This window comes from Budorcas taxicolor, chromosome 9 (assembly GCF_023091745.1).
Source record: "Budorcas taxicolor isolate Tak-1 chromosome 9, Takin1.1, whole genome shotgun sequence".
NCBI lineage: Eukaryota > Metazoa > Chordata > Mammalia > Artiodactyla > Bovidae > Budorcas > Budorcas taxicolor.
Genome location: NC_068918.1, coordinates 68,236,060 through 68,380,238, shown reverse-complemented (window position 1 = coordinate 68,380,238; position 144,179 = coordinate 68,236,060). Strand labels below are relative to the sequence as shown.

The 144,179-nt window shown below is 39.5% G+C and overlaps 2 protein-coding genes and 2 pseudogenes across 2 annotated transcripts; 3 read left to right on the top strand and 1 right to left on the bottom strand.

The window, feature by feature from the left end:
• Positions 1 to 6,189: 6,189 nt before the first annotated feature.
• Positions 6,190 to 6,280, bottom strand: LOC128053606 (uncharacterized; annotated as a pseudogene).
• A 4,266-nt stretch (positions 6,281 to 10,546) lies between these two features.
• Positions 10,547 to 13,374, top strand: CITED2 (Cbp/p300 interacting transactivator with Glu/Asp rich carboxy-terminal domain 2). Its single transcript, XM_052645570.1, has 2 exons — positions 10,547 to 10,771; positions 11,236 to 13,374. The coding sequence occupies exon 2, from the start codon at positions 11,244 to 11,246 to the stop codon at positions 12,063 to 12,065; it is 822 nt and encodes a 273-aa protein (XP_052501530.1). The 5' UTR covers positions 10,547 to 10,771; positions 11,236 to 11,243; the 3' UTR covers positions 12,066 to 13,374.
• A 69,652-nt stretch (positions 13,375 to 83,026) lies between these two features.
• Positions 83,027 to 139,628, top strand: TXLNB (taxilin beta). Its single transcript, XM_052646094.1, has 10 exons — positions 83,027 to 83,162; positions 85,773 to 86,225; positions 96,547 to 96,638; positions 101,998 to 102,168; positions 110,725 to 110,919; positions 112,735 to 112,854; positions 118,093 to 118,167; positions 132,609 to 132,701; positions 137,205 to 137,300; positions 138,546 to 139,628. Exons 2-10 carry the CDS (start codon positions 85,787 to 85,789, stop codon positions 139,479 to 139,481), a joined length of 2,217 nt encoding a protein of 738 aa, XP_052502054.1. The 5' UTR covers positions 83,027 to 83,162; positions 85,773 to 85,786; the 3' UTR covers positions 139,482 to 139,628.
• LOC128053577 (RNA-binding motif protein, X chromosome-like) lies at positions 123,790 to 125,359 on the top strand (annotated as a pseudogene).
• Positions 139,629 to 144,179: the final 4,551 nt, after the last annotated feature.

The window sequence follows — 144,179 nt, the reverse complement described above, 5'->3', positions numbered from 1 at the left end:
GGGATCAAACCCAGCTCTCCTGCATTGTAGGCAGACACTTTTACCATCTGAGCCACCAAGGGAGATCTATTTTGAGCCTGTTTTTATTTCCTGAGAATAACTTTCCTTATCAAAATCTCTTCCCCCTGATTTAATAACTCTCTATCGGCAAAGTAAAATGAAAAGGGACTGGGTTACAGTTCTACACAAACCAAGTTATGAATTCACACTGTACTAGGTATTAGGGAACACAAAAATATAACTTACAGTCTCCAGCTTGGAAGAGTTTTTTGTAGTGGCAATGAGAGAAAGAAGGGTGACATATAGGAAAACCATGCTGTGTTAGAGCTAACTGAATGAGTTTCACTTTGCAGGTTCCAGTCTTGCACCTTTTATCTAATCACTTAAGATCTCAGACAGCAGAGTCCTCTTGCCTCATGAACTCTGGACTTTTTGCTTTATCTGCACTAACTTTTCCTATCTCTTTTTCTCTTGTTGCTACCTGTTAAGCAACAAAGGGCTTCCTTGGTAGCTCAGCTGGTAAAGAATCTGCTTGCAATGCAGGGGATCCCAGTTGGATTCCTGGGTCAGGAAGATCCCCTGGAGAAAGGATAGACTACCCACTCCAGTATTCTTGGGCTTCCCTGGTGGCTCAGGTGGTAAAGAATCCGCCTGCAATGCGAGAGACCTGGGTTTGATCCCTGGGTTGGGAACAAAGCAACAAAGACCATTGAAAGGACTCCATGTGGGTGTTATAATGCTCTGGAACTTACATCTAAATTAATATTCCATAAAATCATTCTTATGCTCCACTATTGCACCAGAAAATATGGAAACACATAAATGCATTGCATACAGGCTCATCTTCTGCTCAATCCACTTCAATAATATCCTCTTAAATGTAGAAAGAAACAGAGATGAGAAGTCCCTACCTCCAGGCAGAGGACTGATTCTCAAAATCTCTTCTCCCTCATAATACATTATGAAGGATACACAAAGTTGATTTTAGAAAATACACTGACCTAGAGAAGAGCTAAATTGCCAGGGAGCATTTCGAATCTTGAGAAGGTGGGAAATGCAAGAACTAAAGAAGTTTTGAAAACATGAACAAAAATTAATTTTATATTAATAAATGCTTTTTCTAAATTATCTAGCATAGATTAGCACTTATGGAAAAAACATTTATACAGTCTCAGTTCAGTTCAGTCGCTCAGTCGTGTCCGACTCTTTGCGACCCCATGAATCACGGCACGCCAGGCCTCCCTGTCCATCACCAACTCCCGGAGTTCACTCAGACTCACGCAAACTAGAATACTGGAAAACATTTTAATTTTTTTAAAAGAAGATTTTAAATTAGACCTCAATTGCTAAACAGTAAGGGTCAGAGGAATGAAAATTTTTATTATAGCTTCATGATCACTGCCTCTGAGCTGGATCCTGTTTCTGCACTGGGGATATAATGCTGTGACACTGGGATGAGATTGAAGTGTGGTCCCTGCCATCGTGGGGACAGTAATTAAAGAGTCACAAAATAAATGTGTAACTACACGTCTCAAGAAGGACTATGAAGGAAAATCACAAGGCATATATAATAGGGACAAGAATGGAGATTCTAACCAGCTGAGCAAAATCACAGTAAAACTTCATAGGAGGGCAAGGCATTATAAGACAGCAGTAAGTAGCATTCTGATTTTTCAATACTACAAATTATTTCAACAGACCATTGTATTTGTAGCTCAGAGATAACACAAAGGGAGGGATGTCAAAGGATCAGTCATTGTACCTATGTCTCTCCTTTATTGAAGACACCACAGACCAAGACCTGTTAAGCATCTTCAGCTTAGCGGATCACCCATCCAAAGATGAACTGGCTCACTCATCAAACCAAAAGAGATTGATGAATTTTTGTTAACTTACAACAGGAGGTATGCCCTTCCGGTGCCTGGAATTCTGGTGGCTACTAACTCTCAAGGGACCCAGGAGGACTAAGAAGCTTCGCTTTCCTGCTAAGAATGCCGATCTTATCTTGAACACATTTATGCTCCTTTCTTTCACTCCTAGAAGATAATCTTATCTCAAAGTTATTCTGAGGGTCCTTCTCAGATACCCCTACATACCCATACCAGAAGCTAGGCTGCACATTAAATTAGTTTGGAAATCCCTTGCTTACTACAAATTGATGGTGTAAATAAGATTGTTTAAATTACTTAAAAGAACTAAAGCACTACAAGCACTTCAGAAAATGCCAATTAAAATACAAATAATTCACACACTCATAGAAATGATTCTTATCTAGCTATTGCACAGGCATATGAATAAAAGGAAGACAGAACTAGTGAATCAATGAGGGAAAGACGACTGAACTCACAATTTTGGAGTCACATATTTATTTAATATTAGAAAGAAGCCTATATTTTTAAAATAAATTGGTTAACATTCAGTCTTTCCAGTAGCTTAACACAGCTAAGTTAGTTAAATATATTATTTTTAGATAAATGTATTACTGGAATTTATTTTAACCCGATTTTTAATAACACTTATTAAACAAAAAATATAAAAACAAATTTTTTCTTCTTTGTAGTAGTCTTCTATTGTATGATTTCTTTTGAATCAATTATTAAGGAAAAACATAATTTGTTGACAAATTTAAAACAGGCAACGTATTCTCTTTGGATTTTGTACTAAATGTGTAATTTAAACTATATTGAAATATAACTACATACAATGATATTAATATCAGAAATTGACACAAAATACTTTCATTTCTCCATGCTTTTAGTTTTTGTATTTTGTACTTAAAAACCAACTAGGTTTTAAAAAATAATTAAGTGTTATTTATAACTAATTAGATAAAAGGATGTTGTTATGTTTTTGTATCTTTATAAAAGCCTGAAACTATATTTATAAACATAACTCCACTATTATTTCATGAGGCAGTTGATTGAATCTTTATTTCTAACAAGTTGAAGGTCAAGTTGGATGTAGTCATCACTATATTTTCTCTTTCTAGCACTGAGTTTTGAGTTCCAGAGTTAGGTATTGTGCTATATAAGAATTTTCATTATATGAAGGTAACCCTTCCTTGGGGTAAGCATCGTCATAAGTCATTTGCAAAATAATTATTAAAATGACTATACAGTGACATTTTTCATTGATTTATTTCATTCAGGACCATTTGTTTTCTGCCTTAAAAAGATTATATGTGAATGAGAATCAAAACAAATTCAAGTAGCAAAATGGTTAAAACCTCCCCTCTGACAGGCATATTTAGCAAAAGAGAAACTGAGTTAAGTGCCTGCTGGCTGGATGTTCAATGTCTATTAGTGGCTTAGTAGGCTCACTCAGCACACTCTCAGAGACTCTCAAACTTCCATTTTGAACAGCAAAAATAGTTTTAAATGATTGTACTTCTTACTTTCTAAGAAGTAGAAATTGACACAGATTCTGTTACTGCCTTTTACAACCCTCCCACCTATAACACAGAAGGCCAGTTGGGAAAAGCTGATCTAAACCATTCAACACCTCTCTATCCTATTTCACTGAAATCTTCGTAAAGACTTAGTTCCCTCTGATAATCTGATCTGGTGTTTTAAAATCCTGATGTTTAGGAAGTCCTTTATTAACAAGTCACTTAACCTCTCAGGACCTCAGATTTCTCATCTAGAAAATCAGGGAGTTTGGATAAGATTTTTTTTTAAGTCTCACCCCGAATTAGAATTCTGTGATTTTTGTATTGTCCAAAGCATTAGTTTTCATAACAGTTTAATATCAGAACAACGTTTTAAAACAAATTTGAACAAGAACTCCTTAGTATGTAATGCACATAAAAGTGAAGCTAAGAACACTCAAGGCCTATAGAACTTAATTTGAAAACCACTGATCTAAAGTTCTCTTTTAAGAAATGCTTTCCTTTTTTCTTTGTCTCAGTGGAAAAGGAAAACATCTGGAAAGGATCCACCATATTCATTTCCCTGTGCGTACACCAGAACATATGGATTAAGTCACCTGTCAGCTTTTTCTTCTCCAGCTAAACAGCCATTATAAGTCCCATTTCCCATCCTTTAAAATATATTTCCTTTTTTTAAAATGAACAGTCTTTAGTTTCTGTAACTCTTTATTAAAATGTAAAGGTAAAAACCAACCACAGTCTCTGAGAAGGGCCAAGTGCAGCGAAGAATTACTTCCAGGTCTATCATTTGATATTCTCACTTCTAACACATTCCGACTGTTTTCTAATAACAGAATTCCATTGCTGCCTCCCAACCAATAGCTCAGTTTGACTCACAGTGTGTGTGTGTGTGTGTGTGTGTGTGTGTGTGGCTGAATATGTTATACCTAGTCAATAATTTCCTGTCCAATACCCATTTAATTTGTTACTGTCAATTTGTTACTGGGGCCTTCGAAGTTTTTCCTATTGAATGTAATCCTGTTTTCAATAGCATATTTATCTAGTTAAGGTCACTCCGTTTTCTTTTGCTTTCTAACATATCTCATCCAACTTTATAACCCATGTTGAGTATTGTCTAGTTTATTGTTAAGAGAGTGTGTGCCTGCTCAGTTGTGTCTGATTCTTTGTGACTCGTGGACTGCAGCCCACCATGCTCCTCTGTCCATGATTCTCCAGGCAAGAATATTGGAGTGGGCTGCCATTTCCTCCTCCAGGGGATCTTCACAACCCAGGGATCAAAGCCACATCTACTGTGTCTCCTGTATTGGCAGGTGAATTCTTTACCACCAAGTCACCTAGGAAGTCTGAATTTATTGTTAAAGTTGTAGAGTAATAAAATGTCAATTATCCAAACATACTTGAGGCATGTTATGGACTAAATTGTATCCTCTAAAAGTCATACACTGAAGCTTTAACTCCCAGCATCTCAGAATCTAACAGTATTTGGTTATAAGGTCTTCAAAGAGGTGATTAAATTAAAATGAGGCCATAATGGGTGAGTCCTAATCCAATGTCACTGGTGACAGACAAAGAGATACCCAGGACTTCAGCACAGAGGCAACAAAGAAAGGACCAGATGGGGATGCAGCTAGAAATCAGCCATCCGCAAGGCAAGGAGAGAGGCCTCAGAAGAACCAACCTTGCTGACACCTTGATATTGGACCTCTAGATTTCTAAACTGTAAGAAAATAAAGTCTATTGTTTAAGCCACCCAGTCTGTGGTATTTTGTTAAGACATGCCAGGCAGACTAAAGCAAGCTACTCTATGCATGACACTGTGCAGTCCTTGGGGGCTCACCAAGGAACTTTTGCCATTACACAGAAGGCTACAGCAGGGGGCACAAATACACAAAACTCAAGCCTAAATAAGTCATAGAGGAAGAGCTGAGCAAAATGCCCTGGGAGGCACCAAGGACGCCAGAAATTTTTCCATCTGGGGATCAGGGAAGGTTTGAAAGAGATGTTATCTGAGCTAGACCTTCAAAGATGGGCAAAATTCCAATCAAAGCGGGTGGGGGGAGAAGGCAGCAATTCAGGGGAACAGGACTTCAGGAGCATAAACCAGGCTTGCTCTATACCCATGATCACTTTTGGAATAACCCCAGTCATCACCCACCTGTGGACAAGATTGGTAGTTCTCAAACTGGACTAAACATCAGAACTAATTTAAAAGCTTTTTTAAAACATGTAGATCCTCAGGCCCCACTCCCAATCTACTGAATCAGAGATGATGTTCAACCATCTTCTCAGGTGAGATAGCATCAACTCCGTCAAGTTTTAAGACCCCTGTTTAAGAAAAACATTTCACTGTCCCCTGCTTCCATGGCAAAATAACGTTCTATCAAATGTGAAAATACATGAAGGCTGAAAAAATTCTTCCAAGTTTAGTCATGTAATTTGTATTTTATTTCCAGTAACTTGTACTTTATTAATTAGAACAAAATTCATAGGTTTAAAAATTTTTTGAAGATCTTATTTTGACATAGACACATATGTGTAAGGCAGATAATGCAAGGCTGCATACAGGGATTCTTCCTGCCCCCAGTTATTCCACAGACCAGCAAAATAGAATTTTCCATCCTATGAATGAGGGAGAATAGGAGAAAGAAAGAGAAAGGCAGAAACAGGGATTGTTGTCACACTTCATGCTCAGACAGAGGCTCCTGCCTCATGGTGGCCAAGTGGACAGCGGGACAAAGCAGCAGCAGTGTTTTTCTATTCAGTTAAGACCTGGAGTAAAGGTCTTGGGAGGAGGGGAAGAGGAGAATGGGCCCAACCACTGTCTGTCTCTGTCCACAGAAATCTTTAGTAAACGGCAAAAGATTTATATGATCTGAAGGGAAACCAGAGTATCAGTGTCTGTCTCTGATTGAGTCCTTCTCTCCCCTTTTCCCTAATCCCTCTGAAAAGATAGGTGTTAGGTAGGTTGGGTGGTGGGGGGTGGTGTGGGGGGGGTGGTGTTTGTTTTTTTAACTCTCAAAATCCTCCTTCCTGAAGTGATGAAAGCAATCTGTACTTGTTCAGGTGAGGATTAGGCGAGATCCTTTAGAAAGTGTAATAAAACCCAATATTAGAACCCATGCTGCCCCCCGAGCCTCACCCTGGCTCCACCATACAAGTATAAACTGTTGTGTATATCTTCTGAAGCTCTGCCCTTCTGTCAGCCTTTCCTCAATTCAGTTTAGCTGAAGCCCAAGGCTTACCTCTAAAAGCTCTGTTTCAATCAAAAGTTCACACCAACAGGGACCTCCCTCCCTATTCAGCAATCAACGATCCTCGCAAACAGATGAGTTTTCCTCAAGTCCATGCAGGCCACAACACAGACAGTGGTAAACTGCTGTTCTCCTTTCTGCTAGATTTCTCTGCTGCCAACCTGGAAAGTAACCTTCTCCAGAAAAATCTTCCCTGACCACCCCCTCCTTAAGCCCTTTATTTGGGTTCCCTTGGTATTCTGCTATATTCATTCCATCCATCCATTCCCTCATTAACCAGCAAAGGACTTGTTTTAGACAGAATAAACAGGCAAAGTCCCTGCTCTCTCCTGGAGCTTTCATTCCGGGGGGGGGGGGGGGGGGGGGGGAAGACAGTGAAAATTGAATATGCAACAAGTCAGGTAGGGATAAATACCAAGAGGAAAAACAAAACAGTGTAGGCAAACAAAGAGGGATATTGCTAGTTGTGGAAGACAGTCAGGAAGACCTCAGGCTGAGCATTCACATGAAGGAATATAAGTGCCGACCAGCAGGAGTGCTGAGAAGAGAGTTCCAGCCTACATCTTTCTTCCATGATGGTGGAGATCCCATGTTCCTCAGTTTCTCTACCACTGTTATGGGTTGAATTATGGCTCTCCAAAAATGTTGGACTCTTAACCCCGAGGACCTTAGGAAGAACTTTATTTAGAGACAGGGTCTTTATGGAGATAATCAAGTTAAAAGGAGGTCATTAGGATAGGTCCCAGTCCAATATGACTGGAGTCCTTATAAAATGGGGAAATTTGGACATACACACAGGGAAGAAATGCCATGTGAGGATTAAGACAGAGATTGGGGTGATACACACATAAGCCAAGAAACATCAAAGATGGCCAGCAAATGACCACATCTAGAAGAGGGGCATGGAACAGATTTTCCCTCACGGGTGCTCCAAACCAACTCAGCCTACATCTTGATCTTGGACTTCTAGACTCCAAAACTGTGAGACAATAATTTTCTGTTGTTTAAGCCTGAGCGCCTTAGGAAAGAAATACAACCAAAAGAAATACAACCATATAGCACCTTCAGGGCCACCAACAGCTTCACTGCCTCACTCCAGTTCACAGGATAAGCCCCAGCTTACACTGGGTTTTGCATACCCCTGGATGACTATAACAGCCCACTAACTGGATTCCCCACTCCCAGTCTTACTTTCTCAATCCGTTCTCCATAGTATTGTCCTGATCTCTTTAAAATGAAAATTTGATCATCTCACTGGTTCACAAGCCTTCACTCACTTCTCTTTACCTTCAAGACACAACCCTCATTTCTCAGCTTGGGGACCAGAGCCTATAGGATCCAGCCTGTTCACCTCTCCAACCTTGTTTCTGTCACCTTTGTCCCCCTCCTGGGATGGCCTAACTTCTACTCATTGTCAAGCCTCCACTTATCACCACTCCCACTGGGAAGCCTTCCCAAGGCTAGAAGTCCAGGTTGTCCCTCCTATGTGCTCCAGAACCCTGTGCTTAGTGCTGCTGTGACATTTATCAAAGTGTGTCCAAGGCTTGTTTGTCCATCTCCACTTTTGACCATGAGTTGTTGTCCTGGTTGGCTCTCCAGGAGCTAGGAAAAGTGCCCGGCACTTGGTAAATGTTCACTGGACGGATGAATAAATGAACAAAGCACACCATGTTCTCACCAGCTGGTCCCAGAAGGAATTTCTTTTCCCTCTAAGGGGTGGGGGATGGGGAGGTGACCTTTCAAGGGATTTCTCAATAGTATGTGGAACCACTGGAGCAGGATGGAGCTGCACCTTTCCTTAATGGTTTCAAGGGGAATTTAGATTAGACATTCAAGAGCCAGTCCTTGTGTCGCAAGACACTGCAGTACAAGGAAGGGAAGTAAACAATCTATCTGGCAATTTTTGAATGTGGCAAGGGCAGGGGTGGGGAGAGTTGACCAGTATTTTTGAGTCTATTTTTTTCATAGAAAGTATCACGTTTGTTGTTGTTGTTTTCTCAAGCCTCTGATTCTGTAACTGCAAGCCCATGACCTACAGGTATAAGTCGTGGGTAGACAAGAGATCAGGGGATTCTTGCAACCCAAAATGCAATGTGCTCCTGTGCACAAGTCTCCAAAAAGCAAACATATTTTGAGGTTTAAAAATTATTGCACGCACGGTTATAAATGACGGAGGGTGTGGAAAAGGAAAGAGAGGAAGACAGTAACAATGTTTAAATCCATATATTAACTATTCTACACACATATAACTAAAGGAAGACAGAGGGGTAATAGATTCAAATAATCAGGATTTGCTCTCTTCTGCAAATTCCTGAAAGGGGAAATGTATCAGAATTTCCAGTCTTCAAAAAGGGCCTTTAAAAGTCCTGTGAGCAAGATGGGAGAAAAAAAAAAAGGGGGGGGGGGGGACTTGCTCTTCACAGCAGGAAGTCGTCAATGGATATCTAGTTATGAAGAAACAACTCTGAACAGAAGTCCTTATTCGGAGCGCTAAACTCACTTTTACCACATAAAGAGCAATTTAAAAGCTCCGAGCAACCTCATCACGGTGTTGGGGAAACAATTCGGCTTCCCCATTTGAGAAAGCAAGAGAGCTCCGACTGGGTAGTGGCCAGGCCCGCGTTAGGGCTTTTATTTGCAAGTCAATGAGCCAAATGGACGACCAGGCTAGTTGTGCCGCGTTCTGGGAAGCAAGGTTATTATTATCGCCTATTGGCCCACTGAGCAATTTCACTGAAAAGGAAGAGTCCCAGCAGTGTGTGTGCGCGCGCGGTGCCATACGGGACGTGCAGCTACGTGCCCACCTCCAGAACGACTTTATTTACAAAGCGATTACCATGTTATCTATTTGTTTTCCTTTTCCAGCTTCAGCAGCCTTACTCAGCCCTCGAATTTCTTAATTACAAACCCGTTCCCTTCTAAATCAACCCCAAACCGTCAGGCAGAGCCCGGAGGGAGGCTGTGCAAGTTTGCACACACCCCCACCTCCCGGATCAAGGGCAACAGCAGAAGCAAGAAACTGTGTATGTGCAAAAAGGTGGATCTGGGGACGAGGATCGCTGAGTTTGTTTACAGAGCAGAGACGCCTCAGCTCGGATGCCAAAGCTACCAAGAGCTGCAAACGCAAACTTAGCAGAAGCACACGTACCCCGGGAGCGGCGAGTTGCCGCGAAACCGCGGACCGGATTCCCAGGCGCTGGAGCGGAGGCGGCCGAGCCCGCGAACGCGCTCGGTCCACCTGCAGCGGCTGCCGCTGCCGCTCCCCGCCCCCAGCTCCTGTCCTTGAAAGGAGTGGAGGAAATGCATCTACACGCAAAATGTCTAGATCAGGTTTACCTACTGCTCCTATAAAAACACAAAGGCACAGTCCAGGAAAGCGCGCACAGGGGAGGGGGCATTATTTGCCCGTGGCTTAAAAACCCACTCGGGTAAACACAGCCATTCTTTGCAACCTGGGTAGCCTTTGCAAAGCCGCGGAGGCAGAAAGGCACTAAACAGGGGGCGCTGTGTGAACCCTATTTTCCCACAGAAAGCAGCCCAGGTCGCTAGGTGAGCTCGAGGTGGGGATTCGGCCAGAGGGGGGCGATGAGTTTTCCTAGTTTCTCTCGCGGCGGGCGCTACCTTCGGGCTGAGAGTCCAGGGAGGACTTTCTGTGCCGGGGGAGGTCTGGCCTGGTATTTGTGGGCCGGGAAGAAACCAGAATCGGGGGGCAGCGGGGCGGCGCCTGGGCCCTCAGGCTCTGCGCACGTGCCTCCCGCCGCGGGGACGCGGCTGCCCAGCCCGGCCCCGCGTGCCTGATGTTCCGGAATCCGCGTTTGCCAGCCGCCCGCCGGGGAGGCTCTCGCTCCGCCCTTCCTGAAATCCCTTATATTAACTGTGGCCAAAGCCCTAAGAAACACAGCTCATTGTTGGCAGCTGCCGGGCGGTCTTGCCGAGCTGTGAGTGCAGCAGAGGGGAAATAAAAGGGAACGGCTCCGATCCTGCCCCAGCGGCTGCTGCAAGACTTCGGCGCCGACTTCGCGACTGTGAGCGCCTTGCACGCCAGGAAGGTCCCCTCTATGTGCTGCTGAGCCGGTCCTGGACCCGACGATCCCGCCCTCGGTCTTCGGAGCAGAAATTGCAAGGACGGAAGGTAAGTGCGGCGGGCGAAGCTGGCTGGGGCTCCTGCCAGGCCAGTCCTCCGAGGGCTGGGTTTGCCCGGAGGAAGAGCGCGAGGCGGAGCTGGGGAATAACAACAGGATGTGCAACAACAGGATGAGGAGGGCTGATTTAATGCCTGAAGTTCGCGGCTGGGCTATGGGGCACTTCCTTTATTAGGCGACTTCGGGGAGCCAGAGGGGGGTGTGGGCTTGGGTGCCCCGCCGGATCGCAGGGGAAAGAGCTGTTTGTGCAGCGCGCAGATCTTCTGTTGTGGATGGCAGGTCTTCCTTGGTGGGTAGCCCGGGTGCACAGGCTCCTAGTGGGATTTTCGGGATGAGGATTCGCAGCTGAAGTGCGTCGGGTGAACCTGGGAGCCAGGGGCGAGGAAAAGTGGGGTGCGCTGTGGTGGGCGACACGTGTGGCGCGGGTCTTACCGTCTGCCCTTTTCACTCGCAGGACTGGAAATGGCAGACCATATGATGGCCATGAACCACGGGCGCTTCCCCGACGGCACCAACGGGCTGCACCACCACCCTGCCCACCGCATGGGTATGGGGCAGTTCCCTAGCCCCCATCATCACCAGCAGCAGCAGCCGCAACACGCCTTCAACGCCCTGATGGGCGAGCACATACACTACGGCGCGAGCAACATGAATGCCTCGAGCGGCATCAGGCACGCGATGGGGCCGGGGACTGTAAACGGAGGGCACCCCCCAAGCGCTCTGGCCCCCGCGGCCAGGTTTAACAACTCCCAGTTTATGGGCCCCCCGGTGGCCAGCCAGGGAGGCTCCCTGCCAGCCAGCATGCAGCTGCAGAAGCTCAACAACCAGTATTTCAACCATCACCCCTACCCCCACAACCACTACATGCCGGATTTGCACCCTGCTGCGGGCCACCAGATGAACGGGACAAACCAGCACTTCCGAGATTGCAACCCCAAGCACAGCGGCGGCAGCAGCACCCCCGGCGGCTCGGGCGGCAGCAGCACCCCCGGCGGCTCCGCGGGCACTTCGGGCGGCGGCGCGGGCAGCAGCAATAGCGGCGGCGGCAGCGGCGGCGGCAGCAGCAGCAACATGCCCGCCTCCGTGGCCCACGTCCCTGCTGCAGTGCTGCCGCCCAATGTCATAGACACTGATTTCATCGACGAGGAAGTGCTCATGTCCTTAGTGATAGAAATGGGTTTGGACCGCATCAAGGAGCTGCCCGAACTCTGGCTGGGGCAAAACGAGTTTGATTTTATGACGGACTTCGTGTGCAAACAACAGCCCAGCAGAGTAAGCTGTTGACTCGATCGAAACCCCGGCGAAAAAAAAATCAAATCCCCCAACTTCTTCGGTGTGAATTGAAAAAAACATTCCCTTTAGACACAGTATCTCACTTTTCAGAGCGTGAAAGGTTTGAGAACTTGGAAACAAAGTAAACTATAAACTTGTACAAATTGGTTTAAAAAATTGCTGCCACTTTTTTTTTTTTTTCTGTTTTTGTTTCGTTTTTGTAGCCTGGACATTCACCTCCCTTATGTAGTTGAAATACCTAGCTAACTTGGTCTTTTTTGTTTTGTTTTTACTCCTTATTTCCTCACTTTCTCCAGTGCTCAACTGTTAGATATTAATCTTGGCAAACTGCTTAATCTTGTGGATTTTGTAGATGGTTTCAAATGACTGAACTGCATTCAGATTTATGAGGAAAAGGAAAAATTGCATTAGTTGGTTGCATGAACTTTGAAGGGCAGATATTACTGCACAAACTCTGCCATCTCGCTTCATATTTTTAACTATGCATTTGAGTACAGACTAATTTTTAAAATATGCTTAACTGGAAGATTATACAGATGTGGGCCAAACCATTCTGGATCAGGAAAAGTCATACTGTTCACTTTCAAGGTGGCTGTCCCCCTCCCCCATATGTACAGACAATAATAGGGTGTGGAATGTCGTCAGTGGCAAACATTTCACAGATTTTTATTTTGTTTCTGTCTTCAACATTTTTGACACTGTGCTAATAGTTATATTCAGTACATGAAAAGATACTACTGTGTTGAAAGCTTTTTAGGAAATTTTGACAGTATTTTTGTACAAAACATTTTTTTGAAAAAATACTTGTTAATTTATTCTATTTTAATTTGCCAATGTCAATAAAAAGTTAAGAAATACTTGTTTTCTAGAAGTCATTTGGGGGTGGTTATTCCCTTTGGTGGCTTTGTTTTTTCCTTTTGAACACTACTGAGGAGAGTCAGCATTCCAAAGGATAAATTACAGGACACTGAAACAGGTCATGATGAGCTTAAAGTGGAGAGCAGGATTTAACATAATTGGCATAATGCTTCATTGTTATCACTGTAACATGCCTCTTGGTGTGGTTTAATCAAAAGCTGCAAAGTTGTCAAAGAGCAATTTTTTTTTCTTAATTGCCATCATTTTCAAGTGTACTCCAGAGTTAGAACGGTTTGTAATACTAAACGTTACAAATACTATTTCACAGGGTGGGAGGGGGAAATCAAGTGTTTCTGGTTATACCTGATTCAACTACTTAAATGGAGGTAGACTGGAATAAAATACTGCGAGATTGATGATGATGGCATTAAAATATAAATCTACCTTTATCTCTAGTGACGAATTTTATTTCTCAGCAAAAGTACTAAAGACAGGCACACATTTTCTGGCTTGAGGGGGGTGGCATTCCACCTTGAGGTTTTCTATTTTTTTCTCTTAAAATATTTAAAATTTACACAGCAAGGTTGATGCAAAGGTCAAATTAAGAGTCTTCACAAGATGTTCCCTCTCAAGCATGCCATTTTCCAGAATTCTGAGCTTTTACTATTACACGCTTTGGGTGCAAAGGACATAACGATAACATCATTTAGAATTTTACCTGCATGTGTTATCAAGAAGACATAACTACAGTGAAGTAGGTGTCAAGTTTTGCCTTGTATAATCAAGCAAAGGAAAAAGTAATATTGTTAAAATTTCAAACAATCCCAATTGGCAGGAGAATGAATTTTGTTTTCCCTTTCATGTTTACCTTCATAAATCAACCTATCTATATTCATGAAAAAAAAAAGTTATACATAACCTACTGGAGGAGTACAGAAATGTAGGTTGTGGAAAATCTCACAATGCTTTAAAAGAGCATTTCATTTAGACTCAGATTCTAATCTTAAATCCCATATTTCATAATAAAAAATCAGGAGACGAGGGTATAGAGAAATGTTAAATTACAGTGAGTCTGACGTAAAGGCTGATTTCAGTAAAATCCAGATCACCTATTATATAATTCTGTTTCCAAGGCAGGCCATTAAGATGCACACTCCACTGGGTTTTTTATACCTCTATAATTAACCATTCCTTATTAAAAATTATTTTGTAAGTAAATAATTTCACTGAAAATATACCATCATTCAAAACTCTTCACTCTGTTCAAAGGCTAATCCAGATTTCCCACATTAATAGTTAAAGCTGAAGTTTACTTCAGTGCAGACATGTCAATACTAAATCTGTGATCAGCAGTAAATCTTCCTGGCTAAGCATTTTCACAGTAAGTTTTTCTTTTTCCTTTTTTATTTTCCAGAGGCTCAAGTGAAAAAAAAAATGTTTGCCTACATTAATACAGCAATTGTAGTTGTTTTTCACTTGTGCCAGGAAAAAAGACGAAAGGCTATTGGAGGCGTTGTTGTTTCTTTTTTTTACATAAAGAAGCAAGAGAATTGTCTTGCTACCACCCTTCACCATTTATTCTGCCAGGGAATAAGCCACAACACCTGCTCTGTCACTAAATTCCTCCTGCTGCTCTAAGGCCGGAACACATATGTGAAGATGCAGAGCCCAAGGAACTATTATTAGATCCGTAGCCTATCTCTGCCAGAACAGAGGCCTCAACCTAGAAGCACTGGGTGAAAAGCTCAATTTCTCTTCAGTACAAACACAAACTTCCTCCCCCCCGCAACCCCTTCATTTGAATGATCTCTATTTCATTAAAACTCTTTCATGATCAACAACTGAGTAGATTCTATGGGATTTCTGCAGGTCTCTTAAGCAAAGCAAAATAACTCCTTGTTTTTAACAACCTGTTTCATGAAACCTGTACAGTGACCTAGATCACCGGGCTACTGGCAGACATTTGCAAAACCTTTTATGGTCTTGCTTCCTATCTACTAAGTTGCTTATAGCATATGGGGAAATTTGACCTCTGTACCTTGGCTGTTTTTCAAAAAGTTCTAATATGGTACAAAAGTTTCTGTTCTTTAAGTTTTGCCCACAAATATACCTTCGATTTTCAAGAAGAGATCATTGATAAGCCACAGCAAAATATCACAGAAACACACCAGAAAAATAAGAACACGTTAATAAAAAGCTTGTATCTCTGTTGTGGCTGCTAAAAATCCTGGTAGCAGTATCTTTGCTGGAGCTGATAAAGACATTACAACTATGGATGGGTCTTTGAAGAACAGTTACCTAATCACCACTGTTTATGGGGTGCTAGTCTAAAGCACTAGTACCAGAAGGCTGACATCTATTGTGAAGTTTATGGTCTCCGTGACTTTTACTACTGTAAACTGGGATAACTATAAATTGATGTCAACGTTAAAGGCCAGATCCTTTAGAGCAAAATATTAATCCACTAATCTATTATGGGTGGCCGGGTTTGAAATATAAACTTTGCAGTCCTGGACCATTAGGTGTTTTCGCCCCCTTGTGGAATTTATTTAGAAGGTCAAAGAGAAGCTAAGAGCTCAAAAGGGTTTTATTTGTTTTATTGTTGTTGTTTTACTATTTCTGAAGACTTCATTTCCTTTCTTGAAGCAAACAGCATATATTTCAGAAAACCAATTTTCCATCGAAGAAGATTCCAAACTAAACACCCTTTATGAAAAGTATTTTACTTACCAAAGAACTTATGATTAAATGTACATACTTGAAATGTGCCTCATGTTTCAAAATGCCATTGGCTAAGGGATTTTCTTACTAAAAGGTAATGAGCAATGCTTTAGCCTGTCAGTTAAAGCTGACACAGTCTTTACCCTCAAAACAGAACTGCTGATTTGGAATCAGTGCAAATAATAATGCACTTGATGTCCAGAGTTGGAAAGGTAGAGGAGAATCTCCAGGAATGCACAATGCAATTATCTACATTGGAATGTGATCAAGTCATGGGCTCTAATCTTGTGAAAAGGGACACAGGATATTTAATGAGACTGAGAGTTGCTGCTTAATTGATTCAGTAAAATTTACTTTAAAATAAACTTGGCAGATAACATTGTCTCCCCAAAATGAATAAATGTAGAATTCAAGGAATTTAGGACTCAAGACATTGGCAATTTTCTCCTCTCCTCTATTGTTTTACTAGCACAAGAGAGATGGCACACACAGCCTCAGAGATGGTGTTCGTCATTTTGGTACTTATACCACTATCATCTGAATGAGAACTCCCAGGCAGGTTGAAGCAAGAGACCCATAGGTAGCACATCAAGTAACTTAGCCAGTGAACCCCTATTTTTCATGTGTCCTGTTTGTCTTTTCCCCTTAGAGTAGAAGGAACCATAGCAATGTCAGAATTTTAATAGCAATGGACTGGCTTAAATTACCTGATCTATTTTTATCCAGCAAGGAGAAAAATGATTTTTTTTTTCCTGGTAGTCATTCTTATCATTTAAATTAGAAAAAGAAATATAAGGACATTTTCTATTAAATAGTATATTGTTCATAAGCAGCTTTAGTTTGCCGGTAAGACCCACCTATATTTTTGAAAAAATTTGGCACCTGAAGTAAAGAAATTTTTCCCTTCACTGCTGCTGCTGCTGCTAAGTTGCTTCAGTCATGTCCGACTCTGTGCGACCCCATAGACGGCTGCCCACAAGGCTCCAACGTCCCTGAGATTCTCCAGGCACTTAAATTCATAAGTAATGCTAAATAATGAATTGAAAATGTTCTAGGAGTTGAGGGTGTGAATTTCTATGTGTTTTGCTATTTGTGAACATAATAAAGAGAAGTTAGAAGTAGGGTTCTACAGTGTTGAAGAACTGAATCCATGATCCCCAGAAAAAAAAGAATTTTCAACCAACCATTCTCATATTTTCAATGAAAAGATATTGACTTTTTGGAGGCTGAATCCTTATCAATTACTTCTTTTCCTGATGAGCATGAAAGTTGTCAGTCCCAAGGGGTTGGTTTGGGAGGGCTTCTGGAGAGCTCTGCTTGGGTAAACCAAGGCATGCAGAATGAAACAAAGCAGGTGAAAGAGAAACTGTGAGTACCATTACTGGCTTTATATGTTGTTGATTTTTCATTAAAGTGAAAAGTGAAGTCACTCAGTTGTGTCTGACTCTTTGTGATCCCACAGACTGTAGCCTACCAGGCTTCTCCATCCATGGGATTTTCCAGGCAAGAATACTGGAGTGGGTTGCCATTTCCTTCTCCAGGGGATCTTCCTGACCCAGGGATCGAACCCAGGTCTCCCACATTGTAGACAGATACTTTTACCGTCTGAGCCACCATTACGTTGAACTAATCTGAAAGATTAGTGAGACAGGGCAGGACTTGGGGTGAGGACGGTGCCGCACAGGATTCTTGGAATTTTCCCATGGCTTCACCATTGTACTCCACCCTGAAATCCTTCCTTTCCTTCCCTCACAAGTAAAGGGGTTCCTTGATTATATTTTGAGTTGCTGAACAAAGCAGACAAGGAATTCTGGCTCCAAAGTTGCCTGTGGCAAGACCAGGTTGGTAAGCTGCGCCTTGCAGGAGATATGCAAATCGGTGAGTGGCTTTTAAAACTTAATAGTGCTAAAAGAATCCTGTCAATCCATTCTGAAGGCTGGTTGGGAAGCCAGCTTTCAGCCCGAGTTAAAAACTAAACTAGCATAAAATCAGAAAAAGTTGTCAAAGGACAGCCAACTCCAGGTTGTGATATTAGTTTGTGAATACTTTTAGGAGACAGTACGCAGATCAAAGGAAATGTAATCAGGGCTGTTGAAGCCTTTTCCCTTTCCATCTCCTGGTCGCTGAGGGTTGGACACGACTGAGCAACTTCACTTTCACTTTTCACTTTCATGCATTGGAGAAGGAAATGGCAACCCACTCCAGTGTTCTTGCCTGGAGAATCTCAGGGATGGGGGAGCCTGGTGGGCTGCCGTCTATGGGGTCGCACAGAGTCGGACATGACTGAAGTGACTTACAGCAGCAGCAGCATGAATGTTGCATGCTCAGTTGCTTCAGTTGTGTCTGACTCTTTGGGACCCCATGAACTGTACCCCCTTCCAGGTTCCTCTGTCCATGGGATTCTCCAGGCAAGAATACAGCCCTCCTCCAGGGGATCTTCCTGACCCAGGGATTGAACACGAATCTCCTGGATCTCCTGCATTGCAGGTAGATTCTTAACCCCTGAGTCACCTGGGAAGCCCATATCTCCTTAGGGGGACTAGCATAAAATATGGTCCTGTGTTCCTTTATGAAGCTTGCCCCATGGAGATCTTTTAAATTTCTAGTAAGCAACCTCTTAAAATAATTTTTTCCCTTGGCTTTCTGACACTTCATATCTCCATGTTGACAAAACATATAGTGCTAAAAATGTGCATGAAAATCCATAGGTCACCTTGTAAATATTGTCCCATTACATTTATTTGGAATGACTCTTTGAAGGAAGGTAAGCAGGATGATGGCTAGTTCCATATTTCTTCTCTTTACACAATGTGTTTAGCAAATATATGGATGATGAGGCCAGGAGGTAAAAAGTGACTGAATTGCTGTACTCCTAATATTTTAGGTAAAATAAATATACAAATCTTTCTTAGGTTCCTCTATCTGATAACCTATTTTAGAGTAATGACTCTCAGCTGGATAGGGCCCCCCCTCTAGGAGGCAGATCAGAATGGAAGAGGGTAAAAGAAGGCAGTAATTTAGAAAAAAGAGCATATTCCATACTATTATATATTGGGGAAAATGCTTAAATACATTATACTTCCAGTAAAACATAATGTAGAAGACTTTGAAAACTCTTCTTAACTAATGGGGCCTGGATTTTAACAATGGTGAGAAACACTCTTTAGACTATATGGGACCAAATCAGAGAAATGCACCCTTCAGCCAGCATTACTTAAATCCTTTTATTGAGTCAAGTTTCCTGTGGTTGGGCTGACTTTGCTGAGTACCTGCGATGTAGTGGGTATTGTGGTAGTCTCTTTACATACATAATCTTATTAATCTTTATAATATGCTTGCAAGGTACAAGTCATTATTTCAATTTTAGATAAGGAAACTGATATTTAGAGAGGAAGTAAATTGCTCAAGGGCGAAACAGCCAATAGGAGGCTGAGTGGTTTTACAGATCTAGCTTCCAAGACAGTGTTCTGTAACACGGCTGTTCTAAACAAAATTACTCCTATTCTTAGATGTCACTGATTGCAAGCTGATCAGACAACTTAATAAGAGTGCTTCAGGGAAAAACCCACTTCATTATATGTACACAAATTGTAAGCTATACTAACACAGCTATGACATGTATCTATTTATACAATTACATATGACTTCCTTCTAGGATTCGCAAGATTTCAGTCTATACTTTTTCAAACCCATTCTAAAGATTCTTCCAACTGAAGTGCGGCCCTCTACAGTGCAAGGATAGCATTTGTGATGAGCCTGCCGAATCCTTCCTAACACTTTCACCACGTTAGCCCTGAAGTTGAAAGAATACCAGTGATTTATACTGTAATTTTGCTTTTTTTCTCCTTAATTGAATTATATATACTAATAAATAGTATATAGTTAGACAGTAAATAGTTTCTTTCAGAAATTAAGCCAGCACCTTAGCTTTGTCAATTCTGTAATCTATTAAATGAAAATCTCATTGGCTAAATTCTTCCATGTAAAGACACCGCATCACAACTTGACACACTGTCTGGAAGCAACTATGATTTAACACTGATTATAGGATTCACACTGATTTCAGAATATTAATATGTTTAAAAAACTGAACATCTTAGAATAAAGAAAATACAGTATTTAGTTACTTTACAGTTAATCTCCCTCAATCTATCTAAACTTTTTTGATATAGGTATAAGCCCAATTCCTTCTGCTTTGGTCTTCTACTGAAATGGAGAACTCTTCCATTAATAGTTAGAATTTTTTAAAAATAACAGGTCAGGAGTAAAAACCATTGAGTTGTAGCCTTAGCTCTGCAACCAAAGAGCTGGGTAATTCAATCACTATTCTCTCAAGTTTCTCCATCAGTGAAATGAAGGTGTATGTTTAATTAATATATCCTGTATTCAAATCCTCATGAAGGAAACATAAACCCATTCCTATCATTTTCTCCCTTTGGAAAGTAAAATATTGGAGTAAAATATTATATAAAACTCCTTCAAAATATCATTTCTTACTGTTCTTTCTCTAATCTAACTGTGAGTCTGGGGGTGTGCTATAGACCTGAGCCAGTTGAGTCAATCCTCCAAGGGCTGCCATCAGTCAATGTTCCACTTCGATGTCAAAATGCACGTAAGTGTTGGCTGCTGAGATTTCCCTATCTGTAAGCAAATATCAAAAAATGACCACCCACAACATATTTCTAGTACATGCAGTTGCAAAGACATAGGTGACTATGTAACATTCTTAAAAATAATTTGATCAGGTTCTGTTCTATTTTCTTACAGATTAAGTTCATTCTTCCAATCTCATAAATAACACTCAAATATTTACACTCTCTTTCCTTCAAATGTCTGTTCCTGAACCACAATCATCACTGTTATTGTTATTAACATCATCACTGTTATTGCTTATTTTCTCAGAGACAATCCTTTACATAATGCTAAAGTAGAGGAAGCTGGACAGTGTCAAACATTTTAAGTAGGTTGTCAGGGTTGTCAAGGAGCAGGAGGCACATGGCTGGCATTTTATTTCCCTGCCCTCAACTTCCCAACACGCATAGTCTCTTTGTTTCACACCACAACATTCCTCCAATTTGGAGAATCAGTTGTTTAGCTAGACGACAAGCTAACAGACTAGTCAAAAATAACGTATAAAAGGAATCACAGAGCATAATTTGTAAATAATTCGTTTAACTGACTGTAAAAGTAATGTAGCTAAAGAACTACAACAAAATATTATTACAATAACATATTTGCTCCTTTCACTACTTGGCCACTAGGTGTAGCTGAAGGCCTGTAAGCCCATAATCGCATTTTTCTCCTGAGCAACCAAGACTAGAGTGTCACATACCTAAAGAAATTGCCCTCCACCACTGCTGATTTTACTGAAACATACACTATACCACATGACCTATTATAACCTTCAACATTAAGGACAAGCCAAAGACACTTCTTTAACTCTCTGCCCAGGTACCATTACTCATTACACTCTGATAAAAATTGCAAATTGACAAAAGGTGTCTTTGAGCAAGCCTCCACTTTTTTGCTCTAATTCTCCCCTACCCTTTCTGAAGTGCTCTCATCCTGCCTTCCACTTACTCAGGTACCAAGGGCTCTGTTTTCTGCCCCACTAAGAACACTTATATCTTAAGAGAGAAACTCTAGAGAGAGTACAGCATTTAAACTACAGGAATGTTTTGAATGATAAGACTGAGTGCCTCAGTCAGAAAGATATTTTTAGGCTGTTAATCCTTTCTCTGACCCATTGCTCTCTCCTGTTTCTCCTCCTGCCTGTCAAGCCCATCCAGTTCAATGCCTTTCATTGGCCCTTTACTCTTACTTTAAATGTTGGTGGACTGGACTGTGGCTCAAACAGCTGCCTGAAAGCTATCTAGCACATTAGCTGACCAGGAAAACTCCAACCAAAAAAACAGAAACTATAGTCAGATTACAGTGGTGCTTAAACTGAAATTCTCTGGATTTGAGCCTGAGCTGTCCTTTGGGGGCCATATACTTATACTGCAGATGAGTGAAACTAGCTTGCAGAAGTCAACAGGAGAATTGCTGTTCACTAGGCCTCTCACCTCACCGCACTAGCGAATTCCATGAATCCAGAGGAGTGGAACACCTTGTCGGCACAAAGCAATACTGAGAGACCACATGACCCCCAGCACAGATGGAGAGAGAAGGTGCATCTGTCCCTGACAGCTTTTTAACTCCCTGATTCAGCACCCAGAACCCAGCCATCAGCTGGGCATAGTTCCTATGAAATATCCCCAGACAAGTCTTCATCTGCTCTAGCCTGAGTGATTCAAACACCTATTTAACGACTCTATGCTTTGGCATACGTTGTTCCCTCCGCCTGGAAGGCCCTTTTCATTTTCCCCTTGATGAAGTGGCCTTCAAAATCCATCTCAAGTATCTTCCTCTCTGAGAGACCTCCCTACATTGTGGCAGGTTGGTTAATTCACTAATTTAATAATGTCAACAAGGACTTGTTTTTCTTTCTTTTTACCTCAGACTGGTGACAAGTGACATTAGAAGAGCTTACATGATGTATGGACCAACAAGGTCCAAAAGAATGGCTATCTCTTTCTGTGGCTTTTTTTTTTCCTTCAAGAGAAAAGAAAACTTCCCAGAAGAATCCCTTCCCTCCATGTACTGTGTCACATTCCCTTTTCTGTACTAACCATTGGGATAGGTTTTACCACAGAATGGAATTAACACAATTAGGGTAGATAGGGTAGGTAGATGGAGGCCAACAACTCCATCACTAGAAGATTCAAAAGTTAAGTGAACTCTTTCCAAAATTCTTGTTTTAAGGCATGGATTTTTTGCTGGAACTTAAAAGAATTATTTTTAAAGCCTTTATATTTTCAAATGAGTCTTCTTTATATAATAAAGATGTATTGCTAACAAAATTATATTATGAATCACTCAGAGCAGGTTTATTTGATAAAGGTTGAAATGTCTTCTATAAAGTGACATTTGCTAATATAAATAAATATCCTCTTAAAAAGAAATATATACTCATTATGTCTTCATTTCTGGCCCTTCGAAAATTCTCTTGTTAATATGATTAATCAACAATTTCGTTGAACCAAGAAAATCATGTACATGTTGGCAGGTGATTAATCTTAGTACAAAATGAAGAGAACCTAATATTTAGGAACAAATTATTGACAGCTATGTCGTATTTCCATGATAAAATTCATTGGTTCCTATGCCAAAGCCAAAAAAGAATACAGAATTAGTCTGCTAAGATGGAAAAGGGGTGGGGGGGCATAAGAGAAATCTACCACAGGATATCTTTTATTCTATCTACTCATTGCTTGCTCTAGCCTTCCACAAAATACCTTTCTCCATCCCAGTAATGTATCCACATAAGAATACACATGATTTTACTTGACGACCATGCTTGGTTAGGTTTGCCCAGACAGACTGAATTGGTCTAATCATCATAACTTATCCACCTGGCTGCAGCTGACTGGTCCATGGATAAAACCTGACCCAATAAAAACCTTTCCCAGTGAGTTTAACAATAGAGAGGTCAAGTTTTTTCTCTAGTGATGAAATTATAAGTTTGGAAACTGCTGTTAGCCATACTGCCAGCTGTACTGAATGAGCTAGTCTGAGAGAGTCAAAACAACATGAAGAGAGAAGCAGAGACAAAAATCTGAGTCCCTGAAGTCTAGTTGCAACTTTGTCTTTCCTGAAGTTTAGCTACATGAAACAATATATTTTCCTGTCCCTGAACTAATCTGAGTTAGATTCAGTCACATGACACAAAACCATCCTAACACATACTAACACAAATTTTTTTAAATGTTTCATTGAAATACATATTGGGGGGTTATTTTATACCTGCACTAGTGAGTGAAGTAAAAAATGATCTTTTCCACAAAAAAATGAGGTATGTAAAGTGTCTGTTTTAAAGTATCAGAGGAAATTTAAAATTTCCTCCTCAGTTAAACTTCTAACATACTCTTGCACCGATATTACAGTGAGCAATGGACACTGATGTGCTGTGCAAATTTCACTTCAGGACTGAAGGACTTTTTCCCTCAGTTGCTGGGAATGCAGCCCACAGACAGCCCACAGCTCTTCAGAATTCCTGGTCACACTGCCCAAGACCATTCCTTTTCCTCAGGTTCAGTTCAGTTCAGTCACTCAGTTGTGTCTGATTCTTTGCAACCCCATGGACTGCAGCACACCAGGCTTCCCTGTCTGTCACCAACCCCCAGCACTTACTCAAACTCATGTCCCTTGAGTCGGTAATTCCTCAGGTAGCCTGCCTCCAATGACTGGGATAAAGGTCTGGTTCCCTCACCCCAACTCAGAACAACTCTGAAAGGCCATCCTAGCTTCAGAGATTCGAGGGGGTGAGTTGAGGACTTTATCCAGGCTGCAACATACCCCATCATCTGCCCAATCTGCTTCCTGCCCCTTCCTTCCATAGGCAATGCTTCCAACAGTAACCCCCACCCCGGCCCACCCACTTCCCAGTAGGAGATGCTAAAATCCATCTCAGAGGCCATCAACCAAGAAACCCAACTGCAAGACAGTACTTCTCAAAAATTATCAAATATTACGTGGTTTTAAGAAAATTCTCCAAGCTAGGCTTCAAAAGTATGTGAACTGAGAACTTCCAGACGTTCAAGCTCAATTTACAAAAGACAGAGGAACCAGAGATTAAATTGCCAACATCCTCTGGATCATAGAAAAAGCAAGGGAATTCCAGAAAAACACTATTACTGCTTCATTGACTATGTGAAAGCCTCTGACTATGTGGATCACAACAAACTGTGGAAAATTCTTCAAAGAGGGGAATACCAGACCACCTGACCTGCTTCCTGAGAAATCTGTATGCAGGTCAGGAAGCAACAGTTAGAACCAGATGTGGAACAACAGACTGGTTCCAAATCGGGAAAGGAGTACATCAAGGCTGTATATTGTCACCCTGCTTATTTAACTTCTATGCAGAGTACATCATGAGAAACGCGGGGCTGGATGGAGCACTAGCTGGAATCAAGACTGCCAGGAGAAACATCAATAGCCTCAGATATACAGATGACACCACCCTTATGGCAGAAAACAAAGAGGAACTAAAGAGCCTCTTGATGAAAGTGAAAGAGTAGAGTGAAAAAGTTGGCTTAAAACCCAACATTCAAAAAATGTAGATCATGTCATCCGGTCCCATCACTTCGTGGAAAATAGATGAGGAAACAATGCAAACAGTAACAGACTTTATTTTCTTGGGCTCCAAAATCACTGCAGATGGTGACTGCAGCCATGAAAATAAAAGATGCTTGTTCCTTGGAAGAAAAGCTATGACAAACCTAAACAGCATATTACAAAGCAGAGACACTATTTTACCAACAAAGGTCTGTCCAATCAAAGCTATGGTTTTTCCAGTAGTCATGTATGGATGTGAGAGTTGGACCATAAAGAAGACTGAGCACTTTTGAACTGTAGTGTTGGAGAAGACTCTTGAGAGTCCCTTGGACTGCAAGGAGATCCAACCAGTCAATCCTAAAGGAAATCAATCCTGAATATTCATTGGTAGGACTGATGCTGAAGCTCTAATACTTTGGCCACCTGATACAAAGAGCTGACTCATTAGAAAAGACCCTGATGATGGGAAAAACTGAGGCAGGAAGAGAAGGGGAAGACAGAGGATGAGATGGTTGGATGGCATCACCAACTCAATGGACATGAGCTTGAGCAGGCTCCAGGAGATGGTGAAGGACAGAGAAGCCTGGCGTGCTTCAGTCCGTGGGTTCACAAAAAGTCAGACAAGACTGAGTGACTGAACAAGAAAAACTAAATAATATTTGAGCTTCCCTGGTGACTTGGTGGTAAAGAATACCTGCCAATGAGAAGAAAGGCCCCTGGATTGGGAAGATCCCCTGGAGAAGGAAATGGCAACCCACTTCAGTATTCCTGACTGGGAAATCCCATGGACAGAGGAGCCTAGCTGGCTACAGTCCATGGGATCACTAAAGAGTCAGACACGTTTTAGCAACTAAACAACGGCAAGAAAAACACAGTAACTACTTCATGGTTTCTTAAAATTTCCTAGCACTCTTCTAAGCATTATAACTGAGAGCAGGATAAAAGTATAAGGCATATCTCCTACCTTTAAGAAACTCACAGTCTCATTGGAGACATGCAGTTTAAGCAGTCATCTTCATTTGGCACAGCAATATGCTCAAATGAACACAAAATTGGCATATAGCGTATGATTTATAAATACTAACTGAATGAGTAAATGAGTGAATGAATGACTAGAAAGAGATATATATGAACTGTGATAAGCCATGAAATTTATTTGAGGCCAAGCCACACTTATCACTTTTATTTTTCTTTTATTTTTCTTTTATTCATTAACCCATTTTACCATTTGCCACTTTTCATATCAAAATATAGACTAATTGACTAAAACAAAAATATAAGATCTTAGAACAAATCTGCTTTGGTTTGGAGAAGTTCTTAGGGAAAAAAAAATTATCCTTTTCCCATGTGCTAGAATCTAATCTATCAAACACTCTGAATAGCTGAGGTGGACCAAACACACTCTCATCTCACAAATATTATATATGAAGAAAGAGAGCTCTTCTACAGTCAGTAACAATCACCTCAACGTTGACAATTTCACGTCACTATAGTATTCTACAGACATCAACCCTACCTTACCTTATTTGATCCTCAGGTCATCCTGGAAGGTTGGAAGGGTAAATATCATTGTGTCTCTATTTCACAGATGGAGAAACTGAAGTCCAGAAGTCCTAAATGTTACAGGTGGGATTAAAATGAAATCCTCTGACTCCCATAGCAGCTCTATAAAGTCTTCAGTTTTACATAGACTATTCATGGGGCTCTGTCTCTTTCTCTTAAGATTGCTAAATGAGACCTATGATTTATGTTAGTAATAAGAGAATTTATACTTTTAGTTAGTTCTAGCAGCACAATTAGCTTTGAACTCAGTAAAAGTCAGTTAAGCTTAATCAAGCATAATTTGTATCATGGCATATATTACTCAGAAATAATGTATTTGAATATAAACCTTGAATTAGAAAAACAGAGAGAAGTTTTTCCAATTAATCATAGTCGTGTTTGAGCAGATAAATGTGTATCACATTCTAGACAATAAATATCTTTAACGTCTATCTAGGATACTGTTTACAATTACACAATTCCTATTTACAATTTTATCTAGTGATAAAAACTAGGTTCCATCAGAAACCTTTTTCCTTTTCCACTCAGCTGTACTGCATAACATTCTATTCTTAACTGAGATATACTTATTTTGAATGTCTACTTTGGAAGATCTCTTGTGGAGTAGAAGTGGGGGTGGGGTGAAAACTGATGGGGAAAGAAATTGTGCTGCCAGCTCCTGCAATGTACCTTCAGCTAATATCAGCTTGCTGTTTTCTCCACATGTTTTCAGCCAGCATATGGCAAAAGCATCAGTTCACTTTCTCTTCCCTTCATGAGTGAATTGAGGTCATCTCTTGTGCAGTCATTATTCTGTAGGGATTACTCTGTAGGATGATTTGATTTCCTATTCTCTTGTCCACTCCTATTTCCAACTATATTTACATCTCATTGATCCTCAGGAATAACATCTTAGATCCATTCCATCTGCTCATGTACGTAATGAAGATTCAGTTTCTAAAGTGTTCTCTTCCTGAATCTCAGTCTCATCCCGGCAGCTTGGTTTATGGACTATATGACCTTGGCCAAGACAATTATGCCTTTGCTGGCTTTAGCTTCCTCTTTTAGACAAAAGAGATAATTACAACTGTCCTGCTTATTAATGTGTTTGGAAATACCACAGGAGACCGCTGGAATGTATGGATTTAACGTTCGTGGTTATGCATTAAAACTGAAAGTCCCTGACACAAACAGTAGATTGTCATTTTGAATTAGGGGATGTTTAAGGACAGCATCTGAGACAGTCATTCAGCTGGTGCTTGAGCTCCCGGACTGTCCAATAACTGTATCTTCTTCAGGCTTTCTGGTTCCCTTCTCATCAGCGAAAATTCACATTGAGCAATAAAACTTCACTTTTTGTTAATCAAGGACCCCCACCCCCACCCCGCAAAGCAAGCCATCTGCAAGTGTTGTTGGCAAAATTGAAAAGAATGTAAAGAGAGCTAAGAAAGTGATAATTACTAGTGAGAAAAATTAAGTTTTGAATATAGAGTGGAATGTGGAATTCAGCAGTGACTAGTGACTCTGTTTTGCAAATGATTCTGCCATATTTATGCAATGTGGAGGGAAGAAAAAGTGATTAAAGAAACTAGTTCAGTAAAATGCTTTAGCCAATGCAAATATGGAAATTTCTGGGGAAAAAAAACACTATATGTTAAAATAGTTTTGTAACTTGAAGGATTCCAGATGAGTTCAGATGTATCTCTCTCAAATGTTAAGAACCTGCTATAAAAGGAAGCGTGGGGGGGGAGAAAAGGAAATGTGGAAATGCTGGGCATGTTACTATTGTCTCACCTAATGAGATATTGTTCCATGCAATGAGTGCTGATCACATAAAAGTTTCAAATACTGTTTGACTTCTACATAAAAAAACTAAGAATTTTTTAAATTTACTCTTAAAAAAAGTTTTTTACTGAGGTATAGTTGATTTACAAAGTTGTGTGAGTTTCAGGTGTATAGTAAATTGAGTCTGTTATACATGTATCTAATCATTTTTACATTTTTTTCCCATGTAGGCCATTACAGAGTATTGAGTAGAGTTTACACAGTACTGAGTAGAGTTCACTCTGCTATACAGTAGGTCCTTATAAGACTAAGCATTTTAAAACCCCGAGAACTCATAGGAGAAAATTAAGCAGGTTAGATGTTGCCTGTGTTTGCTTAGAACTATTGACTACTTTAAAGGTGTCCCTGTGTGTGTGTGTGCTCAGGCATGTCAGTCGTATCTGACTCTGTGCAACCCCATGGACTGCAGCCCCCCAGGCTCCTCTGTCCATGGGATTCTCCAGGCAAGAATACCGGAGTGGGTTGCCATGCCCTCCTCCAGGGGATCTTCCTGACCCAGGGATTGAACCCACAGCACCTCCTGGGTCTTCTGTATCACAGGCAGATTCTTTACCACTGAGCCACCCAGGAAGACCAAAGGAGTCCCTAATGTATAAATGCTCCTACCTTTTAATTTATCTGTTTTCCTTCTATGAATCTACTCTAAGAAAGTAGTGCAAAATATGGAGAAACACATGCATTACAATATTTGTTGCAGTGTTTTATCCAGAGAAAAATTTCCAGAAATAATCCACTTCTAAAGGGATGGTTCAGTAAATCATAGTAGAGACATGAAAGGAATATTATGTAGTCACTGAAAATGATGTATTAACAGACTTCAATGAAAAGTAAAAATGCTGCCACAAAATTTAAGAAATCAGAGGAATCTATTTCACTGTTTGAGCTTAACCTTGTGAAGATGTGTGTTGATAAAAGTCTGAATACAACTATGCCAAAGTACAGTGGTTTTTGAGCACTAGAATTATGAGTTCTTTATATTTGATGTACTTTCCAGTTTTTCTATAATTTACATATCTTATACGTATTTGTTGTTGTTCAGTTGCTCAGTCATATCCGACTCTTTGCAACCCCATGGAATGTAGCACCCCAGGCTTCCCTGTCCTTCACCATCTCCTGGGGCTTGCTCAAACTCATGTCCATTGAGTCAGTGATGCCATCCAACCATCTCATTCTCTGTCATCTTACATGTATAGAAGAAAGATAGCACTAAGTTATATCTGACTCTTGTGACCCCATGAACTGTAGCCTGCCAAACTCCTCTGTCCATGGAATTCTCCAGGCAAGAATACTGGAGTATGTTCCCATTTCCTTCTCCGGGGGAAGTTTCCGACCCAGGAACTGAACCCAGGTCTCCTGCATTGCAGGCAGATGCTTTACTAACTGAGCTACACAGGAAGCCCTTACATGTAGCCAGGGGAAAAAACAGAAAAATTTAATATCTATCTTTCTAAAAATTAACAATATCATCTGCAGGAATGATGTGTCATGAATAAAGGAGACACTATTTCAATGTCAAAAACTAAAATAGTCATTGACAATCTACAGATTTGTAAATGTCTCTCCGCTTCCTGCCTGCCACTTATGAAATCAGGCTGTCTATATCTTTTGAATGCTTCTATAGCCAATAAAACAGAAATTACTGACAATATCAAGAAAAAAATTCCAGATGCATATTATTATCCAAAGTAGTTATTTATTTATAAATATCTGACTATTAAATACTGGGCTTCCCAGGTGGTGCAGTGGTAAAGAATCTGCCTGCTAATTCAGGAGATTCAAGAGGTGTAGTTTTGAGCACTGGGTCAGGAAGATCCTCTGGAGGAGGAAATGGCTACTCACTCCAGTATTCTTGCCTGGGAAATTCCATGGACAGAGGAGCCTGGCAGACTACAGTTCATGGGGTCGCAAAGAGCTAGACACGGCTGAGCACACACACACACCAACTAAATACTAGATATTGAGTGTGTCAGAACCTAGGAAAATGAGAGAGAATAAGTAATGTCAAATTTACAGTCCAATGGGAGAGAGAAAGTGTGAAGGTGTTGAAGTCAATCAGTCATGTAGGACTCTTTGTGACCCCATGGATTTCAGCCCATCAGGCTTCTCTGTCCACAGAATTCTCCAGGCAAGAATAGTGGAGTGGATAGCCATTCCCTTCTCCAGAGGATCTTCCTGACCCAGCAAATGAACCTGAGTCTCCTGTATTGCAGGCAGATTCTTTACTGTCTGAGCCACCAGGGAAGCCCTGGTGAGATAACGGGAGAGACAAGTGTGAAACAAATAATTAGTTAACCTGAAGCCAGAAAGATTAGTGGGTGTTGGTGAAACCAAGCTGAGGGCTGAATCAGTACCCTAGTAATTAGGCAGAGTCATGTAACTAACTCTGTCCATTAAAAGGTGAGCAGGAGTGACATCAGCACTTCCAGGCTAAAGCAGGTTCTCCTTCCCTGCCTTTTAACTGAGGAGGCCATGTGTTTTAGGGTGACAGGTTCCAGGATCATGCCTCAATCACTGAGTCAACACATGGATAGTGCCCATGGAGAGTCACCTGGGCACACAGCAGATTTTGCATCAATAAGAAATTAATCTTTATTGTATTCAACTGCAGAGAATGTGGGATTATTTCTAGCATAACCTCTCTTGTCTTAAACAGGGAGTTTAAAGTAACTGATTTCTGACAATGATCAAAATTTAAACTTTAAACTGAGTTTAAGGTAACTGATGATTGAATCAAGTAAATACGCTTTGTTTAGCAGAAGGGATGTGTGTCTAGAAATGAGTGCTAATTACACCCACTGTGGCTGACATCACTGTGGCCCGCATGGGGATGCACTTACTACTGTGTTGTAAGTTGGTGCTCACTCTCCAGTTCTCAAATCTCCCCATGACCTATGTCTGGAATATGTTTTTTCCCAGCCCAATTTGTTTAATTTCTGGTCCCTTGAGGTTATGTTTGAAGTATACCTTGCAGTAGACTGCCACCAATCTGTAACTGACTGGTTCCACAACTCTTTCTTTGAAGATGCCTTAGTCAATGTAAAACTCATATTTTAATAGCCAGCATGACGTTCCTTTGCTTTACTTTTCTCAAATTCAGATCTATTTTTCAAGCACAAAATAAACAACACAAAGGGAAGTCAGAAAAGAAAACCACCATGTTGTAATACATGGACAATTCAACTCAGAACGGTACTCTGGGCAGCATACGGGGCATGCCACACAAATGTGTACTGCCATTAAGTGCAGAGTACAGCCTGCTGAGCTAGTCATCATTTTCTAAATATATAATAATAGGTAACCTTACACAGGCTTTGCCTGTGTTAACAGGTTAGAACCAGAACAACCACCTCCACCACTCACACAAAATTGAGATCTGGAAGAACTACCTCCAATTTCAACTTTACAGTGTCGTAGGACTTGCATAACATTTCTTTCTTCATTCAGAACTTCATGTCACTTGCATCAACCCTCAGTTTAAGAAATCAAAGATCCACAGATTTTTCCCACTTGTAATATCCCCAAACCAAATAATGAGCATTACAAACTGTGCAGTCATTTTCCCTAATGAGATGCCATTTCAGAATTGACATTTTCTCCCTTGTTTCTATAAGTTTATAAAGTACATTTCTTTATATTGTAATAGGTTTCTTTATTTGAAGAGGAGGCTCTCCACAGTTTGGAGGACCTACTAAGATTCAACTCTGACCTTCCTGCCATGGACCAGGACTCTTGAACCCGACAACTCCTGTGTGCATTCCTCAAGGTCTTGTGTATCTCTTCTGGTATATGGTGGAAAAGTTATACTGGGTCTAAGATATGATTTTATTGAAATTTTTAACACTGAATTTCTTTTTTTCTTTCCTGAGAAAATTATATTTTACTTATTTATGTACTGAACTTTCTGAATAAACTTGTTTTACTAAAAATCTTGGTAGTATTGTGTTCTCTATTTAACCGCAACTTTACCTTATCTTGTCTTCTTATAAACATGTCAATAAGAGAGAAAACAACATAGGATGATCAACACAGTTCCAGTAAGTCCAAGTCCATGACAGAAACCAACTCTGAGAACTTCTGTTTATGACAAAGATGGGATAACAGGGGCCAGATTTGCCCTCTTGTCTGAACAACCAAAACAAAGGAACAAAATATATGAAACAACAGATTGCAAGATACTGGGCATCGGGAAATGAAGAACACGGATCACTGAGAAGCGGGAAACAAAGTGAATCCTATGACTGCCTCAGCTTACAAGTTTGAGAGAGTTTTCACATCACAGACAACTTAGAAAAGGAGTCCTGGAGGAGCCTGGCTGACTCGAGGGGTTGAGAAGAGGAGCTAAGAGTCTGAGGAAAATAAGGAGGCTAGAGTTCACAGGACAGAGCACTGGAGACTGCTGCTGGCAAAGAACTACTCAAAACAACTAGATCTAACAATAGTTGGTACTCACTCGGGCCTGGGAACAGTGCCTGTTACCACTAGCCAGACAAAAACATCTTATTAAGTACAGAGAGCAAAGATAAAGATGATGGCCAATTTCTTGTAAGAAACAATGCAAGTGAGAAAACAGTGAAACAATATCTTAAACTCCCAAAAATCTGCCAATCTAGAATTCTATACTAAGCCAAAAATGCTTTTAAGAGGTAGTGTAAAATAAAGAATCTTTCAGATGTGCAGAGGCTGGGGAAAAAAATCATCACCAACAGACCTGCTCTATAAGAAATATTTTTAAGGAAGTTTTTCAGGCAAACATGAGGAAAAGGGGGAAGGGGGAGAAAGAAGGAACAAATAGAAAACAAATGGCAAAGTGACAGACTTAAGCCTAACTATATCAATAATCACTTAAATGTTAACTGTTAAATTGTAGTAAATTGAATCCAAAATATATTAAAATGCCATCATGACCAAGAGGGGGTATATCCCGTGAATGCAACAATGGCTTAACATTCAAAAATCAATCAGTGGGGCCTCCTTGGTGGTCCAATGGTTGAAGAGCATGCCTTGCAATGCAGGGGACATCAGTTTGACCCCTGGTCCAGGAAGATCCCACACGCCATGGAGCAACTAAGCCTGTGTGTCGCAACTACTGGGCCAGTGCTCTAGAGCCTGTAAGCTGCCAACTGCTGAGCCAACATGCTGCAACTACTGAAGCCCTTGCACCTAGAGTCCATGCTCTGCAACGAGAAGCCAGTGCAATGAGAATGCCTGTGCACCACCATGAAGGGGAGCCCCTGCTCTCCGCAGCCAGAGAAAGCCTGTGTACAGCAACCAAGACCCCCCCCCCAACCCCACAACAGCCAAAAATAAACAAATAAATCTTCTAAAAAATCAAGTAATGTAATTCATCATATCAATAAACTAAAAGAAAAAACACACAATTATCTAAACAAATGCAGAAAAATCATTTAACAACAATCCAATTTTCATTCCGAGAAAAATTCTCAGCAAGGTCACTTTCTCACCCTGGGAAAGGAAGGGAAAAAGTTCATCTATGAAAATCTATGGCCAATATCATTCTATTTTTTTATTTTAAATTTATTTATTTTTAAATGAAGGATAATTGCTTTAAAGAATTGTGTTGGTTTCTGTATGCCTAACATCATTCTTAATATTGAAAAACAGACACTTTTGCCCTGACATCAGAAACAAGACAAGGGTATTCACCCTCACCATTTTTATCCACCACTTTACTGGAGGCTGTAAATAGTGCAAAAGGTAAAGAGGAAAATAAAAAAAAAAATACTCAGATTAGACAGGAAGAAATAAAACTCTTATTTGAAGATAATGTGATTATCTATACAGAAAAGCCTATGGAATTGATTAAAAAGCTTCAACAAATGATTAAAAAGCTAGAACAAACAAATGAGTTTAGCAAGGTTCAGGACACATAATCAATATACAAAAACCAATTGAAGTTATATTTACTAGTAGCAGTAATCAGAAAATTTAAAAAGCAATACTACTTACAATAGCTTCAAAAATGTGATATAGGCCTAAGTCTAGTAAAAGATATTAAAGGCTTACACAATGAAAGGTATAAAACAATGCTGAGGGATAAATAATAGAACTCCTAAATATATGAAGCAATAATATCACATTCTTGGGCTGAAAGACTCAATATTGCCAAGATGCCAATTCAACTGATCTACAGAGTCAACACAATCACTATCAAAATCCCAGCAGGCCTTTTTTTGTGGAAATTGACGAGTTGATCTTAAAGTTTAAATGCTAAGTTTAAAGGAAATATAAAGGAACCAGAATAGCCAAAACAAGTTTGAAAAAAAGCATGAAGTTGGAGAACTCACCATATTTTAAGAACTAGCATAAAGCTACAGTAATCAAGATTGTATGTATTTGATATAAAGATAACCAACTACATTAATGGAACAGAATGAAGAGTATAGACCTAAAAAAATATAGAAAACTGATTTCCACATAGATACAAAGCAGAAAGTATCATCTTTTCAACAAATATGCTGAAATACTTGGATACTCATATGCGAAAATATGAACTCTGTCTATATATCTCTCCATATACAAAAATTAACTCCAATGGGATCATAGATCTAAATGTAAACCTTAACAACTGTGTGACTTCTAGAAGAAAATAGGGCAAAATATTTGCAAGCTTAGGTTTAGGCAAACATTTCTTAGACATAGCCATAAAACTATAGTATTTATTTAATAGCTAAGAAATTCTGCTCCTTGAAAGACACTAAGAAAATGAGAAGCCACAGACCAAGAAAAAATATTTGCAAATCACATATCTGAAAAAAATAGGCATTCAGGTTATGTAAAGGACTCTCGTAACAATCCAATTTAAAAAGGGGCAAAAGACTTGATTGAACAGGCACACCATCAAAAAACAAAAATGAAAAATATTAAAAAACCCAAAACATATGCAGATGTAAGCACAAAAGATGTTCAATATCATTAGTCACTAGGAAAATGCAAATTAAAACCACAGTGCAATACCACCACTCATCTAGTATAGTGGCTAAAACTAAAAACATTGACCATACTAGTGTTGGTGAGTATACAGAGGTATTAGAACTCTCTTACAGCAGCATGAAGTGATACAAACACTTTGGATAACAGTTCGGCGGTTTTTTAAAAAGCTGAATATATACCTAACAGATGATGCAGCTATTCCACACTTAAGATATTTACTCAGCAGAAAACAAAGCATATGTCTGCATAAAGATTTGTATATGAATGGGCACAGCAGCTGTGTTTTTAATAACAAAATCCTGGAAAACACTTCAATGTCAAAGCATAGGTGAGTGGATAAACAACTGATAGTATACTCACAGCAGTATACACATCAATGATTAGAAACAAAGGAACAGTTATATACACAACAACACAGATGAATCTCAAAACACTTATATCAAATGAAATAATCCAGAAAGAAAAGAATACATATTTCATTTATATTAAGTTCTAGAAAACTTCAAGTAATCTATAGTTACAAGACATATGTCAGAAGTTGTCCACAGATGGAAGAATAAAGAGAAACCAGAAAAAAGCAGAAAGAAGGTATTACCAAGGGGCATGTGGAACTTTATGGAAATGATGGATGTTTTCATTGTCTTGATTGGGGATTGGTTTATGAGTATATACAAATGTCAAAACTTATCAAATTTTATACTTTAATTATGCACATTTTATTAATCAGTTATACCTCAAAAAATTTTACAAGCTAATGTTCCCCACTGGATGAAATTTAGTTTGGGTCATCATCAGAAAATCTGCAGTTCATTTCAGTCACTCAGTCATGTCTGACTCTTTGCAACCCCACGGACTGCAGCACACCAGGCCTCGCTGTCCATCACCAACTCCCAGAGTTTACTCAAACTCATGTCCACTGAGTCAGTGATGCCATCCAACCATCTCATCCTCTGTCTTCCCCTTCTCCTGCCTTCAATCTTTCCCAGCATCAGGGTCTTTTCAGATGAGTCAGTTCTTCGCATCAGGTGGCCAAAATATTGGAGTTTCAGCTTCAGCATCAGTCCTTCCAATGAATATTCAGGACTGATTTCCTTTAGGATGGACTGATTGGATTTCCTTGCAGTCCAAGGGACCCTCAAGAGTCTTCTCCAACACCACAGTTCAAAAGCATCAATTCTTCGCCACTCAGATTTCTTTATATTCCAATTCTCACATCCATTCATGACTACTAGAAAAACCATAGCTTTGACTACACGGACCTTTGTTGGCAAAGTAATGTCTCTGCTTTTTAATATGCTGTCTAGTCTTAAAAGGTCTATTTTAAATTTTTTCTGTGTTTACAGCCCTAAGAGTTTAATTTGGGAAACAAATCTCCATAAATTCTATCTGCGAGGGTCACAAATTATCAAGTCTGTTGTCAAAAATAGCCAACCACTGTCTAGGGGCTCAAGACATGAGTTACAGAATCAGCACATTAGACTAACCATGATCTATTTAATCAAAGTCTGCACTTCTGAGAAGCCAGATAGCTATTTTTTATATATATCATTGTTACTCAAATTCTTACACACATCTCACAAACGTGTGGGTGAAATGGCACTATTTCACCCAGGGTAATTCGGAGTCACAGTGGCCACTTTAGATGAACTCAAAAAATTTTTGAAAATTTTCAAAATTCTTCATCTTAGAACAAATAGGCAATCAATTTCCCAATGTCAAATGTACTATCTATTTTGATTGGTATAGAGAAGATTCTAAGCAAAATTCTGATTCTACAATAGCTTTAATTATAAGGAAAGCACCAAAAACCTACAGCTTATTAGAGTCCCTCTTTTGATCTAGTGTCAAAGACCTCCTTTGCCTCACAGCTATAGCAGTCACTGCCAAATTCACAATGCCTTCTGTTGGCACTGTGTCAGGGTCTTTCTCAATACAGTTTTGGCACCTAACTGAAAATGCACAACATATCAGGACGGGCTGGTTTACATTGTGATTGCAGCCATGAAATTAAGACGCTTACTCCTTGGAAGAAAAGTTATGACCAACCTAGATAGCATATTCAAAAGCAGAGACATTTCTTTGCCAACAAAGGTCCATCTAGTCAAGGCTATGGTTTTTCCAGTACTCATGTATGGATGTGAGAGTTGGACTGTGAAGAAAGCTGAGTGCAAAAGAATTGATGCTTTTGAACTGTGGTCTTGGAGAAGACTCTTGAGAGTCCCTTGGACTGCAAGGAAATCCAACCAGTTCATTCTGAAGGAGATCAACCCTGGGATTTCTTTGGAAGGAATGATGCTAAAGCTGAAACTCCAGGACTTTGGCCACCTCATGCAAAGAGTTGACTCATTGGAAAAGACTCTGATGCTGGGAGGGATTGGGGGCAGGAGGAGAAGGGGACGACCGATGATGAGATGGCTGGATGGCATCACTGACTCGATGGACGCGAGTCTGAGTGAACTCCGGAAGCTGGTGATGGACAGGGAGGCCTGGAGTGCTGCAACTCATGGGGTCGCCAAGAGTCGGACACGACTGAGCGACTGAACTGAACTGAAGATAGTAAAACTATTAGTAATTTACTTTGTAAATTACTAGCTATTGTTCTAAAACTTTATACCTTGCTGCTTCCTTTCTCTGATGAAGGAAACATGCATACAACACATGAGGCTTCCCTGTCCCTCACCAACTCCTGGAGCCTACTCAAACTCATGTCCACTGAGTTGGTAATGGCATCCAACCATCTCATCCTCTGTCTTCCCCTTCTCCTCCTGCCTTCAATCTTTCCCAGCATCAGGGTCTTTTCAAATGAATCAGCTCTTCGAATCAGGTAGCCAAAGTATTGGAGTTTCAGCTTCAGCATCAGTCCTTCTAATGAGTATTCAGGGCTGATCTCCTTTAGGATGGACTGGTTGGATCTCTTTGCAGTCCAAGGGACTCTCAAGAGTCTTTTCTAACACCACAGTTCAAAAACATCAATTTGTCAGCGCTCAGCTTTCTTTAGAATCCAAATCTCACACCCATAGATGACTACTGGAAAAACCATAGCCTTGACTAGATGGACCTTTGTCGGCAAAGTAATGTCTCTGCTTTTTAATACGCTTTCTAAGTTGGTCATAACTTTCCTTCCAAGGAGCAAGCATCTTTTAATTTCATGGCTGTAGTCACCATCTGCAGTGATTTTGGAGCCCCCCAAAATAAAGTCAGCCACTGTTTCCACTGTTTATCCATCTATTTGCCATGAAGTGATGGGACCAGATGCCATGATCTTAGTTTTCTGAATGTTGGGCTTTAAGCCAACTTTTTCACTCTCCTCTTTCACTTTCATCAAGAGGGTTCTTAAGTTCTTCACTTTCTGCCATAAGGGTGGTGTCATCTGCATATCTAAGGTATTGATATTTCTCCCAGCAGTCTTGATTCCAGCTAATACTTCATCAAGCCCAGCATTTCTCATGATGTACTTTGCATATAAGTTAAATAAGCAGGGTAAAAATATACAGCCTTGAAGTACTCTTTTACCTATTTGGAACCAGTCTATTGTTCCATGTCCAGTTCTAACTCTTGCTTCTTGAACTGCATGCTGATTTCTCAAGAGGCAGGTCAGGTGGTCTGGTATGCACATCTCTTTAAGAATTTTCCACACTTTGTTGTGATGCATACAATCAAAGGCTTTGGCATAGTCAATAAAGCAGAAGAGAAGGAACTGGCACCCCACTCCAGTATTCTTGCCTGGAGAATCCCAGGGACGGAGGAGCCTGGTGGGCTGCCATCTATGGGGTCGCACAGAGTCGGACACAACTGAAGCGACTTAGCAGCAGCAGCAGCAGATGTTTTTCTGGAACTCTCTTGCATTCTCGATGATCCAGCAGATGTTAGCAACTTGATCTCTGGTTCCTCTGCTTTTTCTAAATCCAGCTTGAACATCTGGAAGTTCACGGTTCACATACTGTTGAAGCCTGGCCTGGAGAATTTCGAGCATTACTTTGCTAACGTGTGAGATGAGTGCAATTGTGCAGTATTTGAGCATTCTTTGGTATTGCCTTTCTTTAGGATTGGAATGAAAACTGACCTTTTCCAGTCCTGCAGCCACTGTTGAGTCTTCCAAATTTTCTGCCATATTGAGTACAGCACTTTCACAGCATCATCTTTCAGGATTTGAAATAGCGCAACTGGAATTCCATCACCTCCACTAGCTTTGTTCGTAGTGATGATTCCTAAAGCCCACTTGACTTCGCATTCCAGGATATCTGGCTCTAGGTGAGTGATCACACCATTGTGATTATCTGGGTCATGAGGATTACATCCACTAAAAAGCCTCAGTTCCTACTAGGAATAGAAACCACGCTCTGGATGGTCTCATTCAAACAATGATGGAGTGAACAGTGCAAACTGCTAGACAGAGTTGCAAATAAGAATTTCAAATAATTCCACTGCAAGGATAAAGGAGGTTATGGTACAAACTGGTGGAGGCTTTGGCAGAGTAAAGGGAATTTAAGCCTGATATCACACCTAAGTTTATTTGCATCTAAACCCAGGCTCTCTTTCTCTTTTTCAGGAGGTATCCCAGGGTTAGAAATCCAACTCACCAGCCTGGTGTCTGAGCACCGTTTGCCTCCTATGTGAGACAGGAGACTGCAGTGATCTTGAATTATGAGATAGCGTCTGTAAACCTCTGACATTACACATTGCATTTAAAGTTGTAACTATTTGTTGAGCAGAATGCCAGGTGATATGTGAGGAACTTGGAGAGCCAACAACAACAACAAAAAAGAGGTTTTCGTATTTAATGATCAGTCTTCTGGCCAAGGAGAATTTGCATCCAAGTTGGCAGGAACAAGGCAGCAGGATTTTTGAACTGCCTATACATGATGAGCTGGAAGTCAGAGGGAGTCAAAGAGTCTTTACACTTGCTTATTCAGCTTGTCTACAATATTATTCCCTACCTAAAGCTTACAGGTGCTTTGTTCAGACCGGTTCTAAATGCCTGCAGAGTTAATGGCCCCACCTTTTGGAGACTATTACTTCACCGACCCGTTAGTAGACAAACTAACAGAACCTCCCATGAAGAGTATTTCTGGATACTAAATTTATGCATTTTGCTCCGTAGCCTGATTTAATTTCTTTTTTCATATTCACCAATGTTCAATGACTTCCCTTTGATTTATTCTTTTTTTTTTCTTTACCTTGACTCATGGTTTCAGGCCATTTCACTTATCATTCAGCTTCCCTACCCTCAATGTTCCTACAGTCAAACCAAACAAACAACAACAACAAAAAAAACCTCTTCAAAAACACTTTTTTGGAGTATGCTTCTAAATAACAGCCTCACTCGAATGTTATAACCTCTAAGATTATAAAATCAATACAAATATGTGTCTTCTGAGACAGACTTCATCATTGCATCACTGAAAGATAACATAGGATGGTGTTGGGTGTTGATTTTTTTGAAGATGAAGATGCCTGTGGAGAGGTCTGTTTGATGGAAGATGAGTCACATTTGGCAAAGGTTTAAGTGAAACAGTGAGTTTGATAAATCTGTCCAAGATTTAAGAATATTCAGACACCTTTTCTTCCCAAGAAAATCCCCCACAGATCTCTTCAGGAACAAAAAGCTTCTCTATAGTGGTTCCAAATGATTCAGACATAACTTCCTGCATATGCCACCGAAGGGATTTCTTTACTTTTCGTAAGACCATTTGCCAGCTTGCCAAATTCTTCAGCATAACAAAATTATAGGCCGTTTCCCTCTTGGGCATGCTGAAATGGTGAAAATTGCCTGGAGAAAATTGAAACCCCGATAATTGATTTTCTTACTGTTCAAACCTTTCTAAGATTAAATTGAAACTTTTCAGGACAAACACAATCAAAACCATAGGGAATACCACTACATTCTTAGAAGAGTTTCACAGCTAAAACCTATACGACATTTCTTCAGACACAGATTTAGAATTCAATAATTTTTCTAAAATAGAACTCTTCTTTCTGGTCTTATGCAGAATTGGCTGATTTAACTGTGTTATTCACTTGGTATCTGGGATCCAAGAATTAAAGACAGGAAAAAAAAAAAAAAAAGAACCAGGTAAATACTGTCTATGAAACAAATACTTCATATCATAAACTTGAAACTGAAAAATAAATCTCTCTCCCTATCAGTGAACTGCTTCAGATGCAGACTGTTGGCCAAATTGTGAGACCTTCAGTTTCTCATAAGATACAATTCTAAATGGATTAAATAGTGTTGTCAGTGTAAATATGTGGTGTATATATTTCTAAATCAAGATGCTTTGTGGTTGTCCTCAAGTTACATATTGGGTTGCACAATACCATTGCCAGATGATATGTGAAAAAGCATGTTAAAACATTGAAAGTTTTCACCATAGAAACACTGGATTATCTTTTCCAGGATAACTGTACTCCACAAGAATATTTGAGCTATTAAGAGAAGTTCTTTGACTCATTCATTTCCTGAACATGATAAAACAATATTTCACACCTCAATAAATATTTATGCCCTTCATTCCTAAAGACGTAGATCAGAAGAAGGGGTTCATGAAGAGGCTTTCCAGGTCACTGACCTCAAACTCTGACCAGCTCTGCCACTGGAACACCCATATTCTAACTCAAGAGTGGTTGTTCTTTTGCCCAGAGCATCCACTCCCCCTTATGATAGTGACAGTATCAACATTTTCCTTTGAGTGAACAATCTCATCCCATCTCCATGTGTGTGGGAAAAAGTCACTCCACTTTACTTCAGGAGTGGGGCCTAAGCCAATTTGCTTGTTTAGCTACCATTTCTCCCACCCCACCCCTTATCACTTGACCCTCATCAACAGTGATCAGCTAAAGGATGGGGTGTGCATAGCAACCCAGTTTGGGCCAGAAAGAGTATGTATGTGAATCCTTAAAATTATGAGGAAGGTACAAGAAGCAATTATCTCTGCATAGAATTTAAAAGTAGAATAATATAAATTTCAATCTGTCGTGAGCCACAGAACAGAGCCTAGAAATGGACCCTAATGGCATTATTTGAGCACAAAATCTAGCAGTACCTAAAATTAGCTCCATTTCATCAAAAGGAACATCAAATATTAACTCAGAGTTCAATCTTCAAATATTTGCAATAAGAATCCTAATTGGCATTTGAGCTTCTCCACTGGTCAGGAAAAAACATGTTTATTTTCCATCTTATTAAATCATTATCTGAAACAACTTTTCAAAAGGAACTTTCTAATCTAAGGGAAAACAAAACTTTAAAAAGTACACAGCTATATATGTAATTATTGTTAACTTGGAATGTATTAAATTCAAATATTTACTCTACACTGTCCTTTAAAACAACTATAATGAAGGGTCCTGGACACAGCCAATAGGATCAATAAGTGTAGATTGAGGGTCATAGTTACCCTTGCTATGGCTTTCACAAGAGCATCTTGAAAAAACAAATTCTAATTCTTACCATCTGAGCTATTTCACTCAGCTTTATAGGCTTCTAACAACCTCTCCTCATTCTATATCTCCCAAAACTTTTCTCAGTCAATAATTTATTTGAACAAACATTTACAGCTGGATGATGAGATCTACTCTGTCACCTCAAAAAGAATGGAGACTCAAAAGACAATCTTTTGTTTACAGAATCCTTTAGAAACTATCCTGAGTGACAAGACTCACTCTTTGTCAATTCTTTGTTCTCATTAATATCTCAGGTGTAGTTTCCTCAGAATGGACTTTGTGTGGAATCAACCTCTATTCAGAAGATAATTCTGTTGTCATTTCAATTTACAAATTCCTCAGAGCATTCTCTTCCTCTGAAAGTGTAGGACAGATTTCAGCTGTCAAATCTGGGTTTCTCAGTTTTTTTGCAAGGGGGAAAAATGACCATATGACCACACAATACTGCTTTATGTTCCTTCCTGCCAGTTTCATGAAATAGTCAAATTACTGTCAGAATCAGGTTGGCATTCATTCACAATTTTAACTGGTTTCCGTTCCATGCAAATGACTGATCTTGGTGAAGAAACCAGGCTTTGAATTTTTTTTTAGCCAGTATCATAACATTCTGGCAGAATGAAAATGGATAAGAGTAACATCCTGAAAGACAGAGTTTTAATTTTAATGTTTTCAAATTTGAGTCTATTTTAGCCCTTTGCAATAGAAATAAAAGCAAAAATAAACAAATGGAACCTAATCAAATTTACAAGCTTTTGTACAGCAAAGGAAACCAGGAACAAAATGAAATGAAAACACACAGAATGGGAGAAAATATTTGCAAATGACACAACCAACAGTGGCTTAATTTCCAAAATATACAAACAGTTCATACAACTCAACAACAAAAAGCAAGCAATCCAATAAAAAAATAGTGAAGTGAAGTCGCTCAGTCATGTCCGACTCTCTGTGACCCCATGGACTGTAGCCTACCAGGCTCCTCTGTCCATGGGATTTTCCAGGCAATAGTACTGGAGTGGATTGCCATTTCCTTCCCCAGGGGATCTTCCCGACCCAGAGATCGAACCCGGGTCTCCCACATTGTAGACAGACACTTTACTGTCTGAGCCACCAGGGAAGTCTTAATTAAAAAAAAAAAAAGGGCATATCTAAACAGACATTTCTCCAGAAAAGACATACAGATAACCAACAGCCACATGAAAAAATGTTCAACATCACTAATTGTTAGAGAAATGCAAATCAAAACTATAATGAGGTTCTACCTCATACCAATCAGAATGGCCATCATTTTTTTTAAATCTATAAATAACAAATGCTGGAGAGGGTATAGAGTAAAGGGAATCCTCTTACACTCTTGGTGGGAATGTAAATTGGTGTAGCCACTATGGAAGGTGGTATGGAATTCCTCAAAAATCTAAAAGCAGAGGTACCATATGATCCAGCATATATCTGGACAAAAGTATAATTCAAAAAGATAACATGCACCCCTATGTTCATAGCACCACTATTCACAATAGCCAAGACATGGATACCGACTAAATGTCTACCAACAGACGAATGGATGAAACAGATGTGGTACATATACACAGTAGATGCTACTCAGTCATAGAAGAGAATGAAATCATGCCATTTGCAGCAACATGGATGGACCTAGAGATTCTATATATATAATAATATTATATATATTATTATAAGTGAAGTCAGAAAGAGAAAGACAAATTCCATATGATATCACTTTTATGTGGAATCTAAAATGGGACAAAACTGAACTTATCTGTGAAACATATACAGATTTACAGACATAGAGAACAAGCTTGTGATTGAAAAGGGGGAGAGCAGGGAGAGGAATGGATTAGTATTTGGAATTAGCAGATGTAAACTCTTATATATAGAATAGACAAAAAACAAAGTCCTACTGTAAGCACAGGGAACTATATTTAATATCCTGTGATTAACCATAATGAAAAAGAACATGAAAATGAAGAATATATAATAGAATCACTTTACTGTACAACAGAAGTTAACGCAACATTGTATATCAACTCTACTTCAATAATTTCTAATGAATATATTTTAGCCCTTTGAATTTGTGTGTGTGTGTGTGTGTGTAAAGGATATTAGTTAGATCTTAAACATAAGTTTTCTAACCTTCTGAACAGGAAGATTTAGTTAGATGTTCTCGGCTGCAAATAACAGAAAATTGGACTCAAGTTGAGCTAAACAAAAAAGGCATTTCTCCAAACTTGGCTGGATTTAGGACTTAAAAGCTAACATCCAGGCAATTCTCTATCCAGCTTTACAATATGTCTTGGCTGTTCACGGTAGCAAGACAGAGGAAGTAGCTATTGGACTTTCGTCCCATGAGGCTTCTCCTCCTGCTGGGGAGAATATTCTCTTCCAGGAATCAGCAAATGTCATTACACTTGCTTAATTCTGACTGGGTGGCTGGGCAATCCCTGAATCAATCAAGAAATGTAATGTTCAGATTGGCTTCACAAATTCCTGTTACCATGAAATGTTCATTATAGAAGATAAAAATTATATTTCATTTTTGGAATAGTTCTATAAAAACCTATGAGGATAGTTCACAATTAAACTTATTATCTAATTATGGTCAGAAGATTTAACTTAGGATAAACTATACTAAAATACTCTGGAACATTTTCAAACCTGCATAGACTATAAGAAGGAAATTCCACATAACAAGTCAGTTTATCCTGCAGGTAATGATATGCTTTGCAAACCATTCTCAGAATGTAATTCTAACCAAAATAACATTTAGAATAATGCCCTAACCAGGAACTCAGGTGGAAACCTGGGTAAAGGCATAAAGGGGAATAATTTTTTCTGCTGTATTTTAGGGTTCTATTATCCTAAGTGATATTTAAGGACGTATTGTCTCCTTTCTAAATAAACTTTTTCTTTTAGAGTAGGTAATCAAAAACCAACAAATATTACCTTAACTCCTTACTGAAAAGCCTTTTAAAAAGTTTAGAGAATGGCGCTGAAACATGTATACTATCATGTAAGAAACAAATCGCCAGTCTATGTTCAATGCAGGATACAGGATGCTTGGGTCTGATGCATGGGGATGATCCAGAGAGATGATATGGGGTGGGAGGTGGGAGGGGGGTTCATGTTTGGGAACTCATGTACACCCGTGGTGGATTCATGTCAATGTATGGCAAAACCAATACAGTATTGTAAAGTAAAATAAAGTAAAAATAAAAATTTTTTTTAAAGTTTAATATTATCAGCTCAGTATCTACCAAAGGTTGGTATAAAAAATGGTCATTCTTAGACCCTTTTGCATCTTCTGGCTCTAGGTGAGTGTGAGTGATCACACCATCGTGATTATCTGGGTCATGAAGATCTTTTTTGCCTAGTTCTTCTGTGTATTCTTGCCACCTCTTAATATATTCTGCTTCTGTTAGGTCCATACCATTTCTGTCCTTTATTGAGCTCATCTTTGCATGAAATGTTCCCTTGGTATCTCTAATTTTCTTGAAGACATCTCTAGTCTTTCCCATTCTATTGTTTCCCTGTATTTTTTTTGCATTGATCGCTGAGGAAGGCTTTCTTCTCTCTCCTTGCTGTTCTTTGAAATTCTGCATTCAAATGGGTATATCTTTCTTTTCTCCTTTGCTTTTGGCTTCTCATCTTTTCACAGCTATTTGTAAGGCCTCCTCAGACAGCCATTTTGCTTTTTTTGCATTTCTTTTTCTTGGGGAATGGTCTTGATTTCTGTCTCCTGTACAATGTCACGAACCTCTGTCCAAAGTTCATCAGTCACTCTGTCTATCAGATCTAGTCCCTTAAATCTATTTCTCACTTCCACTGTATAGTCATAAGGGATTTGATTTAGGATATACCTGAATGGTCTAGTGGTTTTCCCCACTTTCTTCAATTTATGTCTGAATTTGGCAATAAGGAGTTCATGATCTGAGCCACAGTTAGCTCCCGGTCTTGTTTTTGCTGATTGTATAGAGCTTCTCCATCTTTGGCTGCAAAGAATATAATCAATCCGATTTCTGTGTTGACCATCTGGTGATGTCCATGTGTACAGTCTTCTCTTGTGTTGTTGTAAGAGGGTGTTTGCGATGCCCAAGGGAAACAGTGGAAACAGCAGCTGACTTTATTTTTGGGGGTTCCAAAATCACTGCAGATAGTGACTGCAGTCATGAAATTAAAAGACGTTTGCTCCTTGGAAGGAAAGTTATGACCAACCTAGATAGCATATTAAAAAGCAGAGACATTACTTTGTCAACAAAGGTCCATCTAGTCAAGGCTATGGTTTTTCCAGTAGTCATGTATGAATGTGAGAGTTGGGCTATAAAGAAAGCTGAGTGCTAAAGAATTGATGCTTTTGAACTGCGGTGTTGGAGAAGACTCTTGAGAGTCCCTTGGACAGCAAGGAGATCCAACTAGTCCATCCTAAAGGAGAACAGTCCTGGGTGTTCATTGGAAGGACTGATGTTGAAACTGAAACTCCAATATTTTGGCTAACTGATGCGAGGAGCTGACTCATTTGAAAAGATCCTGATGCTGGGCAAGATTGAGGGCAGGAGGAGAAGGGAACGACAGAGGATGAGATGGTTGGATGGCATCACCAACTCAATAGACATGAGTTTGAGTAGATTCCAGCAGTTGGTGATGGACAGGGAGGCCTGGAGTGCTGCAACTCATGGGGTCACCAAGAGTCGGACACGACTGAGCAACCGAACTGAACTGACTGAACTGAAATTAAAGTTGAAAGAAAGTTATGTATAAGGACTTTTTGATACTAAAGCCAAAAGCACTGTGGAGATGGAGACTACTATGAAGATTCATAAACCATGAAAAACACTGGTTTAAGCTTTTCTCTTAAAAAAAAAAGAGAAACACAATTTTCAAATAAGTGTTGATTAACAGCAAGTGATGTAACCTCAAATGAAATGCCACATCTTTGATATCTAAATTTTGTTCTAATTTATTCATTGCTTGATTTATATTGCATATACACTGCCATCTGGAAAAAAAAAAAAAAAGCTTCCCCCGCCCCCCCTCAGAGAAGTTCAATTCTTTTAGTACACATAGAACTGCAAGAGAGGAAGAGGATACTGTAACGATTCAGTCATTTATCCATTCAAATATTTACTGAGCACCCACTATGTACAAAGCATTACATTTTCAATCCTATTCTTTTGGAACCTACAATCAAAAGAGGAGACAGACATTAAACAGACAAAATTGTTAGCTAAATATATCATAATAAAATGCTAAATGCTATGCAAAATTAAAAAACAAAGTGTGAGGAGAAAACGCAAAGGGGAAATCAGGAGATTTGGGAAAACAACCCATAGGAAATGACACTCATGCTGGATGCTGAAAAAACTCTGAGAGAGCCAAGTCAAGGAGGGTAAGAGTAAAAACATTCCTAACAGAGGAAAAAGTGCTCTAATAGTGCCAGAGACAGGAAAATGCCCAGCACATTTGAGGAACTGAAAGACCAGTATGACTTCTGCTTGAAGAGTGAGGGGGAAAGTGGCAGAAACATGGTACGGAAATGAATATCTGTTTAAACTGTTGGCTCAATCAAACAAATCTAACAATGGGGCAGAGAGCAATAGATACAGTGGACAAATTGCCCTTGGACTCTCTCTCTCAACTAAATTAGAGATTTTAATACATGTGCATATGGTAATGATTTTTAATAAAGTGAATTTTTCAAAAAGAGACAGAAGTACATGACTGATGCTGAGATGTTCTCTCATTAGTGAACAAATATTTATCACACTAGGACTGGGTACAGTTGTTAACACTGTGGTGGTGGTGCAGTCGTTAAGTTGTATCCAACTCTTGCAACCCCATGGACTGTAGCCTGCCAGGCTTCTGTGACCATGGGTTTCTCCAGGCAAGAATACTGGAGTAGATTGCCATTTCCTTCTCCAGGGTATCTTCCCAACCCAAGAATTGAACCCGGGTCTCCTGCACTGCAGGCAGATTCTCTACTGACTGAGCTATGAGGGAGGTCCGATGAGGGAAGGTACAAAGGTGAAATTAATGGATACCTCTCTTGCCCTCAGGCAGCCTACAGTCTAGGAAACACAGAAAAAAACCAGCAAGCAAACACCTGGGACTTTTTCATAGATCAGCAGTGGTAGAGATGGCCATTCCTTGAAGGAGGGAGAGGAGTAAGTAAGCAGTGGTGACCATCTTCACAATCACGTGGATGAAGCAGTTGTGAAGATCAGACAGGAGGTCAGGGCTCCCGTGGGCAAAAGAAACATTCCCCAGCCAACAAACTTGGACTGACTGGTGCAGGGGAGGGACTATTTTGGTATTACCAGGTCAGCAATGCCAAGAGCAAATCCCTCCTAGGTCTTGATTATCCATGCTGCTTCATTTTATTTCCTTTATCAGATGGAAATACTACTGACTTAAGGAATCATATAGCTTAAAGTTTAGGATTTTTTTTTAAAGGAAAATCTTTATGTTAACTATAATATAAAATAATTAACAATTATTTGTCAAATTGTCTGACTCTGTGTGTTTGTATTTGAGGGAAACTGTGGTTATAAGCAGGCATAAAAATTAACACCCCCTGAAAGAATGAGGAAGTAACTACTGAAGTCAGTACACTGTTTCGATCTCTGACCACAGAAGCAGAGGCTAGAAACAAATCTGATTTACAAATTAAAGTAAATATAATTTCTACAGTTGGGTTCAGCCTGCTGTTGTTTTCTTAAAGGAAATATATTTTCGTTTGCACTGCAAAAAACACAAATTAGTGTTTTTCAGAACATCAGGAATCAAACACAGTAACATAAAAGCATAGAAACAAAAAAGGAACTATTTTTATCTTCCAGTCACAAATGATGTTCAGAATCAAAACAACATGTGACTAACACTCAGATATCAAATTTTGAGGGCTCTTCTCTTACCCACATATCTCTCCATATCTGTTTCTTTATTTCAGCAGGAGACAAGACTCCAGCAATGGCTCATCGACATGATGGGAATATTAATATTTCAGAAATTTCCAGAATTTTCTCTGTGTCATCTTATCAAGAACAACTCTTAATATTTCTTGACTCTGGAAGGTATGGGCACACATTTGAACTGAACTGAGGATTTTCTTTTCCCCCAAAAAAAACCCTAATCATTTTTGAAGTTTTATATTGAAATTTGAACAATTTTTACAGAAATTTTCTTTTCAGAAACAACTGCCAGGGGAAGGGAAATTTCCCCTTTTTACCCTCTTACTTCTTTTAGCTGGCAGCTAAAATGATATGAAGCAGATTGACAGGAGAAAACCAAATCTATTACATATCCATGTAAGTATGAAAAATTCCAAAGACAGCAAAGCAAGGTGAGGTATATATATTCTAGACTACGGAGAAGGAGGCAAGGGTCTGGGGCTTCAGGAGGAAGTAAGGTGCTCCTGGGGGCATATTTTGGTTTATGGGATCCTTTCCAAACCCCAAAAGCACCAGATTGGATACGGGCTAGGCACAGGCCAGAGCAATCTATGCTTTGTCCCTTGCTGAAAACCAGAGGCAGATCAATTTTGAGAACCAGAGGCTGAATCAGTTAGAAGTGGGGGATGGGAGCAGACATAGGAAGCCCTGAGGTAGACTAAGGCCCTTGCAAACTGAAGAGGAAACAGAAGTTATCAGTAAGCAGCGGAAGTTGGTAAGTAAGCCAAGAGAGGAAGATGGAGCTGACCTGCAGAGAGAGGATGGTAAAAGACAAACTATGTGCCTGATGTTTCCGACTTTCCTGTTCATCCCCTGCTCAAGTGTACATGTGTCTTTATTATTGTATAAGGAAGTTAAAAGGTAAACAAACACCTTTTCCCGGGATCACTATAATAATCTCTAGGAGTTCCTTGCAAACAAAGAGGTTCTGATCACACACCAACCCAAATCCCTACTTCATCTTGTGCTGACCAAAAAGGTCAACACTAAGAAATGATTTTCTGTGTGTTTAAGTGAAGGAAAATCATAGTCACTGACCCAAAATGAAGCTTCTTACAGAAAAGACACTTGAAATTGCTGCCAATCTCTCACTGCAACCTTGGCTTAGTATTTGAAAATGAGGAAAGGTCCAGAGGAGATAAAGGGACTTAAAGAGATGAACATGAAAAAAAATATTGATTGCCCCGAGTCTCTATCCTGGGACACTCACTGTTCAATGAGCAAATGTTTATGAAGGATTCAGCAGGGGAACACCTGACAAAAATTCCTGCCTCCACAGAGCACACAGACAAGAGGAGAAGATGTAGAAAAAGCAAATTAAGTAAGACATACATTATGTTAGATGAGTTCTAAAGAGTAAACCAAAGCAAACAATGGAGATAAAAGCTGGGCATGGGAGACACTAATATACAGAAGTATGTGCAGAAAAAAATAATACTTATTTGTAATCCACCAACCATAAAGAAATGACTACTAGTTGTATAGTGACACATATCCTCAAATTTTTTCCTTTGCATGTCTATATACACACAAGCACCCACATATATACAAATCTTTTCCGCTCATCTTTCCCCATGACCTTATATTATGAACATGTCCCCATGCCATTAAATCATCTTTATGAACTTCAAAATATTCCAATTCATAAATATGTAAAAATTTTATTTTTATCCTGTGGGTATTTCAGTTGTTTTCAATTTTTGTATTACAGGAAGTCTGCAATGAACATTAGGTGTAAATATTTCCATCCTCTGATTATTTACTCACAATAAAGTATAAAAAACAAAAATACTAAGTACTGAGGAATAAATATCTTTAAAGGCTTTGCTTCACTTTGCCATATTGGCCTTCAGAAATCTTGATAAATTCCTCCTTCATGCATTAGGAACACATTATTAATACATTTAATAATGGACGTTTTATGAAGAGAACCACATTCCACTCAATATATAGCTTGTATAGAGTATATATGGCTCACCCAGAGTGTGTGTGTTAGTCACTCTGTTGTGTCTGACTCTGCAACACCATGAACTGGAGCCCACCAGGCTCTTCTGTCCATGAATTCTCCAGGCAAAAATAGTGAAGTGGGTTGCCATTTCCTCCTCCACGGGATCTTCCCAACCCAGGGATTGAACCTGGGTCTCCGGCATTGCAGGCAGATTCTTTACCATCTGAGCCACCAGGGAAGCAACTTTGGGCCACTATCTTTACAGTATCTCTCCCTCCATTTCCCATTCTTACTTGGAGTGCTTCTGTATTACCCTGTCCTTAATCAATCATTGTCCTTTGAGTAGGAGGCAGATATCTTGTCATTTAGTTCCTAGGTTTCCAGATTAAGAGCAGCCATGCTTGGACATGACATAGAGAACCCTGTGACCCATACCCTAATGAAGAGACAATCCTATACCACCCAGACATACTGGAGTTTGAATTTGACATCACTGACTAGTGGGACTTTGGGTGTTATTTGACATGCAGGAAGGAAAGTGGCCTTAATTACCAGAGAGGTGGACTATAGGGCCTTCCTGGGTGGCTCAGTGGTAAAGAATCCACCTGCCAATGCAGGAGACACAGGAGATGCAGGTTCAATCCCTGGATCAGGAATATCCCCTGGAGAAACAGATAACACCCTACTCCAGTATTCCTGCCTCCAAGGACAGAGGAGCCTGGTGGGCTACGGTCTACAGGGTCACAAAGAATCAGACACAACCGAGCTACTGAGCACTCACACAAGCACGAGGTAGATAGACTACAGTGATTATTTGTGCCTGTGGCAGTTTTATACTTCCCCTAGAAGTTAAGCTCATATGACTGGTTTTGGTCAATGAAATGTGGGTAGAAGTGACAGTTGCTTCACTGGCTACAGTCACCCAGAGAAACAAACTCCTGTCTTCCTTTTTAGAAAGGGGTACTGAGACCCACCACTTTTGTCGCCCATTTGTTTGTTCCATGCATATTCACCATCTCCCTCAGTAATTATTCCTATCTATTCTCAGTCCTACTCACTCAGAGTAGTGCTTTCTTATTTAGAAGTGGATGTTGATGGCAATTTCTAATATTTTCCACAACTGGCCTTCTTTACACTACTTATTCTTCCCTATAAACTCAATATTCATCAAGGATTCCCATGAAGATTTTGCTGATCTCAATTGTTTTGACCGTACTTTCATATACTATGGAGTTTACAGCATTTCTTTGTTTCTTAAAGATTCATTTTCCTTGCTGGGTATATAGCTATAATGTGTTTTTAAATTATTATTTAAAGATAGCATGTGTGCATGCATTCTCAGTCATGTCCAACTCTTTGTGACCCCATGGATTGTAGCCTGCCAAGCTCCTCTGTTCATATTTTACAGTTAAATTGGACTTGGAGGGTATATAAAATTCCATGTTCACAAATATTTCTGTAACCACCACCACAATAAAGATATAGAAAAATTCCATCACACCCAAATTTCCTCTGTGCTATCTTTTTAAAGTCACACCCTCCCAACCCTTAACTTCTAGTCTGTTCTCTATCATAATTTTGTCATTTAGAGACTGTCATACAACTGTAGTCACATAATACATAAACTTTGAGACTGAATTACTTCATGCAGCATAACATCTTTGAGATTCATTTAAGTTATTGTATGTTAAACAGTTGGTTCCTTTTTATTGCTAAGTAATATTCCATTATACAGATATACCAGAGGTTGTTTATCCATTTATACACTGAAAGACATTTGAGTTTTTTCCAGTATTTTTCATTATGAAGAATTCTATAAACATTTATGTTCAGATTTTTATTTTAAATGGGTACTATATTTAGTCAGAAGGTTATTTTTATCAATTGATACAATTATGTGTTTTTTTCTTTAGACTATTAATATTGTGGATTACATTGACTGGTTTCCAAGAAAAAGCCAGGCTTGCATTTCCAGGCCTCATTGGCTATAGTATTTTATTTTTTTATATTTAATTGGATTCAACTTGCTAATATTTTTTGGAGAATTTTTTAAATCTATATTCATGTGGGATACTGGTCTGTATTTCTCTCCATTTCCCTTTTTGTGTGTTGGTATCAGGGTAATGATAATCTTATAAAATGCATTGGGAGGTGTTTTTTCCTCGTTGATTTTTTTTGAGATTACGTAGCATTACATAGCATTCATTCTATTCCCTTAAATATTCAGTGAAATTTGCCAGTGAAATAATCTAAGACCATAGATTTATTTCTCTGAAGGTTTTAAACATTAAGTTCAATATTTTTAACAGTTATAGAACTATTCAGGTTATCTATTTCATCTTGGGTAAGCTTTGGCAGCTTTTGAATCTCAAAGAATTCATTCATTTCATCACAATTGTTAAATTTATGTGTGTGGAGTTTCTTCCCAGTGTTACATCTGTAGGTATTATAGTTTCTGTTTATAGTTTAATACCATTGTGGTCAGATGTAGCATTTCTGCACTTTCCTTATTCCTCTGTATGATTTTCAGAAGTGGAAACATTGGAACTAAGTTTCTTTTGCATTCTTACTAAAACTAAAATATGAGAAAAATTTTCCTCAGATTTCCAATGCTTTATCTCCAAACCAGGTCCAAGAATTTGGATTTTAGGTGACAGAGAAAGTTACAGAAAGAAATTGAGTTCACTGACAACAACTATATTTCTCTAGGACTGAAACTGGCAGGTCACAACAAGCTAGCAATAAAGGGGATTATCTCATTCATTGGTAAATATTCTTCATGGTTTCCAGAAATTATTTGGGAACAGAATCCTAAAGGAAGAGTACATAAGTACAGAAGACCACATTAGATTTTCAAAATTTAAAAAAAAAAGTAAGACATAAAGCACTGTATTTAATAATCACCACAAATTATATTATACTTCAGTTCTCTATTATAGTCATAAAGTATTCATAAAGCATATTTTTAAATTAATAATCCTTTGACTTCTTACTCAATTGCCATTTTAGCATGTTGCATTTTGCTGAGCCCTTCATAATTTGCTTATTTCCTGTTAAAATTGTCACATTCTACAAATGGCCCATATTGTCATTCATCAGTTAATATGATGTATTCTTCCAAAGGATTTATTTCTTCTCATATTATTTTTGTTAATGCTTAAATATTTATGTACTTATGGATGAATATTCTATGGAGACAGAGAGATAGATATAGCTGGCTATATTTTAACATTTTTTTAAGGTCAGTCTCCCAAGGCAATAGAAATAAAAACTAAAGAAGCAAATGGGACATAATCAGACTTACAAGCTTTTGTACAGAAAAGAAAAACAAACAAAAAAGAAAAACAGAAAGACAACCTATGAAATGGGAGAAAATATTTGCAACTTATGTAAACAACAAAGGCTTAATCTTCAAAATACACAAACAGCTCATACAACTCAAAAACAAAAAACCCAATTGAAAAATGGGTTCACTTCAGTTCAGTCGCTCAGTCATGTCCAACTCTTTGCAACCCCATAAACCACAGCACACCAGGCCTCCCTGTCCATCACCAACTGCCTGAGTCTACCCAAACACATGTCCTTTTAGTCAGTGATGCCATCCAACCATCTCATCGTCTGTCGTCCCCTTCTCCTCCTGCCCTTAACCTTTCCCAGCATCAGGATCTTTTCAAATGAGTCAGCTCTTCACATCAGGTGGCAATAGTATTGGGGTTTCAGCTTCAACATCAGTCCTTCCAATGAACACCCAGGACTGATCTGCTTTAGGATGGACTGGTTTGATCTCCTTGCAGTCCAAGGGACTCTCAACATTCTTTTCCAACACCACAGTTCAAAGGCATCAATTCTTCGGCACTCAGCTCTCTTTATACTCCAACTCTTACATCCATACATGACCACTGGAAAAATCATAGCCTTGACTAGACGGACTTTTGTTGGCAAAGTAATGTTCCTGCTTTTTAATATGCTGTCTAGGTTGGTCATAACTTTCCTTCCAAGGAGTACGCATCTTTTAATTTCAGGGCTGCAGTCACCACCTGCAGTGATTTTGGAGCCCCCAAAAATAAAGTCAGCCACTGTTTCCACTGTTTCCCCCATCTATTTGCCATGAAGTAATGGGACTGGATGCCATGATCTTAGTTTTCTGAATGTTGAGCTTTAAGCCAACTTTTTCACTCTCCTCTTTCACTTTCCTCAAGAAGCTCTTTAGTTCTTCTTTGCTTTCTGCCGAAAGAGTGGTGTCATCTGAATATCTGAGGTTATTGATACTTCTCCCAGCAATCTTGATTCCAGCTTGTGCTTCCTCCAGCCCAGCATTTCTTATTATGTACTCTGCATATAAGTTAAATAAGCAGGGTGACAATATACAGCCTTGACATACTTCTTTTCCTATTTGGAACCAGTCTATTGTTCCATGTCCAGTTCTAACTCCTGCTTCCTGACCTGAATGCAGGTTTCTCAAGAGGCAGATCAGGTGGTGTTTCCTGTGACCAGAGATGGTTCCTTTAACTTCTATTGGCACCTTAAAGAGAAATTCTTGCTTGGGGTGTGGTTCAGGAAATTCCCCCTTTAAATTTCTTCCTAAGTGCTTCAAATTACCTGGTTCTCCTGGATCCCTTCCCAGATGAGAACTCATAGCCTCCCAGTCATGTCTGCTGCTGCAAGCACAGCCCTTCTTCTCATATTATTTTTTAATAAAGGAGGAAAATAACCTAATAAATCCTAAACAAAGCTACACTTTTTTAAACCCCCCCAAAAATTAACTACCTTTTGTGAATTCATCATTTTAGTCCATTTGTTTATATAAAGTAATATTTGAGAGTATTTCTACATCAATCAATTTTAATGTCCATTTACTGGTAACAAACACTCTCAAATTTTGTTTCAAAAAATGTCTTCATTGAACCTTGAATTTTGAAAGGTATTTTCACTGCTTGAAGGACTTTGAGTTGGCAGTTTTTTCTTAGAGTGTGTTAAAAATATTACTCCATTGTCTTCCAGCTTTCATCATTTTAACTGTTTCTCCTCGGAGGTGATGTGTTTTATATTCTGGATGCTTTTATAATTTTCTCTTTGACTTTAAGTAGTGCTTATGTAATCTTGGATTTTATAGAAATTCTTGAATCTTTGGCAATGTCTTGCATCAGTTTTGGAAAATTATCAGATAATATATCTTCAATTATTGCTTAGCCCCCACTCCTCTCCCCCTTCTCCTTCTGGGGCTCCAATTATACATACGTAAGAACTTCTCTCACCATTTGCCATATATACATATCTTGTTCTCTTTTGTACTTATCACCTTTTCAATTTTGTACTTTCTATTTATCAATTCAGTAATACTCTGCTCTAATTTAATGTTTAACTCATTTGATGAAATCTTCTGATAACTGCATTTATCAACACTTGAATTTCCATGGACCACATTTATAAGTTCCAGTTATCTTCCAAAATTCTTTTTATATACTTTCTTAAATCTATTAACTACAAACATTTAAAAGTACCAAATAATTCAATACATAGATCACCCAGGGTCTGTTTTTATTGCTTTTTTCCTTCATTTTTGGCCACACTGTCCTGTCTCTGGGGTTACTTGATCATTTTTAATTGAATGCCAGGTATGAGTGATGAATTATAAGGGCTCTGAATGATATCTTTCTTTAGAGAGACTGTTGGGGTTTTTTTTTGTTGTTGTTGTTGCTGCTTGATTTTTTCCTAGAAGACAGATGAGTTATTGATGACATTGATCCAATAAGAAATAAGATGATTTAAATCCAAGAGGTCTTTGGAAATCTCTGAATTCAGTTTTTCTATTTCTCAAATGTTGTGAAACTGCCTAAAGTTCTAGTTAGCATCTTAACTTCCACTTTCTGATTTGTTGCTTATATTCTCATTCTGTGTCTTATTAAATACCCTTAAGGGAAAAAGAACTATAAAACATCAAACACACTTACCTGCAATTCCCTTTTCTCCAAGGTCTTAGCTACTTTGGTCATACTGAGCTCCATCTTTTGCCCATCCAACTTTGTGAGCCAACCAAAAGTTCTGAGACTATTCTAATTATCTTCACACCTATGTCACTCTCTTATTGGAAAAACAACTTCAGAGGATAATCAATAAAGAACATCAGGTTTACATCAATGCATTGCTTGTTTCCTGGGTATCATCCTGCTCATCCTAACAGCTTGTTAGTTGCTCTCTGATGCCTCCAATGTTATTTGATTGTGGCTTTTTTAAAATAAATTTTTTGTGTGTGAATAGTGGTAGAAAGTGTTCTAGTTCTTTTACAAGTGATTGACCAGTTTTCCCAGCACCGCTTGTTAAAGAGATTGTCTTTAATCCATTGTATATTCTTGCCTCCTTTGTCAAAGATAAGGTGTCCGTAGGTGCTTGGATTTATCTCTGGGCTTTCTATTTTGTTCCCCTGATCTATATTTCTGTCTTTGTGCCAGTACCATACTGTCATGATGACTGTGGCTTTGTAGTAAAGCCTGAAGTCAGGCAAGTTGATTCCTCCAGTTCCATTCTTCTTTCTCGATTGTTTTGGCTATTTGAGGTTTTTTGTATTTCCATACAAATTGTGAAATTATTTGTTCTAGCTCTGTGAAAAATACCCTTGGTAGCTTGATAGGGATTGCATTGAATCTATAGATTGCATTGGGTAGTATACTCATTTTCACTATACTGATTCTTCCAAACCATGAACATCTATTAGTGTCCTCTTTGATTTCTTTCACCAGTGTTTTATAGTTTTCTATATATAGGTCTTTAGTTTCTTTAGGTAGATATATTCCTAAGTATTTTATTCTTTTCATTGCAATGGTGAATGGAATTTTTTTCTTAATTTCTCTATTTTCTCATTATTAGTGAATAGGAATGCAAGGAATTTCTGTGTATTGATTTTATATCCTGCAACTTTACTATATTCATTGATTAGCTCTAGTAATTTTCTGGTGGAGTCTTTAGGGTTTTCTATGTAGAGGATCATGTCACCTGCAAACAGTGAGAGTTTTACTTCTTTTCCAATTTGGATTCCTTTTATTTCTTTTTATGCTCTGATTGCTGTGGCCAAAACTTCCAGAACTATGTTGAATAGTAGTGGTGAAAGTGGACACCCTTGTCTTGTTCCTGACTTTAGGGGAAATGCTTTCAATTTTTCACCATTGAGGATAATGTTTGCTGTGGGTTTGTCATATATATAGCTTTTATTATGTTGAGGTATGTTCCTTCTATTCCTGCTTTCTGGAGAGTTTTTATCATAAATGGATGTTGAATTTTGTCAAAGGCTTTCTCTGGATCTATTGAGATAATCATATGGCTTTTATTTTTCAATTTGTTAATGTGGTGTATTACATTGATTGATTTGTGGATATTGAAGAATCCTTGCATCCCTGGGATAAAGCCCACTTGGTCACAGTGTATGATCTTTTTAATGTGCTGTTGGGTTCTGATTCCTAGAATTTTGTTAAGGATTTTTGCATCTATGTTCATCAGTGATATTGGCCTGTAGTTTTCTTGTTTTGTGGCATCTTTGTCAGGTTTTGGTATTAGGGTGATGGTGGCCTCGTAGAATGCGTTTGGAAGTTTACCTTCCTCTGCCATTTTCTGGAAGAGTTTGAGTAGGATAGGTGTTAGCTCTTCTCTAAATTTTTGGTAGAATTCAGCTGTGAAGCTGTCTGGACCTGGGCTTCTGTTTGCTGGAAGATTTCTGATTACAGTTTCAATTTCCATGCTTGTGATGGGTCTGTTAAGATTTTAACACCATACACAAAAATAAACTCAAAATGGATTAAAGATCTAAATGTAAGACCAGAAACTATAAAACCCCTAGAGGAGAACATAGGCAAAACACTCTCTGACATGGATCACAGCAGGATCCTCTATGACCCACCTCCCAGAATACTGGAAATAAAAGCAAAAATAAACAAATGGGACCTAATTAAAATTAAAACCTTCTGCACAACAAAGGAAACTATAAGCAAGGTGAAAAGACAGCCTTCTGAATGGGAGGAAATAATAGCAAATGAAGCAACTGACAAACAACTAATCTCAAAAATAGACAAGCAACTTATGCAGCTCAATTCCAGAAAAATAAACGACACAATCAAAAAATGGGCCAAAGAACTAAATAGACATTTCTCCAAAGAAGACATATGGATGGCTAACAAACACATGAAAAGATGCTCAACATCACTCATTATCAGAGAAATGCAAATCAAAACCACAATGAGGTACCATTTCATGCCAGCCAGAATGGCTGCTATCCAAAAGTCTACAAGCAATAAATGCTGGGGAGGATGTGGAGAAAAGGGAACCCTCTTACACTGTTGGTGGGAATGCAAACTAGTACAGCCACTATGGAGAACAGTATGGAGATTCCTTAAAAAACTGGAAATAGAACTGCCTTATGACCCAGCAATCCCACTGCTGGGCATACACACCAAGGAAACCAGAATTGAAAGAGATGTGTACCCCAATGTTCATCGCAGCACTGTTTATAATAGCCAGGACATGGAAGCAACCTAGATGCCCATCAGCAGGCAAATGGATAAGAAAGCTGTGGTACATATTCACAATGGAGTATTACTCAGCCATTAAAAAGAATACATTTGAATCAGTTCTAATGAGGTGGATGAAATTGGAGCCTATTATACAGAGTGAAGTAAGCCAGAAAGAAAAATACCATTACAGTATTCTAACGCATATATATGAAATTTAGAAATATGGTAATGATAACCCTGTATGCGAGACAGCAAAAGAGACACAGATGTATAGAACAGTCTTTTGGACTCTGTGGGAGAGGGAGAGGGTGGGATGATTTGGGAGAATGTGTTGAAATATGTATAATATCATATAAGAAACTAATCACCAGTCCAGGTTTGATGAAGGATACAGGATGCTTGGGGCTGGTGCACTGGGATGACCCAGAGGGATGGTACGGGGAGGGAGATGGGAGGGGGGTTCAGGATGGGGAACACGTGTACACCCGTGGCAGATTCATGTTGATGTATGGCAAAACCAATACAATATTGTAAAGTAATTAGCCTCCAATTAAAATGAATAAATTTTTTTAAAAAGAAAAAATAATAAAATAAAACAAATTTTATTATCTTTTTTTATTGTTCTTGTCGGGGAGGGAGTTGATCTGATATAAACTACTCTGTCATAGATAGAAGTAGAAATTTTCTAACAACATTTCAATATATTCTTACTGAGAATATTTTCTCCGTGTCATTTTTCACTTTGTTTTTCAGCTGAAAGAGATTTTACTATTATCATTAATTACATAATGTAACTTTTTATTTCCATTTATTTAACCTATACATTGTTTTAATATGTAAACTTAATCTCAGAATCCAAATTCTCTGTAAATTTTCTGTGTCTAAAATAGTATCCATTATTATTCTTATGAGTAAATGGCTTATAAAGTCACAAGAAAGGTATTGTGATTTTTTTAAAAATTGGCCCACATATATGTCAGTATAAATTTCCCTCTTCTATTGCTTATTTTCATAAAGAATTTCAAACTTCCTTGCCTAGATATCCATTCTTGCATTTCACAGTTTTCTGTAATATATTCTAAGAGAATTTGATACTTGAATTTTTCTAGGATGCTGTAAATATTCTATCTGTATGATATTAGTATTCAAATATGTAATTGTTTCTTTATTACTTCATTCATGTGAGTAACAGTCTCAGTAAGAGGTATGACAAACACATAATTACATGGATGCAGACTTCATGCAAAAAAAATGCAAAGAAAACAAAAAAACAAACAAAAAACCCTACTTTGTATTGTTCCAGATAAAGCTGAAAAGCTTTAAGTCCCATTTTGAAGGGAAAAAATTCTTATAAATGAATGCTACGCCTGCCTGCCACACAGATGTCTTAAAAAATAAGTTTGCAGTTCTGTTTCTATCAGAAATTTACCTTCCCACCCTAAAAGATGATGCTGTGAAAGTGCTGCACTCAATATGCCAGCAAATTTGGAAAACAGCAGTGGCCAAAGGACTAGAAAAGGTAAGTTTTCATTCCAATCCCAAAGAAAGCTCAAACTTCCACACAATTCCACTCATCTCACACACTAGCAAAGTAATGCTCAAAATTTTCCAAGCTAGGCTTCAGCAGTACGTGAACTGTGAACTTCCAGAGGTTCAAACTGGATTTAGAAAAGGCAGAGGAACCAGAGATCAAATTGCCAACATCTGCTGGATCATCAAAAAAGCAAGAGAGTTCCAGAAAAACATCTGCTTTATTGACTATGTCAAAGCCCTTGACTGTGTGGATCACAACAAACTGTGGAAAATTCTTAAAGAGAGGGGAATACCTCTCTGGTATTCCAGAGAGGTAGTGGTCAGGTCAGACCACCTGAACTGCCTCTTGAGAAATCCATATGCAGGTCAGGAAGCAACAGTTAGAACTGGACATGGAACAACAGACTGGTTCCAAATAAGGGAAAGGAGTACATCAAGGCTGTATATTGTCACCCTGCTTATTTAACTTATATGCAGAGTACATCATGAGAAATGCTGAGCTGGATGAGGCACAAGCTGGAATCAAGTTTGCAGGGATAAATATAAATAACCTCAGATCTGCAGATGACACCACCCTTATGGCAGAAAGTGAAGAACTAAACAGTCTCTTGATGAAAGTGAAAGAATAGAGGGAAAAATTTGGCTTAAAACTCAACATTAAAAAACTAAGATTATGGCATTTGGTCCCATCACTTCATGGCAAATAGATGGGGAAACAATGGAAATAGTGAAAGACTTTATTTTGGGGGGCTCAAAAATCACTGCAGCCATGAAATTAAAAGACTCTTGCTCCTTGGAAGAAAAGGTATGACCAACCTAGACAGCATTAAAAAAAGCAGAGACATTTCTTTACCAACAAAGGTCCATCTAGTCAAAGCTATGGTTTTTCCAGTAATCATGTATGGATGTGAGAGTTGGACTATAAAGAAAGCTGAGTGCCAAAAAATTGATGTTTTTGAACTGTGGTGTTGGAGAAGACTCGAGTCCATTGGACTGCAAGGAGATCAAACCAGTCCCTCCTGAAGGAAATCTTTCCTGAATATTCATTGGAAGGACTGATGCTGAAGCTGAAGCTCCAATACTTTGGCCACCTGATTCGAAATACCAACTCATTTGAAAAGACCCTGATGCTGGGAAAGATTGAAGGCAGGAGTAGGAGGGATGAGGATGAGATGGTTCGATGGCATCACCAACTCAATGGACATGAGTTTGAGTGCACTCCGGGAGTTGGTGATGGACAGGGAGGCCTGGCACACTGCAGTCCATGGAGTTGCAAAGAGTCAGACATGACTGAACAACTGAACTCTTGGAGATGGTCGTGATCACTGCCTCCTGTACAATGTCATGAACCTCCATCCATGGTGCTTCAGGCACTCTGTCTATCAGATATAATCTCTGGTATCTATTTGTCATTTCCACTGCATAATCATAAGGAATTTTATTTAGGTCATACCTGAATGGTCTAGTGGTTTTCCCTACTTTCTTCAGTTTGAATTTGGCAGTAAGGAGTTCATGATCTGAGCCACAGTCAGTTCCCAGTCTTGTTTTTGCTGATGGTATAGAAATGTATGGTGCCAAGTAAAATTTCAAGAAGGAATTCCCATACTGTTTGTTAGGTCAAAAACCAAACCAAACAAACAAGATGCATTTAAGTCGTCCCACCTCCTAAGCATTATATATGTTGTAACCAAAGAAGTCAGCCAGAACTAGACCACCACTTCTGTTTTCAATTTGCTTGCCAGGGCATTTTTCTATTTTCACCCATGCTGTTTGCAACCTTGGAGGAATCAGTAATAAATTGCAATTCACTCAGTGTGTAATTTGGGCAAGAAGCAGTATTGACTGCTTTCTTTGTACAAGGCAATACAATAAGCACCTTCTTAGAGGAGGTTAGTGAAGAGAAATAGACCTTTAAAGAGCTTATAACACAACTGGAAGGAAACAAAGAGGGGAAAAGGAGGAAAAGAAATCACCATTAATGAGCATCTGAAAAGCCCTGTGATTGGCTTCCCCTGTGATGTGTACTTTGTGTACCATACTACTCTGAGATCCTCTTGCAAGTGATAGAAACTGATTCTATAACATTTAAACAGAAAGGAAATTTATAGTTAGCCTACCAAGTCTAAGAAATAATGGGGAACCAGGTTCAAAAAATGATAAGGAATCAATGAAATCTAAGCAGGAGAGATTTGGCCTTGATTAAATATTCTGATTAAGGTTATACTGCTAAAACCTCTTGCTGTAATACTGGGACTGTTGGAAACTCTTCATCCCACTGGACACTTATCACTGCCCCCAGAAAGTAACCTTTGTTCCCGGCATCACTCCACCTGTTCAAAGTTCCAGGTGATAGTGTGTTTGGACAAGTTTGGGTCTTGTACTCATTTCCAACAGTCGGGAAGGAAATGGTCCTCTCTACCTTACTACAGGACGGCAGAACCCTGCCCTCAAACAAGACCAATGCATTGGTGAATGGGGTTTGAAATGGACAGAAGATTTGGATATTGGACAGCCATCAGAATAGCAAGTGTTCACTGTTGTCTACCACTTTGGATTCCTAATATCTATATGTACCACTTACCCTTTACATTAAAACAAACATTTCTATATCAAAATAAATCCTCCTGCCTAATAGAAAACAGTGACTACCATTACCAGTGCTATTCAGAGTAGCAAATGTGCTCATCTTCCCATAGGGAAACGACTCAGCATCAATTGTTGCTTCATTCAGCTCCAATACAAAGATCTCTTGATGATATTTATTCTTCGTCTAGTGATGATATGATCTTACCCTTCTATAGTGTAACTATGGACTAACTTGTGAAACAAGTCACCAACATATTCCATACATAACAGTGTCATAGAAAGGAAAGAAGAGGTGGCAGTAGTACAGATGAGAAAAGCTTGGAATACAGAACATTTAATGATAGAACCACCATTCCAAAACACCAAAATAAGTTAGAATAATGAGCCAAAACTATCAGTTTAATAGAGATAATAAGTAAAATTTCTAGGTTCAAAATAGCAGTCTAGTTCAAAATACACAAATATAGAATTAGAAAACCATATTTAAAATATATCACATAAAAACAACCAAAACAAAACAAGAGGACTTGAGTTGACTGCAAGTATAGTGAGAGTAGTCTTGTTTCCAGTAGTCATGTATGAATGTAAGAGTTGGACCATAAAGAAAGCTGAGTACTGAAGAATTGATGCTTTTGAACTGTGGTGTTGGAGAAGACTCTTGAGAGTCCCCTGGACTGCAAGGAGATCAAACCAGTCACTCTTAAAGGAAATCAGTCCTGAATATTCATTGAAAGGACTAATGCTGAAGCTGAAACTCCAATACTTTGGCCACCTGATGTGAAGAGCTGACTCATTAAGACCCTGATGCTGGGAAAGATTGAAGGCAGGAGGAAAAGAGGTCAACAGAGGATGAGATGGTTGGATGGCATCACTGACGCGATGGACAGGAGTTTGAGTAAGCTCCAGGAGTTGGTGATGGACAGGGAAGCCTGGTGTGCTGCAGTCCATGGGGTCACAAAGAGTCGGACACGACTGAGCAACTGAACTGAATTGAACTGTGTCTTTTTTATATGACTTTATTAATCTTTGAGAGCTTTCGTGCTTTCTGGTAGAGGATGATCCAAGCTAGCTGGTATATTTCTACACCAAGCCTAGACTGAAATGTTTCTCTAAGGATCCTTAATTTTCCTTAGTGAAAAAATACAGAGAGCAAGAACAGGGTGATAGAGTACAACATGGGGTACCATTGTTCCTAGGTTACTGCACTGTCAAAGGTACAAAAGTTTTCTTTTAAAGTTTACATTGATATTTCTAATTCTGTTCTAGAGGTACAATGACCCTATTTAATTTGAGTAATTCTATAATTGCAGCACTTTTTTCTCTGACACAAGCAAGACTAATTTTTATTTTCATTATTGAACTATGAGTTCTAAGTTATCCACCTCAAGGTCAATATGGACAATAAAATACTGAGTAAAGCCCAGTATTTTTTGGTTAGTCATGTTTGTTTTGAGCAGGGAGCCCAAAAAGGATGTGTATTCCAGCTACTCAGTTCTAGATTCATTCTTCAGCCTTCATTCTCCACAGCTATGTAATGGTGTTTGTTTGACAGGTGGTTTGCTTCACTTTTTTCAACTGGTTTTGCGTCTAGGTCTTTGGCATCCTCATCACTGCCAGTTCAGCATTCTCAGAAGTGCAAGCTTTGGGTCTCTACTCTTCTTAGTTCTAATAAATGGTTTTGGAAGGTAGTCCCACAGCTAGTTCAGTTCACTCTTTGAGGATGGAAAGTTTCCCTGTGTCGTTGACAATATGAATTCATTTATCCAAGGGATTGCTGGGCAAAGTGATTCCCACTTCTCTTTCATTTCTAGTAAGTAAAGTAAATTAAAACTTATCTCTCCTAAATTTTGCCCTATCATAAAACTCTTTAAATATATCCAAATCTCTTTCCTAAGCTAAAAGCACCTCCTAGTGTATACCACACATTTTCTCATTCCCTTAGCAACCTGATATATCATGGAATGTTTTATTTGCATTTTATGATCCAGTGATTGTCCCAGTGAGTACTACTTACATTCAGCATAAGACAAGTTCAAAGCATTTAATTTTCTGTTTTCCTTTTCTTTTTTTTTTTTGCATGCTCATACTCAGTTGCGTCCAGCTCTTTGCAACCCCATGGACTGTAGCCTGGCAGGCTCCTACATCCACAGGATTTTCCAAGGAAGAATACAGGAGTGGGTTGCCATTTTCACCTCAGAAGATCATCCCAACCAGGGATCAAACCCACATCTCCTGCATCTCCTACATTGGCAGGTGGATTCTTTACCACTGAGCCATCTGGGATTGTATGTAGGCAACAATACTTTGGCCAAGTGATGCAAAGAACTGACTCATTTGAAAAGACCTTGATGCTGGGAAAAGTTGAAGGTGGGAGGAGAAGGGGACGACATAAGATGAGATGGTTGGATGGCATCACCAACTCAATGGACATGAGTTTGAGCAAGCTTCGGGAGCTGGTGCTGGACAGGGAAACTTGGTGTTCTGCAGTCCAAGGGGTTGCAAAGAGTTGGACACAACTGAGAGAATGAACTGAACTGAACTGAAAATTACATGTAAACTCAATTTTGATGTTTCAACTGAAAGACTTCCCCTTGGTTCATGATCCAAGATTCATTTATTCTGAGTATATCATCTGATAAATTTTCATTTATCAAAAGCATATTTATCTTTAATTTAATTAGAGATGACACTGATGTAGACCCCAATTTTTCATGGGTCTTTGGATAAATAAAAGTATCTATTTCTTACTATCTTATAAATTCAATCTTCTAAAAACTACTTCAGAATATCAGAAAATAAGCAGACTGTATCAAAATGAGACAGTGCAATAGAAATATTATTTTTCTTTGTTACTTTATGTATGTTTACATAAAGTCATTGCATATTTTCACTTCAATTTTTGTATCATTTATCCTTACAGAGAAAAAACACAAAATCACATTTAATTTCCCAGTTCCATTATACAATATAGGAGTGGTTACCTTTGAAATCTAACTGGTTTTTTAATACAAATAATCATCAAATTTTGGAATAAATACTTAAAAACCCACCACATTAATTTTTGTTGCTATTTTTCAATCCCTGCTTTCTAGAACTGGGACTTTTATTATTATTAATATTTAGGACAGATTTAAACTCTTCACTTTTTTCCCCTCTTAGACTCAGGCCCAAGATGTCTATCTTTTCCATGACCTTATTTTTTTTCTTATTAGTACAAAGTTAAATTTCTCTTCTTGAGTTTAAGTCTTTGATATAAAAAAGTAATCATTTAAAACAGCTTAATTCATATAATATTTAACTTTATATACATAAATTTATATCACCATTCTATTTTTTAGCTAAATATACAAAATACACTCAAGCAAAATGTTCACATTCTTCATATGTGCTTCTAACCAATAAAGTTTCATAGTTTCAATAAGTGTATGGATTTTTTAAAGTTAATTGCTTGTTGTTGCCTTCCTACCCCCACAAAAGATTCTCAATCTTTGTATGTGTTAGCTCAATCCTTCAGTCGTATCTGACTCCTCACAACTCCACTGACTGTAGCCCAGGCAAGAATACTGGAGTGGTTTGCCACTTTCTACTCCAAGGGATCTTCCCAACCCATGGATCAAACCCACATCTCCTGCACTGGGAGGCTGATTCTATAACCACTGTACCATCTGGGAAGCCCATTTACTCATTCTTTAGATTCTAAGATCTCTGAATTTTACATTCTGAATTTAAAGAAAAATACATTAGTAGTCTGCCAAGTGTTATTTGTCTAGCTTTTCCATTTCTTGTATTTTTCTGTTTTGCTAATGCACACACACTTGTTGATGATCATACATATTTAAATATATTAGTCCATTTTTACCTACATCCCATGACTTTAAAAGTAAAGTTCAGGCATGGAAGTACTGACTCCTGTGAAGAGACTTCTGGGGAGGCCCTTGTCCAATTCTGGTGGGACACTGTAGGACTGCGCTTCCTCGGGGAGGATCAGCGCCCATTACTTCTAGGCTGAGGTCTTCTAATCCATGGGGAGGTAATGATCACATCTCAGGGACTTAATTTTATTTCCAGACAATCTACAAAATATTTCTTTTCACCAATGGGAACCTCATAGGAAGGCAGACTTGGGGCTAAGAGTGAAGGTTTACAGCTGGGCTTTCATTACATTTTAATAACAGTTCCATTTTCCCACAGGAAAGTCTTTGAAGAAGTTGTATTTGCTCCTGTTGGCACCATACAGATACCTGAGAGGATTCCTCTGAATTTTTCCTTCATGCTTTTAATGATTATGTGATATCTTTTGGGTATCTGAGGGGATGGCAATTGGGAATTTGTCCTTCCCAAGAAAACCATGACTCCATCTGGCAATAGTTTCATGCTGAGTCTATGACCATCATGTGTCCCAAAACCAGTGGGTCCCACATTCATTTTGTTCGAAGGGTGACCCATGAAGTTAGGCAACAAGGCAGCTCTGTCAGGACTCTGCTACAATTTGGGATCATAAGTGATTAGCAAGATCAACTGATTCACAAGATTAATTTGGTACAATTCAAATTGATACAAAATGGATTGCAAAAATGGTTTAAAGACATATGGAGGAAGTGAGGTGTTTCCTTTACAGTTCTTAAACTTGAATCAAGATCCATACATGGTAAATTAATCTAATCTAGGGACAACCCAGGTAACATAGCAGTAAAGAATCCACCTGCCAATGCAGGAGATGCAAGAGATACAGGTTTGATTCCTGGGTTGGGAAGAGCCCCTAGAGGAGGAAACAGCAAGCCATTCCAGTATTCTTGCTTGAAAAATCCCATGGGCAGAGGATCCTGACAAGCTACAGTCCATGGGGTCACAAAGAGACAGACGTGACTGAGCGTGCCAGCATATAGGGACAACCAGTCACATAAAGATATTTAGAGTAAGAAAGGGATCTTAAAGACCAGACAGGCAGACAGACAAATTCAGTTAGTGGTCTGTTGCAGGGAAAAAAAAAAAAAAAAAAAAAAAAACCTAGGCATCTGTGCACTATAGAAGGGAGATAAGAAGGAGACACAATCAGTTCAGTTCAGTTGCTCAGTTGTGTCCGAATCTTTGCGACCCCATGAATCGCAGCACGCTGGGCCTCCCTGTCCATCACCAGCTCCCAGAGTTCACTCAGATTCATGTCCATAGAGTCAGTGATGCCATCCAGCCATCTCATCCTCTGTCGTCCTCTTCTCATCCTGCCCCCAATCCCTCCCAGCATCAGAGTCTTTTCCGATGAGTCAACTCTTCACATGAGGTGGCCAAAGTACTGGAGTTTCAGCTTCAGCATCATTCTCTCCAAAGAAATCCCAGGGCTGATCTCCTTCAGAATGGACTGGTTGGATCTCCTGGCAGTCCAAGGGACTCTCAAGAGTCTTCTCCAACACCACAGTTCAAAAGCACCAATTCTTCGGCACTCAGCTTTCTTCACAGTCCAACTCTCACATCCATACATGACCAATGGAAAAACCATAGCCTTGACTAGACAGATCTTTGTTGGCAAAGTAATATCTCTGCTTTTGAATATGCTATCTAGGTTGGCCATAACTTTTCTTCCAAGGAGTAAGCGTCTTTTAATTTCCTGGCTGTAATCACCATCTGCAGTGATTTTGGAGCCCCAAAAAATAAAGTCTGACACTGTTTCCACTGTTTCCCCATCTATTTCCCATGAAGTGTGGGACCGGATGCCATGTTCTTCGTTTTCTGAATGTTGAGCTTTAAGCCAACTTTTTCACTCTCCACTTTCACTTTCATCAAGAGGCTTTTTAGTTCCTCTTCACTTTCTGCCATAAGGGTGGTGTCATCTGCAGATCTGAGGTGATTGATATTTCTCCTGGCAATCTTGATTCCAGCTTGTGCTTCTTCCAGCCCAGCGTTTCTCATGATGTGCTCTGCATAGAAGTTAAATAAGCAGGGTGACAATATACAGCCTTGACGGACTCCTTTTCCTATTTGGAACCAGTCTGTTGTTCCATGTCCAGTTCTAACTGTTGCTTCCTGACCTGCATATAGGTTTCTCAAGAGGCAGGTCAGGTGGTCTGGTATTCCCATCTCTTTCAGAATTTTCCACAGTTTATTGCGATCCACACAGTCAAAGACTTTGGCATAGTCAATAAAGCAGAAGTAGATGTTTTTCTGGAACTCTCTTGCTTCTCCTATGATCCAGCAGATGTTGGCAATTTGATCTCTGGTTCCTCTGCCTTTTCTAAAACCAGCTGAGCAGCTGGAAGTTCACGGTTCACGTACTGCTGAAGCCTGGCTTGGAGAATTTTGAGCATTACTTTACTAGTGTGTAAGATGAGTGCAATTGTGTGGTAGTTTGATCATTCTTTGGCATTGCCTTTCTTTGGGATTGGAATGAAAACACCTTTTCCAGTCCTGTGGCCACTGCTGAGTTTTCCAAATTTGCTGGCATATTGAGTGCAGCACTTTCACAGCATCATCTTTCAGGATTTGAAATAGCTCAACTGGAATTCCATCACCTCCACTAGCTTTGTTCGTAGTGATGCTTTCTAAGACCCACTTGACTTCACATTCCAGGATGTCTGGCTCTAGGTGAGTGATCACACTATCATGATTATCTTGGTCATGAAGATCTTTTTTGTATAGTTCTTCTGTTGAGAAAAAAACGACACACTTAGAATTTAAAAATAGGTCCATTCTCTTTGATAAGAACTGCATTGCAAAAAGGAAGGAAAAGAGTACTTACTCAATTGTAACAAGGTGACCACCACACTCCTGTTTTTTAACACATCAAAATGACAGGCTTTCCTTAAAACATAATTTCAACCTTAGACCCCTTCTGAGAATGGCTTTGTGATTAGCAGCGAAAGTCAGGCCTTGTGACACTCAGGTAGGGGAAAGGAGAACTCATGACCTTTAGGGAAGAAAATCAAAAGAACTGATATAAAATGTTAAGTTACTAAAAACCTTAAAAAAAAAAAAAAGCTTTTTGAAAGAGAGATACATGCCTTTGGCAAACCTTTGAAAGGAGGCATAGTGCTCAAGTGGTAAAACACCATGGATCTATCACTTTTGGAGACTTGATTCCTTTATCTCCTCTTGCCAAGCAATGCTATCTTATTAGGAAGGACTGATTGTTTTTCAATCAGTACCTCAAGTTTTTCAAGGAGTACATTGAAGTTTTTTTCAAGGAGTACCTCAAGGTCATATATCGTCACCCTGCTTATTTAATTTATATGCAGAGTACATCATGTGAAATGTTGGGCTGGATGAAGCACAAGCTGTAATCAAGATTTCCAGGAGAAATATCAATAACCTCAGATATGCAGATGACACCACCCTTATGGCAGAAAGCGAAGAGGAACTGAAGAGCCTCTTGATGAAAGTGAAAGAGGACAGTGAAAAAGTTGGCTTAAAACTCAACATTCAGGACTCCCCTGGTGGTCCAGTGGCTAAGACTCTGAGCTCTCAGTGCTGGAGCCCTGGGTTTGATCCCTGGTTGGGGAACTAGATCCCGCATGCCACAACTAAGACCATGTGCAGCCAAATAAATAAATAAGAATAATATTTTTAAAAAACCCTCAACATGCAAAAAACTAAGATCATGGTATCCAGTCCCATCACTTCATGGCAGATAGATGGGGAAACAAAGGAAACAGTGACAGACTTTATTTTCTTGGGCTCCAAAATCACTGCAGATGGTGACTGCAGCCATGAAATTAAAAGACACTTGCTCCTTGGAAGAAAAGCTATGACAAACCTAGAGAGCATATTAAAAAGCAGAGACCTTACTTTGCCAACAAAGGTCCGTCTAGTCAAAGCTATGGTTTTTCCAGTAGTCATGTATGAATGTGAGAGTTGGACTATAAAGAAAGCCGAGCGCCAAAGAATTGATGCTTTTGAACTGTGGTGTTGGAGAAGACTCTTGAGAGTCCCTTGGACTGCAAGGAGATCAAACCAGTCCATTCTAAAGGAGATCAGTCCTGAATATTCACTGGAAGGACTAATGCTAAAGCTGAAGCTCCAATACTTTGGCCACCTGATGTGAAGAACTGACTCACTGGAAAAGACCCTGATGCTTGCGAAGAACTGACTCACTGGAAAAGACCCTGATGCTTGTGAAGAACTGACTCACTGGAAAAGACCCTGATGCTGGGAATGATTGAAGGCAGGGGGAGAAGAGGATGACAGAGGATGAGATGGTTGGATGGCATCACTGACTCAATTGACATGGGTTTGAGCAAGCTCCAGGAGTTGGTGATGGACAGGGAAGCCTGGCCTGCTGCAGTCCACGGGGTCACAAAAAGTTGGACACAACTGAGCAACTGAACTGAACTGAACTGATTGTTTTTCATCAAATGTCATCTACCTGAGGATGGGTCAGGGTGGCTCTGGACAGAACCTCTGAGTTCAAGGGAGGAGAGAAGATGATCTGTGAGATCTCTTCCCCTGCTAAGATTCGGCAGATGCCGCTATAGCCATCAAACCCAGAACAAAGAGGAATGGGAAAAGGGGATGCAGGAATGAAATACACCTGACAGGAAGGGCCCAGTGTAAAACCACAGATGGCTTGGCAGCCTCAAAGTTGGGACCATCAGCAACTGACATTTCATTCACTCTACTTCATTACCTTCTTGTCATTAATTTGGGTATCTTGTGACTGGAGTTCTTTCAAAAGGGATATATTTCCCAACTCTCCTGTGGGGAACATGAGCCAGAGGAAGTGGGACACCATGAAGTGACTGTAACCCTGGAGTTCAGCAAATCTCCCCTCAGGGTTACAGTGGAGTATTCAAAGGCCAGCAGGCTTTTCCTGTTGATCTGCAGCAACAAGGAGACCACTATCCAAAACAGTATCCTAAACTGTGCTGAATAAAGTACTGGTGAAACAGGCATCAGTAGGAGGAAGCAGAGAAACACTGCCATGCTTCAGCCGTACGGTCTTCCAGCCCGCTTGCCAGCAGGTTAGAACAGTGAAGCCTATTCCAGGGGAATGTCATTGCTGCAGCCCTTGGTGGCCATGAAAACTCAACCCTATCCTCAGTGGAGACAATTTGTATGAACAAGGCAGTACACAACTTCCATGCTTCTGGTTCACTGGGACATTCAGCAGTGCAATAGGGAGGGACTTTGCAGAGATGAACTCAATATTATTGCAATATGCAGACTTTATTCTAAACTACCTTGACATGAGCTAAATCTCCCTTGTAGAATGCATGCAGCAAAATCTTTTTAATTGAGATTAAACAGAAAATCTGAGTAAAGGAGCATACCCTAAAATGTACCTGCATTATTCATAAGAAAAAAATTCATGATTAAATTGTTATTCTGAAAATATATTTAAGTAACTAAATAAGGCCACTTAAGAAGTAGAGCTCTTCTTTCTAAGTGTAGCACCCAGTTGTTCCATTAGTCACTCAGTCATCTTTGACTCTCGAGCGACCCCATGGACTGTAGCCCACCAGGCTCCTCTCTCCATGGCATTCTCCAGGCAAGAATACTGGAATGGGCAGCCATTCCCTTCTCCAGGGGAACTTTCCAACACAGGGACTGAATCCAAGCCTCCCTCATTGCAGGCAGATTCTTTACCATCTGAACCACCATGGAAGCCCAGCAACCAGTATTTATTTATGCAGATTTCAAATGTTTTATTTTATCAATGAAAGCTAGTTCTCATTGCCCTTTACTAAAGAAAATCCTTGTTTAACTAATTCTCACTTAAAAGGAATAAAACTAAATTCTTTCCACAGGATATGAATCATACGTTTCACTTTTGAAGACCATCTGAACACAACTAGTACAAATTGAAAAGGTATCACCATAGGAATCAAATATTGTAAATTTCTGCATGGTTTTGTATTTAGACTAGTTGAAAATAATCTCTGCTTGGCCATAAGTCCTATTCTAGAAACACAAAGATGACATCTGCTGAGTACAAACACAATATACAAAGACTTGCTTCTTGAGTTCAGTTCAGTCGCTCAGTAGGGTCCAACTCTTTACAATCCCATGAACTGCAGCACGCCAGGCCTCCCTGTTCATCACCAACTCCTGGAGTTCAATCAAACTCATGTCCATCAAGTCAGTGATGCCATCCAGCAATCTCATCCTGTTGTCCCCTTCTCCTCCTGCCCCCAATCCCTCCCAGCATCAGAGTCTTTTTCAATTAGTCAACTCTTCACATGAGGTGGCCAAAGTACTGGAGTTTCAGCTTTAGCATCATTCCTTCCAAAGAACACCCAGGACTGATCTCCTTTAGAATGGACTGGTTGGATCTCCTGGAAGTCCAAGGGACTCTCAAGAGTCTTCTCTAACACCACAGTTCAAAAGCATCAATTCTTCAGCACTCAGCTTTCTTCACAGTCCAACTCTCACATCCATACATGACCACTGGAAAAACCATAGCCTTGACTAGACAGACCTTTGTTGGCAAAGTAATGCCTCTGCTTTTTAATATGCTGTCTAGGTTGGTCATGACTTCCCTTCCAAGGAGTAAGTGTCTTTTAATTTCATGGCTTCTTATCCCAACACAAATCTAACCCAGATTAAGTGTATACACACCATGACCAAGAAATGATACAGTAGATTCTCACACTTAAACTTGGTTCTAAATAGCAATAACTGCAAAATGCTATTAGTTGAGAAAACATTAATTCCCATTTCACAGACTTTACTTAAACACATCATTATTGGAATTAGTTAACATATATTAGTGCTTATTATATAGATCATATTTACTGTGTTAGTCTCATACTAACCATACAAAATAGGTAGTCTCATTTTACAGAGTAGGAAATTAAAGCTGAAGAAATTAATATATGGCCTAAGTAAAAGACAGAACTGGAATTCATATTGAGGCAGCCTAATTTTCAGGCTTATAGTTACAATTATTATTTGATTTCTGCTTCCCTTAAGCCCATGGTAGAAAAATACAGAATTCATAAACTCTTACGTTTGAAAGAGAATTTAAGTGAGTCATTTAATCTAATCCTTCTCCCCTCCCAAACCCACCATGTAGAAACTTCTTCAGTGCCTTTAAAAGAAAGAACCGGCTCTATTGGCTATTTCCAAAACTAGAGCTTCCTTCCTTCAAGATAGTTCATTTCACTGCTGGATCATCATAATGGTTAAATAGATCTTTCTGAATGACAGTACAAAGATTTTTTTCTGACCTCTTTCTCTAAAATTCACTAGCAAACAAGAACAACAAACAGAAACAAAAACTCTAACATCAATAAAATCAGAAAAATAAAATCCATAAACCCCAAACCACGAAGAATGAAGACTAGAATACAAGATATAATGGTAAATGATCCCACAGAAAAAACGTGCTTGACAGAAATGGGATTGGGTGGCCATGGGGAAGGCAGTGAGAAACTGAAAAGCAAGCTAATTGCCCTGGCAGACTCTGAAAAGACTAAAGAATTTCAAGTTGATACTGAGCAAGTGGTGAGGGCTTCCCTTGTGGCTCAGCTGGTAAAGAATCCACCTTTAATGTGGGAGACCTGGGTTCTATCTCTTGGTTGGGAAGATCCCCTTGAGAAGGGAATGGCTTACCCACTCCAGTATTCTAGAATTCCATGGACTGTATAGCCCATGGGGTCACAAAGAGTCAGACACAACTAAGCAACTTTCACTCACTCACTAAAGTGGTGATACTATATCAAAAGTAGTAGCAAGGCATGGGACTATAATGGGATCATTTGATGGCTAGTTTTTTTGGTTGGTTGGGTTTTGTATTCGGTTTTTAATTAGGAGAACACTTAAACCCAAGGGTTCCCAACTTCAAATCACTAAGTCAAACAACCTCTCTCCACCTTTTTGAGATACCTGAGGACTGTTCTGTGAGAAACTTAACTAAAAGATTCTGTATTCAGGGATATGAGGCCCAGAGGAGAACAAGATGAGGAACAAATTACATATGGGGAAGGAGGTTAAAGACATGAGTCTTCAGATTAAAAAACCCATTAAGTACCCATCACAATAAATGAAAAAGGGCTCACATCAAATTTTACTACTGTGAAACTTCAGAATATCAGAGTTAAAGAGAAGATCCTAAGAGGTTCCAGAGAGAAAAACAAAAGTAGATCTCACGAAGACCCAAGAATAAAAGATTAAGAACAACTGTTGAGAATGAAAACACAAGGGAATAATGCCTTAAATACTCTTATAGAGATGTTAAAAAAAAAGTTTTATCCAAATTTTTTTTACGTTTTGTAAAAAGATTTAAATCTAACCAAACTATTAAATACAAGAGTAGCAAAAAGACATTTGAGACATAAAAAATTTCCCATAAATGCCTTCTCAGGAAGCCAATAGACAATGTGCTTCACTAAATGAGGAAGTAAACCAAGAAAGAGGAAGAATGGAAATCAGGAAACATGAGAGAGGTAAAGGGAATTCCCAGGATGACAGCAAAGGAAGTGCTAGGACCACAGCTGTGCAGCAGACCAAGAAAGTCACCAAACCAGAACAGAGCAAGAAGTCAAGACTCTCAGGGTATTTGTATGTGGGAGTGATATCACCCAAGAAAATATTAGAATGTATTAATATAGATTACCTGATAGATTTGATCTTGGATGACATTGCATACAGAGGTATTTTACAGAGTTCTTGTACAGGTTGGGAAGACTGAGTGTTCTTAATACTAAACAAATAAAAATAAACGGTTATCATTAACTCCAAGAAAAGCAGAAAGCTGCGAAAGAATGGAACTATAATCATAGTGTTCTATCTGATTTAGCAATGAGTTTTATTTCAATAATTAAAAAACAGAATATGAATTAAAAATTGATTTGTAATTTTCTCAAGAAATAGGGAAAAGGAAAGCAGTGTAAATAATTTAATTCTTCATATATCATTATGGAAAAATAATAGGTAATGTCAAAAACTGATGTATGGACATCAATATAGGCATATGACAGCAATATAGCCATCTTATTCACAAATGAGAAAGTAAATCACAGAAGCAGTATCTGTAATAGTTCAATATTTTTACCTGGGGAGCTTTGAGAAGCATGGCAAAGTTAGAGGAAGGGGTAATGGGGAGAGCAAAAAAATATTGTTTCTTGTGATAAGCTTTCTAGTATCATTTGACTTTCAACTATTTTCTTGCTATACTTACAGAACAATGTTATTTTCAAAAAATTAATTTATTCCTTCTATTTAATTTTTATTCTTCAAAGATTGATTTTATAATACAGCACTGAGCTCTATTAATTTGTCTTTTTAGTTACCTACTCCAGTTCTTTGGGCCTCTATCCGGTTACAGATATATTCTTGGGAGCCCTTGGTTAGCGTGTTTGTATTCGTTTTAATTGTAATTAATATATACAGGCATACTTCATTCTACTGACTTTTGCTTTATTGTGCTTCACAAATACTGCATTTTTTACAAATTAAAAGTCTGTGGCAACCCTACATCTAGCAAGTCTACTGGTGCTATTTTTTTCTAATAGCATCTGCTTACTTCATGTTTCTGTGTCACTTTATTTAGGTAATTCTCCAAAAATTTCAAAGTTTTTCATTATTATTATGTTTCTTACGGTGATCTATGATTAGTAATCTTTGGTGTTATTATTGTAATTTGTTGGAACACCACAAACCATACCCATATAAGATGGGAAACTTAATGGATTAAGTGTTGCTGGTGTTCTGACTGCTCCGCCAACCAGCTGTTTCCCTGTCTCTCTCTTTATCCTCAGGCCTCCCTATTCCCTGACACATGATAATATTAAAATTAGGCCAAATAATAACCCTACAATGGCTTCTAAGTGAAAGGAAGAGTCATATATTTTTCACTTTAAATCAAAAGCTAGAAATGTCTACACTTAGTGAGGAAGGCCTGTTGAAAGTCAAAACAGGGCAAAAGCTAAGTATTATGCAACAAAAAGTTATGAATGTAAATGTTCCTGAAGGAACTTAAAAGTGCTATTCCAATGAACATATGAGTGATAAGCAAAACAGCCTTCTGGCCAATAAGCAGAAAGTTTTAGTGATCTGGATAGAAGATCAAACCAGCCACAATATCCCCTTAAGACAAAGTCTAATCCAGAACAAAGCCCCAAGCCTATTCAGTTCTATGAAGGCTGAGTGAGGTGAGGAAGCTGAAGAAGAAAAGCATGAATCTAGCACAGATTGGTTCATGACGTTTAAGGAAAGAAGCCATCTCCATTTTATAAAAGTACAAGGTGAAGCAGCAAGTGCTTGATGTAGAAGTTACAGCAAGTTATCCAGAAGACTTACCAAATGTAATTCATGAAGGTGGCAACACTAAACAGTTTTTCAGTGTAGACAAAACAGTCTTATTTTGGAAGAAGATGCCATCTAAGATTTTCATAGCTAAAGAGTCAATGCTTGGCTTCAAAGCTTCAAAGGACAGGCTGACTCTCTTGTTAGAAAGAGAAGCTGAAACCAGTGTTCATTCAGCATTTCAAAAATCCTAGGGTCCTTAAAAATTATGCTAAATCTACTCTGCCTATGCTCTACCAGTAAAGCAACAAATATTGGATGACAGCACATTTACTTACAACATCTGTTCAGTTCAGTCGCTCAGTCGTGTCAGACTCTTGGCGACACCATGAATCGCACGCAGCATGCCAGGCCTCCCTGTCCATCACCAACTCCTGGAGTTCACCCAAACTCATGTGCATCGAGTCAGTAATGCCATCTAGCCAGCTCATCCTCTGTCGTCCCCTTTTCCTCCTGCCCCCAATCCCTCCCACCATCAGAGTCTTTTCCAATGAGTCAACTCTTCTCATGAGGTGGCCAAAGTACTGGAGTTTCAGCTTCAGCATCATTCCCTCCAAAGAAATCCCAGGGCTGATCTCCTTGCAGTCCAAGGGACTCACAAGAGTCTTCTCCAACTCCACAGTTCAAAAACATCAATTCTTCGGCACTCAGCTTTCTTCACAGTCCAACTCTCAAATCCATACATGACCACCAGAAAAACCATAGCCTTGACTAGATGGACCTTTGTTGGCAAAGTAATATCTCTGCTTTTTAATACGCTATCTAGGTTGGTCATGACTTTCCTTCCAAGGAGTAAGCATCTTTTAATTTCATGGCTATAATCACCATCTGCAGTGATTTTGGAGCCCCCCAAAATAAAGTCTGACACTGTTTCCACTGTTTCTCCATGTGTTTCCCATGACGTGATGGGACCAGATGCCATGATCTTAGTTTTCTGAATGTTGAACTTTAAGCCAACTTTTTTACTCTCCTCTTTCACCTTCATCAAGAGGCTTTTTAGTTCCTCTTCACTGTCTGCCATAAGGGTGGTGTCATCTGCATATCTGAGATTATTGATATTTCTCCCAGCACTCTTGATTCCAGCTTGCGCTTCTTCCAGCCCAGCGTTTACTGAATATTTTAAGCCAACTGTTGAGACCTACTGCCCAGAAAAACAGATTTCTTTTAGAAGATTGTTGTTTATTGACAAAGCACCTGGTCATCCAAGTGTTCTGATGGACATGCACTGTGAGATTAGTGTTGTTATCATGTCAGCTAACACAATTTCATTCTTTAGCCTACAGATCAAGGAATAATTTCAACTTTTAAGTCTTATCATTCAAGAAATACATTTTTAAGGCAACAGTTGCTATAGATGGTGATTCCTCTGATGGATCTGGGCAAAGTAAATTGAAAACTTTCTGGAAAGGATTCACCATTCTAGATGCCTTTAAGAACATGAAGTGAAGTGAAGAAGTGAAGTGAAGTCGCTTGGTCATGTCCGACTCTTTGCAACCCCATGGACTGTAGCCTACCAGGCTCCTCTGTCCATGAGATTTTCCAGGCAATAGTACTGGAGTGGATTGCCATTTCCTTCTCCAGGGGATCTTCCCAACCCAGGGATCAAACCTGGGTCTCCCACATTGTAGATAGATGCTTTACCATCTGAGCCACCAGGGATGTCCTAAGAGCATGAGAAGAGGTCAAAATATCAACATTCATGGGAGTTTGGAAGAAACTGATTCCAGCCCTCATGAATGACTTTGAGGGATTCAAGACTTCCATGGAGGAAGTAGCTGCAGAGGTGAGACAGAATTAAAAATGAAGCCTAAAGATGTGACTAAATTGCTGCAATCTCATGGCAAAACCCTTAACAGACAAAGAATTTTTTCTTATGCATGAGCAAAAGAAAAGCGGTCTCTTGGGATGGAATCTACTGCTGATGAAAATTCTGTGAAAACTGTTGAAATAACAGCAAATAATTTAGAATTTCACATAAATTTAGTTCATAAAACAGCAGCAGGCTTGGAAGGAAAGACTAATTTTGAAAGGAGCTCTACTGTGGGTAAGATGCTGTCAAATAGGACTGCATGCTACAGAGAAATCACTTGTCAAAGGAAGAGCTAATCAATGTGGCAAACTTCACTGTTGTCTTATTTTAAGAAATTACCACAGTCACCCATCCTTGAGCAACCACAGTTCTGATAAGTCAGCAGCCACCCCTGAGGCAAGACTCTATCTCAGCAAAAATATTACAACTTACTGAAGGCTCATATGATGGTGAGCATTTTTTAGCAAAATAGTATTTTTTTAATTAAGGTATGTACATTTTTTAAGATAATGCTACTGCACACTTAATAGAGTATAGAACAATGTAAGCATAATTTATATACACTGGGAAGTTATAAAGTTCATGTGACTTGATTATAGCAATATTACCTTTATTTTGGTGGTCTAGAACTGAATTGCAATATCTCCAGGGTATGCCTGTATAAGCCAATTCTGGGTCATCTGGGTAGCTGTCATGTCCATGTTAACACATATATCTTTCATTTTGTGTCTTCAGTATCATGTGCATATCTAGTTAAATCAGCTGAAAACAGCACTATTTTAATAATTGCAGGAACATGAGAAAGAGCAGTAAATGATGTATTTGTATCAAAGGAAGTCTGATTGAAATTATGGCAGGTCATATGAATGAAACTTATGTAGTAATCTGAACAGACCAAGAGTTGACGAAGTGGAGTCATTTTACAAAGTACATTGTAGAAGAATACCATGAACTCAAAAGGACCAGTATTTATGTTGCAAGTAACAGTTCGGGTTCAGCAAAATATTATCTGTCACATGAAAGTAATGTTGTTAGTATGAATTGTATTTATTGTTTTTGTACGGTTTTCAAAGTAATATTTGTTAATTCTATCATATAATAATTAAATATCAGAAGGATATACTTATTTTTATATCAGTATATATTGGTAGAAGTAATAATGCAATAACTTGTTTCAGTCATGGTGAGTTCTTTTTCTTCCTTTATTTCAACATTAAGTTATTCTGTTAAGAGAATATGTACATTACTTAAACTTGAGAAGTACTGATGAAATATTGTTTGTATTTACCGAGAGACTGCTCTGGAATGGTTTGCTACAATCCAATATGAAGTATCACTCACTGTGGCCCTCACCAAGCACTCATTAACTTCAAAGGAAGTACTTTTTTCTCTCATTCATTTTAATTCATCAATTTTATTATCAAATGATGCAGTAAACAGCATCATTGTCTTCCTCTCTGGGATTTCTTTATCCTGACCCCCATTTACTAGGTACCCATCTATACCTAATCTATGCCTCTCCTGAACTCAGAGAAAGGGGCGAGAAAGTTTGGGAGTAGGATATTTTAGTTTCCTTTTGCCGCCATAAACAAGTTACCACAAATCTAGTGGCTTATAAACAACACAAATTTCTTTTATAGTTCTGGAGGTCAGAAATCCAAAATGAGTTTCACTGGGCTGAAACCAGGTGTCAGCAGAATTGCATCCCTTCTGCAGGACTGTGAGAAGAATCTGCTTCCTTGTGTTTCCCAGCCTCTCAAGACTCCTCACATTCCTTGGCTTGTGTCCCTCCATCACTCTGACCTCTGCTTAGCTCACCAAGTCTACTTTTCTGACCGGACACTCTTTCATTTTTAAGGACCCTTGTGATTACATGGGAACCATCCAGTAATTGTGGATAATCTCTCTATCTCAAGATCCTTAAGTGGATCACATCTGCAAAGTCTCCTTCACCACGTAAAGCAGCATATTCACATGTTCCTGAGATTAGGGTGTGGAAGCCTTTCTGGCGGCAAGATCCTGCCTAACACAGTGGGTATCAGTATGCCAGCCAGTCTCAAGAGGAGAAGCTCTGATGGAGGAATCCGATTTGGAAAAGTGTGGGAACACATTCTCCAGAAACAAGAGAAAAGGGGCATGGACATAGGTTAAGAAAAAGAACCATTATATGGTCAGTGAAGAGGAAGTTCTTTTTCTGAGGATTAAGGAACAGGTTCAGGATTTGAGAAGGGAGGAAAGACTTGGTAACGTCACTGTGGGAGACAGGAAAATCTGCAACTAAAGAAGAAACAGCAACTGTTTCCTGGGGCTTATTTGAATAAAGGCAGTTACCTGAGTAAGACACAGGGTCGGAGGTCACACCAAATAGCATGTACATGAAGATGGCACTAAACCCACTGCCAAAAGAGCCGTCTAAGTTTAGATTCACATTTTACAATGAAACCAAGTAATGACATCAGAATTGAAGTGCTTCTCCTACCTCTGTCTGTTACGCCATTGTTCCTCTTTTTCCTTGATTCCTATTAGAAACTTGACACTAATTAAGCTAGCATATGAGGGGGGGGGGGGGGGGGATGAATCACGGGCCACACTGGAAATAAACCAAGAAATAAGAAAACTTGATCTCTGCCCCAAAGAACAACCATAGTGAAAAACTGCACTAGCAACGGGCATGTGTACTGAGTGTTTAAACTTTTTAAAGGACAAAACTAGGAGTCTGCTAAGATCTATCAGCCGCTTCTTTTTCCTAGGACATTTGCCCAGGAGACAGCTACTGAAGCCTCATGTATTTCTCTCTTGCTGTGTCACAGGATGTTCTTTCTCCCCCATCCCCCCGCCACCCCCGCTCTGCTCTCCTGCTGCATGCGTGTGTACGTGTGCGTTTGGTTTCTCTCTCCCCTGTAAGAGCGCAGCTGCTCGCCGGTCTCCTGCTGCTGCTGCTGCTCTGACTAGCTTTTGCTGCCTCTTGCCTCTCCTTTCTCTTTCTGCTTAGCGCCTTGCATTCTGGTAAGTATGACAAACACTCCTCCAGCCCTGTGAGATGTAGGGTGCGGTTTGTGGTGTTCGAAACTTGCAACTTTGAGACTGCCAGTGAACTGCTGAAGAACTTTCCATTGTTTTATTTATAAGTAAAATGTGTTGCTCAGGAAGGGATGTGTGTGTGAGTGTGGTCATCTAATGGGACTGCCAGGACAAGTGAAAAATAAAATTCTCTCTCAGAGGAGGCAAAAGATGGGCAATAAAGTTTGTAGAAGATAAAACTTAGAAATAAGTTCTTGCTGTAAAACTAACTGATAAAGAAAGAGACAATTTACAAATAACAAGAGTTTTTTTTATTTTTTTCGTTTTTGTCCTCTTGGGGACTTATTGAGGCTACTTTTAGGAACTGAGTTGTCCTGTGGTTTACAATGACTCAGTTATTCTGAGTAAATGTGGAGCATGAGTTTAAAGGAGATCATGCACTTAATATAAAAAAAAATCAATGATTATGGCCTCTGATGAATGAAAAATAAATCAAATACAAACAAAACATTTGTATTCAAACTAACCACACTAAAACTCCTATGGACAGCTGGTTTTAAACTCATTGCTTTGAAGTCTGGTTTACTTTAGAGTTTATTTCATCCTCAGAAGCCCCCCTAACACTTTAAAACCCACGTACAGGTTTAAACCAATCAATGTTTACTGTTTTCAATTTGATTTAAAAGGTATTCTCTTCCTTTTAGTTCTAAAGATGAGGTGTTAAAGGCCAGGGCTTCTTTTAGAAGAGCTTAAAATAACTACTGGCTGGACAGCAGGTGCCATGGATCTTTCTCCAAGTTCAGGGGAAGCATAAGTTATATATAGATGAGTGCACCCAACAAGCAGGGGTCAGGATAAAGAATTCCAGTGACGAAGACAATGAAGCTGTTTACTACATCATTTGATAAGAAAGATGGTAAATTAAAATAAATGAGAGAAAACAGTTCTTCCTTCAAAGTTAGTGAGTACTTGGTGAGGGCCACAGGTGGGTGGTAATGTCTGGACACTGAATTTTCTGTTCTTGTTGCATTCGAGCATTTGACTTCACCTGCCCTGAGAAGGGGAGGAGGAAGCTGTATAGTGCATGGAGCAGTGTGTTTTTTTCACTTTCATGCCAACACAACAGCAAAACCTGTGGATTATTAGGACCCTGTCATAATTTCATGCTGCCAATTAGCAGCACCACCATTAATTATTATTCACAAGTAAAATGCACCATAACTTAAAGGCAGAAGCCAAACATATTACAGCTCTAGAAATGGTGATAGCCAGCCACCCTAGAAAGCCTGATTCAGCCCATCCCTCACTCCCTATTTCCAAAGGGTTACTTGGGATTATTACATTATACATGGATTATTCCCCTGGTTCATTCCCTCCCTGCTTTTAAGACATTTCTACTTCTTAAAAATTATTGTTATCCTAGAGCTTCTTGACTGAGATGAGAAAGTCATAATATATTGGGGTGTTTTTTACCCCTAAAAGAAAGTCTGTTTTTATGTTGGAACAAAAGACAGAAAGACAGAACGTTTGCTCAGTTGCATCTGACTCTTTGTAATCCCATGGACTGAGAAGCCTGGCAGGCTACAGTCCATGGGATGGCAGATTCTTTACCAGCTGAGCCACCAGGGAAGCCCTCATTGGAACAAAATGGTATAGAAATTCAAGGAATTGTCATTATATCACCATGTTTCCATACACGTTCACATCTTTCCTCATGTCTTATTTCAAAAATGATGCTGGTTTGAACCTCAAAAAAGTGTATTTTCTGATTAATTAGTACATGTTGCTCATCTGGGAAAAGGAAAATACCAGAAAAGCAAGTGTTTCCTGTATCCAGTATAATAATTGATCTATATTAATGGGCTCATGGGTTTCCCTGGTAGCTCAGATGGTAAAGAATCTGCCCCCAATGTGGCTTGGGTTCAATACCTGGGTCTAAAAGATCCCTGGAGAAGGAAATGGCAACCCACTCCAGTATTTTTGCCTGGAGAATTCCATGGACAGAGGAGCCTGGTGGGCTACAGTCCACTGGACAACAAAGAGTCAGACACGACTGAGTGACTAACACACAATGGGCTCATACTAATCAATATGCACTAAAATAGAGTTTAGACTGTTACTGTTATGAGTGATTTTAGTAAGGTCAGTGGCTCTTATACTCAATGTTTTAACTTTAGGAGAAAAGTATCAATTTAAATTTAGACATTAAATGTAGATTAAACATTAAATTAATGTATTTCCAATTACTGCAAATCTACGTAGAATTATAGATGAGAATGATAACACAAATTGGCTATTCTAAGCAAAATGACAGATATGACCATGAAAAATAATACCTTGAATTAATCTGTTAATGTCAATAATAGGAGATACTATTGGAAATTAAAGACCAAAATCAAACATATGCTAAAAGTATGACTTAATTTGGAAATGCTTCTCACTGTTCCTACCCAACTAATTGCAATATCAATGCTTTGTGGAAGTACATTCATTCTGTGTTAGAAACTGTAATCAGTAGGTACCAGTGTGGGGATAGCCTTACCATATGCCTGTAACTGAGTTAACTACATCAACCCTGGCTGTGCTTACCAACAGATACCACTCCCAGTATGGAGAGCAATCAGCCTGGGCAGCTGTCGGGAGAACCACCATCAGCACCTGTGAGGGACAGTTCAGCACTGTCCAGTCAAAATGGCCTGGAGAAGCAAAATGATCAGGACCACTCAACCCCACTCCCAGCACCAGAGCAGGTGGCAGGTATACAGCTGGAACGGGGACCCCACGATATCTCTGAAGAGTTGAACCGACAACTGGAAGACATCATTAACACATACGGGTCCGCTGCCGGCGCGGCAGGGAAGGAGGGTACCACCATGGTCAAGGAGCAGCCTGAGAACACAGACCCACCTGACAATGAGGATGGAGACGGTGAGGAGGCCCCTGAAGAGGCGGAGAGAGAACCCGCAGCCACTGGAGAGCCATCCACAGCCAAAGAGCCTGTCAGCAACAAAGAGCAAAAACTGGAGAAGAAAATTCTAAAAGGATTAGGCAAGTAGTTACATTCTAATGTATGATTTTTCTTTGAATTATTCCTAAAATGGGGCACTTCCAACCTTTGCTAAAAGCCATACCTCAAACTTGGATTTTAGCACAATAGCTTCCTTCAGGATTGCCCTACATCTTCTCTTACTATACTTGTCCCCAGGCCCCCGCCCCCTCAACAGAACTAAAATGAACTTTTCAGTATGTTACGCATCTATTCTCTGTCCCTTGTGGTTTCCCACTGCTCATAGAATAAAGACCAGACTTCTTAACATTGTCTTTCAGGCCTTAATAGCTAACCCCAACCAGCTTTCTCTCATCAAGTTACCCCCCAAAGCCTCTTTTCTGAACACACTGCCCTGATTACACCATTACTATCATCACCACCATCTAGTAGTTGGTCATTCTCATCTTCTCTTTCAGTTCTTTCAACAGGCCATGCTCCACTCCCCGACAGGGCCCATGTCCATTCTATTTTCTCTACCTAGAAATCCGTCCCCACTTCCCAGTTCGGCCCTCTCAGAATTTAACTCATCACTTAGCTCATAACTCAAACGGCATTTTCTAAGTCTCACCCTGAAGTCTTGTTTTCCATTTCAGTTGTACTATATATCTTTTCTTCCTGACATTTACATTTGAAAGTATACATTTATTTTTGTGATTATTTGATTAATACATCTTGTCCCCACTAGGTCTTCTATCTCAAGAGCAGGGGCAATGTGTGTATTTGGACATCATTGGATGTCTAGCATCTAGAACAGTGGTTGACATGTGCTAGGTGCTCAATGAATATTTGCTGAATATCCGTTATAAGGATGAATGAATGAGTGAATGAATGAAAAGGAAATTGTTCAAAGCAAAGCTAGTAGAATCTAGATTTAAACAAAGTCTAAATACAGGGATGGTTTTGTATATAAAATGATTGTCACTGAATCACTTGAGTATTTCCATTACTACATATATAAAATATTTCTTATTTTAATAAAACTTCAAAAATATATTGATTATGCTACTGCTAAGTCACTTCAGTCATGTCTGACTCTGTGTGACCCCAGAGACGGCAGCCCACCAGGCTCCCCCGTCCCTGGGATTCTCCAGGCAAGAACGCTGGAGTGGGTTGCCATTGTCTTCTCCAATGCATGAAGTGAAAAGTGAAAATGAAGTCGCTCAGTCGAGTCCAGCTCTTCGCGACCCCATGGACTGCAGCCCACCAGGCTCCTCCATCCATGGGATTTTCCAGGCAAGAGCACTGGAGTGGGCTGCCATTGCCTTCTCCATATTAATTATAGAATGTTGAAAATTGCAGAAAATACTTTCACTTTCATTAGTTCACTGGTTCAGCAAATAATTACTAATGCCTAGTCTTTATGAGGTACACAAAGATAAAAAAAGATCTTTGATTAAGGACTTTGGTTAAGTCTAGAGAGAAAGTAGACACATACACTAACTGCTATATAGGATAAGTGCTAGAACAGGCACAGGAAATTGTTAGGAGAGCATGGAGTAGGGGGGTTGGAAACACCTAAAATGTCTATACAAGAAGGGTGAGAGAGTTAATTTTTTTAGCTATGAGTGAGGGCATGTTACTACCCATATGAGTGTCCTCTGCCTGTCTTCCTTGGTGAAATTTCACTGAAATACTCACTACAATCACTACCTCCTATGTGATACATTCCCTGACAGGCCCAGGTAGAGTTAGCATCATCTTCTGTAGTTCTCCAGTAAATTTTCTGCAGCAATCATCTGTTTATATACCTGTATCCCAAGCTGGAGCAAGAATCTATTGAGATAGTGGTCACATCTCGCTACTGGAAGCTGGTGTGGCGGAGTGAAAGATCATGGGCACTGGAGTCAGAACTGGGTTCAGACTTCAGTGAATAGGTTATGTGCAAACCCCAAAGTATGTCTGTGCTGGCATAGGACCTCACTATGAGGCTTAAAAGCACTGCTGGTAATGCTTTCAAGAAGGGCTAAAAAACACAAACAGCTACTTTACCTACTCAGCATAAAGATTAACTCAGATAATACCAAGTTCTAAAGTGCAAGGTTGGAATCACTCTAGTGTTTTGGAACTTTGGGAAAGAGAATAAAGTTGCTCTGTGTTATAGAGGTATTTTCTGTTCTCTATCCAAGGCATCTCAGAAATAAGCTTTTGCATTAGTCATTGTTAAACTTTCCATTGTTGAAAGTTAAGTCGCTCAGTCATGTCTAACTCTTTGTGACCCCATGGACTGTGTAGCCCACCAGGCTCCTCTGTCCATGGGATACTCCAGGCAAGAATACTGGAGTGGGTTGCCATTTCCTTCTCCAGGGGATCTTCCCAACCTAGGGATCGAACCCAGGTCTCCTGCATTGCAGGCAGACGCTTTAACCTCTGAGCCACCATAATCACATTGCAAAGGTGAATGATTTCAAGTGTTTCTAACCAGGAAAGATCTTTGGCTTTATCACCCTAAAACTACTTCTACGTAGGAATTTGTATGTGTTATAATGGGGGATAGATATGAAGAAAGCAGGGGAAAAGTTAAAGATGACCAATTTTTTACTGTCTTCCATGAGTTATTTCAAAATCTGTATTAACCTCATGTGCTGCTGTGTTCAGTAGCTCAGTCATGTCCAACTCTGCAACCCCATGGACTGTAGCCCTGCCAGACTCCTCTGTCCATGGGATTTTCCAGGCAAGAATACTGGAGCGGGTTGCCGTTTCCTACTCTAGGGGATCTTTCCGACCCAGGCGTTGAACCTGGGTCTCCTGTACTAGCAGGATTCTTTACCTGATTCTTTACTGCACAGATGTACCTGGGAAGCGTATTAACCACATACTTACTTCCCTGGTGGCTCAGACGGTAAAGCGTCTGCCTACAATGCGGAAGACTCAGTTTCAATCCCTGGATTGGGAAGATCTCCTGGAGAAGGAAAAGGCAACCCACTCCAGTATTCTTGCCTGGAAAATCCCATGGACTGAGAAGTCTGGCTACAGTCCATGGGGTCGCAAAGAGTCAGACACAACTGAGTGACTTCACACTTTCCTTTACCAAATAATCAAAAAAATTTAGAGAAAGAAAAAAATGTCACAACTAATTCTGTCATTATGTATAAATTAACAAAGTTCAATTGAATGTGTTTATCGGGACCAATGTTTGTGATCAGAGTGCCCACATGGGTGCACACTAATTACATGTGTATAAGCTGCTGATACTTTCAAGCTGTTCCTCTGAAGACTGTCGATATATTCTCTAAACATTGTACTATTTCAGCTACATTATGAGTTAAACTATATTTTTAGGCTAATTTAAATATGTAACCATTGTTTTAAACATCATTTCAATTGCCTGAAAGTGGCTTCAACAAACTGCTTGGCTCTTTATCAATTAAATGACATTATTATGTCATTTAAACTATGGTCTAGACCAATGACTTCAAACTTAACTGTGCATTGGAATCAAATACAGAATTTGTCAAAAATGCCATTCCTGAGCAAAGAGATTCAGAATTGGTAGGTCTGGATTGGGGCCAAGGCACTCTGGGTAATTTTGACACAAACAGATTGTGGAAGCGATGGTTTTATGCTTCAGAAAATGCTTCCTCTACCTTTCTGGAAAAAAATATAAAGTGCCAGATGTGGTCTTCTTTCAGAAACTATTCAGAACTTTTACAGAATTTGAGTATGTCATTCAATCCATATCTAAGACATATCCTTAGTCTTTGCTTACATATTTGATCAAAGACCAATCTTTAATTAGTGTATGTTTGTCAGATAACATTTGCTTTATTGATATTTTTGAGATATTGAAATGTTCTGACTCTCTAACCCCAAATTTTCCAAAGTATATGCTTTGGGATATTTGACATTTCAGAGCAAGATAATTTTCCAACTGGCAGAATTCTCTGACCTTTAACATACACAACAGTGAAAATCTCCAATAGTGATGGGCATAGTTTACAATATTTCCTAAATTTATTGGACCAAAAACATCCATCTTTCACAGAACACTGATTAATATCTGGGAAATGTCTCTACAATCCAAGCACCCAGGACTTGTTTTTCCTTTACAGGCTGCATATCCTCCCACTAGTAACACACTGTACACCAGAGCAGTTGAAGTAACACTAAAATCTCTTTAGTTGGTGGAGTCACTTTCTCCTTGGCACTGAACAAAATAAAAACAGATTCCCCACTAGACAGCACTATGACCTGTCCTGTTAACGTCTAAGTATGTCCCTTCCTCCCCTCACCCCATCCTCCAGCTCACCGGTGTCTTATTCATCTCTTCTCTATCAACATTATGTGAGTGGCACAAGTACCACATAGTAAGAAGCACAAAACAATGACAAATGTAATATCCCTTTTGATATTCAGGTTGATAACCGATTGAGTAGGAAATCATGGATCTGAAGCATAAATCTGGGAGAAAAACAAGCTGATCCACAGGTCTATTATGAGCTCAGAATTTATCTAGTCAATGTATCGATTTCTAGATAGGAAAATTAAAGCCTAGAGAGTTTTAAAGTCTGCCCCAAAAGTTATTCAACTAATTGATGTGATTGTGCGATTAGTCATAAGGAAAGCAAAGTGCAGACCTAAAGTCACTAATGTTCAGGACCAAAGAGAGACTAATCGGTATGTCGGTTGAGAAGCATTTAGCTGAGCTATAGTTCAGTTTAATGGGTTTCATCTTTCCAGTTACAGGGGAGTTTCAGTTCTACCTTCTGAGTAGCATCTTGACTAGGACACTGGTTTTCTAAAGTCTTTTCAGCTACTGACTTACTCTGCCTTAGAACGGTCACCTTCCCAGGTGGTCTGTTTTATAAGATTTTAGCTTGATTTCTAGTTTCACTCTGAGAAAGAAACAAACTGTAGCTTTGAAACAAATGCTAAATTTTCTGGAAGAAATGGTAGGAGACCAGAGGAATTTAGGGGAGAGAGGAATCCACAGAGACTGAAGCGTTCATGAACAGATGCATAGGGATGCTCAAACTTAGGTCAGACCCTGAAAAGAGAGGAGGGTTTAGAGGAGTAAGTGAATTAAGGGAAAAATAATTGTTTGCGGTAAAATGATTAGTACTTTCTTCTGACCCAAGTTGGAAATGGATATATTTATTTCTTACTGCTTTTTCTGATATTTTTCTTTTTTATTGTAAGGTTTTGTTTTGTTTTCCCTGGAATAATCTCATTATTCAGTTCAGTTCAGTCACTCAGCTGTGTTCAAATCTTTGCAACCCCATGGACTGCAGAACGCCAGGCTTCCCTGTCCATCACCAACTCCCAGAGATTTCTCAAACTCATGTCCATTGAGTTGGTGATGCTATCCAATCATCTCATCCTCTGCCATCCCCATCTCCTCTTGCCTTCAACCTTTCCCAGCATCAGGGTCTTTTCCAATGAGTCAGTTCCTCACATCAGGTGGCCAAACTACTGGAGCTTTAGCTTCAGCATCAGTCCCACCAATGAATATTTAGGACAGATTTCTTTTAGGATGGACTGGTTGTATCTCCTTGCAGTCAAAAGGACTCTCAAGAGTCTTCTCCAACACCACAGTTCAAAAGCATAGTTCTTCAGTGCTCAGCTTTCTTTATGGTCCAACTCTCACATCGACACATAACTACTGGAAAAACCACAGCTTTGACTAGATGGACCTTTGTCGGCAGAGTAAGGCCTCTGCTTTTTAATATGCTATCTAGGTTGCTCATAGCTTTTCTTCCAAGGAGCAAGCGTCTTTTAATTTCATGGCTGCAGTCAGCATCTGCAGTGATTTTGGAGCCCAAGAAAATAAAATCTATCAGTGTTTTCATTGTTTCCCCATCAATTTGCCATGAAGTGATGGGACTGGATGCCATGATCTTAGTTTTTTGAATATTGAGGGGTTTTTTTAATATTTATTTTTATTTATTTGGCTTCTCAGGGTCTTAGTTGTGGCATGTGGGATCTAGTTCCCCAACCAGGGATCAAACCCAGGGCCCCAGCACTGACAGCTCAGAGTCTTAGCCACTGGACTACCAGGGGAGTCCTGAATGTTGAGCTGTAAGCCAGCTTTTTAACTCTTTTCTTCCACTTTCATCAAAAGGGTCTTCAGTTCCTCTTCGCTTTCTGCCATAAAGGTGGTGTCATCTGCATATCTGAGGTTATTTATATTTCTCCCAGCAATCTTGATTCCAACTTGTGCTTCATCCAGCCCGACATTTTGCACACTCTGCATATAAGTTAAATAAGGAGGGAGACAATATACAGCCTTGATGTACTCCTTTCCTGCTTTGGAACCAGTCTGTTGTGCCATGTCCAGTTCTAACTCTTGCTTCTTGACCTGTATACAGATTTCTCAAGAGGCAGGTCAGGTGGTCTGGTATGCCTATCTATTTAAGAATTTTCCACAGTTTCTTGTGATCCATGATCCACACAGTCAAAGGCTTTGGCATAGTCAATAAAGCAGAAGTAGATTTTTTTCTGGAACTCTCTTGCTTTTTCAATGATCCAACAGATGTTGGCAATTTGATTTCTGGTTCCTCTACCTTTTCTAAGTCCAGTTTGAACATCTGGAAATTCACAGTTCATGTACTGTTGAAACCTGGCTTGGAGAATTTTGAGCATTACTTTGCTACAGTGTGAGATGAGTGCAATTGTGTGATAGTTTGAACATTCTTTGGCAATGCCTTTCTTTGGGATTGGAATGAAAACTGACCTTTTCCAGTCTTGGGGCCACTGCTGAGTTTTCCAAATTTTCTGCCATGTTGAGTGCAGCACTTTCATAGCATCATCTTTTAGGATTTGAAATAGCTCAACTGGAATTCCATCACCTCCACAAGCTTTGTTTGTGGTAATGCTTCCTAAGACCCAATTGACTTTGCATTCCAGGATGTCTGGCTCTAGGTGAGCGATCATACTGTCATGATTATCTGGGTCATGAAGATCTTTTTTGTATAGTTCTTCTGTGTATTCTTGCCACCTCTTCTTAATATCTTCTGCTTCTGTTGATTCCATACCGTTTCTTCCTTTACTGCACCCATCTTTGAATGAAATGTCCCCTTGGTGTCTCTAATTTTCTTGAAGAGATCTCTAGCCTTTCCCATTATATTGTTTTCCTCTATTTGCACTGATCACTGAGGAAGACTTTCTTATCTCTTCTTGCTAATCTCATTATTAGGCTCAGTTTTTTTTTTCTTTTTAGGAAAGCTTTCTTTATAGTTATAGCTAAGAAACTGCTAGTAGTTTAAACACATAAAACTGATTTTTCTTCCTGTGTCTGACACTGTCACCTAATGACCCCATTTCCTAAAATTGTAATGACAGCCTTTCTTATGAGATGATTGGTCTAATCTCTCCTCCACACAATCACACACAGCACTTTAGTCCAGCAAAATTTTAATGGATGTGTAAAAACTAAGCTCTCTCATGTTACAAAGTTATGGATTATGTACATGTTTGTCTCCAACTTTTTGGATTTTTTTTTGTAGAAATCATTTTTGAAGGGTAGATTGATGCATCTGAATGTTAAACTTCTATACAAAATAAGAGAATATGAGAGCAGAAAAAGACCTCAGCAAGTGTGACAATTAAAAAAAAAACAAAACTGTTCTCATTGTTAGAAAAACTAAAGGGGGAGAAGATACTGAACATAGAAAAAGAGATCCACTGGCCTCACTCAAGTGTTTCTATCTTTCCCAAAAGAAACACGATATGGTTTTCTGGTTGATACTCACATTGAGAGCTATGCTAAGCATATATTAAAGGTCACAGGTGAGAGTAAGACCTGTCTTTCCTCCAGTTAATCACAAAGTTGTTTTCTGGACAGTGTTTATTTGATTTACATGATATTAGTGTGCACAGGTTGGCTCTGTTTAGTTCCATTATTACCAACATTCACTAAACACTTGCCATGGACCAAACACTACGTGGGGTTCTAGGCCAGACATGATCAACAGTACAGTCTCCTGCCTTTAATGGATGATCCTCTAACCCAGGACAGCAGTCATCACATGAGCGCCTTCCACAAACTGAAGACTAGGGTGAAGGGATGGCCAGACCAACACAAGCCATCCCTGCACTACAGAAATCACTCAAAGCCAGGCCTGGTTGGGGAGGGACAGCAGAGTTTATCAGTTTAAAGGTAATGTTACGCCATAGGCCATAATTGGGTTGCTGGTCGGGCACCACTCACCCCCACCCTCTCCCCCGTCTCAGACCATGTCTCTAATCTGAACTGACTCACTGGGCAAAGATAGATGAAACCAGCTGTTAGGAATGAGGTCATTTTTTTCTTTTTTCAAAAGAAGTTTCTTTTTATTTCTCTAGGTTTCCCTGGCATCAAAATTCCACATGGGAGTGGAGTGATTTAGAACAAGTAGACAAATCCTGGATCCAAGCCTTGGCTCTGCCAGTGCTAATTACATAACTTTGGGCTTCTCTGGGCTTTCTATTCTTAATCTATAAAATTAACCAGTTGTCTGGCTGCTCTTTGAAGTTCCTTCTAAACCTAAAATTCTTTGATGCCATTAGAGTTACCAGATTTAGCAAGTGTGAAAATACAAGCCACCCAAGGAACATTAAATTTCAGAGACACCATTATTTTTTAGTAGAAGAGTGTTCCATGTCCTATATTTTACCTGGAAACCCTAATTCCATGATATATTTGCCTCTCCAAGATTAAAGCAAAAATTCCAACAAAGGAGAAACGCCTGTTCTTGTGGGAGAGGTTGTCAAAATTGTTAACATTCTCAAGCAGATTTACATCAGGAAATGTAGGCTCCATTGGGTGGCTTGACCTCTCTATTCAGATTAGACAGGGCAGCTATAACAGGTAGCTGAGGATGAGGAAGCTGCTCCACCTTGACCCTGCTGTTGGCAAAGATACGTTCAGTGGTACATGTGTGTAAGCCTCAGGGTCCAGCTCCTGCCTGCAACCCTCAACCCTGTGGATACTGAAAGATCTACAGGTATCCCTGTGGATACCAAAGATCCAGTCATCTCAGGAAGGCTAACTGGGAGGTTGAGCTCAAAAGACAAAAGGAAGAACAATGGGGAAAGAAAAGAAAGAATCTAAGGCTCACTATCAAATAATCATGAACAGATGAGTTTTTAAACATAACACAAACTCCAGCTGGGAACAGAAAACGAAACTGCCGACAGAGATTAACGCCTAGGTGGGAGAAGTGAAGATCCGGGGAGGCTAAACTTGTAACCGAAGAGACACAAAAAGGCCTAGGGAAAAGTGTCTTGGGTCCATTTTCTCTATATATTGACTTTATTCTCTGATAGGAAATACGATCAGAGTCATTCCCACACAAACTGCATGAAATGGGCTCACACACAGAAACAAGACAATTGGTTTCCCTCCCCAAAAAGAAAGAGGCACTAAAGGAACAAAACCAAAAACATGGGCAGACTAAACTGTCAAGTTTCTCTGCTTTGGGCTGGAATTTTTTACAGCTCCAGGTATTAATGCCAGCTGGTTCACAGTAGTCAGATATAGGCTGGTTTGCTGCTGCTTCTTTTTTTTTTTAATAATTAACATGGGGAAGTGGATGATTTACTCTTCCATAAAGTCAGTGGTTTTTTATTCTTCTGAATATTTTCAGAATGTTCACAATCCCCTGGAATATTTAGAATATAAGGGGAAGTAACTAAGAACAAATTCTTGGGATGGAAATTTGGGGACAACTCTTATAGTCTTATAGACTTCCCTGGTAGCTCAGACGGTAAAGCGTCTGTCTACAATGCGGGAGACCTGGGTTCGATCCCTGGGTCGGGAAGATCCCCTGGAGAAGGCAATGGCACCCCACTCCAGGACTGTTGCCTGGAAAATCCCATGGACAGAGGAGCCTGGTAGGCTAGAGTCCACGGGGTCGCAAAGAGTCGGACACGACTGAGCGATTTCACTTTCACTTTCACTTATAGTCAACATTTATTGAGAATCTACCATGAGCCTGACACTGTACCATACATTTTTATAGACTTCTCAATTAATCACTTATTTTGCAAAGTAGGTGTCATTCCTTTTCCAAGGGAAAAAAAAAAATTACATCTGCATCTCAGACAGGTTAAGTGACTTGTCCAAGGCTGGATAGCAGCTAACAAGTAGATGTGGGTTCATTCCCTGGGTTGGAAAGATCTCATGAAGAAGGGCATGGCAACCCACTCCACTATTCTTGCCTTAAGAACCCCATGGGTAGAGGAGCCTGGAAGTCTATAGTCCATAGGGTCACAAAGAGCCGGACATGACCAAAGCAACTTAGCACAACAAGTAGACCACCTGAGATTCCAGCCCTTATCATCTGACTTCAAGTTCAACTCTTAATTTTTAAAATGTCTTTATGGTTTTTGTTTTCTTTTAAGGCAAAGAAGCCAACCTGCTAATGCAAAATCTGAACAAGTTGCAAACTCCTGAGGAAAAGTTTGATTTTTTATTCAAGAAATATGCTGAATTGGTAAGATCTTTGATTAGCCCTTTTGCCAGAAAGATTTAAGCTCTGTTAGAGCTGAGAAAAGGAGGTTGTTAGCTTTTCAGGTACATCATTATAGACGATGGCTGGTTCCCTCAGGCAAGTCAAAATCAGAATTCACAAAGGCAGAGTTTTTAAAAAGGAAAGACAGAAGCAGAAAAACTGAGGAATAAAAGCAAAAGGAAGAAAGAGAACAGAGTTGGAATCACTCCACCTTCAATTATGTGCATAATTTGAGAGATGGAACAGCAAATCAGAGATAATTTGTAAAAAGTTGTGAAAATTTAAAAGTTCTTTTTGGCTTTGCAAAGAAACAGAAGTACACTAGAAATAAAAAGTAAATTTTCAACCGGTTCTTAAGCACAGGTTTTTTGAGGGAATGGTCTTCTCAAGTAAGGCAGAGGTTGACTGAATTCCACCCCTCAGTTTGTGAAACATTCTCATTTATTCCTGATGAATGCATTCATTCATTTATTCTCCATGATCTACATTCTTCTCCTGTCCCACACAATGGCAAAGCACTTGACATGGATTTTGTTTCCAGTTATAGATCCTCCACATGCAGTCTCCCTCTCAACAAGATAGGGCCAGTGGCAGGAAGAGAAGCCACTCCCAGACTTCAGAGAATCCGTGAAGTGGACGGTTTCTTCACCATTACTCTTACAACAGTCCACTTGGAAGAAAGAAAAGGGCTCAGCAAAGCCAGCACCACTAGTTTCAGTGTGGCCTCACAAAAACTGACTAAAGGAGTTGCATCTGAGGCCCACGCACCAGCCCTGGGGTGTACAAGACCTACTGTGGGGATGTGGCATCCTCTCAAGTGAGGCTGGGCAATATGCCACCTCGCTCTCATTTCTGCCTCTTTCCCTCATTTGTTTTCACTTATTTCTTTCAGAGAAGCAGTGACAGCCCCCCACCCCCAACCAACAAAACAATTCCTCCTGGCAGTAGGTTGGACTGCCCCTGAAGGCAGATTTACCTCACATCAAAAAAGCTTAAGAGTCAGGGCCTCTCACTTGCATAGGCCCCTCTGAAGCCCTGAAGATAATTCTTTTTTTTTTCATCTTCTTCTTTTTTTAAAGAAGGTCTCTAAACCTGAGACCCACAAACCACTCAGGTCACTGGTTGCATCTTATCCCTATTGATGGAGTAGAGTAAGAGACTCAGGTTCAATCCTTGGGTCAGCGAGATCCCCTGGAGCAGGGCACAGCAATCCACTCCAGTATTCTTGCCTGGAGAATCCAATGGACAGAAGAGCCTGGCAGGCTACAGTCCATAGGATCACAAAGAGTCAGACACAACTGAAGCCACAGCACAGCACATCACAGCACAGCCTCAAAGAAATTCTGAAACCCTGAATGACTAGTGACTGTTTAACTCTGCCGACAATGCTTTTAAATTAGTTTTAATCACATAAACCACATCACAATGATATAAGGAAAATGCTGAATACACAAGTAAAAATATCTCTAATCCTACAGTCTAAAACATGAATGCTGACTTATCTTCCTTTTCAGTTCTACTATACAAAGATACCTATTGTATAGCTACCATCATTAGGTGCACAGAATTTAGTATCTGTTTTTTTGGCTCATGTGACAATCATTTTCACATGTGTTCTTCATAATTATATTTTGTCAAAGCTATGAAATTTTCCATTAATTGACTTTATTCTAGTGGTTCTCTAGTTTGGGGACATTTATATTCCTTCCACTGTTTGTATTACCAAATATTGGTGCAGTGAACATCATCATGCATGAGCTTTGTTCCTTATCTTTTATGATCCTTGGGAAAAGTTCCAGAATTGGGATTACTAAATCAAGCAGTATAAATGCTTTTAATGGCCATATTGTTTTCCAAAAGAATGGTATAAATTTCTAAAGCAAGTATTAGTGTATCAATTTTATTGCAACTTGTTTAATATTGCCTGTTAACCACTCATGAACAATTTCAGTGCCATAAAACAATAGGTGTCGAAAATAATATTTTTCCCCCAAATCTGACCCCATCCTCACTGGTCTGTCCTTGCTCTTTTCAATAATTACTACATTGATTTCCCTTTAATTTACCCTTCAATTTACTTATTGACACCAAGACCTTTCATATTTAGTTTCTAGTATCATGTCCCATACTTAGATGAACTGGGCATCTTCCAGACTACTACTCTTTATGTTGCTGTAGCCTCACAGCAGTACATCAGAAAAGAATCACTTATCCAGTCTGCCCAAGATCTTTCTTATGAGCCAGGGCTGTTCACCCTGGTCTCCAAGAATTCCCAAACCCACTCACCCTACTAGCCAAGCAGTCAATCCCACAGAGGTTATTTTTTCCAGAAATTCTACTCAGCTCAGTCTTACTATATTTTTGCATTTGTATCATATCCCATAATAAACTTTTAAGCTCAAAAGATCATTCTAGAAAAAATAAATAGGAGAAAATTGACCTCAAAATCCTATTATATATCCTTTTAAGAAAGTAAAAATTATGAAGAATTTCAATCTTTTACTTGGAGACTAAAAGCTATTTCCCTACTCACTGATTCAGAAATTAATATACAGAGTTTCTGGAATTTAAGTGTTAACATAGAATAAATTATTAAATTCAAAAGCTGTGAATCACATTGCTACTCAAGTTCACTCACCCTTACAGATTCTAAATCCTGTAATATCAACAACTGTATTTTATTAATAACTAAGTTCATAAATAAATAAGGATACCTCATGACTAAATTAAGAAATGAACTGGAAGAAATATTTTTAAAAATTTCCTCAATTTATAAGTAGTTACAACATCACAAACTACTTGGCATTAACTTCACTTTTTTAACTTAATAATAAAAAAAAGAGAGAACAAGAGAAACTGCAGATAAAAATCCTATATGCCTGTTAGAACTGGACAGAAGGCATACATCTAAATGTATTATTAAATCACAGAGCCAGCATTTGACTGAAGTTGACTCAGTTGTAATGTTTGCTTTCATCCATTAAGAAACACCATATGCAATCACATAAACTTGAAGTAGTTGAACAAAATTAGTCACACTCTCAAAAAAAATTGTTAGAAAGTTAAGGGGTTTTTAGAGCAAAGCAAGATAGACCTAGCTATCTGTCAAATGTGTATGATCCTTCAGTAAAACTAAAACATTTAAATGGTCAGTGAGCAAGCACAAATCATCTCTTCCAACTTATGCAACATAAGCAAAGTATCCTTCTCCTTATGCTCAGATAAATCTACATGGGGCAGTGTTCCCCCAAAGAGGGAAAGTCTTGCCAACCATGGGACAACATGCAATGTCTCTGGAGATAGTTTGGATATCACAGTTGGGGATGTTACTGGTCTCTAGTTGGTAGGGGTCATCTGCTAAATAGCCTACAATGCACAGGACAACCCCCACAACAAAGAACTGTCACCAAATGTCAATGGTGCTAAGGCAGAGAAACCCTGACAAATTGTTTAATCTTCCAAAGGAAAAGTCTAAACTAAAATGGCAATAGCAGTAATAATAACATATAAATTTCAAGAAAGGACAACAGTTCATTTAAAGTCCACACACAAGGACAAGAAGTTTCATCCATATCTAATAACTATGGTGCAAAATGAAGTGAGCATGATAAATATATAATAAAATATCACTGACTTTCCAATTGAACCTCAAGAAAGATACCAATTTCAGTAAATATTTATAGTAATATGGATAATATGGACCTAGTTTTTCCTGATGCTAACACTCACTAATAAGTAAAAACATACATAAGTATGAAGATAGAATATCATGAATGAATATCCCCAGCTTAATCTGGCAAAGGTTTATCATGGACATTTCAGTGTAATGGGAGGCAGCGAGGGAGGAAAGGATTAAAATAAGATGTGAACTGAAGAAAGTGTGACAATCGTGTTCATCTAGCTCAGAAAGAACAAATGCTTTTTCAAGATAAGAAATTAAGATAACTAAGACACATATCAGGGCTTACAGTGTGTGTGTATGTACCCATTTGTATCTGGCTCTGAGAGGCATCAAGGGCATCTGCAGTCCAAAGAACCCACAAGCTTCCAGGCCTTTTCCTCCTCATTAGCCAACAAGATAACTATCACAGTGAGTACCCACCTGGCTTACACATCATTCAGATTCTAAGGGAACTCAGTCCAGTGGAGGAAACGGCTCTGAGAAAAAGGCTCCAGCTTTCTCATGGTCACACTGTCAGATCCCAGTCCTACTCCTAGTAGGCAGTCTCTGGAGGCTTAATTTATATCAACAAATATTTATGGGATTCTAGTTGGAACAGGGGAGACTGAACCCACACTTCCCCATTCCAACTAGAATTCCATGAATACTTGTTGCCAAATTTACCAAACAAAAATACAGAATGCCCAGTTACCTTTGCATTTCAAGTAAACCAACAGCAAATGGCAATACTTTGAATTACTTTTACTAAAAACTTGTTCCCTATTTATTTGAAATTGAAATTCAGCTGGGTGTCCTACATTTTATCTGGCAACCCCTAGCTCAGAACTTTAGCATCCTGAGACAGAAAATCCAGGGGTCCATTGGTTTCATTTTCCATGTTGCCCTCGATACTTTAGCTGTGGCTGCTGTGAGAGGAGGCCCCACCTGTGCTCAGCAGAAACAAGTGTCATGATTTATTCACCATAAGCATGGAGGTTGTGGGGGATGGGCAGAGAGCAAGGCTTGTTACAGATACTTCCCTTGTGTGCTGTTGAGTTGTGCAGTGGCTATTTCGGAAACTTTGGTGACAGATCATCAATCCTGAAATAGTCGAGGAGTACATGTTCCTCTCCCCCTTTCTCATAACCCACACACTTCACCTTCTGTTTACTAGCTGCTTTTCACTTTCCTACTTTTAAAAAACCAATACAGTATTATAAAGTAAAGTAAGAAACAGTGAAAAAAAAAAATTTGCTAAAGCTTGTTTTGAGAAAGAACTGTGAAAATTTAAATGTAAACCAAGAAGACACACCACTGACCATTTTCCTAAGGCAAGGCATTATCATGAATTCTGAAATATGCCTTTCTATACTGACTGGCTTCATTAGACTCAAGAAAGATAAAACTGTTTCTAGACTACTGAAAAGAAGATCAAAGTAAAAGAGATCAATAATAATAATGATAAAGGAAAAACCTATAAATGTTATGTTTTTAAATCATATCTACAAGTATTGCCATGGTAACACTCATGAAGTTCATTTGACTCCAGAGGGGACACTGATGATAGCAGCAACTTTTCCAAACAACCAGAGGGTGGTCTTTAGGCATTTGCTCTTCTGCTCCTATCAACTCAACAGAGATTTCTGCCATTTTCTTTCACATTTGCACCCCCACATCTAGCTGGATGAACATCGCACTGAGCAAAGGAAGTTAAAACTCCTACAAAAGAAACAGGCACAGATCCAAAAAGAAAAGGACCAGCTACAAAGTGAACACAGCAGAGCTATCCTCGCAAGAAGCAAACTGGAGAGTCTGTGCCGGGAGCTGCAGAGACACAACAAGACACTGAAGGTATGTGTCACCAAGGCCCCAAATAACACACTTTCTTGCATCCTTTGTAGGCACAGGCTTCTGCCATTCCTGGTGTGAGTTTTAGAATCAGAGAGATTTGGGTTCAAATATTAGTCCTGCCACTTGCTCACTTGTGACCTGCAATAAATTATTTTACCACCCAAGCCTGTGACCTCATCCATAAAATGGGGATTATACCAATGTCACTGTGTGGTCAGGAAAAAATTAAATGAGACCACATATGTAAGGTTCTCATGTAGTACTCAGTGAATACTAGAACTTTGGTAAACTGTGTGTTATTCCTCTTTATGTTGAGTTTGTTCTGTTTTTTAAGGTAGGACTTCGTTCCACTCTTTAAAATACAAATTTATAAAATACAACATTTTTTTTGTCTGAAAATGAAATCTGCGTGACATGAAACAAGTTGACACAAAGCTAACTGACAAAAAAAGGGAAGATTGAGAGCTAAAATGTCAACAGTCATCTGAATAAAGAAGTTACTCGAAAAAAACACTGAAGCTCTCTAAGCTTAATCATTCAATCTAAAAATAATAGACTGATCACTTCAGTCAGTTTGCATGGGCTTCATTAATCACAGTGTAAGCCTCTAGCAGTGTGGTTAATTTGATTACACACAGACACTAGCTCCATTCAATGAAGCAAGATGCAGAGTTCTCCAAGATAGTACTGCATGCAGCCACAATCCCCTTTCCAGCTGAAGATCCTAAAGCTTTTGACAAATGGGAATTAGACAGCAATATTCCTGTGATATAGTTATTATTACCAGTGTTTAAAAGGAGATACTTTAAGAAACAGAGAGATTAATATCATTGCTGAGTTTGTACAATGGAATTAGGAAGAAAAACAGAATTGGATAATGAATGGCTCCTCATATTCCAAAATTAGGGGTTTTTGAAGTAGAAAAAGAATATTATTCATTTTGATATCAGTTTTCAGAGGTGCTATCTCCCTGCCTCCAGTCTTGCTTTCTCTAATCCATCTGCCACAATGATCCTTCTAAAATACCAATCTAGCCATCTTCCTGCGTAAACATTTCAGTGGCTCTTCATTATCCTTAGTGTGGTGTATGAGGTCCTACATGGCCCTTGATTACCTCTCTGACTTTAGCTCTTACCATCTCCACTGCTTACTCTGCTTTGGTCACTAAAAGCTTCAGTTCAGTTCAGTTCAGTCGCTCAGTCGTGTCCGACTCTTTGCGACCCCATGAATCGCAGCACGCCAGGCCTCCCTGTCCATCACCCACTCCCAGAGTTCACTCAAACTCACGTCCATCGAGTCGGTGATGCCATCCAGCCATCTCATCCTCGGTCGTCCCCTACTCCTCCTGCCCCCAATCCCTCCCAGCATCAGAGTCTTTTCCAGTGAGTCAACTCTTCTCATGAGGTGGCCAAAGTACTGGAGTTTCAGCTTTAGCATCATTCCCTCCAAAGAAATCCCAGGGTTGATCTCCTTCAGAATGGACTGGCTGGATCTCCTTGCAGTCCAAGGGACTCGCAAGAGTCTTCTCCAACACCACAGTTCAAAAGCATCAATTCTTCAGCACTCAGCCTTCTTCACAGTCCAACTCTCACATCCATTCATGACCACAGGAAAAACCACAGCCTTGACTAGACAGACCTTAGTCGGCAAAGTAATGTCTCTGCTTTTGAATATACTATCTAGGTTGGTCATAACTTTTCTTCCAAAGAGTAAGCATCTTTTAATTTCATGGCTGCAATCACCATCTGCAGTGATTTTGGAGCCCAAAAAAATAAAGTCTGACACTGTTTCCACTGTTTCCCCATCTATTTCCCACGAAGTGATGGGACCAGATGCCATGATCTTCGTTTTCTGAATGTTGAACTTTAAGCCAACTTTTTCACTCTCCTCTTTCACTTTCATCAAGAGGCTTTTTAGCTCCTCTTCACTTTCTGCCATAAGGGTGGTGTCATCTGCATATCTGAGGTTATTGATATTTCTCCCGGCAATCTTGATTCCAGCTTGTGTTTCTTCCAATCCAGCATTTCTCATGATATACTCTGCTTATAAGTTAAATAAGCAGGGTGACAATATACAACCTTGACATAGGTCACTAAAATTTCAAACCATTCTTGACATAGTCTGTTAATCTCTCACATTTTTTTAATTGGAGGATAATTGCTTTACAATGTTGTGTTGGTTTCTGCCATACGACATCATGAATCAGTCATAACTGATCACAGCCTAATCGTGATAAAGGAGCTTGTGTAACTCAATGAAGCTATGAGCCATGCCATGCAGGGCTACCCAAGATGAACAGGTCACAGTGAGAGTTCTGACAAAACCAACTCAGTGGACATGAATTTGAGCAAACTCCAGGAGATAGTGAAGGACAGGGAAGACTGATGTGCTACAGTCCTAAGTTGACATGACTTAGGAACTGAACACATACACACACACACACACACACACACATATATATCCCCTCCTTCTTGAGCCTCTTCCCACCCCCACAGTCAGTTTTTGATATTTGGGAAATGAAATGCTAGGGTGATGAACTTTTAACTCTCAAATTACGAGTTGTAGAAGATGGACTTCTGGCATCTCTTTAATCATTGCTCTGGGACCATCAAAACCCAGGTTAGATGGGAATGGAGGCATTATCCTCAACTTCAGATATGTAATCAAATAATAGCACTCCGGACCTACATAGATCTCCCAGCTTTCAGTAGTGTTGTAGCTAAAGGAGATAAAAGTTAAACCTCCTTTGATGACGTGGATGGAATGATGTGGTGTAGTTTCTTTGGATAGCATTCAAAGACAGAATGATGGAAGTGGCAGGAGACCCTGTACATATATCTGCACACCCTCAGTAATGACTTCCAGTTGTAGACAATGGAATTAAGTGGCATTACTATGCCAGGACTTGTGCTGAGTGCTTTACATGTTATTTTGCCCAATCTTCACAAAAACCATGAGCTAGTATCTCCATTTTATTGAAGGAACTGAGACTGAGTGATCAAAATCAGTTGTCTAAGGTCATGAATATTTTGTCAAAATCAGAAAGTGAAAGTGAAAGTGACGTCGCTCAGTCGTGTCCAACTCTTTGCAACCCCGTGGACTGTAGCCCACCAGGCTCCTCCATCCATGGGATTCTCCAGGCAAGAATACTGGAGTGGGTTGCCATTTCCTTCTCCAGGGGATCTTCCTGACCCAGGGATCGAATCCAGGTCCCCCACATTGCAGGCAGATGCTTTAACCTCTGAGCCACCACGGAAGCAGAACTCAAATTCAAAACATTTTCCGATTTCCCTCCTGATTGTTTCTTTGACCCATGGGTTATTTAGAAGCGTTGTTTAATTTTAATGGCCCCTTTATATGGTCTATCTTGATGAACATACGAAATGCACCTGGAAAGAATGTCTGTTTTTCAGAAGTTAGGTGTAATGCTACATAAGTAATAATTAACTCTACAGTATTTATGTCTTTACTGAATTTTTGACTTGTTCCTCTGTCAATTCCCGAGGGGTGGGTGTAGACACTCTCCAACTATAATTGTGAAATTGCCTACTTCTTTCAATTATGTCAATTTTTGATTCATGTATTAATATTTTGAAGCATTAGTACATGGGTATACTATTGTGATTTCTAAGTCTCCTTGATAAAGTGACTTTCATCAATATGAATGTCTACATTATCTGATATCAATCTAACCACTGTAGCTTTCTTACTCATTGCTTGCATGGTATATCTTTTTCCATCCACTTATTTTCAACCTGGGTTTTTCTACGTTTTTCTATTTAAAGTGCATCTCTTATAGTTGGGCCTTCTTTCTTTTCATTCTTACAATATCTGCCACTTAACTGGAGTGATTACTGTTGTTGTTTAGTTGCTAAATCATATCTGACTCTTTTGCAACCCTATGGACTGTAGCCCAGGCTCCTCTGTCCATGGGATTTCCCAGGCAAGAATACTGGAGTGGGTTGCCAGTTCCTTCTCCAGGGGATCTTCCTGACCCAGGGATGGAATCTGGGACTCCTCAATTGGCAGGTGGATTCTTTATCACTGAGCCACCAGGGAAGCCCCTTAACTGGAGTAGTAGTCCATTAATATAATGTAATTACTGGAGTGGTTGGATATGTCTTCCATTTTATTATTTATTTACTATTTGTCACATCTGTTTTTTCTTCCTCTGCTTTTACCCTGCCTTATCTGGATCACTGGAAATTTTTTACATTTTTTATTTTATCTCATCTCTTGGATTTTTAATTATATATCTTTCCATTTTTAGTGGTTGTTCTGTGATTGCTATAGATATTCTTAACTTGTCACAGTCTATCTGGAGTTGAAACTGTATCACTTCATATAATATGTAGAAACATTACAAATAGAAGATCCCTTTATTGCTCCCTATCTTATATTTATATAATTTATAAAACTCTTGAGGCAATGCTATAATTTTTAAACAATTTCATATAGTCCTTTAAAAATTCAAGCAAAACTGTATTTTTTCAAACCTGGATTTTACCATTTCTGATGCTTTTTATTCCTTCTAAAGCTTTACATTTCTGTTTGGTGTCACTCCCTTCAGCCTGAAGAACTTCCTTTAGTATTTCTTATAGCATAGGTCAGTTCTCTTATTTGCTTTTTATCTTTAAAATGTCTTTATTTTGCTTTATGATTTAAGGCTATATTCACTGGATAAAGAATTCTGGCTTGACAAGAATTTTTTTCTTTTTCTTTCTCTTACTCAGCCTTTTATAGATTCTGTAGTCTGGGCTCCACAATTTCTGATGAAAATCAACAATAATTTGAATTATTGTTCTCCTGATGTGACATGTCACTTATCTCTGACTACTTTTAAGATTTTTCTATGGATTTTTGGCTTTTGGAATTTTGTTTTATGCCCAAGTGTGGCTTTCTTCATATTTATCCTACTTAGAATTTGTTGAGCTTCTTATACCTACCTGTATCCCTGATAGCTCAGTTGGTAAAGAATCCGCCTGCAATGCAGGAGACCCCGGTTTAATTCCTGGCTTGGGAAGATTCACTGGAGAAGGGATAAGCTACCCACTCCAGTATTCTGGCCTGGAGAATTCCATGGACTGTATAGTCCATGGGGTCACAAATAGTCGGATGCGACTGAGCAACTTTCACTTTATATCTGTAATTTATGTCTTTCACCAAATTTCAGGAAGTTTCAGTCATTATTTCTTCAAATATTTTTTTCTGCCCCATTCTCTCTCTCTCTCGCATTCCCCTTCTAAGATTTTAACTCCATATGGGTTAGATATTTTGATATTGTCTCACAGGTCCTTGAGTCTCATTTCATGGTTTTCATCAATCTTTTTTCTCCTTGATCTTTACATTAGATACTTCACACTGACCTATCTTCATATTCATTGGCTTTGTACTCTATTATCTCTATTCTACTGTAAGCCCACCCAGTGGTTTCACACTTCATATTTTGTAAACTTTAACTCTAGAATTTCCACTTTGTTCTTTCTTATAGATTATTTTTCTCTGGACAGCGCCTTTTTATTGAGATATTTTCCTTTTTATCAACAAACATAGTATTTTTGAGCCTCAAATTATACCAAAAGACCCACCTTGTAAGAAATTAGTGTCTTAGGCAATATGATTTTAGTAAAGAAATAAGCAGGGTTTGTTATCAGACTATCACTGAATTTTAATGTGGAAAAGACAATAGGAATCATCTAGTCCAAGCTATTCATATGTCTATATGTAAATTAATGAAATTTGTTGACTCATTAAATAAACATTTACGGAATACCTGTGGATTGTGTGCCAGGCACAGCACTGATTTTAAGATCCTCAGTGATTCCTGAAAAGTTGTTTTCTTAATTATTTCAGATTTTGTCCCTCAATTTTCTTTTTGCATTATTAATTTTCACTTTGAATTTTGTGCATGGTAAAGAAAATTCTACCTCAGACATTGCCCAAATGATTGTTTTATTAGTGGAATCAAATTTTATGATTTCAATAGATTTATTTTTCTCTCATTGAAAAACAGTGTAATATAAAATGCAAGATGCCATTCTATGGGCCAGGATTGGGTGCTATGATGGTTTGACATGTGTTTAATGCTATGTTAACAGCTATACCCTCTTTTTTCTAGCCAGTGGCCAGTGAAAAACTCAGACTTGCTGGGTAGCATGGGATGGTCCTTTCATTTATTCATTCATTCATGGATGGAATAGTTATAAATGCAAATAATATCCAAATCATGGACTATAATTCTGACTAGGAGATTGTTGACTTCTAAGTTAATCAGGAACAATAAGGAGAGAATCACTATCATATGTATATTCAACAACTCTTTAACAGATGGCTGTAATCACTTTTAGTGAAATACATATAGTAAGTGTTAGCATTCAAAGTTCAAGGAAATAACATCTCTGATACTTAATTTCTCCAGATTAGGAAGTGTAGATTTCTTCTAAGTATACCTAAGAAAGTTCCTAAGAAATATACCTCAGAAAGCGAAGAAGCACTAAAGAGCCTCTTGATGAAAGTGAAACAGGAGAGTGAAAAAGTTGGCGTAAAACCCAACATTCAAAAAGCTAAGATCATGGCATCTGGTCCCATGACTTATGGCAAATAGATGGGAAAACAGTGGAAACAGTGACAGATTTTATTTTCTTGGGCTTCAAAATCACCGCAGATGGTGACTGCAGCCATGAAATCAAAAGACATTTGCTCCTTGGAAGAAAAGCTCTGACAAACCTAGACAGCATATTAAAAAGCAGAGACATCACTCAGTCAACAAAGGTCTGTCTAGTCAAAGCTACGGTTTTTCCAGTAGTCATGTATGGATGTGAGAGTGGACCATAAGAAAGCTGAGCACCAAAGAATTGATGCTTTTAAACTGTGGTGTTGGAGAAGACTCTTGAGAGTCCCTTGGACTTCAAGGAGATCAAACCAGTCAATCCTAAAGAAAATCAGTCCTGAATATTCATTAGAAGGACTGATGCTGAAGCTGAAGCACAATACTTTGGCCACCTGATGTGAAGAGCTGACTCATTTGAAAAGACCCCAATGCTGGGAAAAATTGAGGGCAGGAGGAGAAGGGGATGACAAGGGATGAGATGGTTGGATGGCATCACTGACTCAACGGACCTGAGTTTGAGCAAGCTCCAGGAGTTAGAGATGGACAGAGAAGCCTGGCATGCTGCAGTCCATGGAATCTCAAAGAGTCGGACATGACTGAGTGACTGAACTGAACTGAAAAAATTTCCACTCAATAAATGTTTATACCATGAATAAATTGTGATTCTGATATCAGGTGTCAGAGTTAGAAAATATATCAATATTGTAGAAGAAAGGGGATATCTAATGATAAAATATTTCCAGAGCATGTATTTCCAGCATCAGCTTTTATTTTGATCACATTATTCTACTATCATAATAAAGACTTGCACAATTACTTGTCTCAATCAGTATTTCTTTTTAAAAACCCTGTTACATAATTTGATCATGATAGGCAACTAAATGCAGTATAATTTTACTTGCCAACAATGAAGAAAGCTTTCATAATAAAATTAATCAGAACTAAAGGGATCCTAAAATGTCTGTATCACTTGTCAGCAGAGTCTCTATCTTTGGTGTATGTAGATTAAACCCTTTTATTCTAAAAGAATGACAGGAATAAGCACAAAGCAAATAATTCTCAATATAGATACGGGGGAAATTTGGGTACATTGTAAGTAGTTAGCAATGAAAGGGGAATTTTGATTTAGGAGAAAAGAGAACAGAAATGATATAAAAGTTAATTTTCAATTCTTCAATGTTAACAAAGTGGAAGAGGGGAAAATTAGATGTTTCATTTTAGAGTTAAAGAAGATTTGAAACGTCACATTGCTTTCAGATTTAAAATTTACACTGAATATTTCAATTACTCTGTGTGACTCATGGGATGATTGTTCCTTCAAAAAATACCCAGCATATTTTTTAAAATTTTTGATACTTTTGAATTGCTGTAATTCATATATGGCTATCTTAGTTTTCTTTTCAAGCTTTTGGATGACATTTATTTTTAATAAGAGAAAAATATACATTGTAATCACTTATAGTTACAAAACTTGGGGAATACAATTACATGATCAATATGCCATCATTTCTACACAGGAACGTAAGATCTGCTATTCTTCTTTCTGTACCAAACTAAGGGAACACGGGATCTATCCCATCAATCAATAAGACTGAGTATCCTTTTTTCTAGGCCACAACCAAGAGATAGAACCTTCAGGCGGCATGTCTGTTAAGAAACACTGCAGTTTATCTACTCAGCACGGGACCCGTTGTCTTTAAAACAAGTCTATTTACCACCAGCTATCAAATTCAAGGCCCCTGCTGCACCTGCTCTGAGTGACCGTGTATTCACAGTTGAAACCTCAGCTCAAACATTTATGTTGGGGCTGAGCAATGTTACCTCTAGAGAACTGAGGAAATATATCCTACTTACCTTGCACACTATTCTCCATCAACCAAACTCTGAGTTCTATAAACCTAGGGGCTTATAAACCAGCATAACAAGAGCGTGCATTCTCTCTACAGGAGGAAACCCTTCAGCGGGCACGTGAGGAAGAAGAGAAAAGGAAGGAGATCACAAGTCATTTCCAGAACACCCTGACGGATATCCAGGCCCAGATTGAGCAGCAGAGTGAGCGAAACATGAAACTCTGTCAGGAGAACACAGAGCTTGCAGAGAAACTAAAAAGCATCATTGATCAGTATGAGCTCAGAGAGGAGGTGAGAACCACATCAGACAACTTACAAACACTCCATATAGGTCTGGGTCTGGTTTGTGAAGGTTGGGAGGTCAGTTAATAACAAAGTTATGACCAGCCTTCTCAACTGATTAATATTTAGGTTTGGACTTCTTTTACTAGCCAAAATAAAAACATATGATATTACAAAATACCTGGCTGAAAGTCATAGAGGATTTCTTCACAACTAGAATCACTGCAAAGCAGAGGCAATAGACAAGGGGTAGGACATGAATGGATTTATCCCTGAAAATAAAAAATATTATTTCTCAGCCTTTTTAAACTCTCTCTACAGAATCAAGAAATACTTCATGCATGCCCTCTTAAGAATTACCATGTCATCAAAATTAAAAGTCTGCATTGTATATACCCCACAAATAATATATATATACTATTATAATATAGTATATATATAATAATAGTAATAATGGTATTGTTATTTTTACTTAGTTTGTACCAAGCAATATGCTAAGTATTATACTTTACATACAGTATGTCATTTAACTGTCTCAACAATCTTATGTATTAGATAATAATGTATTATCCACATTTTATAGATGGGAAGCAGAAGCTACAAGATTAAATCACATATCTACAATCACAAAAGCCAAAAGAGTTTGTTATCAATAGTTTACACTGGGGGACTATAAAGATCTTTCATTATTCCAAGATTATATTTTAATATTTAATATGTTTTGAAGATTCCAGATGCCCCCCTCTGGATTTTGATATGTCATATCCCTTTTTCCATCTCACTTAAAATTTTAAATCTCTGCCTTACAATGTAATATAACATAGTCAAAGGAGCTCTGCTGGCAACATGCTAAGCTTTAATCAAGGAAAAAAAAAAAGCTGATATAGCAGTTCGGTAAATCAAGAAACTTCTCACAGTAGGCCATAATTCCATGCTACCATTTTATCTTGTTACAAAGATTAATCCTGCTCCAAAGTGGAGGTTCAAGAAAAAACAAAAGAGACGGAGCTAAAAAGAGAAAAAAAAAAAGGTGCCCATACTCTGCACAGAGATTATGTATGGGAATGACCTGGTAGACCAGTTGTATATTCCTAGGTTAGTTCTAGGTAAGGCCCAAATTCTACATGTCCTCTTGCCAATGGGACCCCTAATAACCAAGAAATTCTCCACACTAAGGTGGAGTTGGAAGCTTCATTTGACCAAGGTAAGTCAACAGGTCAAAAAGTGTGAAGGAGGAAGTAGCATATTTGCATATCAATTCATCTGCAAACCTGAGCCTTGCTTGCCCACCAGAGCAAGAGAGTTGATATCAGGGGGCTACTGCCTCAGTCCCAGACAAAGGGCCACAGGCTGTTACCTCAAGGCTTCCCCACACCCTTGAGGCAAGCATGTAGAGAATTCACCATGATAAACTGAATTAATATTGTGGTTAAATGTGATTTTATATTCACAGAAAGAGCCAAAATACCAAGTGACAGTGCTACAGCCCTTGTGATACACATCACTGTCTTTGGAGCCTAGGGTAAACTAGTGCCGTATCTAACAGTTGTCATATTTAGAAAAATATTGTTGGGACCTTTTGGTGTTGCATTGCTGAACTCTGGCACCTCCACCTTTTGTAGCCACTTTCATGTAGTGCAAACTGCAGGAGACTCCACCAATTTATGACTTTCGTATAAAACCATAAGTGACACCAATGCCTTTATTCCTCCTCTTTTTAACTCTTAAAACCTAGACAACACATGTTTATATCAATATTACTTTTTTATACATGTTTTTCAGCATAATAACTCAACTTGATATGTGCACTTTACTTTTCCTCAGCACCTCGACAAAATATTTAAACACAGAGAACTGCAGCAGAAGCTAGTGGATGCGAAACTTGAGCAGGCACAAGAAATGATGAAGGAAGCAGAGGAGCGACACAAACGCGAGAAGGAATATGTATTTATCATATGCATCTATGTGTTTGTCTGGTCTGTCTTGGGGTCAGAGAACCCCTGAGAATATTTTTGGTAACGGTCATAGAGTACTAGACTGATGGAGGAAGAGCCTAAGCTTCCCTGGAGAATGACACTGGCCAGCCCAGGAGGAAACACTGTACCTATCACTGTAACACTGTATCATGCATCCATTCACCAAACCTTTGGCAAGCACATTTCATGAGCTATGCCCCATTCTAGGTGCTGGCATGTAGTGGTGAACAAGATGGAGAAGTCCACATCCAAGCATGGAAACTGGAGTCTAACTTGGAAGAAAAAGGCAATAAATAAGCAAGCAAACAAAGGATTATTTCAGATACTAAGTGCTACTAGGGAAATAAGGAAGAACTTCAAAGGGGCAGAAGAAGGAGGCCTCCTTTAGACTGGGTGACTTGGTGGGCCTCCTGGAGCAGAGGCTTGAGCTGCTCCCTTCCTGATGATCAGGGAGTCAGAGAGGAGGTCCCCAGCAGCAGTGTCTGTAGAAGAGACAAAGGTCCTAATGCTGGAACCAGCTTGACATCCTCCAGAAATAGGAGAAAGTCAGGGTAGCAAGAGTAGGTGCTCCAATGAGAGAAAATTTCAAAATGAAACTGTAGAGGTAAGCAAGGGGCAAACTGTATTGCTTTGTAAGCTTGAAATATAGTTTGAATTTTATTCTAAATATAATGGGAAAGTACTGGGTAGTTTCAGCAAAGGAAGTGACAGGGTCTGCTTTGCATCTGTAAAAGGTGACTTTGGCTGATAGGTGGAAAGTGAACTAGAGAGGGGCAAGAGAGCTAGGCAGCAGTCTGGGCAAGATCTGATGATGGCTTTGACTGGGGAGGTGGCAGTGGAGGAGAGCTGGACATGGATAAAAGTTAAGTTTTTAACATATAACCAACAAGCCATGCTTTGAACTGGAAGATGGTGACAGTGAAGAAACAGAATCAAGGATGACTCCTGAGTTTTGGTTTAAGAAACCAAGTGGTATCTTTTACTGATATTTTATTAACCCCCTAAACACTCCAAAACAGATGAGAGACTTGAGGCCCATAAAAGGATATGTGACTTGCTTAAGGTCACACACTGCTAAGTGACCCGGGTATGCTTGCTACATCTCCAGTACATCCGTCCCCAGATCCCAAGCTCTGTGATAGTACATCACACTCAGAGTTGTGTTTCAGAGGCATGAGTTAAAGCACATGTCTGCTGCTGGGGAGAGACAACAGACCAGTCATTCAGATTTGGCCATTTAACAACTGATCACAAGCTTTACATTTACTTAAAATCAGACTGGAATCACTTCAGTTTGTCAGAATAGTAATTTTTTTTATAAACTTTGGTTTTCAAACATGACAACAAAAGAGTGAATTTTGGAAAACATAACCTGGTGGGCACTGCATAATTTCAATCAGATGTCCATGTGCTCTTAAAGATTAATTCATTAAATCCATTTACAACCTACCTCTCAAAGTAAGAAATAAAGTATTTATTATTTAGATGTAATTATCCTCAGGTTAACTATGCTTCCTATAGAATACCAGTACCTTTGGATTTAATATATGAGGCACAACAGAGGAAAAACCAGGCAAAGATTCTTGTGAGAGAGACTAGGGGACAGACATGGAGTAACTCAATCATAGCAAGAAACTAAAATGATGCCCTCTTTTCCTTCAGTGATTAAGCAGAACAGCAGATATAAGTCAAGGAAGGGTTCAGTTCAGTCGTTCAGTCGTGTCCGACTCTTTGCAACCCCATGAACTGCAGCATGCCAGGCCTCCCGTCACCAACTCCTGGAGTTTACCCAAACTCATGTCCATTGAGTTGGTGATGCCATCCAACCATCTCATCCTCTGTCATCCCCTTCTCCTCCTGCCCTCAATCTTTCCCAGCATCAGGGTCTTTTCAAACGAGTCAATTCTTCGCATCTGGTGGCCAAAGTATTGGAGTTTCAGCTTCAACATCAGTCCTTCCAATGAACACCCAGGACTGATCTCCCTTAGGATGGACTGGTTGGATCTCCCTGAAGTCCAAGGGACTCTCAAGAGTCTTCTCCAACAACACAGTTCAAAAGCATCAATTCTTCGGCACAGCTTTCGTTATGGTCCAACTCTCACATCCATACATGACCATTGGAAAAACCATAGCCTTAACTAGACAGACCTTTGTTTGCAAAGTAATATCTCTGCTTTTCAATATGCTATCTAGGTTGGTCATAACTTTCCTCCCAAGGATTAAGCGTCTTTTAATTTCCTGGCTGCAGTCACCATCTGCAGTGATTTTGGAGCCCCCCAAAATAAAGTCTGACACTGTTTCCACTTTTCCCCATCTATTTGCCATGAAGTGATAGTACTGGATGCCACGATCTTAGTTTTCTGAATGTTGAGATTTGAGCCAACTTTTTCACTCTCCTCTTTCATTTTCATCAAGAGGCTTTTTAGTTCCTGTTCACTTTCTGCCATAAGGGTGGTGTCATCTGAATATCTGAGGTTATTGATATTTCTCCCAGCACTCTTGATTCCAGCTTGTGCTTCTTCCAGCCCAGCATTTCTCATGATGTACTTTGCATATAAGTTAAATAAGCAGGGTGACAATATACAGCCTTGACGGACTCCTTTTCCTGTTTGGAACCAGTCTGTTGTTCCATGTCCAGTTCTAACTGTTGCTTCCTGACCTGCATACAGGTTTCTCAAGAGGCAGGTCAGGTGGTCTGCTATTCCCATCTCTTTCGGAATTTTCCATGGTTTATTGTGATCCACACAGTCAAAGGCTTTGGCATAGTCAATAAAGCAGAAATAGATGTTTTTCCGGAACTCTCTTGTTTTTTTGATGATCCAGCGGATGTTGGCAATTTGATCTCTGGTTCCTCTGCCTTTTCCAAAACCAGCTTGAACAGCTGGAAGTTCATGATTCCTGTATTGCTGAAGCCTGGCTTGGAGAATCTGAGCATTACTTTACTAGCATGCGAGATGAGTGCAATTGTGCAGTAGTTTGAGCATTCTTTGGCATTGCCTTTCTTTGGGATTGGAATGAAAGCTGACCTTTTCCAGTCCTGTGGCCACTGCTGAGTTTTCCAAATTTGCTGGCATGTTGAGTGCAGCATTTTCAAAGCATCATCTTTTAGGATCTGAACTAGCTCAACTAGAATTCCATCAGCTCCACTAGCTGTGTTCATAGTGATGCTTCCTAAGGCCCACTTGACTTCACATTCCAGGATGTCTGGCTCTAGGTGAGTGATCACACCATCGTGATTATCTGGATCATGAAGATCTTTTTGTGCAGTTCTTCTGTGTATTCTTGCCACCTCTTCTTAATATCATCTGCTTCTGTTAAAAAAGAAAGGTAGTCCCCCTCAGTTCTTCCACGCTGGTCATTCCTGGGTTCCAGCTCTGATATTTTGAAAGTGCTGAAACAACATGTTAGAGCTGGGGTGTGGGGTTCCTCATCCCAAGAACAGGCAGCTTCCTTCCTCCCTCTTCATAACTCATCGTAACAGGGCCCCTGTGGGTCTAGCAGCAGCCCACCATGTACGTTGCTGCCACACAGCTCAGATGACCAGAGTGGGTGCTGCAGGGCTTCTGCACTGCAGCTGCCTTAGTCGTCTCTTACAGTGCACTTCTAGACTAACTAATCTTCACTGCTCACTAAGAGGCATAGAGAAACACATATACCCCCTTTTATAAATGGAGAGGTCAAGACTAACTTGGATAAGGAAAAAGATGCCTCCAAGTTTTTAAAAATAACGATTTTATTATTTTTGGTTCCAATAACAAAAATGGACATTTTTTAAAATATATGGATTAACAAAAAGGAAAAAAATTCTATCAGCCTATCGTGAAATAAAATAGAAACTTCTTAACTGACAGCCACCTGACTGACTGACTGGGTTATCCATGACGTTCACCATTCTCTGTAAACATACTGACGAGGCCCACAGCATGTTGGGTCCTGAGGCAAGTTAGCTACTCTGCAGTATCTGAACATGGTTCCCCAAGCTAAGTAAGACCAAGAGTCAGATCTTCGCTCCCAACTCTTTTCCCAGTTATCCTTGGTTTAGCATTATGTAAATCAATAGAATAATATATAAACTCATGAAATAAATGTCAAAAAGTTGTTTCTATAAAAACTATGCTTTAATGCTTCAAAAGCCTAGATGTAGGCATATAGAAAAAAAAAAAAAAAAAAACGACTGTCAAGTTGGATGCAAGCAGATATAAAAGACTGGAAGAAAGCTGTAAAACTCAAGAGGATTATCCAATCAAGCTGCTTTACAAATTAAATATCTTAGGTCTTCCAGTTCTAGCACTATTGTTTAAAAAAAAAAAACTATAACTCTTATATGGCATATTATGGATATAATTTTTGTAAAAAACAAAAACCCTCTGAATTCCAATTGGGAGATCCATATCCAAAACAAAGATTGTAGCCTTACATCAAAATTGATACATGAATATACATCTTAAGTTAAAATAACATGTCTTACATATGTGTGTGTCATTTTTATGCCAAAACAACTTCTCCAATTTAACCCATGAGTTCCAGTTCTGATCATGTTTGACATGGTTGTATTTGAAGGGCTGCCTTACAGAACAGGCACGAGACTACTTTTGTAAACTTCATACAGAATTTGGACCAATAGGTCAAATTTCTAACCTAGTGTTTCTCAAAATAAAATCCATGGACTACCAATAGTTAAACCATCTTGGGTATTTGCTCCCTGTGCAGATTCTAATCACACCCTACACTTCCTATCATATTCTCTGAGAAGGATCTGCATTTCAACATGCCCCTGAGGAGCTTCTGATGCATACAATGATGGGGAATAGTGGTCTAACATAAAGGAACAGTTAGGTTTCATACAAAGGAACAGTTGCTCATAACGATGCCCCAGGTAGGGATAATCTGAAAATGTTCAAGCACAGGCTGAATGATAGCTGGGCAGAATTGCTACAGAGGGGTCCAGAATTTGGTGGGAGGTTGAATTTCGTGTGATTCATGCTTGAGTGGAGACTTTCTTTCCTTTTTTATTTCCCATTAGAATCACTAACTTTTAGCTGAGAATAAGACCTTTAAAACTAGTTGTTTCGTTAGTTTTCTGAGATTCTTTATAAAGTTCCCCCAAAATTACTTAAGAAGATTATTTAGCAAGCCATTAAGTTACAATAAACGGTAATTTAAAAGACAATTTGACAGTCTTTCCATGCGTTCTCTCTCCTTACAGCTGCTGAACCAGGCAGCAGAGTGGAAACTTCAGGCTAAAGTGCTGAAGGAACAAGAGACAGTCCTGCAGGCTCAGGTGAAGTAGGGGTACAACAATGCATGCAGTGTGTCTTCCTTGCTATGAACCAAAGATAGTCTACACAAGGCCTTCTATGTGGGAGGGGAAGTGGGACAGGAGTTAGAAATGAAGAATAACTTCATATTTACTATTTTTAAGTAAAAATAAAGGCACAATGTTATATCTAAGAAAAATGCTCTGCACCAACAACTTCTGGTCAAAAGGTCTGCTGACATACAAATGAGGGTCAACCAAAATAGGCTGGTGGCCAGGTCCTTGCCCATCTGTTCACAGGTCCTCTCTCCCTCCTCCCCCATTAACCTATCAAGGTAAGGCTTGATGGAACCTGTTCAAATGCACCATCCATAATTCCCAAATGGAGAAGGCAATGGCACCCCACTCCAGTACTCTTGCCTGGAAAATCCCATGGATGGAGGAGCCTGGTAGGCTGCAGTCCATGGGGTCACAAAGAATCGGACATGACTGAGCGACTTCCCTTTCACTTTTCACTTTCATGCATTGGAGAAGGAAATGGCAACCCACTCCAGTGTTCTTGCCTGGAGAGTCCCAGGGACGGGGGAGCCTGGTGGGCTGCCGTCTATGGGGTCACACAGAGTCGGACACGACTGAAGTGACTTAGCAGCATAATTCCCAATACTGAAAATGTCCTTACTTGTTTGATATTATTCACAATAAAAGGAAATTAGAAAAATAGAGTCAGCAAAATAGAGTCATGCTGGCCTTGCCAGTGCTGAATGATTAAAAACGGTGGACAAGTTAGAAATCATTTTTATTTGGTTTCATGTTGTTATGAGTGTATTTTGATTAGATTATAGGAATTCATATTGCAGGCTCAAAAATAAAGCTTCATGCATCAGCTGGCTCTGGAGGAAAGCCAGACTTCTCCCATCTTTCTGGGGCCCTTGGGGCTCTGCTCATCGTGCCACAGGCTGGGCCACAGAGTCCTAACTCCCCGGCTGGGAGAAATGCCCATGTGCTAAAGGGACTGTAAAATCACACAGTGAAAATTCACCAAAAGCGAGAAAATCAGAAGCCTTCCAAAACTGGGCAGCATTAATTTAAGATTTGAATGTTTCACTTATAAATGTTTATGTGCTGAGTGCTGAATACTTGTCCATTGTAAATATTAAAAAATTATTCATTGTATGAACAAACAAGTTCAATGAATATTTGTACCTTTTTTACCTCAGTCGTATCTGACTCTTTGCAACCCCATGGACTGTAGCCTGTAGGCTCCTCCCTCCATGGGATTCTCCAGGCAAGAGTACTGGAGTGCGTTGCCATTTTCTTCTCCAGGGGGATCTTCCTGACCCAGGGATCAAACCTGGGTCTCCTGCATTCCAGGCAGATGCTTCAACCTCTGAGCCACCAGGGAAGCCCTACTTTTTTAAAGGAAAATTTAAAAGAAGCAAAATAACAAATTACATCACTGCATAGACAAAAACAAAGATAACATTTTGATTTCTAACCTTCCTAAAGAACACTTTTCCAATGTGTTTACCAAACACAATGATGACTTGTTTCCCCACTAATATACCAAAACAATTTTAAAATATTAATTACACAGAAATTTGAACAATATATTTTTTCACTATTAATAGATTCAAAGGACTCAGAATTAAAAGATTAAATTATAAAGTTACAAACTCAAGATCATCCTTTAGGCAATCACAGAGCACATCATTTCATGGTGTGAGGTGGGTAGCAGGCAGTGGCAGTTCCAGAGCCAGAAGTAGGCAGAGGGAAGGAGGTGTGACCTGACTGTAGTGGGGCAGGGGTTGGTAGGAGGGGAGAATCCACAGCATCAAGTCAGGGCTTCTGGCTCTATCTCTGTCCCATTCACAGCACAAAGCCTTGAGGTATACAACAGACAGTACTTGAAGCTATTCAGTGTTCACAGCATCTGTTATAAGCAATCTCTACTCTTCTATGCTAAATGAAGAATACATTAATACCATGAGACTCTGGGCTAGAGAGTGGTTCATTCAGCTGGTATCAGAAAACAGGCCTTTAATAACCTGAAAGGTATGATTTAATGTCCCACCTATACTCCCTCAAGTTTGAAAAAAAAGAAACCAGGGTCTAGACTTGCCAGCGTTCCTTGTTCAATCCTCAAAACTGGGCGGAGTCCAGGGACCAGATGACTCTTCTGCTGAGAAGCTGTCTGATTCTGTACAATTCACCTAAACCTCCTTGGACCTAAACTTCCTGGTCTGTAAAACAAGGATGCTGCAATGTATCTAAGATCCCAAGCTGGAGTCCTTTGACCTCTTGGAAGCCTATTACTTTTCAGTATTTCCAAAACATAACAGCATATGAGACAGCAGCTGCTATCTAAAATGTAGTTGTTTTTGACATTATAACATCTTCGCTTAGCAGCATGGATGGTAGCTATTCATATAGTTGATTCAGTTTATAAAAGGAAAATGAGTCTATGTAATATATGCAGTTTGTTTTCAAGTTATGCATCCAAAACACTTAATTCAGTGTCTGCCCCATAATAAGCATAATTAATTCAACTAATATTTACTGAGCATCTAAGGGCTTCGCATGGCTCTATATGTTAGAGATATACTACTCAATTAAAGAACCAACAATGCCTGCTTAATTAAACTCACAATCTAGTGATAACAATAATATTAATTAAAATGCTAACGACTAATTAGTGTACGAGTTAATACTAGTGTTATCTCATGGGTTCAGTCCAATTCAGTTCAGTCGCTCAGTCGTGTCCAATTCTTTGTGACCCCATGAATCACAGCACGCCAGGCCTCCCTGTCCATCACCAACTCCTGGAGCTCACACAAACTCATGTGCATTGACTCAGTAATGCCATCTAGCCATCTCATCCTCTGTCATCCCCTTCTCCTCCTGCCCTCAATCTTTCCCAGCATCAGGGTCTTTTCTGATGAATCAGCTCTTCTCATGAGGTGGCAGAAGTATTGGAGTTTCAGCCTCAGCATCAGTCCTTCCAATGAACACCCAGGACTGATCTCCCTTAGGATAGACTGGTTGGATCTCCTTGCAGTCCAAGGGACTCTCAAGAGTCTTCTCCAACAACACAGTTCAAAAGCATCAATTCTTTGGTGCTCAGCTTTCTTCACAGTCCAACTCTCACATCCATACATGATTACTGGAAAAACCATAGCCTTGACTAGACAGAATTTTCTTGGCAAAGTAATATCTCTGCTTTTTAATATGCTCTCTAGGTTGGTCATAACTTTCCTCCCAAGAAGTAAGCGTCTTTTAATTTCATGGCTGCAATCACCATCTGCAGTGATTTTGGAGCCCAAAAAACAAAGTCTGACACTGTTTCCACTGTTTTCCATGAAGTGATGGGACCAGATGCCATGATCTTCGTTTTCTGAATGTTGAGCTTTAAGCCAACTTTTTCACTCTCCTCTTTCACTTTCATCAAGCGGCCTTTTAGTTCCTCTTCACTTTCTGCCATAAGGGTGGTGTCATCTGCATATCTGAAGTTATTGATATTTCTCCCAGCAATCTCGATTCCAGCTTGTGCTTCTTCCAGCCCAGCATTTCTCATGATGCTCTGCATATAACGTAAATAAGCAGGGTGACAATGTACAGCCTTGACATACTTCTTTTCCTAATTGGAACCAGTCTGTTGCTCCATGTCCAGTTCTAACTGCTGCTTCCTGAACTGCATTTAGGTTTTTCAAGAGGCAGGTCAAGTGGTCTGGTATTGCCATCTCTTTCAGAATTTTCCACGGTTTATTGTGATCCACATAGTCAAAGGCTTTGGCATAGTCAATAAAGCAGAAATAGATGTTTTTCTGGAACTCTCTTGCTTTTTCCACGATCCAGTCAATGTTGGCAATTTGATCTCTGGTTCCTCTGCCTTTTCTAAAACCAGCTTGAACATTTGGAAGTTCACAGTTCACATATTGCTAAAGCCAGGCTTGGAGAATTTTAAGCATTACTTTACTAGCGTGTGAGATGAGTGTAACTGTGAGGTAATTTGAGCGTTCTTTGGCATTGCCTTTCTTTGGGATTGGAATGAAAACTGACCTTTTCCAGTCCTGTGGCCACTGCTGAGTTTGCCAGATTTGCTGACATATTGAGTGTAGCACTTTCACAGCATCATCTTTCAGGATTTGAAATAGCTCAACGGGAATTCCATCACCTCCACTAGCTTTGTTCGTAGTGATGCTTTCTAAGGCCCACTTGACTTCACATTCCAGGATGTCTGGCTCTAGGTGAGTGATCACACGATCGTGATTATCTGGGTCGTGAAGATCGTCTTTGTGCAGTTTTTCTGTGTATTCTTGCCACCTCTTCTTAATATCTTCTGCTTCTGTTAGGTCCCTACCATTTCTGTCCTTTATTGAGCCCATTTTTGCATGAAATGTTCCCTTGGTATCTCTAATTTTCTTGAAGAGATCTTGAGTCTTTCCTATTCTGTTGCTTTCCTCTATTTCTTTGCATTGATCGCTGAGGAAGGCTTTGTTATCTCATGGGTAAGGACACACATAGTGATAGATGAGACAAAGAAGTTCTTTAATTGCCAAAAAGCTTCAGAACCACTGGAAAAGATGATCTCAGGACCCTGTTCAGCCCTAGTTCATGAACATAGAGAATTTCCAGGGCTGTAGAAGCATGGTACTAAACTGAGTTAACCCTGCCTCCTCCATCACTTTGCTTTCCATGGTGCTTGGCTCTCTCTGCAAGGAACCTCTCTTGTCTATCTCTTTTGTCTTCAAGGCATTTTCAAATTTTCAATAATTACTTAAACATCAAGAAGAATATGGAGGCTCTGAATCCCTACATGTAATAATGCTTAAACAAGCTTCTATTGAAAAGTATCAGCACTACATTTTTTAAAAGTTTAAACCCTGAAAAACAAAGTCTGTTGTTGTTCAGCCACTAAGTAATGTCCAATTCTTTGCCACCTCATGAACTGCAGTACCCCAAGCTTCCCTGTCATTCACAATCTTCTGGAGTTTGCTCAAACTCATGTCCATTGAGTCTGCAATGCCATACAACCATCCCATCCTCTGTCATCCCCTTCTCCTCTTGTCCTCAATCTTTCCCAGCATCAGGGTCTTTTCCAGTAAGTTGGCTCTTCACATCAGGTGGCCAAAGTACTACAGCTCCAGCTTCAGCATCAGTCATTCCAATGAATATGCAGGATTGATTTCCTTTAGGATTGACTGGTTTGCTCTTCTTGCTGTCCAAGGAACTCAAAAGTCTGCTCTAGAACCACAGTTATAAAGCATAAATTCTTCAGCACTCTTCTATGGGCTTCCCTGGTGGCACAGTGGTAAAGAATTACCTGCTAATGTAGAAGATGTAAGAGACACGGGTTCCATCCCTGGCTTGGGAAGATCCCCTGGAAGAGGAAATGGCAACCCATTCCAGTATTCTTCCCTGGAAAATTCCATGGACAGAGGAGCCTGGCAGGCTACAGTCTATGGGGTCACAAAGAATTGGACACGACTGAGCTCACACACATGCATGCATGCATGCAGCCTTCTTTATGGTCCAACTCTCATATCCATACATGACTACTGGAAAAACAATAGCTTTGACTAGATGGACCTTTGTCAGCAAAGTGATGTCTCTGCTTTTTAATATGCTGTCTAGGTTGGTCATAGCTTTTCTTCCAAGGAGCAAGCATCCTCTAATTTCATGCCTGGAGTCATCATCTGCAGCGATTTTGGAGTCAAGAAAATAAAATCTACCATTGATTCCACTTTTTCCCCTTCTATTTGCTATGAAGTGATGGGATTGGATGCCATGATCTTAGTTTTTAGAATGTTGGGTTTTAAGCCAGCTTAAACAAAGTGTATCACAGATGATTTTGCAAACCACTCAAATACTTCCTTTGGTCTGACAATTAAAAGAGTGGGTTAGCTCGTTGCACAGTAGTGCGAGCTCCTTACAGCTTCCGTTCTCAGGGTCGGCTGCCCTCCCGCGTGCCGAGCTGCTAGGAAGCTGCTGTTGGCGAGCTCGTAGGAGCTTGAGACCGTCGTCACCTCTCCAATTTTAACCAGGGGGGGAAAATGGTTGAGGCAGTTCGCCCAGGAAAGCTCTTTATCAGTGGCCTCAATACAGAAACCAATGAGAAAGCCCTTGAAGCAGTATTTGGCAAATATGGACGAATAGTGGAAGTTCTCTGAAAGATCGTGAAACCAACAAATCTAGAGGATTTGCTTCTGTCACCTCTGAAAGCCCAGCAGATGCTAAGGATGCAGCCAGAGACATGAATGGAAAGTCCTTAGATGGAAAAGCCATCAAGGTAGAACAAGCCACTAAACCGTCATTTGAAAGTGGTAGACGTGGACCACCTCCGCCTCCAAGAAGCAGAGGCCCTCCCAGAGGCCTTTGAGGAGGAAGAGGAGGAAGTGGAGGAACCAGGGGACCTCCATCCCATGGAGGGCACGTGGATGATGGTGGCTATTCCATGAATTTTAACATGAGTTCTTCCAGGGGACCACTTCCGGTAAAAAGAGGACCACCACCACGAAGTGGCAGTCCTCCTCCTAAAAGATCTGCCCCTTCAGGACCAGTTCGAAGCAGCAGTGGAATGGGAGGAAGAGCTCCTGTATCACGTGGAAGAGATAGTTACGGAGGTCCACCTCGAAGGGAGCCCTTGCCCTCTCGTAGAGATATTTATTTGTCCCCAAGAGATGATGGATATTCTACTAAAGACAGCTATTCAAGCAGAGATTACCCAAGTTCTCGTGATACAAGAGATTATGCACCACCACCAAGAGATTATACTTACCGTGATTATGGTCATTCTAGTTCACATGATGACTATCCATCAAGAGGCTATAGTGATAGAGATGGCTATGGTCGTGATCGTGACTATTCAGATCATCCAAGTGGAGGTTCCTACAGAGATTCATATGAGAGTTATGGTAACTCACGTAGTGCTCCATGAGGGCCCCTGCTATCTTATGGTGGAAGCAGTTGCTAAGATGATTACAGCAGCTCACGTGACGGATATGGTGGAAGTCGAGACAGTTACTCAAGCAGCCAAAGTGATCTCTACTCAAGTGGTCGTGATTGGGTTGGCAGACAAGAAAGAGGGCTTCCCCCTTCTATGGAAAGGGGGTACCCTCCTCCACGAGATTCCTACGGCAGTTCAAGCCGTGGAGCACCAAGAGGTGGTGGCCGTGGAGGAAGCCAATCTGACAGAGGGGGAGGCAGCAGCAGATATTAAAAACAAACAACTTTGGACCAAAATCCCTGTTCAAAGAAACAAACAAAAGTGGAACCTGTTCTATCATAACTACCCAAGGACTACTAAAAGGAAAGATTGTGTTACTTTTTAAAAATTTCCTGTTAAGTTCCCCTTCCATAATTTTTATGTTCTTGTGAGGAAAGAAAGTAAAACATGTTTAATCTTTGGTTTTATGACATTGCTTTCAACAAGCAAATGGAATGTTAAGTGCGTTAAGACTTGACATGTGTACTAGTGGTGTAATCTTCCAAGTAAAAGTGTCCCTAAAGGCCACTTCCTATAGGATTTTCCCCAGTAAATGATGAGGCAAGCAGTTTATCTTACACAAAATATCTAGTCATCTAAAATGGAGAGATGAATCCTCCTGCCTATATATACAAGCTAGCTATTAGAGGGTGGTCAGGGTATGCTACTCTTAGGATTTCAGAGTGTCTTCAAGCTGAAATCTCAAATGTTCTCAGTATGAAAAACCTGAGATCAGATGCATATATGTAAGGAAAGTGCTATTCGCCCAGTAAACCCAGAAAAAAAGCAAATGGATAATGCTGGCCATATTTTGCCTTTCTGACATTTCCTTGGGAATCTACAAGAACCTCTCCTTTCCCCCTCCCCAATAAGATCATTTAAGTGTGTGTTAAGCAACTACAGAATACTAAATAAAAAGTTTGGCCAAAACCAACCATGAAGCTGCAAAAAAAAGAGAGTGGGTTAGTAGAAGGGAGACATCTTAGTCCCCATCTCTATGGTCTGAGCAAAGACAATGTAAAGGACAGATTGTGTTTTCCTAGCTGGAAGTCACTTTTCAGTCCTAAAACAATAGCTTGCCAGTCTGTGGCATGATTCTCACTTAGGGAAGAGATGTCTGGCTTTCAATTATACAAACCAAGGCAATAGAGTAAATGTCAGAGATGATCAATGGAATACAACTGTGGCTACAAACAGAGTGTTCATTGGATCAATAAGACTGAAGATGGTGGTAGATGTGGAAAGTCAGCAATATCAACACAACACAGAATTGCAGACACAAAATACTACCCAAGGGGAAAGATCAGTGAGTCAACTCTTAAAGACAGGTAATCACAGTCTTTAATCTCAGAAGACCTCACTGTATCTATTTAAGATGAGAGGCAACTTCTCTGCAACTGTAATAATAATTGGATTACTTCCCAAGCCAAATCACCTAAGTTGGCTAAGACAATTCCTAGACAACTTTATGTTTCATATATGCTATGAATGTTTGTAATTAAAATTTCAGTCAGTTCAGTTCAGTTGCTCAGTCACGTCCAGCTCTTTGTGACCCCATGGACTACAGCACTCCAGGCTTCCCTGTCCATCACCAACTCCTGGAGCCTACTCATACTCATGTCCATCACGTTGGTGATGCCATCCAACCATCTCATCCTCTGTTGTCCCCTTCTCCTCCCACCTTCAATCTTTCCGAGCATCAGGGTCTTTTCTAATTAGTCATTGGCATTAAATGGCCAAAGTATTGGAGGTTCATCTTCAGCATCTGTCCTTCCAATGAATATTCCGGACTGATTTCCTTCAGGATTGACTGGTTTGATCTCCTTGCTGTCCAAGGGACTCTCAAGAGTCTTCTCCAACACCACAGTTCAAAAGCATTAATTCTTCGGCGCTCAGCTTTCCTTATACTCCAATGCTCACATCCATACATGACTACTGGAAAAACCATAACCTTGACTAGACAGACCTTTGTTGGTAAAGTAATGTCTGCTTTTTAATATGCTGTCTAGGTTTGTCATAGCTTTTCTTCCAAGGAGCAAATGTCTTTTAATTTCATGGCTGCACTTACCATCTGTAGTGATTTTGGAGCCCAAAAAAATAAAGCCTCTCACTGCTTCCATTGTTTCCCCATCTATGTGCCATGAAGTGATAGGACTGGATGCCATAATCTTAGTTTTCTGAATGTTGAGTTTTAAGTCAATTTTTTCACTCTCCTCTTTCACTTTCATTAAGAGGCTCTTTAGTTCTTCCCTTTCTGCCATAAGGATGGTGTCATCTGCATATCTGAGGTTACTGATATTTCTCCCAGCAATCTTAATTCCAGCTCGTGCTTCATTCAGCCCAGCATTTCACATAAGTACTCTGCATAGAAGTTAAATAAGCAAATGACAATATACAGGACTCTGTATAGAAGTTAAATAAGCAGGGTGACAATATACAGCCTTGAAGTACTCCTTTTCCTATTTGGAACCAGTCTGTTGTTCCATGTCCAGTTCTAACTGTTGCTTCTTCACCTGCATACCGACTGCTCAAGAGGCAAGTCAGGTGGTCTGGGATTCCCATCTCCTTTTGAATTTTCCACAGTTTATTGTGAACCACACAGTCAAAGGCTTTGGCATAGTCAATAAAGCAGAAGTAGATGTTTTTCTGGAATTATTTTGCTTTTTTGATGATCCAGCAGATGTTGGCAATTTGATCTCTGGTTCGTCTGCCTTTTCTAAAACCAGCTTGAACATCTGGAAGTTCACAGTTCACGTACTGTTGAAGCCTGGCTTGGAGAATTTTGAGCATTACTTGGCTAGTGTGTGAGATGAATGCAATTGTGACAGTAGTTTGAGCATTCTCTGGCATTGCCTTTCTTTGGGATTGGAATGAAAACTGACCTTTTCCAGTCCTGTGGCCACTGCTGAGTTTTCCAAATTTGCTGGCATATTGAGTGCAGCACTTTCATAGCATCATCTTTTAGGATTTCAAATAGCTCAACGGAATTCCATCAGCTCCACTAGCTTTGTTTGCAGTGATGCTTTCTAAAGCCCACTTAACTTCTCATTCCAGGATGTGTGGCTCTAAGTGAGTGATCACACCATCATGGCTTTCTGAGTCATTAACACCTCTTTTGTATAGTTCTTCTGTGTATCCTTGCCACCTCTTTTAATATCTTCTGCTTCTGTTAGGTCCTTACCATTTCTGTCCTTTATTGTGCCCATCTTTACATGAAATGTCTCTAATTTTCTTGAACAGATCTCTAGCCTTTCCCACTCTATTGTTTTCCTCTATTTCTTTGCACTGATCACTGAGGAAGGCTTTCTTATCTCTCCTTACTATTCTTTCAAACTCTGCATTCAGCTGGTTATATCTTTCCTTTTCTCCTTTGCCTTTAGTTTCTCCTCTCTTCTCAGCTCTTTGTATGACCTTCTCAGACAGCCATTTTGTCTTTTTGCATTTCTTTTTCTTGCAGACGGTCTTGATCACTACCTCCTGTACAATGTCATGAACCTCCATCCATAGTACTTCAGGCACTCTGTCTATCCAATTTAACCCCCTGAATCTACTTCTTACTTCCACTGTATAATCGTAAGGGATTTGATTTAGGTCATACCTGAATGGTCTAGTGGTTTTCCCTACTTTCTTCAATTTAAGTCTGAATTTGGCAATAAGTAGTTCATGATCTGAGCCACAGTCAGCTCCCAGTCTTGTTTTTGCTGACTGTATAGAACTTCTCCATCTTTGACTGCAAAATACAATCAATCTGATTTCAGTACTGACCATCTGGTGATGTCCATGTGTAGAGTCTTCTCTTGTGCTGTTAGAATCAAAATTTGTGCTCAGTTAAAAGAATGCATGTGTCACCCAGCCCATTTAAAAGTAAAATATTGGAGCAGGAGTTGTTGTTACTAACCCTAGAGTAGTTTGTTTCTATTTTTGCCTCTCGTAAGAATCCTGAGGATGACCTCTGGATGTTCTTTCCATGCTTCTCTGATATACCAAAGTGAAAGAGGGAATATGACACATCAGACATGCATCATGTCAACATAAAAGTGAGAAGGAAAATACAACCAAACAAATATCCATAAAGGAAACAGGAAGTGTACATTTTTAGTTAGTATATAAGTAAAGAGTGTCAGAGTTGGTTACCTGAGAAAAGTATAGTTCACATAGATTTTGCCACCTATGATAAAAAGGTCAAACAGTAAGAAAAGCAGAATATTTAAAAAAAATCACTAGAAGGAAAGGAGGAAATGGAGAGCTATCGTTTAATGGGTTATAGAGTTTCAGTTTTGCATGATGAAAATTTCTGGAAATCCATTTGCACAACAATGTGAATTTACTTAACAACATTGAACTGTACACTTAAAATGGTTAAGAGAGTGAACGTTATGTGTATTTTACCCAATTTAAAAGATAAGAAAGTTGAGGGTCACTAGAAAAAGGCCAAAGTGGTGATGAAGTGAGACACTAATCCCTCAACTCTGGTGTATCTGTCTTCTCCATGACACAAGAAAACGTCGAGGAGGAAAACAAAATCCATCCAGTTTATACATCAAAAGAACACTCAGCCTAGAGAAGAAGACAGCTGGCCAGGGAGGGTGTGGTTGCTCCCGCTGATCTTGTCAAGGTTGCATGCATGCATGGATGCTTGGTCGCTTCAGTCATGTCCAACTCTTTGCGACCCCATGGACTGTACCCCACCAGGCTCCTCTGTCCATGGAATTTTCCAGGCAAGAATACTGGAGTAGGTTGCCATTCCCTTCTCCAGGGGATCTTCCTGACCCAGGGATCTCACCTATGTCTCCTGCATCTCCTGCATTGCAGGCGCATTCTTTACTGCTGAGCCACCAGGGAAATCCCCTGTCAAGGTTGCGCAGGTGAAATGGATCACACACACGGCCCCGCCTTCCCCTCTTGTCTGCAGCCTGCAGCTAGCTATAGGACTGCAAGAGAGGGTTTGGGAGGATCAGCTCAGGAGACCGTATCTATACAACCACTGTAATTCTAATGGAATTACTGAAAAGTTGGGAAAAGAAAGAGGAGAGTAAAGAAAAGAATTTAACAGGAGACTTGGTCCAAGATGCAAATGAATGGATTTTGTGATAGGTGAAGATCAGCTGGGATGTTTGTTCCCACAGGCAGGCAGTCCCACAGGGGCTTATCCTCAAACTGAGGAACCTGACCTATTCATGCACCCTGAAATCAATTCAGTGAATCCTAGCCACTTGTCTGTGGAAAAAATGAAACAAATTTATTAAATTAAACAGAATATGTCAAGAGTGCATTGCACATAATGAGTTAGTTTTGACCCTTAAACAACACACATTTGAACTGTGAAGATCTAATCATGCATGGATTTTTTTTCCAATAGCAAATACTATAGTACTGCAGTATCTGACATTGGTTGAATCTATGGGTAGGGAACTGTAGAGATGAGGAACTGGGAATACAAAGGGCTGACTATATATTATACACAGATTTTGCACTTCATGGAGGGTCAATGCCCCTAACCCCCTGCTTTGTTCAAGAGTTAACTGTGTTGTCCTTTGAACTGTCTAAAAGCTTTCCTGGCCGTGAATTCCCTGATGACACTGTACCCAGTCTTTTTCATTCCTTGTATGGCAAGGAATCATGAGAAAACTTTTAAGCCACTAGAGTTACCCCAAATTTATCACCTATTCACACTGTTAATGACTGATTTCAAAATGCTGATGAGCTATTCTTTCAACTTTTCTTTGGAAAATCTGTTTCTTATGAAAGGATTTATGTTATTTTACTGTTCTTGTGTACTACAGTAAAGTGAAAGTTGCTCAGCTCTTTGCGACCCCATGGACTATATAGTCCATGGAATTCTCCAGGCCAGAATACTGGAGTGGGTAGCCTTTTCCCTTCTCCAGGGGATCTTCCCAACCCAGGGATCAAACCCAGGTCTCCCGCATTGCAGGCAAATTCTTTACCAGCTGAGCCACAAGGGAAGCCCTGCAGTAAAACCTCTGCTATTCTGAATCATGTGAGAATGAACCATTCTAGATGAGCTAATTTTCTTGGTTCTAGGAGTTGTTTGCTTCCCACACAATCCCTCTGAAGTCCCATTCCCAAGACTGGGAACTCTCCAACCTACTGGCTGTGACTATCATTCTTATGTGCTTTTGAAAAGATAGTCCTACAGGTCCTACCAGTCAGCTGGTGCCCAACTGAGGACTTCAGGCTATTCCAGACATTCAAGAGTACCAAAGTCTCATTTGAATACGGAAGAGTTCCATGTCAGTAAACTAGAATCATCCATATTAAATCTCCACTCACTCAAAACATGCCATCCTAAAATTATTTTCAAAAGTAAGATTTTATTATCACTGTCAATAACAATCAAGTATTTATACAATCTTGCCCTACTCCTACCCCAAATACAAGCCCTGAAATGTGGAAGTACAGAGGCTCTTCTCAATACCTGCATCCATAAGATATTTTTTGGTGCAAATTAGAAAAACGCACTTCTTCCTCATTATTTCCATTAAAATTGGTATCATCGTCATCATTGGTCAGCTGCTAAGTCATGTCTGACTCTGTGATCCCATGGACTGCAGCATGCCAGACTCCCCTATCCTTCACTATCTCCAGGAGTTTGCTCAAATTCATGTCCATTGACTCAGTGATGCTATCTAACCACGTCATTCTCTGCTGCCTTCTTCTCCTTTTGCCTTCAATCTTCCCCAGCATCAGGGTCTTTTCCAATGAGCTGGTTCTTTGGATTGGGTGGCCAAACTATTGGAGCTTCAGCTTCAGTCCTTCCAATGAACTGGTATAATTTCTATTAAAAATTGGTATAATATACTCATTTCCTTGAAAAGGAACATTTAACTGCTATTGGCTAGAACACTGTATTCAAAAACACACAAAACCACAGTGTCAAAAAGGGAAATGACATGTGCTTATAATGGCACAACCACATAACGGCAGTATCCCTAGTCCATACCTGGTCCATATTTGTCTTCATTCTCCCTTCCCTCAAGACCAAGCCCAAGGCTCACCTTCTCTACAAAAATGTAGCTTATATGATTACCTGCCACATTCATCTCATTCCCTGATCAGTACTTAACTAATCTGGTACTTTGTGTTCACTGTTCTGTAATCAAGTTGTCTTTGGGATTCCCTCAAAAACAGCAGATACAGGTTAAATGCTTTTGTATATAACAGTCCTTGCAATGTTTAGTCAGAGCTCAATAAATGTTTGTTGGTAAAAGTTATGATACAATGAAATGGTGATGATATATTTTATTGTGTCATTTTTCTTTAAATAAGTACTTCAGTCATACTCACTGACCTAGGCTGATCGCAAAATAAAAAGAATTGAACATATCACTAACATTGTATTGAGAATTCTCCTAAACCATTTTCCTTTTCAAATAACAAACAATGACAGGTGGTTTTGTTTTGGAAGCATTCCTAAAACAGGAAAGCAGGCCTAAAACAGATCTACTCTTTCCCCTGTTTACAGCTTACTCTCTACTCTGGAAGGTTTGAAGAGTTTCAGAGCACACTGACAAAAAGCAATGAGGTGTTTGCCACTTTCAAACAAGAAATGGATAAAGTGAGTATTGCTTATCTCCCATGAAATACTGACATTTTCTATTTTGACAGGCAATTTTCCTTTGGGTTCATTTTTCTCTCGCTAAGATATTTCAGTGCATTTCATGAAGTAATGAAACATTTATACATGCAAATGAGATCTGAGCTGTATTTTATTGGTTAAATATCTGGCGGGTTAATTTCAGGAAGAATCCAAAAACACCAGGATACATTTTCACCCTGAAGAAGAATATTTTCTTTTGCTAGTCCATGGAGAGGTTTAAGAAGAAAAGAGCTAGCAATATAATATTATGTTGTTTATGCTGAAATAAAAATATCAAATCTTCTAATGATTAAAAAAAAACTTTCATACAAATATGCAAGAGCAGAATGTTAGAGTAGAAAATACCATTTCATAGAATATTCTCAGAAGAGAATATATGTAATATGATATAACTAAGACAGTCTTTAATGAGAAGTCTGAATTCAAATTCTGGGCATGCTCTTACTCATCAAGTAGCAGTAAACAATTCACTTAACTTCTCCTTTATTAAAATGCTATTTTTCTTGCCTATGTCACAAGATTGTGAAGTTCAAATAAGTTAATGTATTTTTAAGGATTTTAAACTTTTTAAAAGTCTTTTACAAATTGTATTGTTTGTTGCTGTTTTAGTCGCTAAGTGATGTCAGACTCTTTTGCAGCCCCATGAACTGCAGCCCACTAAGCTTCTCTGTCCACAGATTTTCCAGGCAAGAATACTGTTGTGGGTAGTCATTTCCTCCTCCAGGGAATCTTCTTGACCTAGGGATCAAATCCCAGTCTCCTGCATTGGCAGGCAGATTCTTTACCACTGAGCCACCAGAGAAGTCCCCTTTTACAAATATAAGTTGCTAATTTTATTATTGGACGTAATGTTCAAATTATTTAATTCATTGTTTTCCCAAAACAAAATCAGCATCAGAACTGTTTTTCTGAACAGGCACTAGCATTAACCTCTTTTAAGTATAGAAAATATTCTTTAAAAAAATTTTTCACAAACATATATGATAAATTTCACCATTCACAACCAAACTTAATAGGTCAACATATCTTAAAAGTTACAACTTTCTCACTCCAGAAAGGATTCATCCATTTTAAAAATATTTTTTTGATTACAGTTTTAATTTGGAATAAATATTAGAGTATAAAAATATTATTTCAAAATTAAATAGTTTTAAGATTTAGTTAAATATTAGAGCAAGAATTTTTATCTGAAGTTCATTTATAGACTTTTAGTAGAATTAGCAAAAAAAAAAACATTGATATGCATACTGCATTTCTTTAGGTGTAGTCCCATCAGTTCAGGTCCTTCATTCAGTCAGGTCTGACTCTTTGCCACCGCATAGACTGTAGCATGCCAGACTTCTGTGTCCATCATCAACTCCCAGAGCTTGCTCAAACTCATGTCCACCGAGTCAGTGATGCCATCAAACCATCTCAGCCTCTGTTGTATTCCTGCCTTCAATCTTTCCCACCATCAGAGTCTTTGCTAATGAGTCAGTTCTCTGCATCAGGTGACCAAAGTATTGGAGCTTCAGCTTCAGCATTAGTCCTTTCAATGAATATTCAAGACTGATTTCCTTCAGGATTGACTGGTTTGATCTCCTTGCAGTCCAAGGGATACTCAAGAGTCTTCTCCAACACCATAGTTCAAAAGCATCAATTCCTTAGTGCTAGCTTTCTTTATGGTCCAACTCTCACATCCATATATGACCACTGGAAAAACCATAGCTTTGACTAGACGGACCTTTGTTGGCAAAGTAATGTCTCTGCTTTTTAATATGCTGTCTAGGTTGGTCATAGCTTTTCTTCCAAGGAGCAAGTTTCTTAATTTCATGGCTGTACTCACCATCTGTAGTGATTTTGGAGCCCAAGAAAATAAAGTCTCTCACTGTTTCCATTGTTTACTCATCTATTTGTCATGAAGTGATAGGACCAGATGCCATGATCTTTGTTTTCTGAATGTTGAGTTTTAAGCCAGCTTTTTCACTCTCCTCCTTCACTTTCATCAAAAGGCTCTTCAGTTCCTCTTCACTTTTTGCCATAAGGGGGTGTCATCTGCATATCTGAGGTTATTGATATGTCTCCCAGCAATCTTGATTCCAGCTTGTGCTTCATCCAGCCCAGCCATTTCACATGATGTACTCTGCACAGAAGTTAAATAAGCAAGGTGACAATATACGGCCTTGATGTACTCCTTCCTCGATTTGGAACGAGTCTGTTGTTCCATGTCCAGTTCTAACTGTTACTTCTTGATCTGCATACAGATTTCTCAGGAAGCAGGTCAGGTGGTCTGGTATGCCCATCTCTTTCAGAATTTTCCACAGTTTATTTGTGATCCACACAGTCAAAGGCTTTAGCATAGTCAATAAAGCAAAAATAACGTTCTTCCGGAATTCCCTTGCTTTCTCTATGATCCAACAGATGTTGGCAATTTGATCTCTTGTTCCTCTGCGTTTTCTAAATCCATCTGAACATCTGGAAGTACTCGGTTCATGTACTGTTGAAGTCTGGCTTAGAGAATTTTGAGCATCACTTTGCTAGTGTGAGATGAGTGCAACTGTGAGGTAGTGGCATTGCCTTTCTTTGGGATTGGAATGAAAACTGACCTTTTCCAGTCCTGTGGCCACTGCTGAGTTTTCCAGATTTGCAGGCATAGAGTGCAGCACTTTAACATCTTTTAGAATTTGAAATAGCTCAACTGGAATTCCATCACCTCCACTAGCTTTGTTTGTAGTGATGCTTCCTAAGGCCCACTTGACTTCACATTCCAGGATGTCTAGCTCTAGGTGAGTGATCACACCGTCACGGCTATCTGAGTCATTAAGATCTCTTTCGTATAGTTCTTCTATGTATTCTTGCCACCTCTTCTTAATATCTTCTGCTTCTGTTAGGGCCATACCATTTCTGTCCTTTATTGTGCTCATCTTTATATGAAATGCTCCCTTGGTGTCTCTAATTTTCTTGAAGAGGTCTCTAGTCTTTCCCATTCTATTGTTTTCCTCTACTTCTTTGCAGTGATTACTGAGGAAGGCTTTCTCATCTCGCCTTGCTTTCAAACTCTGCACTCAGATGGGTATATCTTTCCTTTTCTCCTTTGCCTTTAGCTTCTCTTCTTTTCTCAGCTATTTGTAAGCCCTTGTCAGACAACCATTTTGTCTTTTTGCATTTCTTCTTGGGGATGGTTTTGATCACCGCCTCCTGTACAATGTTACCAACCTCCATCCATAGTTCTTCGGGCACTCTTATCTATCAGATCTAATCCCTTGGAATCTATTTTTCATTTCCACTTTCCACACTGCTGCTGCTGCTGCTAAGTTGCTTCAGTCGTGTCTGACTCTGCACGATCCCATAGATGGCAGCCCACCAGGCTCCCCTGTCCCTGGGATTCTCCAGGCAAGAATACTGGAGTGGTTGCCATTTCCTTCTCCTCCACTTTCCATAGATTTCATTAAATTCTTAAAGGGGCTGATGCTCTTAAAAAGTTAATAAACTATTAACTCAGTTAAGAAATGATGAAAAAAAAAAAAAAAAAAAGGTACTGGAGGCTCATGTAGCTTCTCTACAGAGCCCAGAAGCCAACAGCCTGGGCGTCCAAGCAGACCCAACCTTAGGCTTTTTGACATGAAGCAACCAGTGCCCATGTGTAGTTAATCCAGGGTAATTGTCCCTGAATACAAGCCCTGTCCTTCACATCATCCAAGCAGAGAAGAGATTCTATAACCAGGAATGCAGAGTAGTTTCAGATTTGCAAAAGTTAGGCTGCATTTTATTATTTCTGTATACCCTACACCCAGCCTCTGCCTAGCCACCAGAAGGCACTCTGCATATGTTGCATTAAATGGAAATGACTCCAGCCCTACTCCTCTGAAAACTCACCTGAATCATTACTCCATCTCTCTGAACCTTAGTTTCCCCATTTATAGAGTTGAAAACAGAACCTTCCTTGGGGGACTGTCTCAAGGATGAAATGAGTAACGCATGTAATCACATTCTGTGAATCCTACTGCACTCTACAAATAAGAAGGCTGAGAAAACTGAAAGTTGCTTTTTTGTGGCTACTTCTCAGATGTGCCCAGATATTATCAACATTTTAATAGCAAAAAAGCTGGGCCAACTTTCTCATTAACAGTCTTGCATTCAATACAGTAAATAATCTAAATTTAAAGCTTATTCTTGGAACTCAATAAAGTTATTTTTACTTTTAAACAAAAGAAGACACAATGACAAAAAAAGAAGGACCCAAGTAGTTTTCTTTCTCCTGAACTGGCTCTGGTGCAAATAAGTTTGCTCACCACTGACCTAGATGATTCAGAAATGTATCATGACTCTTTCCACTCAGTATTCATTCCTTGACATTGGATTTTTGCTTGCTTCAGCACCTAATAATGAAGGGACTTTTTCTTGATGTCACGTATGGAACTGATAGTTTCTCTGATATATTAACTGTTCAGAATTAACATTAAAACACTATAATTTCTGTAGACCACTAAGAAAATGAAGAAGCTGGAAAAGGACACAGCCACATGGAAAGCTCGGTTTGAGAACTGTAACAAAGCTCTGTTGGACATGATTGAAGAGGTGAGGAAGCTTTTCCCTTTGCTCATCTTCCCTTGTCAATACATTTATACTCAGAAAATAATTATGCCCCAATAGCACAAATGATGACCTCTGAAGAGCTTAATTTTTTTCTAGGGTGTGGTATATGATACTCTAATAAAAAATAATCAGAGCAAAAGTAATTTAGAGTTGGGTCCAGACTCATAAAGAGCATTGTGACCCTAAGTCACATGCCTACTTATTGATTCCAAAGCTGTGCCCAAGACAGCACCACATCTGCTGGACTGTGAATTCCTCAAAGGCAGGATGAGTGTTTTACCTGTCTTTGAATTTCCCCAGTCCCAGACACATAACAGATGCAGAATAAATTTATTAACTGATTCAAGCATACTGAGAGAAAACACCAGCCCAAGCACCCACGGTATGTGCTAATTTACAGACAGATGTGCATGTACATTGTTTAATTCCTCCAACAGGCATTTAAATACTGATATTACGTCAGGCTCTGGAGGTTTTGAGATCATAAAAAGCAAAGATACATGACCCTTAACGTGAGAGGCAGGGCTTACAGGTGAAAAAAAAAGTCTTAAAAGGTACAGAGTAGCACAAAGCACAAGGGTGGGGGAGGCTGGGGGGTGGAGAAGCAAGATGATTCCATGCACAACACACCAACATTTCTAGAGAAAAGGAGAACTTAATAGTTTGAGCAGCATCATGAAAGAGTGTGGTTACTTTCTCTGGATATAATTCCTGTTTTAACGATTCATCCCAAACTGCAACCAATTCCAAAGAGATGTGCTTATTATTCATAAACAGAAATCAAACAGTTGCTGGATTAGCATATAGCAGTTTATCTATAGGACAGATAAGGCATTGCTGACCAAATCCCAGTCCATCTCAGTCATTCTGCCGCAAGCCTCTGCTTATTCCTTCTAAGTCTTAGAAGCAGAAAATGCATCTATTTTAAGATTTTTAGAAACCTTAGACCGAAGCAGAAAGAAGCTTTGCTTTCTTTCCTTTAAAAAAAAAAAAAAAAAAAAAGTGGATTAAAATTCTACTGAAGTCTCTAACATAATGCAAAAATAGAAGTGATGTCCCTGACCAAGTATCTGTTCAGCCACCACCCTGTGGTTAGAGCCTAACAGACAAATTCCTGGATTAACGATTTTGATTGTCTCCAGAGAGCATTTTACTTTACTCCAGTAAAACCTGGCAGTTTTACTTTTCACACCGTTTTGTTTGTGTGTGTGTGTGTTTAAATCACAGAAAGCATTGAGAGCTAAAGAATATGAGTGCTTCGTGATGAAAATTGGAAGGTTAGAGAACCTCTGTCGAGCTTTACAAGAAGAGAGAAATGAACTCTATAAAAAAATCAGAGAAGCAAAAAAGCCTGAAAAGGATGACCAAGGTCAGCACACCTCTGATGACGAGCCAAACACCTCTGTGAATGAAGAGGCTGACGCAGAGGAAGCCAACAGCGTTCACAAGGCTGTGCAAAATCTCGCGGCGGCCTTCATGATAATGCATTGTCCAGAGTCAACCCTTGACGTGGCCAAAGAAATCCACCCAGAAGTCGACAGTCTTCCAGGGGACTGCGACACAGCCCTTAGGGGGCTGGAACAAGCTCCTTTGAGTCCCGCATGCCATTCAGAAATCCCCCTCCCTCCCCCAAATCCTCAGGCTGAGGACAAGGGAGTCAGTGAGACAGAACCTACCCTCAGAACAGAGACAGGAGCTGAGGCCCAAGGCGATGGTCTCCCTGGTGCAGCACCGGCTGATCAGCAGAACCGGAAGCCAGAGGCAGCAGCTTCCAGTCAGACCCGGAAGGCCCCAGCCAAGCCCTCCCTACCGGTGGTGAAGGCCAATAAGCAGCCCTGGAAGCCAGAGGCAGCTTCAGGTCAGGCCCAGGAGCCGGCAGCCGAGGCCTCGCTATCGGTGATGGAAGTGAACGGGCAGCCCCGGAAGCCTGAGGCAGCGACTTCCGGTCAAGCCCTGGAGCCCCCAGCTGAGACCGTCTTGTGTGTGATGGACGCCAAATGTTCCACCCCACCACCTGCAGTGGGAGCACACCTGCCAGCTAGGGAGTCTGGATGTGAGCCCATGGGACAGCCCCCACCAGCAGCAGAGGGGCTGCCAGGAGGGGCCTCAGGTGGACCCCCACTGCCCAAAGTGGCTGACACCAATCTGGAAGGAGCAGACTAAGCCTCCTCTGCCTTTGGAGGCTGTTCTTCCTGACTTTCCATCATCATGGTAACGGGATTACCTCCTGAAGGAGACATTACGGGCTAGGGAGGTCTAATGGAAGAGGCTTAATTAGAATCAATACAGTTTTAAATATTATGTAAAGTATCTTCAGCCTTTGCTATTTGTTCTCAATTCATAATTGATTTGGAGCTTTTCTGTTTAACATTGGTTGATAGTATAATTTTCCCAGATGACAACAAAACATACAGCATAGCAAATCTATATTAATTTGCCATTAAGATGGTACTTAATTCAATTTCTTAATCAACAGTAAGATTTGGTGTTTAAAGACTTCCACTACATAAATACTGAAAATGTAATGCTTTATTTCCATAGACTTTAGTAAGTTCCACAGTAAGTTAAATGGATGATCGGTTTCCAGTTAGACATTATATACATATAATAATATATGCATATGTATGTATGCTTATCATGTATATGTGTGAATATATACATATATGTGTCTATGCACATATATGAATGCATATTTTATATATATGTATGCAAACAAATATTGCATACACATTTCTCTTACCTCTTTTTGGCTTTCTCTCATGCAAAATATTTAGATGCTAATCAAAAAAAATTAACTCTTACTTGCACTTGGGACTACAGTAGATTAATGTTCTGTGAATCAGAAATATGTTCAGAACACAAATATTAGGCCATATAATGTTGGGCAAAAATAAGTAACCCAATGGTAGGTCAATAAATTCAGCCAACGGATTAAGTGACAGAACAGAATTGAGTTAGACTGCAAGGCTATAGAGAGTGCATGGACACAAAGATAGCCAAAAGAGGCCCTAAAAAGGGGGGAACAATCACAGCAGTGGACTGCTCACCTCTTCCAGCTGCTTCTCCTACACAACTCAGCCCATTGCTTTGCAACCCACTCATGTGGTGAGGCAGCTTCCTGCAAGGAAAGAGTTGGAAGTGGGAAAGTGAACTAGGGGGTGGAGGCATTGAGGGCCCTCAGACTTGAGAGGCTGTGCTCTGATCCCCCGCCCCCTCCCCACCCCCCCCCCCACCCCCCCCACAGCTAGAGGTCTCAAAAGACCATATTCAACTGACCCTGCCAACTCATCAGTTGCCTTTCTGAGAGACTGTCTACCACTCTCTGCAGAGGGTTCCCCACTACCTCCTGCTGTAACTTTCGTGGTCTAAATTCTCAAAGCTTCTGCTCCTTCTTTCTAATCCTCTCCTTTGCAGCAGAAAATTACACTCAGCCCTCATCTCAATTATGGCTTAGTAAAAGCTATTATTCTTCTGAAACAGAAACCTACACAGGGTCTCAATATGAGTGATGAGGTGTACAAGCTAACACATTTTCTGCTTTAATGAATACTATACAGCCAGAAGTACAAAGCAAAGGACAAATGGATTCCTACTCAAAATGATTTGAAACATAGGTGAAGATTCAGGAGATGCAAAAGCTAGAAACACCTGGGGTTGTCTACACGAGTATTACATTACCATTGCATAATAAGAACCTCTAATACTGACAGCATGAATTACTGTATCTGTAGTAAAGAGAGGCTGCAACAGAGAAATAGGAAAAAAAGAGAGGGAGATAGGAAAAAGGAAGAGAGAAAGGGAGGAAGAGGAAAAAACATCTAACCCAGTCCTACCTTGAAAGTAGAAAAATGGACAGAAGCAAGATTCTCTACTACTCATCCAAGAAATCATTCTTCAGTGTTGCACATGGCTGTCTGCTAAGGCACAGAGAGTACTTGTAGGTGGCAACCGTATGCTGTAAGCATTGTAAACTGCATAAACTTTGTTTGATGCAGACAGTGAGAGTCATAACAAAATGCTAGTTGGGAAAAAAATCAGGAAAAAAGCATATTGCTATTTGAGAACCCATGTATTTTTAAAGGCTTAAGATGTTATAACCACAGGGTATCCAGCCAAATTCAACATTAACTGAAAATCTTAGAGATTTAAATGTTCATTTAACTCAGAGCCAAATATGCACTAGAACAATCTAGGAGGGTCTCCTTCCTCTTTATTTTCAGCAACTGAACTTCCAAGAATGGGTAAGATTAGATAATCATAGTAAAGTCTCAGTCTGAATGTTTAGCAAGAGGAACAGGCAGGAGAGGAGCCAAAATCTAGTAAATCAAATATTCTAATACCCAAAGTTCATTTTTGTAATCCAAAAGCTTTCATGGCAACACATTACTCATGACAGTGTATATCTTGGGCAAAATTTCAGATACAATAACTTGCCTAAAATTTGCAAGGCTTAATATAGGCTTTGAAATAATTATTTTAATATTCAAAGAATGTTTTATTATAGTCCTTTGGCCTTACTAATTATAACAATAACTCATAAGACCCAAAAGAATAAAGAATTTCTCTTCTTTATCAAGGTCATGTAACCGATTCTAGAGGTGGTAAGTCTGCTTTCCAGAAACACTGGAATTATTGGTGGTTTCTAAATTAAATAACTATAATTTATGTATTTATTAAAAAGGTACCTCTCTTCCCACATGCTCCTGTAGTGGTTTTCTTTTTAAATTTTTTATTTATATTTATTTTTACCTTTGTTACTCCTGTGTTTCAATATTACCTAACACAGATTGTGGTTATATTCTCTTGGTTGAATTTTTAGTCTATGAATAGGATGTACATGAACACTTTGGAAATCTTGGTTTGTGTGTGAGAGAGAGGAAAGAGGGAGGGAGGAAGGGAGATGGAGAGAACATGACAACCCACATCTAATGAGGGCAAAGAACCCAGTGGATGGCCATCACTGCTTCAGACCTACAGTCAGTGTCAATCTCCCCTGAAACTAGGTTTCCACAGGTTTCTCTGTAAGGTGCCCTCTCTGAAATACCCTGAAGGAGGGAGTGTACAAAGGTGTCAGCTTATTTTCCTTTCTCTACCCAGTTCCTCTAAGTGCCTTAAGCATTTTCTCTAGTAAGACCAGAAGAGGCCCATTGTTCTGCCTTTTGCTTATTCCCTCTCCCCAACCCATCTTGATCCAGGAGGGGCTTCTTGAACATGGCATTTCCTAGCACACTTGGAGAAGAGGATTGCTTAACTAGAATGCAAAGAAAGATTAAACCTTGCCCTTTTTGTATTGTATAGATACACACTTTTAAAATATCTCCTTTTTCTGAAATGATAAAAGTATTACGTGTTCATTGCAAAACTGAGGTTGCTTTTCAATAAGGCTAAGATATACCATTAGGAGAGAGATCATTTCAGGAAAACTTCCTTAGCCCCTTCTCTAACCAGTAGTTACATCCAGTATTTAGAAAAAAATAAAAGTAATTAAAATGTAAAGAATTCTCTAAAAGAAGATATGAAATAAAAATGATAACTCTGGTCTCTAAAATTTGTTCCCATCATAAGTAAGTAAGCAAGTAGAGTATATAGGTTAAATTTGCACAAGGCTTAAATAATTGCCATTTCTGAACCTTAACATTTAAAGTTATCATTAGCTTATCCATGAGAGCATGCCATGAGAATAGAAACATTCTCAAATGATAGCATTAAAGGTTTTCCTTAGCACTGTTCAGTTGTATCCTCAGTACCTAAAGTTGAGTCTCCTTGGTGGTATCCCCTGATAGAAGTTCCACAGATAGAAGTTCCATCTGCATCCACTGATGCAGATGTGTGTGAATACACACATGTATAAAACTGACCTAGATTTAATTCTGTTACTATGGGTGAGTCTTTGCACCTATATTTTCAAAGGATACTTAGCATCATTTTTCCTGGACGAAGTATAAAAAGGAATCATTTCCTGCATGAATAAGGATATTGATAGAAACATTTAACTAGCAAAAGAAACCTACAAATTCATTGATCCATGGCATAAAAACTATTCATAGAAGCTGTTTCACTCTATCAGGAGATGAGAAATGAGATAAATCATTTCAGCAGGACAATCAAGGTTGGTAAAATCCAAGTGCAAGTCCTTCCTGCTGGATATTAGAGCCTCAGACTTTCCACGAACACCAACATGCATCTCATTTATTTATTTGCAATATATAACAATATTTTTGAATGAATGAAAGAAGTGTTTATTATATTTTGAAATTTTATCTGATTCTTTTTTAACCCCAAATTAATTTTTTAATTAAGTCCATTTAAAAAAATTTTAAACTGTTATACAATTTTTAGAGGTTTCTTTCCATTTACAGTTATGTTAAAATATTGGCTATGTTTTAAATTTTAACTTTGAATTTTTTAAAGGTGATGTATCATAATGTTAAATTGCCTCATATCATAATTAAAACATACCTTAACATAAGGTATGTTACCTCATTATCTCAGAACTGATAGCCAGTGGATAACATCTTACAACAAATGACACAAAACCACCATAAGAAGCAAAGCAAGAAGCCATGTGTTAAGAGAGGGACAGGAAGAAGGAGAGAGAAAAGCTATTATATAAAAGAAAAAATAAAAATATAAAACTTTATGAAGAGCAGTGAAGGAAGTGGCACATCAATTGGTGGTCCCCTTTGTGAAAGCAGAACATCAATGAAGGGCAAGTACCATAATGACATTCACACATCTCCACATGGTAACTGCAACTTGGGGAATTTTTACAAGCGTGCTTCTCAGCATCAGGTTTTATTGTCTTCTCATTTGCCTCTCTTTTAAAATAATAAACATGTTCTTTTTAGTATTAAAGTGTAT

What these genes read in the sequence shown, in the direction of transcription:
- CITED2 (XM_052645570.1), top strand. Translation starts at nt 11,244, where the DNA reads ATGGCAGACCATATGATGGCCATGAACCACGGGCGCTTCCCCGACGGC.
- TXLNB (XM_052646094.1), top strand. Translation starts at nt 85,787, where the DNA reads ATGGAGAGCAATCAGCCTGGGCAGCTGTCGGGAGAACCACCATCAGCA. An exon ending in ACAAACGCGAGAAGGAATAT is followed by an intron (nt 112,855 to 118,092) that starts GTATTTATCATA and finishes CTCTCCTTACAG; the next exon opens with CTGCTGAACCAGGCAGCAGA. An exon ending in TGTTGGACATGATTGAAGAG is followed by an intron (nt 137,301 to 138,545) that starts GTGAGGAAGCTT and finishes TTTAAATCACAG; the next exon opens with AAAGCATTGAGAGCTAAAGA.